The 144,179-nt window shown below is 45.8% G+C and overlaps 2 protein-coding genes across 4 annotated transcripts in view; both read right to left on the bottom strand.

The window, feature by feature from the left end:
- Positions 1-63,245: 63,245 nt before the first annotated feature.
- On the bottom strand, positions 63,246-110,729 carry LOC140199718 (lipase member H-like). Of its 3 annotated transcripts, XM_072262195.1 has the most exons (10): positions 110,572-110,729; positions 94,319-94,683; positions 92,604-92,712; positions 80,412-80,513; positions 75,342-75,431; positions 73,192-73,347; positions 70,642-70,734; positions 68,303-68,414; positions 67,140-67,313; positions 63,246-63,641 (listed from the first exon to the last, which is right to left on the bottom strand). In XM_072262195.1, the coding sequence occupies exons 1-10, from the start codon at positions 110,618-110,620 to the stop codon at positions 63,554-63,556; spliced, it is 1,338 nt and encodes a 445-aa protein (XP_072118296.1). In that variant the 5' UTR covers positions 110,621-110,729; the 3' UTR covers positions 63,246-63,553. The 3 variants fall into 3 exon arrangements, with proteins under 3 accessions (XP_072118296.1, XP_072118297.1, XP_072118298.1); XM_072262196.1 differs by lacking the exon at positions 73,192-73,347; XM_072262197.1 differs by lacking the exons at positions 75,342-75,431; positions 80,412-80,513.
- Positions 110,730-131,416: 20,687 nt separating this feature from the next.
- The window catches only part of LOC140199717 (stomatin-like), a 54,582-nt gene continuing 41,819 nt past the window's right edge, over positions 131,417-144,179 (bottom strand). The window contains exons 6-7 of the mRNA XM_072262194.1: positions 139,673-139,807; positions 131,417-132,065 (exon numbers count right to left, since the gene is read on the bottom strand). Of these exons, the coding sequence (XP_072118295.1) occupies positions 131,877-132,065; positions 139,673-139,807 (324 nt within the window). The 3' untranslated portion in view covers positions 131,417-131,876. The remainder of the gene's footprint in view (positions 132,066-139,672; positions 139,808-144,179) is intronic.

Here is a 144,179-nt window from a genome sequence, read left to right as displayed (position 1 = left end):
ACTGATTCTCCTTTGTCTATCCTGCTTGTAATTTCTTCAAACAATTCTTACAGATCTGCCAGGCAAGACTTTCCCTTGAGGAAACTCTGTTGACTACGGCTTATTTAAGGGGTCCTTATTGATGTTCTTCCAAGTATTCTGAAACCACATCTGAATAAAACATCCTCGTATTCCAGATTCTGAACCAGAATTGGCATTTTTATCACTGACATACAGTCAGTGTACATTTATTAGGTACGGAAATTGGAGCTGATGTGTTCTTCTGATGTTGTAGCCCATCCTATTCAAGGTCCAGCAATGCTCTTCTGCACACCACTGTTGTAACATGTCAGCTTGAACCAACCTGGCCATTCTTTTCTGACCTCAAAGCATTTTCGCCCACAGAACTGTCACTCACTAGATGTTTTTTGTTTTTTACACCATTCTCTGTAAACTCTAGAGACTGTTGTGCGTGGAAGTCCCAGGAAATCAGTAGTTTCTGAGATACTCAAACCACCCCATCTGGCACCAACAATCATTCCACGGTCAAAGTCACTTAGATCACATTTCCTCCCCATTATGATGTCTGTTCTGAACAACAACTGAACCTCTTGACCATATCATCGAGTTGCTGCCACATGATTGGCTGATAAGATATTTGCATTAACGAGCAGGTGTACAGGTGTACCTAACAAAGTGGCCACTGAGTGTTGCTATGTGGCAGCAGTACAATGCAATACATTTTAACAAATTACTACAAATTAAATAAAAACTAAATAAATAGTGCAAAAAGAAAGCAAAATTCTGAGGTTAGTGTTCATGGGTCCATCGTCTGTTCAAAAATCAGATGGTTGCTCCTGCAACTCCTTCTTGATGGTAGTAATGAGAAGAGGGCTTGTCATGGATGGTTGGGGCCCGTAACGATGGATGCCACTATCGTGAGGCATCGCCTTTTGAAGATGTCCTTGATAGTGCGGGGCGTTGTGCTCCTGATGGAGCTGGTTAAGCCCATGACCTCCTGCAGCTTTTTCCAATCCTGTGCATTGACACCTCCATATCAGACAGTGATGCAAGTAATTCGAATGCTCTCCACGGTACATCTGTATAACTTTGCTAAGTTCTTTGGTGACAAACTAAGTCTCCTGAAACTCCTGATGAAATATAGCCACCATCGTCCCTTCTTTGTAATTGCATCAAATTGTTTGGCCCAGGATAGATCTTCAAAGATGCTGAGATCCATGAACTTGAAACTGCTCACTGCTGACCCCTTGATGAGGTCTGAGGTATGCTCCCTCAACTTCTCCTTCCTAGTCCTCAATCAATTCCTTGGTCTTACTGGTGTTGAGAGCAAGGTTGTTCTTGTGACATCATTCAACTAGCTAGTCTACCTCGCTCCTGTACACCTTGTCATCACCAACTGAAATTCTGCCAACAATACTTATGTTGTCAGTGAATTAATAGGTGGTGTTTGTGCTGTGCCTAAACACGCAGTCGTGGGTGTAGAGAGGGTAGAGCAGTAAGACCTTAAGACATTAGCGCAGAATTAGGCCACTGGCCCATCGAGTCTGCTCCCTGTAACTCTTGGCTGATTTATTATCCCTCTCAACCCCAATCTCCTGTCTGCTCCCTGTAACCTTTGACGCCCTAACTAATCAAGAATCTGTCAAACCTCTGCTTTAAAAAGGCCTTGATAGGTGGATAGAGAGCATGTTTCCTGTGATGGGGAAGTCCAAGACCAGAGGACAAAGCCTCAGAATAGTGTGACATCCTTTAAGAGGGAGATGAGGAGGAATATTTTTTAGCCAGAGAGTGGCGAATCTGTGGAATTCATTGCCACAAGCAGCTGTGGAGGCCAAGTCTTTATGTATATTTAAGGCAGAGATTGATAGATTCTTGATTGTTCAGGGCATGAAGGAACACAGGGAGAAGGCAGGAGATTGGGGCTGAGTGGGAAAAGGGATCAACCATGATGAAATGGCGGAGTGGACTCAATAGGCCAAATAGTATAATTCTGCTCCTGTGTCTTATGGTGTTAAATGTACCCAATGACTTGGTTTCCAATGAATTTCACAGTTTTTCCACCCTCTGGTTAAAGAAGTTGCTTGTCAACTCTGTTCTAAAGGGACGTCCTTCTATTTTGAAGCAGTGCCCTCACCCACCAGAGGGAACCTGCTCTCCACATTCACTCCGTCAAGGCCTTTCAATATTTAAGCTTCAATGGGATTGCCCCTCATTCTTCAAAGAAGGCATCCTTGAGGTACATCACTGCTGACTGTCAGTGAGGAAGAGATGTTACTTCCAATCTGGGTCCACTTTGGTCCTTGCCACTTTTGTCCCAGGCAACGATTATTAAACTTCCCAATATTCTGATCCGTATTCCCACAAATCCAGTCAGTGCATCACACCCAGGGATCAATTCATCAGCTGTTTCCTTTGAAGATAGCAACGATTTCTGGTGCCACTGCCCCTTCCACACTTTTACTCAGAACTCCTTATTGAGAATTTAACAAATTAAACTCACAAAGAGCCCAGCAGTGAAAGAATCCTTGACCTTGGAATTAAAGCTACTTTTAAGATTGTGCAATTTTTCAAATGAGAAGCCCTGTCCTGACTAGACCATTACTCAAGGTACAGTCATTCAATAAGCTGAGAGGTACTTAAAATTCAGAACAGCTCTAGTCGCTGAATTTAAAATTCCTGTTCATCTTAAGTGCACAAACTGCTGAAATAATTTCTTCAATTTTACAGGGAAGCACAGATGAAGAAGGCAGCTTAACGGAAGAGGGAGCAAGGCTGGTCAGGAGACTGAACTGCTCTTAAAAGGTGTGTTGATTGGTGGCACAGTAGTGCAGCGGTCAGTGGATCGCGGTTCAATCCTACCATTGTTTGTAAATTCTCCCTGTTTCCGAACGGGTTTCCTCCCACATTCCAAAGATGTAAGCGTGCTAGTGAGTGGAGAGTTAAGGGGCAAAAGTTTAGGGGGATCTTCTTTACTCAGAGAGTGGTAGCTGTGTGGAACGAGCTTCCAGTAGAAGTGGTTGAGGCAGGTTCAATGTTGTCATTTAAAGTTAAATTGGATAGGTATATGGACAGGAAAGGAATGGAGGGTTATGGGCTGAGTGCAGGTAGATGGGACTAGGTGAGAGTAAGTGTTCAGCATAGACCAGAAGGGCCCAGATGGTGTGTTTCTGTGCTGTAATTGTTATATGGTTATAGTTTGGTGCTGGAAGCGTGCCCACACTTGTGGCCCCGGCACAATCCTCACTGATATGATCTGCATTTCACTGTATGTTCTGATGTGACACACACTCCGAGGCCACTTTATTAGTTACACCTACTCGTTAACGCAAATATCTAATCAGCCAATCATGTGACATGGTCAAGAGATTCAGCTGGTGTTCTGACCAAACACCAGAATGGGGTAAAAATGTGATCTAAATGACTTTCACCATGGAATGATTGTTGGTGCCAGACAGGGTGGTTTGAGTATCTCAGAAATTGTTGATCTCTTGGGATTTTCGCACATAGCAGTCTCTAGAGCAGGGGTTCCCAACCAGGGTCCACAAACCCCTTGGTCCATGGCATAAAATAGGCTGGGAACCCCTGCTCTAGGGTTTAGAGAAAGGTGCAAAAAACAAAAAATAAATAAATACAGTGAGCAGCAGTTCTGTGAGTGAAAAAGCCTTGTTAATGAGAGAAGTCAGAGGAGAATGGCCAGACTGGTTCAAGTTGTCAGGAAGTCGAAAATAACTCATTGACCACGTGTTACAATAATGGTGTGCAGAAGAGCATCTCTGAACCTCGAAGTGGATGGGTTACAACACAGACAACAGCAGGGCCACTTTATCAAGTGCAGGAGGTTCCCAATAAAATGGCCACTGAGTGTGTGTCAGTGATAATAAACGTGTTTCTGATTCTGGTAAAAGTGAACCCTTGACTTCAATCAACCTCTTGATGACCTCTGCCCATTATTGTTACCTGTGGCATGTTGCTCTGAGCAGCCATCTTTTTCTGCTCTTTAAACCTGTTTCGTTTGGCATGCTGCCCACTCTGAAATAAGATTCAGAGCCAGGACAGAGCAAACCGTACACTCCTCCACTCAGCTGATATAACTTAGCTGAGCCGATGATTTAACCCCTTGAGTTCATGACCTTTTCCATTGAGCTCCTATTCATTTTCATTTATTTACCATATCTACATTGAAACATGCAGTGAAATGTGTCATTCGTGTTAACAACCAACACAATCTAACAATGCTCTGGGGGCAGCCCGCAAGTATTGCCATGCATTCTGGTACCAACATGGCATGCCCAGAATCCTTGGCAAAACGACAGAACACAACACAATAAAACAAGCCACGTTCCTCCCTCACACCCACCCACCCATGCACCTGTACATCATGCTCTAACCCCAGGACAGGATGCCTCCAACCTCCAGCGGACTCACGTGTTCACAAACTTTAAGTTTCGACTGCCTCAGTAAATTTGCAGAGACTCAAAGACCCAGGCTTCTGCAGACTCCTCATCAACCTTCGGGCTCCAATTTTCAATATCAACCCCAAGACTCCTTGATGACAAACTACAGCCTGCATGAGCCGAAATACAACCACCACCAAGTTCTTCCAGTCCACGTTCGGACATCCCCCAATTTCCGATTCAACCACATCAGCAGTTCCCTGGGGGAATCTAGCCCAGTAATTAATCAAGGTCACTGTTTATCCTCATGTTCTCAAAATGTTTACAAGATCCACTGGTCGAGCAGTTAATGAGCTAACCACAATGGGAACTTCTCCAAACCTTCACACCACAAGATCCAGAAACATACAAACTGCAAACCAACAGTAATGAAGGGTTTGACAAAGGGCCAGTCCATAATGCTCTCCATGGATCTGACTTACCCTGGCTTCATCCCGGGACAAGAGCCCACAGTGGATGCCGGCAACAAGAAGACTTGTTGCTTTCACCCAGACTAAGTGTAGACTTATAACCTGTTTCCAAGCACGCGGTGTAGGGCATAGAACTGAACAGCATAGTACAGGATATTCGGCCCACAATGTCATACTAACCACTTAACCGACTCCAGAATCAATCTAACACTTTCTTCCCACATAGCTCCTCAGTTTTCTATCATCACACCCTCGGAATAGTAAACACTTTGACCCTGGGAAAAATTCATAAGACCATTACATGTAGGAGCAGAATTAGGCCATTTGGCCCATCAAGTCTGTCCACCATTTCATCATGGCTGATTCGCCATTTCATCACGGTTAACCTAATTTTCCTCTCAGCCCCAATCTCCTACCTCCTCCCCCATATCCATTCATGCTCTGATCAACCAAGAATCTATCAACACCTGCCTTAAATATATATAAAGACTTGGCCTCCACAACTGCCTGGAGCAAAGAATTTCACAGGTTCACGCTGAAGAATTCCTTTCCATCTCCGTTCTAAAAGGACTCCCCTCCACACTGAGGCTATGGCCTGTGGTCTTAGACTCTCTCACCATAGGAAATATCCTCTCCACATCCACTAGATCAAGGCCTTTCAGCATTGGATCGGTTCCAATGAGGTCACCTCCATTCTTCTGAATTCTCGTGAGCACAGGTCCAGAGACATCAAATGCGCTTCATATGCCAAGCCTTTCAATCCTGGAATTATTTTTGTGAATCTCCTTTGAACCCTCTCCAGTTTCAGCACATTCTTTCAAAGATAAGGGGCCCAAACCTGTTCACAGTACTCCAAGTGAGGCTTTACCAGTACTTTATAAAGTCTCAACATTACATCCTTGCTTTTATATTCTAGTCGTCTTGAAATGAATGTTAACATTGAATCTTTCTTCCTCAACACAGACTCAACCTGCAAATTAACTTTTAGAGAATCCTGCACAAGGACTCCCGAGTCCCTATGTATTTCAGTTTTTTGTATCTTTTCTCCATTTAGGAAATAGTCAACCTTTTTATTTCTTCCACCAAAGTGCATAACCACACACTTTCCAACACTGTTTTCCATCTGCCATTTCTTTGCCCATTCTCCTAATCCACCTAAGTCCTTCTATAACCTCTCAACTTTCTCAAAACTACCTGCCCCCCCCCCACTTATCTTTGTATTGTCTGCAAACTTTGCAACAAAGCCATTAATTCCATCATCCAAATCATTATCATGTTATGTAAAAAGAAGCGGTCCCAACACAGACCCTGTGGAACACCACTAGTCACCAGCAGCCAGCCAGGAAGGGCTCCTTTCCTTCCCACTCTTTGCCATCTACCAATCTGCCCCTGCTTTATGCATGCTAGAATCCTTGCTGTAATACCATGGACTCATAGCTTGTTATGCAGCCTCATGTGTGGCACCTTGTCAAAAGCCTTCTGAAAATCAAGTACACACCATTGACCGATTCTCCGTTGCCTATCCTGCTTGTTATTTTTTCAAAGAATTCCAACAAATTTGTCAGGAAGACAACTCCCATCAGGGCCTTTTTACTTTTGCAGTTCCTTAGCTCTATCCACAATGATGCTACACCTTCTAACCCTATGTCACCTCTTTCTAAAGATCTGATTTCATTTTTTACCAACATAGCTACACCACCCCCTCTGCCTTCCTGCCTGTCTTTTCAATACAATGTGTATCCTTGGACATTCAGGTCCCAGCTGTAATCTTCTTTCAGCCATGATTCAGTGATGCCTGCAACATCATACATGCAAATCTAACTCTGTTGTAAGTTCATCTACCTTATTCTGTATACTGTGTTCATTCAAATATAACACCTTCGGTGCTGTATTCACCATTTTCAGTTTTGTTCGCCTTTTATCTTACAACTCATCCTGTTGACTGTAATTTTGCCCTATCAACAACCTCTCCTCACTACACAATGCCTCTGTTTGTAAACCAACTACTTCATCTTCAGCAGTATCATCTGCCTTTCCTATGATACTTCTTGCATTGAAATATACACAGCTTAGGACACTGGTCGTACCATGCTCAACCTTTTGATTCCTAACTTTGTCTGAGGTCTAACCAATACCTACCTCCATAACCTTTCCATTAATTGTTCTGGCACTCCAGTTCCCACCTCCCTGGAACTCCAGTTTAACTCTGCCCCCCCGTGCAGAATTAACAAACCTTCTCGCTAGGATATTAGTCCACCTCCAGTTCAGGTGCAAACCGTCCCTTCTGTAAAGGCCTTACATTCCCTGGAAGAGAGCCCAATGTTCTAAAAGTCTCTCTCCTACACCAACTCCTTAGCTTCATATTAAACTGCATAGTCTTTCTAGTTCTGACCTCACTAGCACATGGCACTGGTAGCAATCCCGACCCTGCGGTCCTTAGCACCTAACTCTCTGACCTCCCTATCCAGAACCTTGTCACTTGTCCTATCCAGGTCTTTGGTACCAACATGGACCACGACCTCTGTCTGTTTACTCTCCCACTTCAGAATGCCGAGGGCTCGCTCTGAGATATCCGGATCCTGGCACACAGGAGGCCACATACCATCCGGGAATCTTGTTCTCGCCCACAGAACCTTCTGGCTATCGCACTTGCCCCTGTCTTCCTTTAATTTGCTCATACTAATCAATCCCAAATGCCGATTGATTGCAGGACAAAGCTCTTTCTCACTGTAGTGTCCTGCTGCTGCCCTCATCCTCAGGCAGTGGGCCTGATTGAAATCCTTCCTCTCAAAACTTCTGATGTCCAGCTTGGACACTAGTCAAAGCTCTTTTTTTATGCTGTATTGAATCTGGAGTATCAATTTTTTTTTTCACTGGCTATCTATGCCTACTATCATCTTATATACCTCCATTCAGTCACCTCTCATCCTCCTTCACTCCAAAGAGAAAATCCCCAGGATGATAGAAAAATGGAGGGTTATGTAGGAGGGAAAAGTTAGATTGATTTTGGAGTCATTAAAAGGTCGGCACAACATCGTGGGCTGAAGGGCCTATACTATCCATGTGTTCTATATTCTATGCTCTAATACGTGGGCCCTGCTTCCAAATTATTCTCAGATCCTCAAGTTCTGAATGAAACCAGAAACCAGCAGTTTCTGAGGTGGCTGAAGAGAGCTGCACTATGTAGACCTCTACACACGTCACTCTACAAGTGCACAGTAGAGAGCACCCTAACAAACTGCATCACTGCTGGGTACGGAAAGTGCACTGTAACAGACAGAACGGCTCAACAACAGGGAGTCAAAACTGCCCAAAGCATCACCAACACCAGCCCATCCCCATCAAGGACATAGACACAGAAAAGTGCCGGAAAAGGCCAGTAACATCATGAAGGATCCCATCCACCCTGCTCATGGACTGTCTGTCCCACTCCCATCAGGGAGGAGGCTACATAGCGCCCTCACCAGGACCACCAGACTCAAAAACAGTGACTTTCCACAAGCAGTAAGGCTGATCAACACTCCACCCACTAATCCACCCCTCCACACCCCCAACCACCACTACTTTATCATTTCCTGTCAGTCACCTTATGCACAGACGCTCCTGTGCCTAACATCACTTTATGGACATACAATTAAGCTGGATATTTAAGCTATCTATTGTATTTATATTTATTGTGTTTTTTATGATTCTTGTGTTCTTTATCTTGTGTGTTTTTCTGCTGCATTGGATCAAGAGTAACAATTATTTTTTCTGCTTTACACCTGTGAACCTCCAAGAGGACCACAACCCTGTTGTGGGTGTGGGGGTTTGCGTGCCTCAATGACCCAGAGAGCTTTGTTGGCTGAAGTTAGCACTTTAAGCTCTGGCTCTTTGTAAAGTCACCCATGACAAACAGGTCAAAGAGTAGAGACCAGACAAAGAGTGGTCCACTGGTCCTCCAGGTTTGGGGGTTCAGCTCAGGGCTAACAACCCCGATTGGTCAAAAAAGTTTGTTACAGAAACAGCAATGAAGAATCCTTCTACAACTGAGTGAACATGGAACATAGAATAGTACAGCACATTACAGGCCCTTCGGCCCACAATGTTGTGCTGACCCTCAAACCCTACCTCCCATATAACCCCCTCCACCTTAAATTCCTCCATATACCTGTCTAGTAGTCTCTTAAACTTCACTAGTGTATCTGCCTCCACCACTGACTCAGGCAGTGTATTCCACGCACCATCCACTCTCTGAGTAAAAAACCTTCCTCTAATATCCCCCTTGAACTTCCCATCCCTTACATTAAAACCATGTCCTCTTGTATTGAGCAGTGGCGCCCTGGGGAAGAGGCGCTGGCTATCCACTCTATATATTCCTCTTATTATCTTGTACCCCTCTATCATGTCTCCTCTCATCCTCCTTCTCTCCAAAGAGTAAAGCCCTACTCCCTTAATAGAAACCATAGAAACTACAGCACAGATACAGGCCTTTTGGCCCTTCTTGGCTGTGCCGAACCATTTTCTGCCTAGTCCCACTGACCTGCACATGGACCATATCCCTCCATACATCTGTCCAATTTATTCTTAAATGTTAAAAAAGAACCCGCATTTACCACCTCGTCTGGCAGCTCATTCCATACTCCCACCACCCTCTGTGTGAAGAAGCCCCCCCTAATGTTCCCTTTAAACTTTTCCCCCTCACCCTTAACCCATGTCCTCTGGTTTTTTTCTCCCCTTGCCTCAGTGGAAAAAGCCTGCTTGCATTCACTCTATCTATACCCATCATAATATACCTCTATCAAATCTCCCCTCATTCTTCTACGCTCCAGGGAATAAAGTCCTAATCTCTGATCGTAATGCATACTCTCTAAACCAGGCAGCATCCTGGTAAATCTCCTCTGTACCCCTTCCAATGCTTCCACATCCTTCCTATAGTGAGGTGACCAGAACTGGACAGAGTACTCCAAGTGGGCCTAACCAGAGGTTTATAGAGCTGCATCATTACATCGCGACTCTTAAACTCTACCCCTCGACTTATGAAAGCTAACACCCCATAAGCTTTCTTAACTACCCTATCCACCTGTGAGGCAACTTTCAGGCGTCTGTGGACATGTACCTCCAGACCCCTCTGCTCCTCCACACGACCAAGTATCCTGCCATTTACTTTGTACTCTGCCTTGGAGTTTGTCCACCCAAAGTGTACCACCTCACACTTCTCCGGGTTGAACTCCATCTGCCACTTCTCAGCCCACTTCTGCATCCTATCAATGTCTCTCTGCAACCTTTGACAATCCTCTACATTACCCGCAACACCACCAACCTTTGTGTTGTCTACAAACTTGCCAACCCACCCTTCTGCCCCCACATCCAGGTCGTTAATAACAGTGCAACAGTATTCCTGAGTCTCCACCCAGGATTTGCGTGGCTGACAGTAGTGAAAACTGAGAGGAAGCTACTGACACGATGAAGGAAACCGTGAACACCACCAGAGATGGAGGACCTTCACTGTTGCCCTGAACGCCAGCAGTTTAACAGGTAGTAAGTAAGTAAGTTTTACGCTTGTTTATGCAAATGATATGAAACCTTGAACCTTGAATTCATGCTGGCTGACTGCACCATCCTCCTCATCGTGTGCTGGGCTCCCTCCCACAGCCATCCATTCAAATAGCTGATGCTCGCAGTTCCAATCCTCCTCCCACGACTGTGCGCCGACCACCTCTGGTTCCCAATGTTACCTTCCTCCTCTGCTGGCAATCACTGTCCACTCCATCTCCAGGCCTGGAAAGCCCAGCCCTCACCGGCCTGTCCCGCTCCACAATCCTCCTCCCAGTCCTCAGACACAGTGAACCCCTCTGTTGAATATTGGAGTATCAGGGAGAAAGGCTTCCTTGCACTGTAGCTGAACTAGTTCTACCCCTCCAGGTGGCCCTGCTCTCTCCCCACTGAGAAGATGAGGAATAGTACTGTGCTCACCATGTACCGCTCAAACACGTATCATCTAGTGAACAGGTCAGAGTTTCAGACCACACTATCTTCATTAGGAGTTTGAGGAGATTTGGTATTTCACCAAAGGCTCCAGTAAATCTCAACTGCTGTACAGTGGAGAGCATTCTAATTGGTTGCATCACAGCCTGGTATGGAGAAATCATTTACAATTTATTTACTAGTTCCAGTTTCAGTCCTGTCTCTGCCCTAAGGTCTCAGAGCTGAAATAACACAGATCTACAAAGAAGTTTCAGTCCTGTCTCTATCCCAAGACCTCAGAGCTGAAACAGCACAGGGCTACAACAGGAGATAATTTAATCCAACCCCATGCACTAACATGATTTCAATTATTCATTTCGACATGTCTTCCTCACTGCTTTCTGAGACACACAATTAAAAAGAAACCCAAAAGAATTAAAATTCTATTTCACAGCCTCTGAGTACATTACGGGTAGAAGCTATAAATGGCAACAAGACAGACTCTCATTGAAGAGAAAACAAATACAAGCACAAGGAAAAATTTCACACACAAAATTCCCCCAAGAGGCGTTAGAGGAAGGAGAACTCCAACACAATTCCCAAAGGCACTGAACAATGGGACAGTGAAGACTTTAATGGCTATAAATTGTTCTGGAAATGATACAGAACTTCAAGCCAACAAAAGGGTGGGACCACAACTAATTGAAGCATTAAAAGGGTGTTTAACCAACTCAAGTGTTTAGAGGGTCTTAGAAGGACACTAGGCCGAGCCATGTAGAGGCCCCAGTTTGATTCTGAGGGTGGTGGTTTTATTGTAGGAGGAGAAGTTAAGCAGACTGGGCCTGCAGAACCTTTGAAGAATGAAAGGTAAATGAACAACATTCCTACTTGGCTCCCGGGGTAGAGAGGGAGTTGATGTTCCTCTTGACTGGGGTTTCTGGAACAAAGTTATAAAATAAGGGGCCATCCATTCAGGATAGAGAAGGAAGTTCTTCACCAAAGGGGTGGTAGAACATTGGAATCCTCTACCCGAGAGGCTCATGGAGGCTCAGTTACTTGAGAAATGAGTTGAATTTTAGCTGTTATGGATTCAAGGCAAAAGGGGTCAGTGTAGGAGAGTGGTGCTGAGATAAAAGGCCAGGATTGTCCACATTGAATTGCAGAGCAGGCACGGGAGGGAAGGGGTATCAAATGACCTGCTCCTTTTGGGGTGTCTTATCTGCTACTGAGACAGCCAAAAGGCTGGAGACAGACCACGGTTGCATACAGAAAGAAAGTCAAGCGCTACGTCAGGCAAGGAATCAATAACTTTCCCCTAAATTGAGCAAGAGGGAGAGTGCAAGTGCATGGGGAGAGCTATAGCAATGGAACAAGGCAAACACGGTTTGTCCATAAATGTGTACACTCCCAGATCTCATCATAGTGTACTATAAGCATCCAAGTCTGTGGACATCATAAATCACAACTAATTCACAAGTATCCATTGCACCATGTAGAAAACCCCCAAATCTCTCCATCAGATTCCAGCCTCGAACTTACTACCAATCTTTCACTTTCATCCAGTTCTCCCGAGTTCTCAAATATCTCTCACATTTAAAACAGTTCCTCTGCCGGCCTTACAAAATAATGATTATTTGTGCCCCTTAAATCCAGCAGGTGGCTTGGTGAAGAGCTGAACAACAAAATTTCTGAGAGATTCCAGCAAGTAAGATCCCAATATGGGATTTGATGTTTGATGTAGGCAAAATTTCCACAGTTGTTTGACAGGAATTCCACAAGGCAGGAACAATTGCAATCACATTTCTTTGCCTCCCAGCAGAAACAGGGGTAGCCATTTTATTTTGCACCATGATGGAGGCTTAACTGCTGTAAGCCACGGCCAGTGGTCTCTCAAACAATCCAGCAACCAGCACATTGACAGCACAAACCACTTCCCAGTCCACACCAAATGGAACCAGCAGGGGCAGCCAACACATCAACCATCAGCAACAAATGGACACTGCAGAGAACAAGGCCAAGCCTCTTCCTTACCTTGTCCCTGTCCTGTGGCCGGTTGCCACCAAATGAGCAGCAGGCCACTCAGCAATCTGAGGGCCAGTCCCTGTAGCCGGCTCCAGTGCATCATGTCCCGAGACACTGCAGGGGTAAACAGAGAAAATGTTTAGGGAGAGAGAAAATAAGATACATATATTTCCCCACCCGTTATGAGTGATGTCCATTTCAGAATCGGATGTTGGGTGGGAAGAAGCTGTTCCTGAATCGCTGAGTGTGTGCCTTCAGGCTCCTGTACCTCCTACCTGATGGTAACAGTGAGAAAAGGGCATGCCCTGGGTGCTGGAGGATGTTAATAATGGACGCTGCCTTTCTGAGACACCGCTCCCTGAAGATGCCCTGGGTACTTTGTAGGCAGGTACCCAAGATGGAGCTGACTAAATTTACAACCCTCTGCAGCTTCTTTCGGTCCTGTGCAGTAGCCCCTCCCTCCATACCAGACACTGATACAGCCTGTCAGAATGCTCTCCATGGTACAACTACAGAAGTTTTTGAGTGTATTTTTTGACATGTCAAATCTCTTCAAACTCCTAATGAAATATAGCTGCTGTCTTGCCTTCTTTATAACTACATCGATATTATTGGGACCAGGTTAGATTCTCAGAGATCTTGACACCCAGGAACTAGAAACTGCTCACTCTGATCCCTCTATGAGGATTGATATGTGCTCCTTTGTCTTACCCTTCCTGAAGTCCACAATCAGCTCTTTCATCTTACTGACGTTGAGTGCCAGGTTGTTGCTGCGACACCACTCCACTAGTTGGCATATCTCACTCCTGTACACCCTCTCGTCACCATCTGAGATTCTACCAACAATAGTTGTATCGTCAGCAAATTTATAGATGGTATTAGAGCTATGCCTAGCCACACAGTCATGTGTATACAGAGAGTAGAGCAGTGGGCTAAGCACACACCCCTGAGGTGCGCCAGTGTTGATCGTCAGTGAGGAGGAGATGTTATCACCAATCCACACAGACTGTGGTCTTCCGGTTAGGAAGTCAAGGATCCAATTGCAGAGGGAGGTACAGAGGCCTAGGTTCTGTAACTTCTCAATCAGGATTGTGGGAATGATGGTACTAAATGCTAAGCTATAATCGACGAACATCTTGACATAGGTGTTTGTGTTGTCCAGGTGGTCTAGAGCTGTGTGAAGAGCCATTGAGATTGCGTCTGCCGTTGACCTATTGTGGCACTAGGCAAATTGCAATGGGTCCAGGTCCTTGCTGAGGCAGGAGCTCAGACTAGTCATGACCAACCTCCAAAGCATTTCATCACTGTAGATGTGAGTGCTACTGGACGGTAGTCATTAAGGCAGCCCACATTATTCTTCTTAGGCACTGGTATAATTGTTGCCTTTTTGAAGCAAGTGGGAACTTCCGCCCATAGCAGTGAGAGGTTGAAAATGTCCTTGAGTACTCCCAATAGTTGGTTGGCACAGGTTTACAGAGCTCTACCAGGTACTCCATCGAGACCTTCCACCTTGCGGGGGTTCGCTCTCTTTAAAGACAGCCTAACATTGGCCTCTGAGACAGAGATCACAGGGTCATCAGGTGCAGCAGGGATCTTCACAGCTGTAGTTGTGTTCTCCCTGTCAAAGCGGGCATGGAAGGCATAGAGTTCATCTGATAGTGAAGCATCGCTGCCATTCATGCTGTTGGGTTTCATTTTGTAGGAAGTAATGTCTTGCAAACCCAGCCAGAGTTGTCATACATCCGATGTTACTTCCAACCTCATTCAAAATTGTCTCTTCGCCCTTGAAGTAGCCCTCCGCAAATCATACCTGGTTTTCTGGTACAGACTTGGGTCACCAGGCTTGAATGCCACAGATCTAGTTCATCCTGGTTCATCCACAGCTTTTGGTTTGGGAATGTACAGTACGTCTTTGTGGGCACACACTCATCCGCACAGGTTTTAATGAAGTCGGTAACAACTGCAGCATACTCATCCAGGTTTGAAGATGAATCCCTGAATACAGTCCAGTCTACCGATTCAATGCAGTCCTGTGCTTCCCTTGTCCAAACCTTCTTGGTCCTCACTACTGGTGGTGCAATCATCAGTCCCTGCCTATACTCAGGGAGTAGAAGTGCAGCCAGGTGATCAGACTTCCCAAAGTGAGGGCGTGGAATAGCACAGTAGGCATTCTTGATGGTGGTGTAACAATGGTCCAGTGTGTTGTTTCCTCTGATACTGCAAGTGATCTGTTGATGGTAATTGCTCAGCGATTTTTTTCAGACTGGCCTGGTTAAAATCCCCCCAAAACGACGGTGAAGGCATTAGGATGCGCTGTTTCGTGCATGTTGATCCCATTGCTCAGATCATTTAAAGCCTGATTGGCATTGGCCTGGTGGAACGTATACTGCTGCAAGATGTTCCCGGAAATCACTCGACTCCTTCAGTCTTGATAAGTTTGTGTCTTTTCACTACCATCTGGCTGTACTTCTGGAGTCCAAATGAGATACTGATGTCTCTCCTGTACACTCTTGTCAGGTGGATTATTGAGTCAATATCTCTTTCATTTCTGGCATACAGCTTGTTGTCATCCATGTACAGGAGGTGGCTGATGGTCAGTCCACATTTGAACCTGTACCCATATCCACTCTTTGAGATGATCTGGCTGAGGGGTTTCAAGCCTATGCAGAGCAGCAGTGGGATAGTACATCACCCTGGTGTATTCCATCATTGGGTATCCAGTTGTTTTTCCATGAATGTGGACGACGGTCTTTGTTGTTGCCAGATGCACTTGCTGTACCCCCTTTCACGCGGGTTGCTGTTGAAGTAGCATTCCATTAATTCCACGTTGTCCAGTTTGTTCTCACCAGGTGGTCCTGGTTCCCCAACTATTGGCGAGGACCTTGTTAATCCGGGTGATGTCCGAGCTGGTGTGACCCTTCTTTTTCTTGTCATTCTCATCAGAGGTTTTGAGGGCAGATGTAAAATATATATATATATAATAACGTTTGTTTATTAATTGAGAGTGAGTGAGAGAGAAAGAGATAAAAGATAAAGGAAAGGATAAAGATGAAGATTAGCTTTATTTGTCACATGTACATCAAAACATACAGTGAAACGCATCGTTTGTGTCAAATCGAATCAGCAAGGATTGTGCTGGGCAAAGGTGTGATCATGCTACTGTCATCAGCATAGCACAGCAACAAATCAATAACTCCAAACCGTAGATGGACAAAGAGGACATGATGGGCCTAAGGGCCTGTTTGGAGCCTTACTAATCTATGACTTCAATAATTTTGTCAAACATTCATGAAGGGCAAGATTTTACACAGCCTGGGGTGGTGGAAGAGGCAGAAATATTAGAGACTTTTAAGAGACGTTTAGATAGGCACATGGATGTGAGGAAAATGGAAGGATATGGACATTGTGTAGGCAGAAGGGATCAGTTTGGTTGGGCTCTTAATTGCTAATTTAATTGGTTCAGCACAACACTGTGGGCTGAAGGGCCCTTTCCTGTATTCTATATTCAAAGATTTTGAGAAGATTTGGTACATCAGCAAAGACTCTTGTAAATTTCTACAGATGTACGGTGGAAAGCATTTGGTCTGGTTGTATCTCCGTCTGGTGTGGAGGCTCCAATTGCACAGGATCACAAGAGGGCATAGACTAGGCCAGCTCAGCCCTCCCCACCACTGAGAACATCTCCAATAGGTGCCATCCATCACTGAGGACCCTCGCCATGCAGGACATGCCCTCTTCTCATTCCTACCATCAGGGAGCGGGTACATGAACCTGAAGACACACCCTCAATGATTCAGGAGCAGCCTCTTCCCCTTCACCATTGGCGTTCCGTAAACTCCACCTCGTTATTCCTTTGTATTGCACTATTTAACAATTTTGTCTTTTACAGTCATTTTATGTCTTTATGCTGCATTGCTGGCACAAAACAATAAATTTCACATGACGTAAGTCAGGGATAATGAATTCGATTCTCACTCGGAGACATTATTTTCCTTTCAAGGAAGCCACATTGATTCCGTGGGGTTTGTGTAATGGTTTTCCAAAGAACTTCCTTTATAATGGGTCGATTGTGCTAGCTTTTTCTTAAAGTGCTTAACCCTCACATTCAGATGATCTAAGTCCAACATTTTATCAAAATTAGATTACAACAGCTTTCATTTTGTTTAATGTATTTGTTCATGAGATGTCGATGTCACTGGTATAGCAGAACATCTCTGTTCCATTTACCTCTGGATTGAGGAGACCTTTCAAAGTCAGATACTATGGCTTCAGTTCTTTAATTGTAACATCAGAAAACCATAAGATATAGGAACAGAATTAGGCCATTTGGCCCATCGAGTCTGATCCATCATTTCATCATGGCTGATTTATTATCCTTCTCAATATTAATTTCCTGTAAGACTATAAGATATAGGAGCAGAATCTGGGTCATTTGGCCCATCGAGTCTGTTCCACCATTGCATTGTGGTTGACCCATTTCCCTCTCAGCCCCAATCTTTGTCATAGAGGCATACAGGACAGAAACAGGTCCTTCAGCCCATCACTGATCATCAGATTAAGATTAGATTAGCTTGATTTCGTAGACAGACATCAAAACACTGAGTGAAGCGCATCATTTGTGTCAAATCAAACCAGTGAGGATTGTGTTGGGGCAGCCCGCAAGTGTGGTCATGCTTCTGGTGCCAACATACCATGCCCACAACTCACTAACCCTAACTGTACATCTCTGGGAATGTGGGAGGAAACCAGAGCACCTGGAGGAAACCCATGCGATCACGGGTAGAACGTACAAACACCTTACAGGCAGCGAGGGGAAATCAAAATCCGATCTTACAGCTGGCAGTGTAAAGCGGCTGCACCATCTGGTACACCTCTGTGCCGACCCATGTAGACAGAGACCATGAGTAAAACCATTCATCCCCTCTAACCTGCTCTGCTGTTCAACAAGCCTCCAAAGATTCACTGACCCTTCCTTGTTACAGTTGTGAATGACTTGCTCTTTATTTAGATTCTGTGTCCTTAGTTCTAAACTTCGCAATCCTTACAGAGAATGGTGGGTGGAACACCCCAGCCCTACAGCTGGTATTGTAGTATTGCACTAACCGCGATGCTACAGCACCGTCCCATCCGTCACTCCTTCTGGCCCTTTGAGCCACGCTACCCGGCAACCCACTTATTTAATTCTAGCCCAATCACAGGGCAATTTACAATGACCAAGCAACCTACCAACCGGTACGTCTTTGGACAGTGGGAGGAAACTGGAGCACCCGAAGGAAGCACACACGGTCATGGGGAGAACGTACGAACTCCTTACAGGTACTGGCAGGAATTGAACACTGGTACCGTAAAGTGTTGTGCTAACCACCACATTACCACGCTGCCTATGAGGTGTGGCTGTGACGCCACTACAGGTAAGTGTTTCATTGCACCCGTGCACACATGGGCTTGTGCATTTGGCAATAAACTCCAATTAGATTCTATAATCAAATTTTATTCTCCCCACACTCCAATCATTCTACCCCCCCACACACAATAAGCAGCCCATTAATCTACCAACATTCACAGCTTTGAAACGTGGGAGAAAGCCAGAACATCTGAGGGAAACTCATGCAGCCACAGGGAGAATGTACGGACTCCTTACAGATGGCACCTGAGCTCAAAACATTGACCTCATAAATTTCTACAAAAGTACCATTCTAACTAGTTGCATCACTGCCTGGCATGGAGGGGCCACTGCACAGGATCGGATAAAGCTGCAGGAAGTCGTAACTCAGCCAGCTCCATCATGAGCTCTTGCTTTCCTAGCATCCAGGACACCGTCAAAGGGTGATGTCTCAAAAAAGCAGTATCCATTAATAAGGACCCCTGTCACCCAGGACATGCCCTCTTCTCATTACCTCCATCAAGAAGGAGGTATAGGAGCCTGAAGACACAGACTCAACAATTCAGGATCAGCTTCTTCCTCTCCACAATCAGCTTTCTGAATGGGCAATGAACACTACTTCAATATTTTTTTGTTCTCATTTTGCATGACTTACTTAATTTAATGCATTTCTTCCTGTAAATTATAGTTTTTTTTCAATTGTGCATTGCAATGCAGTGTTGCTGCAAAATAACACATTTCACAGCAAAAGCCAGTGACATTAAACCTGACCCTGATTCTGAACCTCAATCTCTGGCACTGCGTGACAGCGGAGTTACCAGCTCTCCAGTGATATTAAACCTGACTCTGATTCGGAACCTCGATCACTGGCACTGCGTGACAGTGGAGTTACAAGCTCTCCAGTGATATGAAACTTGACCCTGATTCTGAACCTCGATCACTGGCACTGCGTGACAGTGGAGTTACCAGCTCTCCAGTGATATGAAACCTGACCCTGATTCTGAACCTTGATCACTGGCACTGCGTGACAGTGGAGTCACCAGCTCTCCAGTGTGTTACCTACCCCAGAGCTTCACAGTTGCATTATCAGACAAACAATCATGCTGAGGTATTGAGGGAGACACTAAAGCCTGGGTGGGGAGCTCTAGACTTTCAACACACTACCGCGATGATGGAAAGTTTGAGATGGTCCATGCTGGGGCAGTAAATTTACCATGGACAGTCCCAGGCCTGGCTGTGAAAGCAGGAAGATTGGGCGTGGGGCTAGAAACTCCATTCGGTGAAAAAAGCGGCACCTCAGGAGCTCCAAAGAGTTCACCCTGGGGAAAGGAAGAATCTTGGAAGATGGGCTACACCTGGGGCAACTAGAGAGACCACCCAGGGTAGAGGTCTCTGGCTAGCTGCTATTGGCAGCCTGTGACTCAGTAGAGGTGATGGACCTAACATGTTAGGGGACCGCAGATGGATCAGGAAAAGAGCCACTTGAACACCAGGAAGAGATTCAATTGTTTGTCAGTCTTTGTCTATCTATAGCTGGAGCAAAGTTGAAGCGAGGTCGAGGCATGTTTGATTTGGAGTTGGGTGGTGTGAGTGGAGGAGTTTCAGAATCCATCCACCTAAACCAAGAGCAAGGTCTACGTGCCGGGTCACTTTGGAAAGGTCTGCTGCAAGCCGAGACGTGGCAGCAGAGTCCAGGCCCAGAATGAATCGATACGACCGGGCCCAGGTCTTTGAGCTAGCTACGACATGATGTATGTCTGGACAATTTAAACACCGGGCTGATGGACTGAAAGGGCAGGGTGTCTGGACCAGAGGCAAGGGCCGGGCCAGTTCCGCTCACAACTCCACGACATTTACTCTGCTCTTCGCTGCACTAAGACTGAGACCATGAGACAACGCTGGCTGCTCCGAGCCTCAGGTTGGCAAGCTCTGCAACGTTTTGCTCGGCTGTGTGATTAACTGAGGCTGAGGCTGTGGCCTGCTCCAACTGCTCCGGGCTTCATGTCTGTGGACTCACTTTCGTTCTGAATGCTGTTGCTTACTTTTATTGTTCAAACAATCTGTTTTTTTTTGCTTTTTTGTTTGGTTTTCTTTTTAAAATGTGTTCTTCTGGGTTTCGTGTTTTGTGGCTGCCAGTAAAGAGACAAATCTCAAGGTTGTATAATGTATACATACTTCGACAATACTTTGAACTTTGAACATAGTTCTCTAAAAGATTACTTATCTCTTTATTTTGAGATACAGCACAGTAACAGACTCTTCCGGCCCAACAAGCCCACACTACCCGGTTATACTCTTGTGATCAATTAACCTACTAATGCATCCATCTTTGGACTGTGGGAGGAAACCGGAGCACCCGGAGGAAACCCACACAGTCACGTGGAGAATGTACAACTTCCTTTTAGACAGTGGCAGGAATTGAACCCGGGTCACTGGCATTATGATAACATTATTCTAAGCACTATGCTGGGGTGCATGAAGAGTCCAGGGAGGGATAGCACCTCTGGTGAAGGGGCTTGTCTGGGACAGCTCTCTCGCCTTTGGTCCGCACCGGACACACAGCTCTCACCTGTGGCTCCGAGTAGCTGTTTGCATGTGACAGCAGCCACACCCCGCTACTCTGCTTCGACAGGCGGGCTAAACCTAGTGAGGGGAGTTGACAGCCTCACACCCAGGTGAGATAGGGTCATGCCTCTCCTAGCATGTGGAGTGAGCTCTGGCGGACAGGGTGGATGAGATCTACAGTGATATTTAATGGCCAGGAATGCGGTTCTGCAGCACCTCATGAAGGGCAGGACGAGGCACAGAAGACAACCTTGCTCATCCACTGCAACCCAGGAAGACTGTTCGTACCTCTGGATTTGTACTTCTGCGGTCGAGACAGTGGGACTGTCCCAGTGCAATAGCTTTTCCACTTTAAAACCTCTCCCACACCAGTTTCCAGTCCCATCTCACCCATCACACGACCGGGTGGCCCCAGAAATTCTACTGTATTTCCTCATTTTCCTGTAAATACCTCCAAGAAAATGAATCTCAAGGTGGTATTTGGTAACATAAACATATGCCATAGTCATAGTCATACTTTATTGATCCCGGGGGAAATTGGTTTCCATTACAGTTGCACCATAAATAATAAATAGTAATAGAACCATAAATAGTTAAATAGTAATAAGTAAATTATGCCAGTAAATTATGAAATAAGTCCAGGACCAGCCTATTGGCTCAGGGTGTCTGACCCTCCAAGGGAGGAGTTGTAAAGTTTGATGGCCACAGGCAGGAATGACTTCCTATGACGCTCTGTGCTGCATCTCGGTGGAATGAGTCCCTGGCTGAATGTACTCCTGTGCCCAACCAGTACATTATGTAGTGGATGGGAGACATTGTCCAAGACGGCATGCAACTTAGACAGCATCCTCTTTTCAGACACCGCCGTCAGAGAGTCCAGTTCCATCCCCACAACATCACTGGCCTTACGAATGAGTTTGTTGATTCTGTTGGTGTCTGCTACCCTCAGCCTGCTGCCCCAGCGCACAACAGCAAACATGATCGCATGGCCACCATAGACTCGTAGAACATCCTCAGCATCATCCGGCAGATGTTAAAGAACCTCTGTCTCCTCAGGAAATAGAGACAGTTCTGGCCCTTCTTGTAGACAGCCTCAGTGTTCTTTGATCAGTCCAGTTTATTGTCATTTTGTATCCCCAGGTATTTCACTTTGAACTTTGAGAAATTAAAATTGCTTAATGAACTTAGAAGCAATATCATCTCTGTATAACATCCCACAGCGCTACACACAGCAGAGTGCCTGAGACATAAAGGACTTGTGTTACTGACTCAGCAATAACTGCAGCAGCATCTCGGCTCTTTTACTTGGGGAGTAAATGATCGCTGCTGGAGATCCTGAGTTCAGTAAGTGCTATTGCTCAGAAACTCAGACCATTAGTGATGGTAAATGAGTAAGTGGACTCACACACAGAGGAGAAAGAGAGAGAACCATACCAACAAAATCAATTCCAGTGACTCAACCAATTAGCTGTTCATCTGTCAGAATCCAAGCAAACAAGGTTACCCTGAAAGGTGATACATTATAATGGGCATCAGAGACAAATACTTACCCATCCAGCCCTCTGCCCTGCAGACATGGATTACTCAGGCCTAATAAATAATATACAAGACACTCAAAACTTAAATGGCCCTTTCATTTACCTCCATTTTCTAATCCTGGCCTCCTGAAGATGCAGGCTGACTTTGAGCAGAGAAACTGCAGTTCATTGTATACGGAATTACTGAGGCCCTTCCGTTGGTCGAGCTTGACCGTGGATGCTGCGTCCTATCTGTCTACGTGATATGCAAGCCTGGGCTGTACGTTATGGAGAGCAAGCCGTTGCCCGTGCAGCAGGTTTCCCCTCTTCACTCAGATGATGAATCCAAAGGACCGGCAGAGACCGATGTAGTTTGGCATCCGTGGTGTCGCAGGAGACGCCGGTCAGCATCGAACACAACGTAGGACTGCCTCTGAATTTGTCCTCGGGGTTCACTCCCGAAGGCTTCCCCATGAGAGGGTATGGCTGCAAGGCAGCAGAGGCTTGAGTCCAGAGTTTTCTTTCTCCTAGATGAGCTGTCACCGCGGCTGACGAGCTCCACCTCTGCAAAGCGACTGGTCTTAGAGCAGCAGTAACCCACCTTTGCCCCTTCTCCTGTCAGTAGAGACAGTTTCACTGTACTTAGTAGCAAAGCCACACGTGAAGGCCAGCTGGACTTAGTTGTCAGAGGCCAGTTGAGACACACACCACTGGGAGCATTTAATAGTAGTGGGAAATTACCCATCAACGACTGCCTTGAGAACCTATATAAAAATAGAGGTACACAAAACTATGAGGGTCACGGATAGGGTAAGTCTAAACAGGCTTTTTCCACTGAGGCTGGGTGAGACTACACCAGAGAAGGAGACAGAGAGGGTGAGGGAGAAAAATATTTCAAAGTATGCTGGAAATCTAAAACAGAACCAGGTGAAGCAGTATCTGCAGAGACGGAGAAACGGAGTTACCACTTCAGGTTGAGGACTTTTCCTTAGAATTGAGGGGGAGAGAGGCAGCGAGAGAGCGAGATTGAGGTAGAGAGCGAAACAGAGATAAGGGGAGAGGTAGAGAGAGAAGCACAGAGGGAAAGAGGCAGAGTGATGCAGATAGGGATAGAGAGAGGCGGACAGAGAGAAGGTAGACAGAGAGAAAGTGAAAGAGGTAGAGAAGAGAAGAAACAGAAAGGGAGGCAAAGAGAGATGGAGACAGAGAGAGGGAGGAAGACAGAGACAGACAGAGAGAGGAAGAGAGACAGAGGAAGAGAGGCAAAGAGAGAGATAGAGGCATAGAGAGACAGAGGGAGATGCAGAGAGACAGACCACACCCCACTAAGAACCAGCTCCAATATCATCACAAACCCAACGACAAGGATGTTGCTATTGTGGTCTGGCAAACTGACCTCCACCTCACAGAGGCTGGATGTCAAACATCTCTTCAGACCTCTCTTCGACCCTGCCCTCTTCCCCTCTCCACTCCTTTCAGTATTTTGCAGGTACCATTCCCTTGTGACCCTTCTATTCCCACAAGCGCCTACGGCACTTTTCCATGTGACCTCAGGAGTTGCAACCCCTTCAGCCTCCCCTTCCCACCGTCCGGGAAACCCAAACAGTCTTTCCACGTGAAGCAGTGTTTCACCTGCACTCCTCCTGGTCATCGAGTCAGAGAGCACTACAGCACAGCAACAGACCCTTCAGCCCATCTAGCCCATGCTGAACTACTATTCTGCCAAGTCCCATCAACCTGCACCGGGACCATAGCCCTCCATACCCCCACCCTAGTGCAATCGAACCCTCATACACCACTTCCTCTGGCAGCTCATTCCACACTCTCACCACACTCTGAGAGAAGATTTTCCACCTCAGGTTCCCCTTAAATATTTCACTTTATGCAGGAGTTGGGATGTTATGTTAAAATTGTGTAAGACATCGGTGAAGCCCAATCTGGAGTACTGTGTGTGCTTCTGGTCACCTACCTACAGGAAAGATATCACCAAGATTGAAAGAGTGCAGAGAAAATCTATGAGGATGTTGCTGCGACTTGAGGACTGGACAGGGAAAGATTAAATGTGTTATGAGGGATATAGATAGGGTAAATGCAAGCAAACTTTTCCCACTGGAGACTGGGTGAGATGACAGCTGGAGGTCATGGGCTAAGGGTGAAAGGTGAATGTTTAGGGGGAACCTGAGGGAGAGCTTCTTCACTCAGAGGGTGGTGAGAGTGCGGATCAAGCTGCCAGCGGAAGTGGTGAATGCAGGTTTGATTTCAATATTTAAGAGAAATTTGGATAAGTACATGGGTGGGAAGGGTCTGGGTGCAGGTTGAAGGGACTAGATGGGCCAGTGTGGCATGGACTGGATGGATCAAAGGGTCTGTTTCTATGCTGTTGTGTTCTGTGATCAATTTTATATGCTATCTACATTCGTTAGTATTGTCACATGTACAGTCAAAATGTGTTTAATACTGAGAACATAGAGTACAGCACTGTACAAGTCCATCAGCTCTAGTGTCACTGTAATATCACACAATGTTGTGTGACATTATAACCCACTCTGAGATCAATCTAACCTTTCCCCCTCACATAGTCCTCCATTTTTCTATCATCCATGTGCCTTTCTAAGAGTCTCTTAGATGTCTGTAACGTAACTGCCTCAACAACCACCTCGGCAACACTTTTCACACACTCACCACTGTGTAAAAGTTTGACCTCAGACAATCACCTTAAAATGACGGCCCCTCTTGTTAGTCATTTCTACCCAGGGAAAGTCTCTGGCTGTCCACTCGATCAATGCCTCTTTCCATCTCATACACCTCTATCAAATCAGCTCTCACCTCTGTTTTGCTTGCCATCCATCCCGATCGTTCAATCACACCAGTGCATCAAGGTAGCACAAGGTAAAGCAATAACAGAACGCAGAATAGAGTGTCACATTTACTGAGAAAGCGCAGTGCAGGCAGACGGTAAGGCGCCAAGTCATATTGAGGTGGATTGTGAGGTCAAGGGTCCGTCTTACTGCACGAGGGGGTTGTTCAATAGTCTGACGACAGTGGGGTAGGAGCTGTCCTTGAGCTTGGTGGTTCGTGCTTTCAGGTGTTTGCATCCTGGGTCCGGTGGGATAGGTGAGAAGAGAGAATGTCTGGAGTAGGTTGGGTCTTTGATTATTCTGGCTGCCTTGCTGAGGCAAATCGAAGCATAGACAGAGTCCGTAGTGGGGAGGCTGGTTTCCCTGATGCGTTGAGTTCTATTCACAACTCTCTGCAGTGTCTGGCGACACCTCTTCCTGATTTGAACCTACCATTCTGATTCTCTATGCTTCCACTTCAGTGGCTCGTCGTTGTTCCTGGGGAAAGTCGGTGGATGGAACGGCACACAGTGACATTTAACCAGAGTTTTGTAAGTTATAGCAGAACCTTCACACATTCCCATCTCCAACTCACACAAGGTAAAGGCCAGCTCGCCACCTGACAGTTAAATTATTCTCTGCTTTTGTCAAAGAAACTCGTCCACCGAGATATGCTTCCCATAAGACCATAAGGCATAGGAGAAGAATTAGGCCATTCAGCCCATCAAGTCTGCTCCATCATGCTGATTTATTTCCCTCTCAACCCCACTCTGCCTTCTCTCCATAACCGTTGACACCCTGACTAATCAAGAACCTATCAACCTGTGCTTTAAATGTACCTGATGATTTGGCCTTCACAACCATCTGTGGCAAGAAATTCTACAAATTCACCCCCCTCTGGCTAAAGAAATTATTCTTCATCTCTGTGCTAAAAGGACATCCTTCAATTCTAAGGCTGTACCTTCAGGTCCTAAACATCCTCACTATAGGAAACATCCTTTCCATGGCCAACCTATCTAGGCCTTTCAATATTCAATAGGTTTCAATAACATTCCGTCTCATTCTTCTGAACTCCAAAGAGTACAGGCCCCGATCCATCAAAAGCTCCTCAGACATTAACCCTTTCATTCTTGGAGTCATTCTCTTAAACGTCCTCTGGACCCTTTCCATCTCTCCATCAACACACCTTTTCTTAGATAAGGGGTCCAAAATTTCTCACAATACTCCGTGCAGTCTGACCAATGCCTTATAAAGTCTCAGCATTACATCCTAGCTTTTATATTCTAGTGCTTTCAAAATGAATGCTAACATTGCATTTGCCTTCCTCACCACTGACTCAGTCTGCAAGTTAACCTTAAGGGAATCCTACACAGGGACTCCAAAGGCCCTTTGCGCCTCTGGCTTTCAGTAATGGGGCAACCGGCTAATGTTCATAAATCCCAGAATCTTGTCAGAACTCACCTTCCCCAAGCCGGGACCGACCTCACTCAAACAGTGCACGGTCATTACAGGTTGCTCAGAGGCAGGATGGGCTCCTTGTTCACGTAATCAGAGACTTCCCGAAAGCATTGCTCTCTGCCTGAATAGCCTGCAGTGGTGTACAATGCGAGGGAGTGTGGGAAGTCTGTTGAGTGCGAACTGGATCAGATGCTCTGCAAAGCTGTTCAGTTTTAAATGCCACGATTGCAATTCTGATTCACACAGGGCTTCGATGCATTTGTCTCATTAACCCTTTGCGTGCCCACTGCAACCGTGCTGCGTGAAGGAGCCGGTTCATCCTCTACGCCGCGGTGCTGACCGCTCCACGGTCATCGTCTGCGACGGTCAGCTGGGAGCACCTCCCACTTTGTCCCAGCCATTTTCTGGCACACACAGCGATGGGAAGTCCCCCATCGGCCATCTGTGGCGGGGACTTCACATCACACTCCTGTCCTCTGAAATTCACTTGCATCGGCTTCAGGAGGACAAGCGTAGGATGCAGTATGTGACATACATTCTCCGCAGAGACGAGAGGAAATTTGCACGCCTGAGAGAGGCTGGAAGCATGAACTCTGGCCCCCTCTTGGCCCCAGACCTACAGGTAAAACTGATCATACCAACCGTCTGATCACCAAAGGTCCAGACCAGTAACAGGCCCTGCCAGATCTCAGAGTCCAAAAGACTTACGAGCAAAATTAGGTCATTCAGCACATCGACTGTGCTCCACCATTCCATCATGGCTGATTTATTATCCCTCTCAATGCCATTCTCCTGCCTACTCTCCATAACCTTTGATGCCCTGACTAATCAAAAACCTATTAACCTCTGCTTTAAGTATACCCAAGGACAACCTCCACAGCCATCCATGGCAATGAATTCCACAGATTCATCACCCTCTGGTTAAATTCATTCCTCCTAATCTCTGTTCTAAATCGACATCCCTCCATTCTGAGGCTGTGCCCTCTGGTCCTAGACTCCCCCACCATAGGAAACAACCTCTCCACGTCCACACAATTTTGGCTTTTCAATATTCAATAGGTTTTAATTAGATCCTCCCTCATTCTTCTAAACTCTAGAGAGTACAGAAGAAGCCATCAACCACTCCTCAAACATTAATCCTTTCATTCCTGGAATCATTCTTGCGAGCCTCCGCTGGACCCTCTCCAATGTCAGCACTTCTTAGATACGGAGCCCAAAGCTGCTCACAATACTCCAGGTGCAGTCTGACCAATGCCTTACAAAGCCTCAGCATTACATCCTGGGAATCTGGGAGGTGGGGGCAGTTAAAAACCAGGAGAAGCACAGCCATGCTGAACCACTGGAGAGGAGACTTCCACACTAAGTGCTGGAGGAACTCAGCAGGTCAGGCAGCATCTATGGAGAGGAATAGATAGTCGACGTTTTGGGCTGAGGGCCTTGATCAGGGCTGAAGTGAGGATTGTGCAGGGCAACATAATGTCCCCATAACTCACTAGGTCTTTGGAGCGTGGGGGGGAAACCAGAGACATGGGGAGAATGGTCAAAGCCCTTACAGACAGTGGCAGGGATCGATTGGTGGTTGATGGCACCGTAAAGCGAAGCGCTAACTGCTGCGTTACCGTGAACAAGTGTAACAGCGACAGAGAAAGGGCAGGGCAGTAAACAGTGAGGTGCAAGATCGTTACGAGATAGACTGTGAGGTAAAGAGTTCAATTTATCACTTCAGGGAATTTTTAATCGTCTTTTAACAGCAATTACACAGTCATGCAGTCATCCAAAGTCATTTTTGGTATTTATGAATCTCAACATGGGAGCCCCCTAGGGCTGCGTACTGAACACTCCAGGGCTGCATACTGAGCTCCCCAGAGCTGCGTGCTGAGCCCCCCCCCCAGGGCTGCGTACTGAGCCCCCCGGAACTGTGTACTGATCACCCCAGGGCTGTGTGCTGATCCCCCCAGGGCTGTGTACTGAACCCCCCAGGGCTGCGTACTGAGTCCCCCCCCAGGACTGTGTGCTGATCCCCCCAGAACTGTGTATTGAGCCCCCCCAGGGCTGCATACTGAGCCCCTCCCCCCAGGGCTGCATACTGATCACCACAGGGCTGCGTACTGAGCCTCCCCACCCCAGGGCTGTGTACTGAGCCCCCCAGGGCTGTGTACTGATCCCCCCAGGGCTGTGTACTGAGCCCCCCATAACTGCGTGCTGAGCCCCCCAGGGCTGTGTACTGAGCCCCCCAGGCTGCGTACTGATCTCCCCAGAACTGTGTACTGAACCCCCCCAGGGCTGTGTACTGAGCCCTCTGCTGTACACTCTGCTTACCCATGACTACACAGCTAAGCGTCCGCGTAATCACGTTGTCAAACGCGCCGATGACACGACAGTGATGGGACTCATCACCAACAGTGACAAGACGGCCTGCAGACAGGAGACGGAACAGCCACCTACTACCTTACGTACAAACACTCCTGTGCCCAGTGTCACTTTATAGACAGACAATCAATCTATGTGAATACACCTTTCTTATTTATTTATAATTATTGCGCTTATTTTTGTGCTGCATCAGATCCGGAGTAACAATTATTTTGTTCTCCTTGTGTACTGGACATGACATTGAACGATGTTGAATTCTGGCCCTCTGTTGCTCAGCCGCCCAACAAGAATTAGTTCTGCTTTCAATCCCAGTAGTAAGGATTAACACTGAGGAACATAATGACCAGCGCTGAACGAAGGGCCAAGTGACCTATTGCTGGGCTATACTCTGCAACAGGGGTTCCCAACCTTTCTTATGCCATGAACTCCTACTGTTAACCGAGGGGTTTGCGGTCCCCAGGGTGGGAACCCCTGTTCCATACTAACCACAATTTAACTTCACCTCTGGTCCTCTCTCCACAGCTGCTGTCTGGCCTGACAGGTGTCTCCTATGGTTCTTGTTTTTATTTTAGATTTCCGGCATCCGCAGTTTTTACATTTGCTTTCTAATTTAATAAACTCTACCCTTCCAGAAATCAAATCCAAACAACAATATCACCAACCACCTCGACATTTAAATTCATGCTGCATACAGAATGCAATTCACTGTATGTTTATTATAGATGGCATATTACTGCTGGTAATGCTCTAACTTACCTTCCACTTGCTTGTCACAGACGCTGCCTTATGCTGTAGATGATTTTGAATGGAGAGGAGGGAAAGGGAGGGCTATCAGAGATCATTGACGGCAGGAGTGGCCTCTCCCCCCTGCCCCTGCCTCGCTCCTACTTCACCCCAACTGCCCTCAGGACTACAGGCCCCCTAGAGAAGTTCAATGTCCTGTCACTCAGGCTAGGAGATAGAGAGAGCAATGGAGAGAGAGAAAGAGAGAGCAAGAATGTGTGATGGAGAGACAGTGTGTGTGTGTGTTTGTGATGGAGAGAGAGTGAGAGTGTGTTTGAAATGGAAAGAGACAGAGAGAAATAGACTAAAGCTCATGAGGACTGCCCACAGGTCCTGCACGCCTCGTAATCAATGCATAGAATAAGACTTGCCTTCAGACACTCTTCAGAATAAAAGCCTTCCCCCAGGAACACCGGCAGTGCAGGTGGTCATTGGTAAACCTCGCTGAAGTCCAGGCTCATTCTGATCACTGCTTCAGCCTTGCTGTGCACCAGTCTCTCTGAGAGAACGGCAAACTCTGCCTCCTGCAAGGCGCGAGCACAGACGACACCATCAGATTCACTTTTAAGGCACACATTATTTCATATTAAAAGTCTGAGCTCCCCAGTGAAAAATGATGTGCCACTGAACTAAGGAAATTAAATCCAATCTGTCTTGATTTAAAAGTGATACAGTGAACGTACATTACAGGAGATTCGGATGAGTGTGCACTTTTCCCCAGATGCTAAATAATACTTTGTCTCCTTTTTAAAATGACAGATCCCGAATGACAATAACGTTTGTGTTTATAGAATATCGTTATTGTGGCAAGATTTCCCATAGGGTTTCTCAGGAGGGTTTCCAACCCAGCGCCGATGCCAGGCCACAGACAGAGGTTACAGTGATGGGGGATGCTCATCACAGAGGCGTGTAAGGATCATCGTAAAGGAGGAGGGGGAGGAATTTCTAGGGCTCAGGCAGACGACAGCAGGACTACCAGAGGACATCTTCAAGAGGCAGTAACACTCACAACACGCTGGAGGAAATCAGCAGGTCGGGCAGCATCCTTGGAAAAGATCGGTCAACGTTTCGGGCCGGAACCCTTCGTCAGGAGCCTGAAGACACACACTCTCATTCCTCCTGTGCTCCTGGGAATAAAGACCTAACCTATTCAGCCCAAATCCTCAAGTCATGGCAACATCCTTGTAAATTTCCTCCGTACTCATTCAAACTTATTGAGACCTTTCCTGTCGGTAAGTGACCACATCCCAATGACATGAAGGTTGCTGACTAACCCAACCAATTCTTTGTCATTCAAATTTCATAAGTTCAAAGTAAATTTATTATCAAAGTACATATATGTCTCTATATGTCAGTGAAGGTATTAATGTGTAAAAGATTAAAGATTAGTTTTATTTGTCACATGTACGTGGAAACCCACACAGTCACAGGGGGAACGTTCAACAGGTGCCAGTCAGTAACACTCTCAGCCTGAGCCACAATAATGACAATCTATAGCCTGTGGTACTGACACAGGCAGCGAGGTAGCGCCAGCAGTCACCAGTCCAGACCTGATTCAGAAGGACAAAATCATAGAGTCATAGAACACCACAGCACAGGAACAGACCCTTCAGCCCATCTAGTCTGTGCCAAACTATTAAACTGCCTAGTCCCGTCGACCTGCATTTGGACCATAGCCTCCGTACCCTTCCCATCCTTGTAGCTATCCAAATTTCTCTTCACTGTTGAAATCAAATTGCATCCATCGCTTCCACAGGCAGCTCGTTCCACACTCTCACCCCTCTGAGTGAAGAAGTTCCCCCTCAGCTTCCCCTGCTGAGATACTTCGCAGGTCATAAACACAGGAGGTTCTGCAGCCGCTGGAAATCCAGAGCCCCACACACAAAATGCTGCGGGAGCTCAGCAGGTGATTCTCGATGGGTTCAAACCAGGAGGCCTGAAAGCCATGAGGAACAAGATGACAGAGAGCCAATTTCCCAGAAAGGACACATGGCTGTGGTAGTGAGTCTAGGTGAGCGCATAGTCGAGTGTCGGAGGGCAGCAGAGATCACAGAGGGGGAGCAGTGAGAGAGGGCTTTAATTTAAACTTCTTCAGTGCAGGCATACCTCAATGAGACTTTGTCTGACCTGCTGAGTTCCTCCAGCATTTGTGTGAGTTCCTTCAGCAAGTTGTTTGTTGCCAAGAATGTCATGCTTCAATGAAGCTCCTTACATTCCTCTAAGTTCAAGTGAACACAGACCCTATCTACTCAATTCTACAGCAAGCCCGGCATCACTAGAACAAACCATCCCATACCGGGATGCCACCTCAATTGGAGAACATGTCGTATGAGGAAAGGTTGAATGTGCTAGGGCTTTTCTCTTTGGAGAGAAAGAGGATAAGAGATGGCCAGATAGAGGAGTACAAGATGATAAGAGGCACAGACAGAGTGGGCAGCCAGAGATTCTTTCCCAGGATGGAAGACCATAAGACTACAAGACATAGGAGCAGAATTAGAAATGACTAAAATGGGTGGGTATAATTTTAAAGTGATTGGAGAACAATTTAGGAGTGATGTCAGAGGTAGGTTTTTTTTACAGAGAGTGGTGGCATGTGCGTGGAACATGCTACCAGAGGTAGAGGTAGAGGTAAGTTCATTTAATTGTCATTCCACCTTACATATGTAAAATACAGCATACTCTGGGGCCAAGGGGTAAAACACAACACATACAGTCACACATAGAGTTACGATAGCACATACGGTCACAAAAAATAATAACATTTGCCCAAGTCCTTGAGTGACATGGTTGAAGATTGATGGTGCGTGGAGTTTGTCCAGGAGCCACGTTCCTGAAGGAACAAGTACATGAGGGACATTTAACAGACGCTGAAATAGGCACATACATGTTAGAAAAATGGAGGGTAATGTGGGAAGAAAGTGTTAGATTGATCTTGGAGGTCAAAAGGTCAGAACAACACTGTGGGAAGAAAGACCTGTATTTTGTTATTCTGTCTATGTTCATTCTGGTGAATTTCTGCAACACCTCCTGTGTTGAGCTCATCCTTGTTTGGATAAGGAGACCAAAATTGAATGCAATACATACCAACTCTCTCTACAATTGCAGTAAGGCACCTTTACTCTGGGACTCAAAACCTCTGAAGCTGTTCTGAAGAACTTTTAATGGGTAAGAAAGAACTTCACATTCCTCAGACCGACATCATGTTGGTCACTGGATCTTCAGGTCGTTAAGTAGAACACAGGAAGTTGGCTACACAGTGCCACCAGATGTCTTCTGTGAAGTACTACAACTACCAGACAGGTGCAATACACACCACATCAAAGTCAGAGTCCAAGTAAATTAACTATCAAAGTACATATACAACCCTGAGATTCATTTTCCTGTGGACATACTCAATAAATCTACAGAATAATAGCCACAATAGAATCAATGAAATACCACACCTACTCGGGCATCCAACCAGTGCGCAAAAGACAACAAAAATGTGAAAATACAAAAACAAAGAAATAATAATAATAAATAAATAAGCAATAAATATTGAGAACATGAGATGAAAAGTCCTTGAAAGTGGGTCCATAGTTTCTAGGAACATTTCAATGACGAGGCAAGAGAAGTTGAGTGAAGTTAGCCCCTCTGATCAAGAGCCTGGTGGTTGAGGGGTAATAACTGTTCATGAACCTGGTGGTGTGAGTCCTGAAGTTCCTGTACCTTCTTCCTGATGGCAGCAGTGAGAAGAGAGCGTAGCCTGGGTGACTGGGGGTGGGGGTGGGGGGTCCCTGATGATGGATGCTGATTTCCAGTGACAAAGTTTCATTAGATGTGCTCAAACTATGATGGAATGGGCTGTATCCGCTACTTTTTGTAGGAATTTCCGTTGAAGGGCATTGTTGTTTCCATACCGGACTGTGATGCAACCAGTCAATATACTCTCTATTGCACTTCTATAGAAGATGTTCTAAGTTTTAGATGTCATGCTGAATCTTTGCAAACTCCTAAGAAAGTAGAAGTGCTGCCATGTTTTCTTCACAATTGCACTTAACCAGGACAGGTCCTCCAAAATAATACCACCAAGGAATTTAAAGTCGCTGACCCTCTCCACCTCTGATCCCCTGATGAAGACTAGCTCAAGACCTCTGGTTTCCTTCTCCTGAAGTCAATAATCAGCTCCTTTGTCTTGCTGACATTGAATGAGAAATTGTTCCACTCAGGCTCCACTCGGTCAGATTTCAATCTCCCTCGTATGTGCTGATTCATCACCACCTTTGATTCAGCCTACTACAGTAATGTCAACAGCAAACTTAGAACATAGAACATAGAATAGTACAGCACATTACAGGCCCTTCGGACCACAATGTTGTGCTGACCCTCAAACCCTGCCTCCCATATAAGCCCCAAACGTAAATTCCTCCATATACCTGTCTAGTAGTCTCTTAAACTTCACTAGTGTATCTGCCTCTACCACTGACTCAGGCAGTGCATTCCACGCACCAACCACTCTCTGAGTAAAAAACCTTCCTCTAATATCCCCCTTGAACTTCTCACCCCTTACCTTAAAGCCATGTCCTCTTGTATTGAGCAGTGGTGCCCTGGGGAAGAGGTGCTGGCTATCCACTCTATCTATTCCTCTTATTATCTTGTACACCTCTATCATGTCTCCTCTCATCCTCCTTCTCTCCAAACAGTCAAGTCCTAGCTCCCTTAATCTCTGATCATAATGCATACTTTCTAAACCAGGCAGCATCCTGGTAAATCTCCTCTGTACCCTTTCCAATGCTTCCACATCTTTCCCATAGTGAGGCGACCAGAACTGGACACAGTACTCCAAGTGTGGCTTAACCAGAGTTTTATAGAGCTGCATCATTACATCGCGACTCTTAAACTCTATCCCTCGACTTATGAAAGCTAACACCCCATAAGCTTTCATAACTATCCTATCCACCTGTGAGGCAACTTTCAGGGATCTGTGGACATGTACCCCCAGATCCCTCTGCTCCTCCACACTACCAAGTATCCTGCCATTTACTTTGTACTCTGCCTTGGAGTTTGTCCTTCCAAAGTGTACCACCTCACACTTCTCCGGGTTGAACTCCACCTGCCACTTCTCAGCCCACTCCTGCATCCTATCAATGTCTCACTGCAATCTTTGACAATCCTCTACACTATCTACAACACCACCAACCTTTGTGTCGTCTGCAAACTTGCCAACCCACCCTTCTACCCCTACATCCAGAGTCATTAATAAAAATCACGAAAAGTAGAGGTCCCAGAACAGATCCTTGTGGGACACCACTAGTCACAATCCTCCAATCTGAATGTACTCCCTCCACCACCACCCTCTGCCTTCTGCAGGCAAGCCAATTCTGAATCCACCTGGCCAAACTTCCCTGGATCCCATGCCTTCTAACTTTCTGAATAAGCCTACTGTGTGGAACCTTGTCAAATACCTTACTAAAATCCATATAGATCACATCCACTGCACTACCCTCATCTACATGCCTGGTCACCTCCTCAAAGAACTCTATCAGGCTTGTTAGACACGATCTGCTCTTCACAAAGCCATGCTGACTGTCCCTGATCAGACCATGATTCTCTAAATGCCTATAGATCCTATCTCTAAGAATCTTTTCCAACAGCTTTCCCACCACAGACATAAGGCTTACTGGTCTATAATTACCCGGACTATCCCTACTACCTTTTTTGAACAAGGGGACAACATTCGCCTCCCTCCAATCCTCTGGTACCATTCCTGTGGACAACGAGGACATAAAGATCCTAGCCAGAGGCTCAGCAATCTTTTCTCTCGCCTCGTGGAGCAGCCTGGGGAATATTCTGTCAGGCCCCGGGGACTTATCCGTCCTAATGTATTTTAACAACTCCAACACCTCCTCTCCCTTAATATCAACATGCTCCAGAACATCAACCTCACTCATATTGTCCTCACCATCATCAAGTTCCCTCTCATTGGTGAATACCGAAGAGAAGTATTCATTGAGGACCTGGCTCACTTCCACAGCCTCCAGGCACATCTTCCCACCTTTATCTCTAATCGGTCCTACCTTTCCTGTCATCCTTTTTTTCTTCACATAATTGAAGAATGCCTTGGGGTTTTCCTTTACCCCATTCGCCAAGGCCTTCTCATACCCCCTTCTTGCTCTTCTCTACCCCTTCTTAAGCTCCTTTCTTGCTTCCCTATATTCCTCAATAGATCCATCTGATCCTTGCTTCCTAAACCTCATGTATGCTGCCTTCTTCCACCTGACTAGATTTTCCACCTCACTTGTCACCCATGGTTCCTTCACCCTACCATTCTTTATCTTCCTCACCAGGACAAATTTATCCCTTACATCCTGCAAGAGATCTCTAAACATCGACCACATGTCCATTGTACATTTCCCTGCAAAAACATCATCCCAATTCACCCCGCAAGTTCTAGCCTTATAGCCTCATAATTTGCCTTTCCCCAATTAAAAATTTTCCTGTCCTCTCTGATTCTATCCTTTTCCATGATAATGCCAAGGGCCAGGGAGCGGTGGTCACTGTTCCCCAGATGCTCACCCACTGAGATCTGTGACCTGACCCGGTTCATTACCTAGTACTAGATATAGTATGGCATTCCCCCTGGTCGGCCTGTCCACATACTGTGACAGGAATCCGTCCTGGACACACTCTGCCCCATCTAAACCCTTGGAACTAATCAGGTGCCAATCAATCTTAGGGAAGTTAAAGTCACCCATGATAACAACCCTGTTATTTTTGCACCTTTCCAAAATCTTACTCCCAATCTGCTCCTCTGTATCTCTGCTGCTACCAGGGGGCCTATAGAATACCCCCAATAGAGTAACTGCTCCCTTCCTGTTCCTGACTTCCACCCACATTGACTCAAAAGAGGATCCTGCTACATTACCCACCCTTTCTGTAGCTGTAATAGTATTCTTGACCGGTAATGCCACCCCTCCTCCCCTTTTTCCACCCTCTCTATCCCTTTTAAAGCACTGAAATCCAGGAATATTGAGAATCCATTCCTGCCCTGGTGCCAACCAAGTCTCTTTAATGGCCACTACATCATAATTCCATGTATGTATCCAAGCTCTCAGTTCATCACCTTTGTTCCTGATGCTTCTTGCATTGAGGTACACACATTTCAGCCCTTCTAGCTTACTGTCTTTACACCGTTTATTCTGCTTCTCTTTCCTCAAAGCCTCTCTGTAGGTTAGATCTGGCTTTACTCCATGCACTTCTTTCATTGCTCTATCGCTCTGGGTCCCAAACCCCTCGCAAATTAGTTTAAACCCTCCCGAACCATGCTAGCAAACCTACCTGCAAGGATATTGCTCCCCCTCGAGTTCAGGTGCAACCCATCCAATCTGTACAGGTCCCACCTTCCCCAGAAGAGATCCCAATGATCTAAAAATCTAAAACCCTGCTCCCTGCACCAACTCCTCAGCCACGCACTCAACTGCCATCTCCTCTAATTCTTACCATCACTGTCACGTAGCACTGGCAGCAATCCTGAGAACGTCACCCTTGAGGTCCTGTTCCTCACCCTTCTGCCTAATTCCCGAAACTCACACTTCAGGACCTCATCCCTCTTCCTGCCTACGTCATTAATGCCAACGTGTATCACGACTTCTGGTTGCTTTCCCTCTCGTACCAGGATGTCATGCACCCAGTCAGAAACATCCCGGACCCTGGCACCCGGGAGGCAACAAACCATGCGGGTGTCCTTCTCACATCCACAAAATCTCCTGTCTGCTCCCCTGACTATAGAGTCTCCAATGACGACAGCTCTCCTCTTCTCCATCCCACCCTTCTGCACCACCGGGTCAGACTCAGTGCCAGAGGCCCTGCCACTGTGGTTCACACCTGGTCAGTCATCCCCACCAACAGTATCCAGGACGGTAAACTTATTATTCAAGGGAATGGCTACAGGGGTGCTCTGCACTACCTGTCTGCTCACCGTCACGCTCCCCCCTCTGACTGTCACCCAACGACCCGCTTCCGACAGCCTAGGTGTGACTACCTCCCTGTAGCTCTCATCTATGACTGCCTCATTCTCCCTTACGAGTCAAAGGTCATCCAGCTGCTGCTCCAGATTCCTTACATGGTCTTCCAGCTCGCCCAGCCGTATGCACTTCTGGCAGATGTGACTCTGCGGGAGAGGGGAGTTCCCCCAAGACTGCCACATCTCACATGAGAGGCACATCACTGTCTCAGGAGGCATTGTAAAGACTAACTGCGAGCTAGCTTGTCCTCTGCCTCTTCTCGTCGAAGCCTCTCGAGTCAAGCCTCAAAGCTCCAGTCCTTCACTGGCCCACTCACTCACTAGCTGCTTTCCACTTGAAAATGGCTTTGGAGCTGTGCTTAACCACACAGTCATACTTGTAAAGTGACTAGAGCAGGGGGCTAAGCACAAGGTAGAAGAATCAAGTTCCACAAAAATCGAGTTATTTTTGTTGGAATTGTAACAAACTTTCTGATAGTCTGAAGTTTAAAAGATTAGGTTAAGCAATAGAGAAGGTGAAAAACAACCAACACAAAAGAAAAATATTGCAGATAAGGGTCTCGACCTAACACTGACGGTAAAATGTCAGATGGTGATGAGACATACAGGAGTGAGGTAGATTGAGTGGTATTGCAACAACAGCCTTGCCTTCAACATCAGCAAAAACCAAATGGTTGAAGGGAAGTAGATGTCCTTGAACCCAGTGACCTGGTGGTGTGGGACGTCAGGCTTCTGTACCTCCTACCCGATGGCAAATGCAAGAAGATGACATGGTGTAGATGGTGGAGATCTTTGATTGTAGATGCTGCTTTCTTGAGGAATGCCTCCTGTAGATATTACAAATGGCGGGTTGGGATGTGCCTATGATGTACCTTAGGCTCTGTCTACTAACCTCTTGGGTTCCTGTGGTTTGGAACTGCCATACCAGACACAACTAGTCAGAATACTTTCAACAGTACATCTGTAGAATTTGTTGACATACCAAATCTCCTTAATTTTGTCCGAGCACAGAGTGTAGAGTCTTCTTTGTGGAAGGTAGCTGAAAAGTGTAATCTGTCTGTGTTCTCCCCACGACGACACGGGTTTCCTCTGGCTCCTCTGGTTCCCTCCCACATTCCAGATACGTGTCGACTAGGGTTAGAAGGTCTGGACATGCTAAGTTGATGGCGGAAGCATGGTGACGTTTGCGGGCTGTTCCCAGAAATTCCTCAGACGGTGTTGGTCATTGACGCAAACGAGGTATTTCACTGTGTGTTCCAATGTACTTGCAATAATAATCTCGTCTTAATAAAATGAGCATCAGGAGAGAAAGGGGAAGGAAGTTGGAGAGTAGGTAGGGATAAGAGGAGCCCTATCCCTGGTAGGGTGGAGGGAGGATGGGGTAAGAGCAGATATGCATGAAATGGAAGAGATGCGGTTGAGGGCAGCGCTGATGGTGGAGGAAGGGAGGCCCCTTTCTTTGAAAAAGGAGGACATCTCCTTCATTCTAGAATGAAAGGCCTCAACCTGAGAACAAATGTGGCTGAGATGGAGGAATTGACAGAAGGGGATGGCATTTTTACAAGTAACAGGGTGGGATAAGGTATAATCCAGGTAGCTGTGAGAGTCCAGTAGATAAGCTATCTCTGGTTATAGAGACAGCGAGATCGAGAAAGCGGAGGGAGGTGTCGGAAATGGACCAGGTAAATTTGACAGCAGGGTGGAAGCTGGAGGCAAAGTAAATGAATTTGATGAGTTCCGCATAGGTGCAGGAAGCAGCACCAGTGCAGTCGATGATGTAGCGTAGGAAAAGTGCAGGACGGTCACCAGTGTAGGCATGGAACATTGATTGCTCCACGTAGCCAACAAACAAGCAGGTATAGCTGGGACCCATGCAAGTGCCCGTGGCTACCCCTTTTGTTTGGAGGAAGTGGGAGGAGCCAAAGGAGAAATTATTAAGAGTGAAAACAAGTTCCACTCCTCAGAGGAGAGTGGTGGTAGAGGGGAACTGCTTGGTGTCCAGAAAAGAATGGAGAGCTTTGAAGCCTTCCTGCTGGGAGATGGTGGTGTAGAGAGACTGCACATCCAAGTAAAAATAAGATGATGAGTGGCCTTTATTAGGTACCTCCTGAACCTAATAAAGTGGCCTCTGAGTGTATGTTTGTGGTCTTCTGCTGCTGTAGCCCATCCACTCTGAGGTTTGATGTGTTGTGCATTCACAGATGCTCTTCTGCACACCACTGTTGTAACACATGGTCATTTGAGTTACCGTTGCCTTCTTATCTGCTTGAACCAGTCTGGCCACTCTCCTATGACCTCTCTCATTAACAAGATAATTTTGCCCAAGAACTGCTACCCACTGGATGTTTTTTTGATTTTTGCACCATTCTCATGTTGTGCATGAAAATCTCAGCAGATCAGTAGTTTCTGAGATACTCATTTCTTCCCCATTCTGATGTTCAGTCTGAACAATCACTGAACCTCTTGACCATGTCTTCATGTTTTTATCCATCGAGTGGCTGCCACATGATTGGCTGATTTACATTAACGAGAAGGTGTACAGGTTTACCTAATAAATCGGTCACTATGTAACCTTCTGCACAACCTGAGCATCCTTTGCACAATGTTTTTCCACTCAGTTTAGTGGCATTGGTCGAGTGGAAGAATCCATAAGGTAGGTATGAGATAACTAGAAGGTAGACTGTTTTGTGTTAGATGGTTACTGAAGTCGCAGGCAAGTGTCAAATATTCCATTGCACTGCTGATTTGAGCTTTGCAGTCAGTAGAGAATTAGGATGTCAGCGGGTCTCCATGAAACACCAAATTTAACCCTGTTCATATTCTATACCTTCACAGTATGGTCCGGGTCAATTTTGACCTGGCCCAAAAATCCCCTCATAACAAGTGTCTATACCAAATATTGAACCACAGATCTATTTAGAATGTACAAGTAGCCTGTCTGACATTAATAAATGGGTGATTAATCCTTAATTAATGTTTCAGAGATCTAAAATCCATTTCAAAAGATACAGGTCAAATTTGACCCAGAACAGCCTCAATGTACAAAAATTTGTAGCACCTGTACTACAAAATAAAATTTTTAAATATTTTCATTTTTGTGCATTTTGGGTCACTTTAGGAAAAGTCATTAAATTTTGGCTAAAAAAATGGCATTTAGGGTGTTTTTACTGCTGTCAAATGTCAAAACGGGTCAAATTTGACCCGAACAGTATGTAAGAGTTAAGCAAGAGGGAACCTGAATGCAATCAGACACAGATTGAGAAAGGCAAGTGTGAGAATTTAGAGAATGGAGATTTAGGGGCAAGGATCAGATCGGGGTATCAGGAGCTTCATGGGGAGTTTGAGGAGATCCTGAAAGTCACCAAAGATTCTTATAGATTTCTACAGATGCACCATTCTGATTGGTTGCATCACAGCCTGGTGTGGAGGCGTCAGTGCACAGGATCACAAGAAGCCTCGAAATGTTCCAGGTAAGTCAGATTCATTGCAGGCACAACCCTCCCCACCATCGAGGAGATCTTCAAGGGGCTGTGCTTCAGGAAGGAGACAATCAACATTAAGGACACCCACCACCCAGGAAATGCCCTCCTCTCATTACTACCATTAGGAGCCTAAAGACATAAACTCAACATTTTAGGAACAGCTTCTTCCCCTCCACCATCAGATTTTTAAATGGTTCATGAATCCATGAACAATACTTCTCTTTTTAATGCACTATTTACATACTTATTTCATAATTTATAGTTATTTTCATGTTGTTGCACTGTACTGCTGCCGCAAATTTACTGGAGCAGATTTACCAGAGCCGTTGTTTTAAATTAATATGGCAGGGGGGATGGCAACCAGGATGATAGAGCTGAGGACGAGCCAGCAGGTTTCCATTAGATGATGAGTGTAATATGAATGTAAGGAAGGACAAGCCAATGATCAGGTACAAATCCAGACAGAGCAAAGAGTTAAATTGTACCATCGAGGCAACATTCAAGAGGGAGAAGATTGCGGGACTGAAGGTGCTGTATTTAAATGTGCGTAGCATTCGGAATAAGGTGGAACTCGTACTGCAATTAGAGATTGGTCAGTATGACGTTGTGGGTATCACCAAGTCATGGCTGAAAGGACACAGTTGGGAACTTAACATCAAAGGATATACCTTGTATCGAAAGGACAGGCAGGAAGACATAGGCAGTGGTGTGGCTCTGTTGGTAAGAGATGGAATTACATATTTAGAAAGAGGTGACATGGGGTCAGAGAATGTTGAATCTTTGTTGGTGGAGTTAAAAAATTGCAAGCGTGAGAAAACCATTATGGGAATCATATATAGGCCTCCAAATAATAGCCAAGATGTGGGGTTGGGATTGCAAAGGGAGCTGGAAAAGGCATGTAATAAGTGCAATAACACAATTGTAATGGGGGACCTCAATATGCAAGTGGATTGGGACAATCAGGTTGGTGTCAGATCGCAAGAGAGGGAATTTGTTGAATGTTTACAAGGTGTGTTTTTAGAGCAGCTTGTGCTTGAGCCTACTAGGAGAAAGGCTATCTTAGATTGGGTGTTGTGTAATAATCCAGACCTTATTAGGGAGCTTAATGTAAAGGAACCCTTAGGAGACAGTGATCATAATATGATTGAATTCATACTACAATTTGAGAGGGAGAAGCATAACTCACATGTTTCATTATTGCAATGGAATAAAGGGAATTACAGAGGCATGAGAGAGGAGTTTGCCCACGTGGATTGGAGTAAGACACTGGTGGGGATGAAGGCAGAGCAGAGATGGCTGAAGTTTCTGGGAATAGTTCACCAGGCGTAGGATAGATACGTACCACAAAAGAAGAAGTTCTCAGATGGCAGCGGTAGGCAACTGTGGCTGACAATGGAAGTTAAGGACTGCATAAAAGCCAAGGAAAGGGCATATAAGGTAGCAAAAGTGAGTGGAAAGTTGGATGATTGGGAAGCTTTTAAAATCCAACAAAAGGCAATTAAAAAGTTATAAGAAGGGAAGAGATGAAATATGAGGGCAAACTAGCTAATAATATAAAGCAGGATACCAAAAGTTTTTTCAGTGATATAAAAAATATATAAAAAAAGGTGAGAGTTGATATTGGATATTGGACTTCTGGACCTGCTGGTGAGGCAGCAAAGGGGGAAAAAGAATTGGCAGATGAACTTAATGGGTACTTTGTATCTGTCTTCACTGTGCCAGAGATCCATGAGTGTCAGGAAGCAGGAGTGAGCACCATTGCTATTACAAAGGAAAAAGGGCTAGGCAAACTGAAAGCTCTTAAGGTCAATAAGTCACCTGGCCCAGATGGACTACATCCTAGAGTCCTGAGAGAGGTTGCTGAAGCAATAACAGATGCATTGGTCATGATCTTCCAAGAATCACTTCATTCTGGCATGATCCAAGAGGACTGGAAGATTGCAAATGTCACTCCAGTCTTTAAGAAGGGAGAAAGGCAAAAGAAAGGAAACTGTAGACCTGTTAGCCTAACCTCAGTGGTTGGGAAAGTGTTGGAGTCCATTATTAAGGATGAGGTTTCAAGGTACTTGGAGATGAATGATAAAATAAGTCAAAATCGGCATGGTTTCTGTCAAGGGAAATCGAACCTGACAAATCTGTTAGAGTTCTTCGAGGAAGTGACAAGCAGGATGGACAGAGGAGAGGAGAGATGTCATTTAATTGGATTTTCAGAAGGCATTTGATAAGGTACCACACATGAGGCTGCTTAACAAGATAAAATCCTATAGCATCACAGAAAAGATACTGGCATGGATAGAGAAATGGCTGACATGCAGGAGGCAGTGGGAATAAAGGGGGCCTTTTCTGGTTGGCTGCCAGTGACTAGTGGTGTTCCTCAGGGGTCAGTATTAGGACCGCTACTTTTCACATTGGTTGTCAATTGAAATGATGGCTTTATGGCAAAGTCTGCAGATGAAACAAAGATAGGTGGAGGGGTAGGTAGTGGTGAGGAAACAATGCAATTGCAGCAGGACTTAGACAATTTGGAAGAATGGGCAGAAAAGTGGCAGATAGAATTCAGTGTTGGAAATGTATGATAATACATTTTGGTAAAAGGAAAAATAGTGTTGACTATTATCTAAATGGGGAGAAGGTTCAAACACCATTGAATTGAATTGACTTTAATTCTTACATCCTTCACATACATGAGGAGTAAAACTCTTTACGTTATGTCGCCATCTAAATGTGGATGAGAAATATGGAGAGAGGTGCAGAGATTTAGGAGTCCTCATGCAAGACTCCAAGAAGGTTAATTTACAGGATGAGTCTGTGATAATGAAGGCAAATGCAATGTTGGCGTTTTTTTCCAAGGGGAATAGAATATAAAAGCAAGGAGGTAATGCTGAGCCTTCATAAGACACTAGCCAGGTGTACTTGGAGTATTGTCAACAGTTTTGGGCCCATATTTCGGAAAAGATGTGTTATCACTGGAAAGGGTCCAGAGGAGGCTTATGAGGATGATTCTGAGAATGAAGGAGTTAACATATGTAAACACGAGGAATTCTGCTGATGCTGGAAATTCAAGCAACACATATCAAAGTTGCTGGTGAATGCAGCAGACCAGGCAGCATCTCTGGGAAGAGGTACAGTCGACGTCCTGACAAGGGGTCTCGGCCCGAAACATCGACTGTACCTCTTCCTAGTGATGCTGCCTGGCCTGCTGAGTTAACATATGAAGAGTATTTGGCAGCTTTGGGCCTGTACTCACTGGAATTTAGAAGAATGTGGGGGGATCTCACTGTAATCTACCAAATGTTGAAAGGACTAGATAGGGTGGATGTGGAGAGGATGTTTCCGATGGTAGGGTATCCAGAACTAGAGGGCACAGCCTCAAAATTGAGGGGCGACCTTTTAGAACAGAGGTGAGGAGGAATTTTTTTAGCCAGAGAGTACTGAATCTGTGGAATGCTCTGCCACAGATTATGGTGAAGGCCAAGTCCATGGGTATATTTAAGGTGGAAGTTAATCATTTCCTGATTGGTCAAAGCATCAAAGGATGTGGTGAGAAGACAGGTGTATGGGGTTGAGTGGGATCCAGGATCAGCCATGATGGAATAGCGGAGCCTAATTCTGCTCCTATGTCTTATGGTGTGATGGTCTTAAAACAACAATACAAGTCACTGATAATAAACCAGATAACAGTTCTGATTCACGCCTGAGCTTCTTTGTGGTTAAAGGTGGATTAATGAGGCGATGCCAAATCTGAACCCCTGCTCTCAAGTAACATTTAAGATGTGACAGGGTTCCAGAGGAAAGTAAAGCGTCCTGATAAAGGACCTCGGCCCAAAATGTCAGCTCTTTATTCTTTTCCATAGGTGCTGCCTAACCTGCTGAGTTCCACCAGCATTTGTGTGTTCCAAAGTTTTAATCCAAGGTTCTTTCAGAAGTCGGGAAAGAGGCTCAACATTTGTTGCTTCATGATCATTTTATTAAGTATTGATAAAACAAAGAAAAATTAAAACAGACAGTGACAGGGATCTACTAAACAAAGAGAGACAAAAAGAACTAAGATGACATCCAGCATGGGGTAACTACTCTTATACTCATAGGTCAGGAAAATTCCATTCAAATTTGTCGATACAGTGCCTATAAAATGTATTCCCCTCCCTTGGAAGTTTTCATGTGTTATTGTTTTACAGCGTTGAATCACAGTGGATTTAATTTGGCTTTTTTGACACTGATCAATAGGAAAAGACTTGTGTCAAAGTGAAAACAGATCTCTAGAAAGTGATGTAAATTAATTACAAATATAAAACACAAAATAATTGATAACATAAGTATTCACCCTTTCAAGTCAGTATTTAGTAGATGCACCTTTGGCAGCAATTACAGCCTTGAGTCAGTGAGGATAGGTCTCTATCAGCTTTGCACATCTGGACACTGCAAAATTTCCCTATTCTTCTTTACAAAACTACTCAAGCTCTGTCAGATTACATGGGGATCATGAGTGAACAACCCTTTTCAAGTCCAGTCATAAAGTTGCAACTGGTGAAGCACCCAGGCAACAGTTGTTGTATCCGCTGTCTCAGCCACAGAAGCTTGTAGAGACTTGATCACATTGTAAAGATCTGTTTTCGCGTTGTAGAGATGTTTTCGCTTTGACACAAAAGAGTCTTTCTCTGTTGATTAGTGTCAAAAAAGCCAAATTAAATCCACAGTGATTCAATGTTGTAAAACAATAAAACATGAAAACTTCAAAGGGAGTGAATCCATTTTATAGACACTGTAATAATTAACCAATGAGAAAGCATTATTAAAATACTACAGTACCAAAAGAAGGTTCCAGAATTTTACCAATATAGCCACTAGAGGCATATTAAACTCTTATGTGCATATACGTAAGAACCACTTAAAATACAAGCACATAATTAATTGTTAAACTGCAAAGAAAATAATTAAATAGTCTAATCTAGGAATTAAACAGTCAGATCTGACAGAAGGTTGGAGAATAAATCTTTGAGAATGTTTATTCACTGTTGATTTTTTGGACACAAAAACTTTCTTTCTGTCGCTGGACATTAACTTGTACTTGCAGGTTCAGACCACAGACTGAGCTTTGTGGTCTCTGCCAGTCCTATGAATTGAGAAGGTGCAGTTAGTGAGATCATTGTCTTTGAACAGATATATAGAGAGTTATGGATGCTGTGGTCCTGAGTAATACCCTGTAATTCTATTAGGGATTGCCTGGGTGACATCACAGACCACAGGAGCTGAACTGGAATGGTTTATGGATGTGATCCAAACCTTATCATTAAATTACAACCTCTTACACTCACTCAAACATCTCTATTTTTCCTCTAAGATGTACTAAGCTCTCAATAAAATGAAAACAATGTTAATAGCAGTTAAAAGCCAACTCAGAATAGAACTGAATGAAAAATAAACCTGTCACATTCACCAAAGTGAAATCAACTATTCCCACTACCTGGTAGAGCTGCCCTGTCCTGTACCTTGTCCATGTTTAACAGAGAACATTACCGCATGGTATAGACTCTTCAGCCCTTAATGTCTTACCGACATTTTTACCTACTCTAAGATTCACCGAACCCTTCCATCCGATATATTCCTCCATTTTCCTGTCATCCATATGCCTATTTCAGAGTACGTTGGGCGGTGGGGAGGAGATACGTCTCTACCAAAGGAGATGTATGGCTCTCCTTCCCTCTGATAGTCTGCAGTTCACCCTTGGGCAAGGTGTAGCACCTGCTAAGCCCCCCGATCAGGGTCACGTAAGCCAGGGGAGCAGGTGATGGATGGATGGATGGAGGCGGGAGGAGAAGGTGGTGGCGCGCCTGCGCTTGCACAGCCCTCTGGTGAAAAATGATATCGTATCTGTTAAATAGGGGCCATGAACAATTCTGATTTGATGGAGAATGGATGTGAAATCACAGAGGAACATCTAGAGACATTTCTGAAACGCTCGTTTGCTGCTGTCGTTACTGCGTGGTCGGGAATCTTTCGGAGGATAGGCCGAGGTCGAGGTCGAATCGTTCGGACAGAGATGGCGCTCAGTACTCGGTGTCAGAGAACTGATCACAGCTCGAAGTTTTCGGATGACTCGGAGTTGGATTGTGGTCGGCATGGCAGAGAGAGCTTTTCTTCCTTCTCCCGTCGTGTGAGATGTGGGACATTTGAGAAACTTTGAACTTTACAGTGCTCATGAACTTCTTCATCAGGTTATGGTATTGTTGCACTGTTGTAACTATATGTTATAATTATGTGGTTTTGTCAGTTTTTTCAGTCTTGGTCTGTCCTGTGTTTTGTGATATCACACCGGAGGAAATACTGTATCATTTTTTAATGCATGCATTACTAAATGACAATAAAAGGGGACTACGTGTCCTCATAGTCTAATCTAATCTAATATGAGCAGCTGGTGCATATCATGTCCTGGTTATGTGACTACTGATGCCAGGCAGACAATCTTTGAAGAGAATAATAATGGCTGAGGTTACCCGTCGTGTAAAGACACTGCCCAGAAGAAGTCAATGGCAAACCACTTCTGTAGAAGCATTCGCCAAGAACACTCAAGGTCATGGAAAGACCATAATCGCCCAAGTTATGTGACACAGCACATAATGAACGAATGAATATACTGTATTTGCCTCTATCACTATCCCTGGCAGGACATTTCACATACCCACTACTTTCTGTGTAAAAAACTTTCCTCTGATACATCCCCTATAGTTTCCTCCAATGACCTTCAAATTATGCCACCATTTCTGCCCTGGCTGACCACTCGACCGGGCACAGATAGAGTAAGCAGTGAGAATCTCTTCCCAAGAGGAGAAATGTCAGACCCTAATGGGCATGCATTGAAGGTAAGAGGGAGAACATTTAAAGGAGATGTGTGGAGCAGGTTTTTAACACAGGGAGCGATGGGCGCCTGGAACAGGCTGCCACGGGTAGTGGTAGAGCAGATACAACAGAGGTTACAAGACTATTAGGAATATGAATGTTCAGGGAATGGAGGCAGAAGAGACTTAATATGATTCAGCATCATGTTCAGTACAGAGCATGGGCCGAAGGGCCTGTACTGTCGTACTGTTCTATATATTAATGACATAAACATAGAAGCTTAATGTGTTGCTGACTACCTCTAATAACCCATCTGCTCTCCCCCTATTGAAGATACTCTTTGTTCTACACATCCCTCCCCACCTTCTCTGTTTTCTCCCTTTCCCTGTTCTGACAGAGAAGGCAGCCGCTCCGTGTTACCACATGGATGAAACTACAAATATAACCTTCATTCAGATACCATCATTTCTTTGAACACAGAGTCAGAGAGGCTGACAGCACAAAAACTGGCCCTTCAGCCAAATTAGGTGATGCCAAACTATCAACCCACACCACACCACACCACACCCCTCCCTCCCCTGTACTTATCCAAACTTCTCTTAAACGTTGCAATTGAACTCACATCCACCACTTGTGCTGGCAGCTCATTCCTCTCTCACACCACTCTGAGTGAAGCAATTCCCTCACATGTTCCCCTTAAATATTTCACCTCTCACCCTCAATCCATGACCTCTAGTACTAGTCCCACTAACTTCAGTGGAAAAACCCTGCTTTCATTTACCCTATCTATACCCCTCATAATTCTGCATACCTCTATCAAATCTCCCTGGCTACCTGTGTGTGTCTGTGGGTGTGGCTGGGGGGGTGGGGGAGAGGTTGGTGGTGGGAAGAAAGGGTCGAGTTCTGCTATTGTTGCTTGTGTTGTTCTGTTGAACACTGTGGGCATACTATGCTGGCACCAGAATGTGTGGTGACACTTGCTAAGTTCAAAGTTCAAAACTTCAAAGTAAATTTAGACAGCCCTGAGATTCGCTTTCTTGTGGGCATTCAGTCAGTACAAAGAAAACCTATAGAATCAGTGAAAAACCATACCCAATAGGACAGATAAACAACCAATGAGCAAAAGACAACAACCTGTAAAAATAACAAAAGGAAATAATAATAATAATAATAGTAATAAATAAACAATAATTATCAAGAACATGAATGAAGAGACATTGAAAGTGAGTCCATAGTTTGCGGAATCAGTTCAGTGTTGGAGTGAGTGAAGTTATTCCCTCTGGTTCAAGAGCATGAGGTCTGAGGTGTAATAAACATTCCTGAACCTGGTAGTGTGAGTCCTGAGGCTCCTGTACCTTCCCCCTGATGGCAGCAGTGAGAAGAGAGCATGGCCTGGATTAGTTCTGCTCAGCATGATGGGCAGGCAATGTTTACACTGGAAAGCGTAACAACACTTACGCCCTCAAGGTCGGACCTAGGCAAGGTAGGTTACTTTTTTTTACCCCTCTAACAAGAATAGTGGGTATGACTGTAAGGCCAGTTTTCTGTTCTGAGTGTCAGATGTGGGATGTCTGGGAGACTTCCAGCCTTCCCGATGGCCACATCTGCACTAGGTACATCGAACTGTATCTCCTTAGAGACTGAGTTAGGGAACTGGAGATGCAGCTCGATGACCTTCATCTGGTCAGGGAGAGTGAGGAGGTGATAGACAGGAGCTACAGGTAGGTCGTCACCCCGGGGCCACAGGAGACAGATAAGATGGTGACCATCAGGAGAGGGAAGGGAGGGTGTCAGGTAGTGGAGAGCACCCCAGTGACTGTCCCCCTTAACAATAAGTACTCCATTTTGAGTGCTGTTGGGGGGGACAGCCTACCTGGGGAAGCGACAGTGGCCATGCCTCTGGCACTGAGTCTGGCCCTGTGGCTCTGAAGGGTAGGGAACAGAAGAGGAGGGCAGTAGTGATAGGGGACTCCATAATTAGGGGGTCAGTCAGGCGATTCTGTGGGCATGAAAAAGAAACACAGATGGTAGTTTCCCTCCCAGGTGCCAGGGTCCAGGATGTTTCTGATCACGTCCACGATATCCTGAAGTGGGAGGGAGAACAGCCAGAGGTCGTGGTACATATTGGTAGCAACGACAAAGGTAGAAAAAGGGAGGAGATCTTGAAAGCAGAATACAGAGAATTAAGAAGGAAGCTGAGAAGGTAGTAATCTGGGGATTGCTGCCTGTGCCACCTGACATTGAGTATAGGAATAGAGTGAGGTGGAGGATAAATGTGTGGCTGAGGGATTGGAGCGGGGGCAGGGATTCGGATTTCTGGATCATTGGAATCTCTTCTGGGGCAGGTGTGACCTGTACAAAAAGGACGGGTTAAACTTGAATCTGAAGGGGACCAATATCTTGGTGGGGAGGTTTGCTAATGCTGTTGGGGAGGGTTTAAACTAGATTTGCAGGGGAGTGGGAACCGAAGTGAAGAGGCAGAGGATGGGGAGGTTGGTGCACAAGTAGAGACAGCTTGTAGGGAGTTTGTGAGGAAGGATAGGCAGATGTTAGAGCAAAGATACACTCAGCCTGATGGTTTGAGATGTGCCTATTTTAATGCAAGGAGTATCATAAACAAGGTGGATGAACTTAGAGAGTGGATCAATACGTGAAACTATGTCATTGTGGCCATTACAGAGATTTGGAAGACTCAGGAGCAGGAATGGCTGCTGAGAGTGCCAGGCTTTAGATGCTTCAAAAAGAACAGAGATGGAGGCAAAAGAGGTGGGGTGTGGCATTGCTAATTAAGGATAGTGTCACGGCTGCAGAAAGGGAGGAAGTCATGGAGGGATGGTTTACTGAGTCAGTGTGGGTGGAAGTCAGAAACAGGAAAGGGGAAATAACTCTACTGGGTGTTTTTTATAGACACCCCCTCCCCCCAATAGTAACAGGGATATCGAGGAGCAGATAGGGAGGCAGGTTCTGGAATGGTGCAATAATAATAGGGTTGTTGTGACAGGAGATTTTAATTTTCCTAATATTGATTGGCATCTCCTTAGCACAAGGGATTTAGATGGGGTGGAGTTTGTTAGGGGTGTTTAGGAAGATTTCCTGACGCAATATGTAAATAAGCCAACTCGAGGAGAGGCTGTACTTGAACTGGTATTGGAAAATGAACCTCATCAGGTGTCAGAACTCTCAGTGGGAGAGTATTTTGGAGGTAGTGACCACTACTCTATCTCCTTCACCATAGTGCTGGAGAGGAATAGGAGCAGACAATTTGGGAAAACATTTAATTGGGGTAGGGGGAAATATGATGCTATTAGGCAGGAACTTAGGAGCACAAATTGGGAGAAGATGTTCTCAGGGAAATGCATGGCAGAAATGTGGCAAATATTCAGGGAACATTTACATGGAGCTCTGCATAGGTACCTTCCATTGAGGCAGGGAAAGGATGGTAGGGTAAAAGAACCATGGTGTTCAAAGGATGTAGAAAATCTAGTTAAGAAGAAAAGAAAAGTTTATGAAAGCTTCAAGAAAATAGGTACTGTTAGAGCTCTAGAAAATTACAAAGTTGCTAGGAAAGAGCTTAAGAATGGAAATTGGAGAGCCAGAAGGGGCCATGAGAAGGCTTTGGTGAGCAGAATTAAGGAAAACCCCAAGGCATTCTGCAAGTATGTGAAGAGCAAGACGAAGAGCGGAATGAGAATAGGACCAACCAGGTGCAAGAGTGGAAACGTTTGCATGGAGTTGGAGGAGGTAGCAGAGGTACTTAATGAATACTTTGCTCAGTATTCACCAGGGGAAAAGACCTTGGCAATTGTGGGCATGACTTACAGTGGACAGAAACGCTTGAGCATATAGACATTAAGGAAGAGGATGTACTGGAGCTTTTGAAAAGCATTAAGTTAGATTAGTCACCAGGATCGGATGAGATAGACTATGGGAAGCGAGGGAGGAGATTGCTGAGCCTCTTGTGATAATCTTTGCATCATCAATAGGGACGGGAGAAGTACCGGAGGATTGGAGGTTGCAAATGTTGTTCCCTTGTTCTAGAAAGGGAGTAGAGATAACCCAGGAAATTATAGTCCAGTGAGTCTGACTTCAATGGTGGACAAGTTGTTGGAGAAGATCCTGAGAGGCAGGATTTATGAGCATTTGTAGAGACATAATCCGATTAAGGATAGTCATCATGGCGTTGTCGAGGGCAGGTCGTGCCTTATGAACCTGACTGAATTCTTTGAGGAAGTAACAAAACACATTGATGAAGGTAGAGCAGTGGATGTAGTATATATGGATTTCAGTAGGGCATTTGATAAGGTTCCCCAAGCAAGGGTCCTTCAGAAAGTAAGGAGGCATGGGATCCAAGGGGACATTGCTTTGTGGATCCAGAATTGGCTTTCCTACAGAAGGCAAAGGGTGGTTGTAGATGGGTCATATTCTGCATGGAGGTCAGTGACCAGTTGTGTTCCACAAGGATCTGTCCTGGGACCCCTCCTCTTTGTGATTTTTATAAATGACCTGGATGAGGAAGTAGAAGGGTGGGTTAGTAAATTTGCTGATGACACAAAGGTTGGAGGTGTTGTGGATTATCTGGAGGGTTGTCAGTGGTAACAGCAGGACATCGATAGGATGCAGAACTGGGCTGAGAAGTGGCAGATGGAGTTCAACCCAGATAAGTGTGAAGTCGTTCATTTTAGTAGGTCAAAATTAAAGACAGAATATAATATTAATGGTAAGACTCTTGGCAGTATGGAGGATCAGCGAGATCCTGGGGTCCGTGTCCGTAGGACACTCAAAGCTGCTGCACAGGTTGACAGTGCTGTTAAGAAGGCGTATGGTGTGTTGGCCTTCATCAACCGTGGGATTGAGTTCAAGAGCCGTGAGGTAATGTTACAGCTCTACAAGACCTTAGTTAGACCCCACTTGGAGAACTGTGTTCAGTTCTGGTCACCTCACTACAGGAAAGATGTGGATACTATAGAGAGAGTGCAGAGGAGATTTACAAGGATGTTGCCTGGATTGGAGGGCGTAACTTATGAGAATAGGTTAAGTGAACTTGGCCTTTTCTCCTTGGAGCAACAGGGGATGAGAGGTGACCTTATAGAGGTGTATAAGAGGATAGAAACATAGAAAACCTACAGAACAATACAGGCCCTTCGGCCCACAAAGTTGAGCTGAACATGTCCTTACCTTAGAAATGACTAGACTTCCCCATAGCCCTCCATTTTTCTAAGCTCCATGTACCTATCTAAAAGTCTCTTCAAAGACCTTATCGTATCCGCCTCCACCAGCGTTGCCGGCAGCCCATTCCATGCATTCACCACTCTCTGAGTAAAAAACTTACCCCTGACATCTCCTCTGTACCTACTCCCCAGTACCTTAAACCTGTGTCCTCTTGTGGCAACCATTTCAGCCCTGGGAAAAAGCCTCTGACGATCCACACACATCAAGGAGGAGAGGCATTGATCATGTGGATAGCCAAAGGCTTTTTCCCAGGGCTGAAATGGCTAACATGAGGGGTCATAGTATTAAGCAGCTTGGAAGGGGATGTCAGGGGTAAGTGTTTCACACGGAGATTAGTGAGTGCATGGCAGTTGCTAGAGTAGGTTGCATGGTTGGCAAAACATTGTGGGCCAAAGGGCCTGAAATAGGCTGTAATTTTTCTATGTTCTATGTTCCTTGTTAACAATTGCGGGTTGCACCCAGCACATCTTCAGGTGTACTTGTTGTGAATACAAATGACGCATTTCACTGTATGTTTTGATGTACATGTAAGAAATAAACTTAAATCTTGAATCATTAGTGACTGCCTAAATGCTTTTTAAACATGATAATTCTATCTAATTCCACTACCATCTCTGGCAGCAAATTGCAGATACCAGCCAGCCCCTGTGTGAATTAAAAATGACTCACTTCATTACCATACCCCCTTCTGTTACACATCCCAACCGATTCAGGTCATTATAACCTGCTGACTCAGGCAATGTACGGGGGGCCACCAACTCTCTCAGGGCACATTTCTGGAGGTTTCATCACATGACCATTTGTCCCACCTCCACAGATTCACCATTGGCTGTCTTGCATATCTACTCTCACTTTTCCCGGTTCCACACCAATCAGAAAGCACATCAACTTTCCATTCCCCAATTGGATGCTTCTTCACACACTTCCCATGTTCACTGGGCAATTAGTACATGAATAGCAAATTACAAAAACATTCTTTCAAAACCATTGTTTAATGCTCTGAAAGTTTTCCTCTTATGCTGAGGAGGTTAGTAGGCAAATTGTATGTAATCGGGTGGCACGAGTTTATTGGGCAATATGGGCCTGTGGCCGTGCTGCATCGCTGAACAGATAGATCGATAGACCGATTGGTGTCACAGTAGGGTAACGGTTAGTGTGATGTAGATAGATTGATTGGTGTCACATTAGTGTAATGGTTAGCGCGAGGCAGTTATAGATCGGGACATTGGAGTTCTGTGTCTCTTCCCGTGGAATGCATGAGTTTTCTCCAGGTACTTTACATTCCTCCCACAGTCCAAAACCATACCACGTAAGTTAATAGGTCATTGTAAATTGTCCCACAACTTGGTGAGGTTTAAATTGGGGTTGTCAGGGCTTGTTGAGACGGTATAGCTCAAAGGGCTGGAAGGATCTACTCTGCACTGTATGGCTACGTCAAATAGATAGATAGATTGATTGATGATAGATAAATAAACGAGTGAGTGGATGGATGGATGGATGGATGAACAGGTAGATGAATAAATCATCAAACAAACATGTCCCAATGCCTGATCATGCTGAGGGACGTCCTGAGAATGGGAAAACACTTTAAAAAGGAGAAACACTGCTCTTTCATTTCCACTGGAGATATTAACTGCAGCAGTCCTAATGAAGCATCTTGGCTCAAACTGTTGACTGTTCATTCATTTCCAGCATTCCTCCAGCATTTTGTGAGTGTGTGGTTTAACCTGGTAACCACTGTGCACAGACACTGCCCTCCAGTGGCAACATCTCTCACAGCAACCTGATGGCATGAACATCGACTTCTCTAACTTCCGCTAAGGCCCCACCTCCCCCTCGTACCCCATCTGTTACTCATTTTTATGCACACATTCTTTCTCTCACTCTCCTTTTTCTCCCTCTGTCCCTCTGAATATACCCCTTGCCCATCCTCTGGGTTCCCTCCACCCCTTGTCTTTCTTCCCGGACCTCCTATCCCATGATCTTCTCATATCCCCTTTGCCAATCACCTGTCCAGCTCTTGGCTCCATCCCTCCCCTTCCCGTCTTCTCCTATCATTTTGGATCTCTCCCTCCCCCTCCCACTTTCAAATCCCTTACTCACTCTTCCTTCAGTTAGTCCTGACGAAGGGTCTCGGCCTGAAACGTCGACTGTACCTCTTCCTAGAGATGCTGCCTGGCCTGCTGCGTTCACCAGCAACTTTGATGTGTGTTGCTTGAATTTCCAGCATCTGCAGAATTCCTGTTGTTTATCTTTCACAGCAGAAGCTTTCTCTTCTCCGCAACTGGTCGTGTCTAAAGGCCAATTTGTACTTCTGCATCAAATCTACGCCGTAGGTACGGTGTAGCCGTGTACCCTACGCCGTAGCCTGACTAGCACCTCCCCAAAAATGTAACTATGCATTGCGGCAACGCAAACTGCAACAACTGTGATTGGTCCGTTCGGTAGCATCGCGTTTCCTCCGACGCTGCAATAGCTTCCCATTGGGCGACTGAAGGGCAGGGAAGGAACTCTGGCTGCAATGCTTTCCATAAAGATTTACAGACCTCTGAAATTCTGGAGGACCCTGTGCTTGATGCCAGTTTGTAGCTGCTACAGCCTGTTGACTTCCACCTGAAGCTAAAACTCGAATGGTGATTGCCAGTCTCCGAGTATACTGTGCGTACACTGATGCGAAATAAATGGTTGGAGACGATGAACCAAATCGTCAAATCTACCTGCCGACATCCGAAAATATTTGAAATGCATTTCCTCGTCCATGTCTCTCAGCGGCCGGACAAGCACAGAAAATTCACCCTCATTCAGTTTCAGTCGCCATTGTTCGAAGTTTGAGTTTCTTCGTGTTGAGTTTCAACATGAAGAAACTCAACACAGTGGCATAGAAACCCCACCACCAGCTAGCATTTTGGTGGTGAATTGCGGAGCGACACAGACACACCAACGCACAAGTACAAATGTTCACAACGGCGTAGGCCACTTGCGTAGGCTACAGCATAGGCTATTACGCAGAAGTATAAATCAGTCTTAAGCTGGAGAGGGGTGGGGAAGATTCACAGGGATGTTACCGGGATTGGAGCACATTTATAAGAAACGACTGGATAGGCTGGGGTCATTTTCCCTGGAGGAAAGGAGTTTATAAATCTCTGACAGTCAGAGGTAAGGTGAGTGGTCAGTCTTTTTTCCAGGGTAGAGCAGACTAAACTAGAGGCTGTAGATTTAAGGCGAGAGAGGGAAGATTTAAAGGGGCCTAAGGGAAAAGATTTTTACTCAGTCCTAAAGATTTCAAGATTAGCTTTATTTGTCACATGTACATTGAAACATATAGTTGTTTGTGTCATTTGTATCAACGACAAAAACAATCCAAGGATGTGCTGGGGGCAGCCGACAAGTGTCGCCACACTTCCAGTGTCAACATCGCATGACCTCACTAACTCTAACCCATATATCTTTGGGATGTGGGACACAACACTTTCATAGGGTGTGGTAAACCATGTATATATGTTGTAACTCGGTTACCTGTCTGGACACACCCCTCTGCTGACTGCCCCTGTGGCTCCTCCCACAGAGTCCTGTATAAAGGTGTTCGCCTTGCCCCTCCCCCTCAGTCCGGGGGCAGACACTCACCGTGGAGGTTGTATTGTGCAGCGAATAAAAGCCTTTCAGTATTTTACCAAACCTCAGTCTTTTGGAGTAATTGAAGGTGCTTCAATTTTATTCGCTGTATGTTTTAAAACATGGAACAGTCCCTGAGACCAGAAAAATTAGACCTCGCTCCGCAAATGCCTGACGCTGGAAACGCTTTCGAACTCTGGCTGGCCTGCTTCGAAGCATATCTAGAGGAGATTAAAGCGACCGACCCCGTAGCGAAACGCAGAGTTCTACTCTCCAGGGTCAGTCCACGGGTTTATTCGCTGATCAGAGACCAACCAAACTACGACGGCGCGATGAACGCACTCAAAAGACAATACCTGCAGCCGATAAACAGCGTCAATGCTCGGCATCGCTTAGCGACACGGCAACAACGGTCCGGGGAATCGAGTGCTGAGTTTGTCCGGGCCCTACAGACACTCGTGCGGGCCTGCAATTGCCAGGAGCTGACGGCGGTGCAGCATGCAGAACTCCTAGTGAGAGACGCCTTCGTCACGGGGACCAGGTCAGTGTACGTGCGCCAGCGGCTGCTGGAAAAAGACGATCTTACCCTAAGTTCGGCGATCGAGCTGGCTGATACGTTGGAGGCCGCTCTGCATAACTCCGAGGCTCTCCAGGTGCCCGATCCCCCGATGGCCTCGTGGGCGCCGCAAACCCCGCAACCCGCCGGCGAATCGACCTCGGCTGCAGCCAGTCGTGAGTCCGTGAAGTGCTACTTCTGCGGACTGGAGAAGCACCCCCGGAAACGCTGCGCAGCCCGACAAGCTACCTGTTCCAGCTGTGGAAAGAAGGGCCACTTCGCCAAGGTCTGTAAGTCAAAACCACGAGCGGGATCGAGCAGCGCCGCATGCGAGATGTGGGGGTTGCCATCTTCCCTGCACGCCGCCACCACGTGCGAGACATGGGGGCCGCCATCTTCCCTGCACACTGCCACCACGTGCGAGACATGGGGGCGGCCATCTTGGTCGGCGCCACCTCCCACCGCTTACGACCAACGGGTGCTCACGGGGCACCCCACCACGCCGGGCCAAGACAGCGACCCCACCCTGGCTTCCGTGACCCTCGACCAAAGCGCTCCCCACCAGCTCGCAAGGTCAATGGTGGACATCCTGGTGGAGGGGCACAGGACAAGCTGCCTGTTTGACACAGGCAGCACGGAGAGTTTTATCCACCCAGCCACGGTGCAGCATTGTGGACACATGATACGGCCGGTAAGTCAGAGGGTCACCATGGCCTCCAGGTCGCATACAACAGACATCCGGGGGGGTTGTGTAGCGACGCTAGTGGTGCAGGGCACAGAATATCGGGACTTTACGTTACTGGTCTTGCCTCAACTGTGTGCCCCTGTGCTGTTGGGTTTGGACTTCCAGAGCCACCTGAAAAGCGTGACAATGAAGTATGATGGACCCCTCCCGCCAATTACTGTCATAAATCCCCTGTTTTGTAGAGATATGTCACGTACCCCGCTACTGACCACACACACACACCGACCCTCGCATCCCACCCAACACCATGCCAACTGCCACACTACCGACACCACTTGCGGCCTCTCCACCCTCAGGATCCCTCCCCCACCGCTGTTCACCAACCTGACCCCCGACTGTAAACCCGTGGCAACTAAAAGCAGGAGGTACAGCGCGGGGGACAGAGCCTTCATTAAGTCGGAGGTGCAGCGGCTGCTCAGGGAGGGGGTCATTGAGGCAAGCACAAGTCCTTGGAGGGCACAGGTGGTCGTTGTTCGGAACAGGGAGAAGAATAGGATGGTCGTGGACTATAGCCAGACCCTCAATAGGTTCACGCAGCTCGACGCGTACCCTCTACCCCGCATCGCGGATATGGTCAATCAGATAGCACAGTACAAGGTGTACTCGACCATAGACCTAAAATCCGCTTACCATCAGCTCCCCATCGCCGGGAGGACCGCCCTTACACTGCCTTCGAGCTGGACGGCAGGCTTTATCAATTCCTGCGCGTCCCCTTTGGTGTCACGAATGGTGTATCTGTCTTCCAGAGGGCAACGGACCGGATGGTGGACCAGTGCCAACTGAAAGCCACGTTCCCATATCTGGATAACATCACCATCTGCGGTCACGACCAGCAGGATCACGACAACAACCTCCAAAAATTTCTCCAAGCGGCCAAATCTTTCAACCTCACCTATAACAAGGACAAGTGTGTATTTGGGACCACCCGACTTGTTATCCTTGGGTGTGTCGTGGAGAATGGAGTCATTGGCCCTGACCCCGACCGTATGCGCCCCTTGTTGGAACTCCCCCTTCCCAATACCCTCAAAGCCCTCAAAAGGTGCCTGGGCTTCTTTTCATATTATGCCCAATGGGTCTCTAACTATGCAGACAAGGCCCGCCCCCTGGTCAAGTCCACCACATTTCCCCTCTCTGCCGAGGCCCACGCGGCCTTCAACCGCATAAAAGGGGACATTGCCAAAGCAGCAATGCATGCGGTGGATGAGGCCATTCCCTTCCAAGTAGAGAGTGACGCCTCCGACTTCGCACTGGCTGCTACCCTCAACCAGGCGGGAAGACCAGTGGTGTTCTTCTCCCGTACCCTTCAAGGCCCTGAAATTCGGCACTCTGCGGTAGAGGAAGAGGCCCAGGCCATAGTGGAAGCTATAAGGCACTGGAGGCACTATCTTGCCGGCAAAAGGTCCACCCTGCTAACTGACCAGCGCTCAGTCGCATTCATGTTTAATAATCAGCAGCGGAGCAAAATCAAAAATGATGAAATTCTGAGGTGGAGAATCGAACTCTCCACCTACAACTATGACATCATGTACAGGCCTGGGAAGCTCAACGAGCCCTCCGATGCTCTATCCCGGGGAACATGCGCCAGCGCGCAGATCGACCGGCTATACGCCCTACATGTAGACCTTTGCCACCCAGGAGTCACCCGGCTTTTCCACTTCGTGAAAGCCCGGAACCTGCCTTACTCCCTTGAGGAGATCAGGATGATGACCAGGGACTGCCAAGTCTGCGCAGAGTGCAAACCGCACTTCTACCGACACGAAAAGGCACCACTCATCAAGGCCACCCGCCCCTTTGAGCGACTGAGTGTTGACTTTAAGGGCCCCCTTTCCTCCACCGACCGCAATGTGTACTTTCTTAACGTAATTGACGAGTACTCGTGGTTCCCCTTCGCCATCCCCTGCCCTGACACCACTACCACGTCAGTTATAAAAGCCCTGCGCAAGCTCTTCACTCTGTTCGGATACCCATGCTACATCCACAGTGACAGAGGGTCCTCGTTTATGAGTGACGAGCTGCACCAATACCTGCTGGCTAGGGGAATTGCAACCAGTAGGACCACGAGCTATAATCCCCGGGGCAATGGACAGGTAGAGAAGGAGAATGGCACAGTGTGGAAAGCCACACTCTTAGCCCTCAGGTCAAAGGGATTGCTGGTCTCCCGCTGGCAGGAGGTCCTTCCCGAGGTACTCCACTCCATCCGCTCCCTGTTATGCACGGCCACCAATGCCACCCCTCATGAGCGGCTCTTTTCTTTTCCCAGAAAATCAACCACTGGAACCACCCTACCAACTTGGCTGACGTCCCCGGGGCCAGTGCTGCTCCGGAAACATGCGAGGAGCAATAAATACTCCCCAATAGTCGAGAGGGTTCACTTACTTCATGCGAACCCCCAGTATGCCTACGTGGTTTTACCTGATGGGCGGAAGGACACGGTCTCCATCCGTGACCTGGCGCCCGCAGGAGCTCCGGGCCCCTACCCTGAACACTCCGTGGTGACTATTGACCCCATACCCAACAATGTATGTACCTACGAGACACCGTGCACCCCAAACCCTATACAGACACCACACGACACTCCCATACCGGGTGCGACGCACACGCACGAGGGATTACCGACGCTTAACGTGCTGGCACCTGAAGTCAGGCCGGAGCCAGCACAACCACCATCGCCGGTGCTACGTAGATCACAGCGATGGACTCGACCGCCTGATAGACTTAACCTGTAAATATACTTCTTGTAAATATTGTCAGTCACTTCACCCCGCGGGACTCTTTTTAAAAAAAGAAGGGGTGAATGTGGTAAACCATGTATATATGTTGTAACTCGGTTACCTGTCTGGACACACCCATCTGCTGACTGCCCCTGTGGCTCCTCCCACAGGGTCCTGTATAAAGGTGTTCACCTTGCCCCTCCTCCTCAGTCCGGGGCAGACACTCACTGTGGAGGTCGTATTGTACAGCGAATAAAAGCCTTTCAGTATTTTACCAAACATCAGTCTTTTGGAGTAATTGAAGGTGCTTCATAGGGAGGAAGGACAAACTTCTTTCAGACAGTAGCCAGAATTGAACCCCGAGTGATCAGAGGAGGTGGGAAGATTTGGAAGGCCCAAAATGAAGCAGGAGTTGGGAATCTGAGAACAGTGCTCCCTCTCTATATTCCGGAAGATCTGGTCATCAGCTGTAAGGTGCTCTTGGCGTGACCAATGTGGTCCTCACCTCAGCCAATTTCTGCTTCACCCTGCATTCCATAACAGGTCTAGCTTTATTTGTCACACGCACATCGGAACATCCAAAAAATAGTGAAATGCATCGTTTGCCACATCGACCAACGCAGTGCGAGAATGCGCTGAGGGCAACCAGCAAACGTTGCCACACTTACAGTTCCAACAAAGTGTACCTACAGCTCACAAATCCCAATCCATACATCTTTGGAATGGGGAAGGAAACCAGATCACCCAGAGGAAAGCCACACGTTCACAAGGAGAACATATAAACTGCTGACAGAGAATGATAGAAATTCAACCCTGATCGCCGATCACTGTTAGGAAACATAGACAAGACTTAACCCAAATTCAAAGAAGCTGAGACGATTTAGCAGTGAACAATAACTTTAATACCAGACCACAAAATAACAAGATGCGAGGGGTAACAAAAAAAAGACAGAAGAGAAACTAAACACAACAGACAACAAGAGAAACTTTAGCCAGGGAGAGTGAAAGCAAGGAGCAACTTTTTGTAGCTGGCTGTGGCTGAGAACTGGGTTTCAATAGGCTGCAGGGGATGAGTCTGGAATGAGCAGCAGGTGAATTCTATCAGCTGGGTGGAGACTGGGAGGTGCGTGCATGTGCAGGCTGGGAGGAGAAACAGGAGGGAGGAGGACGAGGCAACAAGAGGAGGAGGTTGGGAGGAGGAGGAGGCAGCAGGCTGGGAGGAGGCTTAACGTACTGGTGCTGTATGGTGTTACTCTAAGCACTACATTACTGTGCAGCACCCTTCAACACATGACGTACATGTCCAGGGAAATGAAGGGGGGGGGGGGAGTGTACCCAGTGTAGCCCTCATGATGATCACTGTGTGTGGCTGTGTGCAGAACCTTGTATACAATCAGGTAGTACTAAGGCTTGAGCCGTCCCCAGCTTTGTGAAGAGTGAACCCAGCCTTGCTGCCCTGCAATGTTCCTTCGTAAACAAGTTTGACCAGGAGTCCATCAGGATGTAGTTTGGGATGTCCTGCATCACTGTGACAGAAGGTCATCGTCCATCGTGTTGAATAGTTTGCATTGCTGATTTGTCAAAAACATTTGGTAAAATAGAACATCTCATCACCAGAACTCTCAAACACAGGGAAAGTGGCCTGATCGGGAATCGAACTCAGCTCGCTGGGTCACTCAAGGACTGTGAGTGAACCCAAATGCAGAAACCATGATGCTGACAGGAGTTAATGTGCAGATTCAAAAGCAAATTTGACTTTTTTGGCCAAGATGGGCAAAAAACAGGCAACCAGTCCAACTCAAAAATGCAGTAATCCAAAGGCAAATTTAGTAATCCAAGAACAAATAAGATCCAGAAACGGCAGGCAAGAAGCAGAGATTTAAACAAAAACCACACAGACTAGAAAAACACAGTGGCTCCTACCACTTACAAGCTCCCACTTCAATACTGAGCAAAGTAAGGTACATTAAGCAGGCTCTAAATACGCAGAAGTTAATTGGGAACATGTGCAGTCAGTGATCTATAACAAAAGAGTCCAATCAGACTGAAAAAGCCCTTAGGGAACCATGTCTGTCCTTGCTGGCCAACCACAGAATATAACAGAGTTCTAACATGTACCGAGACCTCAGTCGGTTGGAGGTGAGACCTTCCCATTAGACCCTTCCAGTACAGCCTCAGTCTCAATCCCAGAGATCCTGCAGATATTGAAAATCTTGAACAAAGCACACAAGATGCTGGAGGAAACATGCTGTAATGTTCTGTGTTCTGTGTTCTACGCACTACATACAACGAATGAAGACAGTGCAGCTGAATTTTGTAAAATTGCAAGTTTTATGTGTCAGATACATTCTCGGCACAACTCTCGCCAAGCATGGTCCAAGCTTGGCTACAAAAGCAGGAGAGTTGGGCATGGGGCAACCCCATCCCATAAAAAATCACAGCTACCAAAATGGCAACAGAAGCTCCAAAGATCTCATCCCTGGGAGAGGAAGAATACACCAAGACGATGGGCAACATCTGGGGAGACTGGCCCAGACAGCGGATTCCCGCAGCCTATGCTCCAGTAGGGATGATGGGCTTAAGAAGAGGAAGAAGACATTCTGAGCACACGGGTGGTGGAAAAGGAGTTTCTCCCTACATCTCCTGCACCCTGCATTCGAAAGGCTGGACCTTCACTTCCTCGTCCCGCTGAAGAGCAACATCATACCTGCACAAGGGAGGCCTGCAAATAAGAGAGATCAAGACAGCAAACCCTTTATTTGGATATTTTTGATCCTTGTTTTAATTTCTCCAACATGGAAATAGGCCCTTTGGCCCAGCTCATCCATGCTGACCAAGATGTCTCTGAGCTCGTCCCACCTGCCTGCGTTTGACTGTCTTCCCTCTGAACCTTTCCAATCCATGTATCTGTCCTAATGTCTTTTAAATGGTATTGTACCCGACTCTACTACTTCTCTGGCAGTTCCTTCCACATACCCACCTCCCCCTGTGTGAAAAACTTGTCCCCTCGGCCCCTTTTAAAGTTTTCCCTTCTCAACTTAAACCTATGCTTTCTAATCTTAGACTCACTAGCCTGGGATAACTCCATCATGGACAGTCCCAAGCCCGGTTGCAAGAGGAGGAGGATTGGGCATGGGGTTAGCAACACTTTCCCATAAAAACTCAGAGCTACGTAAACACCAGCAGGAGCTCTGAAGATCTCATTCCTGGGATAGAAAGAATGCACCAGAAGATGGGCGACACCTGGGGACAACTTGAAAGACTGAACCAGGACAGAGAACTCTGGTGAGCAGCTGCCAGCAGCCTATGCCCCAGTGAGGGGTGATAAGCTTAAGTAGGTACCCTGGGATAAGGAATATAGAATGTACACACAGGAACAAGCCCTTTGGCCCACAATATTTTGCCAATCCAATTAAATTAGTAATCAAATGGCCAACTAAACGAATCCCTTCTGCCTACACAAAATGTCCATATCCTTCTATTTTCCTCACATTCATGTGCCTTTCTGAATATCTCTTTAAAGTCTCTAATGTATCTGCCTCCACCACCACCCCAGGCACCCACCACTCTGTGTAAAATAAAACTGGGCCTTCACACCTCCTTTAAAATTACCCCCTCTCACCTCTAATACCCCCTCTGCTATCAGACTTTTCAACCCTGGGGAAAAGACACTGTCTGTCTAGTCTATCTATGCCTCTCATAATCTTATAAAACTCTATCAGATCTCCCCTCAGCCACCATCACTCCTGGGAAAACAGTCTCAACTATCCGGTCTCTTCTCATTACTGAAACTCTCTATCCCAGGAACAGCCTCATAAATCTTTTCTGCACCTTATCCAGTTTAAAGACTTCTCTCATCTGGTATCAAGACTAAAACTTAGTTTGGGTCCAAAATTTGTCTCTCTTGGACTGTCTTCAGTTCCAATGAAGAGGATGTTGAAGTCAGCTCCCCCTGTTTTAAAAACTACAGTTCAGCCCACAATGTGCTGGAGAGAGACATATAACATTTTTAAAAGGATGGATTATCAGAACCTTTTCCCGAGGGTAGAGGGTATCAAAAATCAAGAGGGTGTGGGTTTATAGTGAGAGGGAAGTAATTTAAAGGAGATCTGAAGGGATTTTATTTTCACACAGAGATAAGGTGGTATTTGAACTTGCTGCCCAGGAGGCAGTGGAATCAGATAGAGTCACTACATTTACGAGACATTTAGACAATCATATCTGAACATAGAAGGATGCAGTCCTAGATTGGGGAATGGGTCTAGTGTCCAGTACTGTGCAAAGGCCTTAGGCACATATATATAGATCAGGGGTCTAAGACTTTTGCACAGTGCTGTATTTGTCAATGTGGAGTGGGGAGCAGTTTGTAAATCTGGGGGAGCAAAGGATATTGGGATTGGCGAGGGTGGTAAGTGTGGGAGGGGTGTGGGACAGATGGCAGAGAAGGAATGCCAGGGTCAGGGGGATGGAGTGGGTGCAGACACACCCAGCCCCAAGACACCAGGCAAGGCCATTTAATTCCAAACAATTGGTTTATTGATCATTACAGAATGTCTCTCTGGTGCTTCCAGCTCCCTCCCCTCTCCCTTCCCCTTTTCCCAACCATGATCCCCCTCTCCCTGTCCCCTTCCCACTCTCAGTCCACAATAGAGACCCAGATCAGAATCAGGTTTGTCATCACTTACATACGTTGTGAAATTTGCTTTTTGTTTTGCGGCAGCAGTACAATACAACACATAAAATTAATACAGTACTGTGGAAAACCCTTAGGCAACCTAGCGCTATATATATGGGTGAAAAGGTTGGCAGGGATGAGATGGGTCAAAGGGCCTGTTTCTGTGATGTGCCTCTACGATTCCATCACAATTCAATATGTTAAACCCCTCGATACAAAATGCTGTGATACCAATAAAATGGCATCAAGATGCTAGATCAGTTGAACTAATAATTAAACACCTAACCAGATCAGTCCTTTCAACCCGCACAATGTCCATATCCCTCTGTTATCTGCATGGTCATGTGCTTATCCAAACCCCTCTCACATAGCTGCCGTCCCCACCACCCCTGGCACGTTCCAGGCACGGACCGCTCTGTGTAAAAATACTTGCCCTTCACACCTCCTTTGAAATTACCCCCTTCACCATAAATGCACACCCTCTAATACTAGATATTAGACTTGGGGTAAAAGATACTGTCTGTCTGCTCTATCTTTGCCTTTCATAATCCTGTAAACTTCTATCGGATCTCCCCTTAGTTTCTGCCACTCCAGAGAAAACAACCCGGTTATCCAACCTCTTCTTAAAGAACATGCCCTCTAACTCAGGCAGTATCCTGTTAAAGATAAAGATAATCTTTAAAAAAACTGCATGCTATCCAAAGCCTCCATATTCTTCCTACAACTGGGCAACCAGAACTAGGTGCAATACTCTGGATGTGGCCTAACCAGTTTTATAAAGCTGCAACATAACTTTGCCAACTCTTGAGCTCAATGACTTTTCTAAGAAAGGCAAGCATGCCATAAACCTTCTTCACCACCTCTTACCAAGCATGCAGCCACTTTCAAGGAGCAGTGGACTTGGACCAGAAGATCCCCCTGTACATGAAGGGTCCTGTCATTAACTGTGCACTGCGCCTTTACGTTTCATTTCTCAAAGTGCAACACCTCACAACTGGCCCACCGTATCCCTTGGCAATCTGCTACACTGTCCACAACTCCGACAGTCTTTGTTGATTAAGTTACCCCTCAGATCCCCTTTAAATTTTCCCCTCTCAACTTGAACTTGTGCCTTCTGGATTTTGGTTCATTTTCCCTGGATAAAAGACCACATACATTCACCGTATTGGTGCCCCTCACCTACCATAGAATCATGGAGAACTACAGCACAGAAACAGTTCCTTCTGCCCATCTAGTCCCTGCCATACAATTATTCTGCCTGGTTCCAATGACCTACACCTGGACCATAGCCTTCCATTCCCCTCCCATCCATGTACCTATCCTAATTTCTCTTCAATGTTGTAATCGAGCTCTTTCCCCTTTCTCATTGACCCTCTTTCCCTCTCTTCTCTCGCTCTCTGTTCCCCCGTTCGCTCTCCATCCTCCTCTGCTCTCTCCCTCTCCCTCCTTCTTGTTCTCTGGCCCCTTCTACCAGATCCTACCTGCTGCCCCAGTTCCAAGCCCCCGTTCCACCCCGAGTTGAGGAGGACCCTCGAAATGCCTGACCTGTCAGGATAACTCAGCGACCTCAGCTTGAAGCGCAGGATTCCCAGTGTCAGCTTGTGCTCCACCACGCGGGCTGAGCTGTATTTGAGTGAGATTCCAGTGATATTCTTCAGGTCTCGGTCCACACTCACAAGGAGAGTAACTTCCCTGAACTGTTCAAAGGTTTTCGCAGAGCTGCAGAAACAAAGCAGGAATCAGAAGGATTCAAGCACCATTGTTCCATCTGTGACAGGGAGGAGATCCCGTAGTCAACGATTTTAGAACATCAAAGATAGAACAGTTCAGCACAGGACATTTGGCCCGCCTTGTTGGACAAGCTAGAAGCCAGGTGGATGGGGGAGGGGAATGAAGTAAGAAGATGGGAGGTGATAGGTGAAGCCAAGTGGGTGGAGAAGGGGGATGCAGTCAGAAGCTGCGAGGTGATAGGTGGAGAAGATAAAGGGCTGGAGAGGACTTTGATTGGATAGCTGAGTGGTCCATGGGAGAAAGGGAAGGAGAAGGGGCACCAGGGGTAGGTGATAGGTAGGTGGAGCGAAGAGGTAAGAGACCAGAGTAGGGAATTGAAGAAGAGGGAAGGCAGAAGGGAAAATTACCGAAAGTTGGAGAAATTGATACTCGTGCCATCTGGTTGCAGGCTACCCAGATGAAATATGGGGTGTTGCTCCTCCAACCTGAGAGGGGCCTCATCATGGCAGAAGAGGAGACCATGGACCAACATCAGAATGGGAATGGGGTTAGGAATTGAAATGGTTGGCCACCAGGAGCTCCTACTTTTAGTGGATGGAATGAAGGTGCTCGACAAAATAAAGATGTAAATTGAGACGTCCACTGTGCTTCTTCCTATGGATGCTGCCTGGCCTGCTGCGTTCCACCAGCATTTTGTGTGTGTTGTGAATTAAAGTGTACAGTTACAGAGAAGGTACAGGCGGACAATAAGATGGAAAGCTGTGCCGAGGTCAAAAGTCCATCTTATCGTACCAGGGTCCCATCCAATAGTCTTATAACAGTGGGATAGAAGCTGTTCTTGAGCCTGGTTAATACATGAGTAAAGTAGAAAACAAAACCGGGAAGAATTGAAGCGTAGACCCTGGATGGAGTGATCAGCCAGAGATTTCTGTGGGAAACGGCTGGCTCATTTGGAAGAAGAAATGTTGCATACTCACTGATTGTCTTTGGACTTGACCTTGAGTCCATTTCCATCTTCTAGCTCAATCGTGATGTAGCCTTTTCGAGCATTTTTGTTCCAAGGGATGATGTCCAAGAGGTAATAATACACTAGGTAACACAAATATGGGGATATGGTTAAAAATGAGTCCAGTCTCCTCATTAGATTCCAATTCAGAATCAGAATCAGAATCCTTTATTATCGCCAAGTATGTGGACACATACAGGGAATTTGATGCCGGCTTCCCTGAGCTCTCACTGTACAGAATCAGAAAGCAGACAAAACAATAGTGCAAATAATTGTGAACTATATACAATGAGGTATACCTGTGTATGTACAGGTGGACTTGGTTTATAATAGACTAAAATTCAACTGTTCATAAGACTGATGGCATACGGAAAGAAACTGTTCTTGTACCTATTTGCCCTGGCATACAGTGATCTGAAGCGCCTACCAGAAGGAAGGAGTTGGAACAGGTGATGTCCAGGGTGGGATGGGTCTACAATGATGCTGCTTTCTCGCTTCCTGACTCTAGATGCATATAAGTCCTGGATCGAGGGCAGCTTCACACCAATAATCCTTTCTGCAGCCCTGACGGTCCTTTGGAGTCTATTCTTGTCTTGTTTGGTAGCTGATCCAAACCAGACAGTGATGAACAAACAGAGAACAGACTGGATCATTGCTGAATAGAATTGAATCAGCAGCTTCTGAGGCAGGTTGTACTTCCTGAGTTGACATAGGAAATACAACCTCTGCTGAGCCTTTTTGATAAGAGTGTCCGCGTTGGGTGTCCACTTCAGGTCCTGGGAGATTGTGACACCCAGAAACCTGAAGGTCTCCACAGCAGACACAATACTGTTGAGTATAGTGAGTGGGGGAAGTATTGGGGGGCTCCTCCTGAAGTCCACTGTCATCTCCACAGTCTTGAGCGTAATTAGCTCCAGATTGTTCTGACCACACCAGAGGGCCAGCCATTCCACCACAGACCCATCACCGTCTTGGATAAGGCCAATGACAGTTGAGTCGTCTGCAAACTTCAGGAGTTTAACAGATGGATCCTGTGAGGTGCAGTCATTAGTGTAAAGGGCGAAGAGCACACATCCCTGGGGGGCTCCGGTACTGATTCATACATTTGTCACATATACATCGAAACACATGGTGAAATGTGTCAATTGCATTAACAACCAACTCGACCAAGGGTGTGCTGGGGGCAGTCCTCAAGTGTCGCCACACTTTCCAGCATCGACATAGCGTGCCCACGATGCCCAGCACAGAACACAGGAGCAACTAAACAACAACAGCCAAACATTGACCCTGGATCAACCCCATGACTCGCCAATGACAACGAGTCAGGATGCCAGATGAGGACCTGAAGTCCAGGCCTCAAACCCTCAACTTGCCAATGACAGGACTGGGAACACTGGGCTGGTTTTGTGATTCGTGTACCCAGGGAGGTATGTCGCTGAGGGTGAGGGATGAGAAGCTAACGTTTCTTGTGCTGAGGCTTTTAGGCAGGAGGTAGTTTTAGGGCTGACTTTTTGGTCAAGAGGAGGTTGAGGTGAGTGAGTCTCCTCCCCCTCACCGCCACCCCATTCTAACCAATTTTTACAGGACCACCATCAATAGTGTCCTGTCCAGATGGAATGGGGATTGTAAGGCAAATGACTGCAAGTCCCTACAAAGGATTGCTGAGAGGATCATCGCGGCCTCTCTTCCACCCATCAGAGATATTCATCAGGAACACTGTGAACACATGATCAAGGATCCTTCCCATCATCCACAATCCTTCTGACCCCCTACCATTAGGTAGGAGGTACCATAGCATTAGTACAAGAACTGTTAGGATGGGAAACAACTTCTTCCCCCAGGCTATAAAGCTACTGAACTCCCTGCCACGACCCAGGTCTCATGATGTATGAAGCACAAATATCGTTATACTGTTTACTTTTTAAACCTGTGTTGCAAATACACTTTATTTATAAACTCTTCTTGGACTTCTCAGGTATCAATTTTAACCAACATTTCAATGACAAACTCTGCCATCTTCATTGATGTACCCGGCTGGAAGCCCGAGAAAAATTTATATGTCATATACACCAGAAGAGCACTAGATCCTTTCTCACCTTATTACTTGTGAATTGGCTAGTGGTAATGCAACTTTATGAGTTATATGTAGTGTGTTGTACAACCTGTCCGGAGGAATGTTATTTCATTTGGCAGTATCCGTGTGTACGGTTGAATGACATTAAACTTAAAGTGGTGTGGATGGTGAGACAGAGCAGGGGACAAAGTCCTGGGGTGGGTGGGCAGTGGTAGTTGCAGCAGATAATTACTTACTACAGTATGGTTCTTCAGAGGAAGTTTGAAAGAAAACTTTATTTGGAAACCTCATGACACTGCTGTGGTTCGTCCACTTGTCGAGATGGTAGCCTGCAGTCCAAAGCAGACAAGTTAACAGTGAGGATTAGTGAACAACAGGGCTATGATGCTACAGTCAGCAGAAAGCACAATGCAGGGCAGAGGCCCCAAACAGCCATGTGAGTAACCACTCCTGGCCAATGTAAAGAGTTTCACTGTACCAGTCTGTCCTTGACCTCAGGACATAGAGTCATAGAACACTACAGCACAGAAACAGGCCCTTCAGCCCATCTAGTCTGTGCCAACCATTAATCTTCCTAGACCCGTCAACATGCACCTGGACCACACCCCTCCCATCCATGTACCTATCCAAAATTCTCTCAAATGTTGAAATCGAACCTGCATTCACCACTTACACAGGCAGCTCAGTTCAGCTTCTCACTACACTGAGTGAAGAAATTCCCCCTCATGTTCCCCATAAACATTTCACCTTTCACCCTTAACCCATGACCTCTAGTTGTAGTCTCACCCAACCTCAATAGAAAAAGTTTGCTTGCATTTACCCTATCTATACTCCCCATAATTTTGTGTATCTCTATTGAATCTGCCCTCTATCTTCTACGTTCTAGCGAATAAAGTCCTCACCATCTCAAACTAGTGAATACTGAAGGAAGGTGCAGGGAGGGAGGGAGAAACAAGGAAAAACAATGGCAACTGTACCAGTGACACCAGCCACCTCCTTCCCTGACACTCTAAACAATTCTTCTGCACCACAACACCAGCCAGGAACATTACTGCCCCGGCCAGGTAAGCAGCCACTGTCTATAACAGCAGCAGATGTGAGAAAGTCTCTACAGAATCAACTCCTGTCAGGTGGCTGGGCTAGGCCGAGTCCTCAGGGAGTGTGCCCACAAGCTGGTTGATATCATGAACATCTTCAACACTTCGCTCGCCCAGACTGCGGTCCACATATGCTTCAAATCAGCCAACATCGTCCCTGTACCAACAAACTCTACACCTTCAGAACTAAATGGCTATCGCCCGGTGGCACCGATGCTAATCATCATGAAGTGCTTTGGTAATAACACAAGTCAGAAACGCCATTCCTAACACACTGGACACTCACCATAATTCTTACTGATAGCACCACTCTACCACTGAAGCCATAGCATCTATCATGCACCTGGACCAGACACACTGAGAAAGCAAGGACACTTATGTCGGTAAACACGAGGGATTCTGCAGATGCTGGAAATTCAAGCAACACACATCAAATTTGCTGGTGAACGCAGCAGGCCAGGCAGCATCTCTAGGAAGAGGTATAGTTGATGTTTCAGGCCGAGACACATGGTCTCGGCCTGAAACATCGACTGTACCTCTTCCTAGAGATGCTGCCTGGCCTGCTGCGTTCATCAGCAACTTTGATGTGTGTTGCTACACTTATGTCAAAATGCTCTTTCTGGATTTCAATTTGGTATTCAACACTATTGGTGAACAAACTCCTTTTCCCTGCTCTAAACACACCTCTGTGAATCAGGATGTTGGACTTCCTAACAAACAGACCTCAGATAGAGAGCACAACCACTCCTGCTCACCCCCACACCCGTCATCCTCTGCACGGGTATACTGAGCCCCCTGCTGTAGACTCTGCTCACACACAACCCCATGGCCAAACACCCAAATTATCACATTGTCCAGTTTTCCGATGACACGACAGTGGCAGCATTCATCACCAACAACGATTAGGCAGCCTACAGAGACGAGGTCGAGGCAGCTGAGGCCAAGTGCCAGGCATTTTATCTCTTCCTTCATGCCAACAAGTCAGAGGAGATGGTTATCGACTTCAGGAGAACTCACATCGCTCACACGCCTGTTTACATCTGTGGCACAGCGGCGGAAATGCAACAGTTTCAAAGTGCTAGGGGTGCACCTACGCAGTCAAGAAAGCTCACCAGTGTATCTACAACACGTAGGAGAGGGGAGGACAGGGGAAGGGAGATGAGGGGGGAGGGGAGAGGGGAGAGGGGAGGGGGGAGAGGGGAGAGGGGAGAGGGGAGAGGGGAGGGGAGGGGAGGGGAGGGGAGGGGAGAGAGGGGAGGGGAGAGGGGAGGGGAGAGGGGAGGGGAGAGGGGAGGGGGAGAGGAGGGGGAGAGGAGGGGGAGGGGGAGGGGAGAGGGGAGGGGAGAGGGGAGGGGAGAGGGGAGGGGAGAGGGGAGGGGAGAGGGGAGGGGAGAGGGGAGGGGAAGGGAGAGGAGAGGGAAAGGGAGGGAGAGGAGAGGGAAAGGGAGGGAGAGGAGAGGGAAAGGGAGAAAGAGGAGAGGAGGGAGAGGAGGAGAGGAGAGTGGAGGGGAGAGAGGGAGAGTAGAGAATAGAGGGAGGAGATATGGTGGTCAGAGAAGGGAAAAAAGAGGGAATGAGGGGGAGATGGCTAGCTTATTGGCACAGCGAATACATCCCTCAACAGGCATCTGTGTCATCAGATGTGGTGAAGTGTCTACTGACGAGAAGCCCTGGAAAGACGTTCCTTACCGAATATTGGATAGGTGCTGTCACGTTGTGTGCAACGAGCATCCAGGAATTCTGCGTACGATGCACAGGGATAGTTGATGATGTTGCACGATGAGTTCATGGAGTTTATGTATAGATAGACCGACCTCTGATGGTCACACACCATATACTTCTTTCCTGACACAGCCAAAGGATGCACAGTTAGTCCAAACCTGACTCGTGAGGCCTGTGACTCGTGGGGTGCCCCAAGGGTCAGTGTAGGAACTTCTGATATTCATTCTTTATCTGACTGTATGTGGTCAAATTAGCGAGCTTGCTGATGATAATAAATTAGCCTGTCTTGTTGATGGTGAAACAGTTTACAATGAAGAACAAAGAATCTTAATCAGATGGGCTATTTGGAGAAAGTGGGAAGTGGGTCCTTCTGGCCTTCCAAGCTACACCTCCCAACAACCCCTGACAACCCCGATTTAACCCTAACCTAATCACGGGACAATTTACAACGAGCAATTAACCTACTGTCCGGTACATCTTTGGTCTGTGGAAGGAAACCGGGGGACCCGAGACCGAGAGAAAACCCTAGCACTCCACAGGGAGGGCGTATTTTCTGACACCGTATCGTGAATGGCCGGGCACTGAGGAGTGTTGTGGAACAGAGGGACCTGGAAGTACAAGTGCAGTTCACTGAAATGGCCATGCAGGTAGGCAGGGTGGGGAAGAAGCTGTCTTCATCAGTCAGACCATGGGGTTTAGAGTAGGGGCATTATGTTGACATTATGTTGCTCGTAAGGCCTCACTTGAAATAGTGCATATGGTTCTGGTCACCCTCTAATAGAAGAGGCATTGTCAAGCAATAGACAATAGACAATAGGTGCAGGAGTAGGCCATTAGGCCCTTCAAACCAGCACCGCCATTCACTGTGATCATGGCTGATCATCCACAATCAGTACCTCATTCCTGCCTTCCTCCCCATATCCCTTGACTCCATTATCTTTAAGAGCTCTATCTAACTCTTTCTTGAAAGCATCCAGAGAATTAGCCTCCACTACCTTCTGAAGCAGAGCATTCCACAGAACCACAACCCTCTGTGTGAAAAAGTTTTTCCTCAACTCCATTCTAAATGGCCTACCCCTTATTCTTAAACTATGGCCTCTGGTTCTGGACTCACCCATCAGCGGGAACATGTTTCCTGCCTCCAGCGTGTCCAACCCCTTAATAATCTTATATGTTTCAATAAGATCCCCTCTCAGCCTTCTAAATTCCAGTGTATACAAGTCCAGTTGCTCTAATCTTTCAACATATGACGGTCCCGCCATCCCGGGAATTAACCTTGTGAACCTACGCTGCACTCCCTCAATAGCAAGAATGTCCTTCCTCAAATTTGGAGACCAAAACTGCACACAGTACTCCAGGTGTGGTCTCACCAGGGCCCTCAACAACTGCAGAAGGACCTCTTTGCTCCTAAACCCAACTCCCCTTGTTATGAAGGCCAACATGCCATTAGCTTTCTTCACTGCCTGCTGTACCTGCATGCTTACTTTCAGTGACTGATGAACAAGGACACCTAGATCTCGTTGTGCTTCCCCTTTTCCTAACTTGACACCATTCAGATAGTAATCAGCCTTCCTGTTCAATCCCCTCTCCTCTCTCCCCCATCCCCTCCTCTCTCCCCCATCCCCTCCCCTCCTCTTCCCTACCCTCCCCTCTCCGCCCCTTCCTCTCCTCTCTTCTCCTCCCCTCTGTGCTGTAGATGTACTGGTGAGGGTGCAGAAGAGATTACCAGGGATGCTGCCTGCTCTGCGATTTTAATACAGGCATACAGCGCGCTAACTGGCCTATTACACCATGTGACCAATTAACCTCTAACCTGTACATCCTTGGGATGCCGGAGGAAACCAGAGCACCCAGAGGAAACCCACGAGGTCTCGGGGAGAACAAACAGATTGGGACGGGACTTGAACCCAGGTCATTGATGCTGTAATACGCGACCATAACATCCCACTAGGACCCGAGTTCCAGGGGAAGATGGGGCCTGCTAGATCTTTGACCCCTGGACCGCAGGAGAATGAGGGGTGATGTCACAGAAATCCTACGAGGAGCGACGAGTTATCGACAAGGTTGGAATAAATACAGTAGACGGTAATAAGGATGAAGCTGAAGCCAATACGAACCGCTCAGGATGGTCGCAGGACAGCCTGGCTGGTCAGTCCCTCCATTAGCATAGTAATCTATGTGCCCCAAATAACCTCGGTAGCCAAGAGCTGCAGGCAGAAATATGTCTTAAAAGTCATTTTATAATCAATTTGCTATCAACATGGTAACGAGACAATCTTCAAATATGGAATGGAGGGACGGGGGATATACCTTCACCCACGAACCCACCCCTCCACACCCCCAACCACCTCGATTTAATAACTTCCTGTCACAGTCACCTTATGTACAGGCACTCCTGTGCCCAGCGTCACTTTTAGACAGGTACGGTACAGACTATAAATGTCACAGAACCATAGCAAAGAACAGATTGAAACAGACCCTTTGGCCCATCTAGTCTGTGCCGAACCATTTAAATTACCTCTACCCAATGACCTTCAGCCACACCATACCTCGACCATCCATTACCTATGCAATCTTCCCCTAAGCAGTGAAATCGAACATGCATGCACCACCTGGGCTGGCAGCTCAATCCCCATTCTCACCGTCTTCTGATGTATTTAGCTATCTTATGTTCATCGTGTTTTTTATTATTGTGTTCTTTATTTGATTGTTTTTTTTTACCAGCAACAGATCCGGAAGAACAATTATTTTGTTCTCCTTTACACTTGTGTACTGGAAATGACATGAAACAATCTTTGATCTTGAATCTTAATATAACATCCAGGGTCCCACAACTTTTCATAACGGACCGAAATAATTGTCAGAATGCACTCCCCACACCCATCCCCTCCCACACATCTTCTGTATGTCCATCTGTACTGGGTGAAGTCAGCAGGACTATTCCCCACCCCATCTTTATATAACCCCCAGTGTGTCCATGTGTAAATGGTGAAATCAATGGGACTATTCCCATGCCCCATCTTTATAGGATCCCCTGTGTGTCCACTTGTAAAGGGTGAAGTCAACAAGAGTAATCCCCACCCCATCTTTATATAAACTCCTGTGTGTACAGGGTGAAGTTGTCTGGAGTACCATCACTGTCTGTGTGTACAGGGTGAAGTTGTCTGGAGTACCGTCAGTGTCTGTGTGTACAGGGTGAAGTTGTCCGGAGTACCGTCAGTGTCTGTGTGTACAGGGTGAAGTTGTCTGGAGTACCGTCAGTGTCTGTGTGTACAGGGTGAAGTGTCTGGAGTACCGTCAGTGTCTGTGTGTAAACGGTGAAGTTGTCCGGAGTACCGTCAGTGTCTGTGTGTACAGGGTGAAGTTGTCTGGAGTACCGTGTACAGGGTAAAGTTGTCTGGAGTACCATCTGTGTCTCTGTGTACAGGGTGAAGTTGTCTGGAGTACCGTCAGTGTCTGTGTGTACAGGGTGAAGTTGTCTGGAGTACCGTCTGTGTCTCTGTGTACAGGGTGAAGTTGTCTGGAGTACCGTCAGTGTCTGTGTGTACAGGGTGAAGTTGTCTGGAGTACCGTCAGTGTCTGTGTGTACAGGGTGAAGTTGTCTGGAGTACCGTCAGTGTCTGTGTGTAGAGGGTGAAGTTGTCTGGAGTACCGTCAGTGTCTGTGTGTACAGGGTGAAGTTGTCTGGAGTACCGTCAGTGTCTGTGTGTACAGGGTGAAGTTGTCTGGAGCACCACAGAAACATAGAAAATAGGTGCAGGAGTAGGCCATTCGGCTCTTCGAGCCTGCACCGCCATTTATTATGATCATGGCTGATCATCCAACTCAGAACCCTGCATCAGCCTTCCCTCCATACCCTCTGATCCCCGTAGCCACAAGGGCCTTATCTAACTCCCTCTTAAATATAGCCAATGAACTGGCCTCAACTGTTTCCTGTGGCAGAGAATTCCACAGATTCACCACTCTCTGTGTGAAGAAGTTTTTCCTCATCTCGGTCCTAAAAGGCTTCCCCTTTATCCTCAAACTGTGACCCCTCGTTCTGGACTTCCCTAACATCGGGAACAATCTTTCCGCATCTAGCCTGTCCAATCCCTTTAGGATTTTATACGTTTCAATCAGATCCCCCTCAATCTTCTAAATTCCAATGAGTACAAGCCCAGTTCATTCAGTCTTTCTTCATATGAAAGTCCTGCCATCCCAGGAATCAATCTGGTGAACCTTCTTTGTACTCCCTCTATGGCAAGGATGTCTTTCCTCGGATTAGGGGACCAAAACTGCACACAATACTCCAGGTGTGGTCTCACCAAGGCCTTGTACAACTGCAGTAGCACCTCCCTGCTCCTGTACTCGAATCCTCTCGCTATAAATGCCAGCATACCATTCACCTTTTTCTCCGCCTGCTGTACCTGCATGCCCACTTTCAATGACTGGTGTATAATGACACCCAGGTCTCGTTGCACCTCCCCTTTTCCTAATCGGCCACCATTCAGATAATAATCTGTTTTCCTATTTTAGCCACCAAAGTGGATAACTTCACATTTATCCACATTAAATTGCATCTGCCATGAATTTGCCCACTCACCCAACCTATCCAAGTCACTCTGCATCCTCTTAGCATCCTCCTCACAGCTAACACTGCCACCCAGCTTCGTGTCATCGGCAAACTTGGAGATGCTGCATTTAATTCCCTCATCCAAGTCATTAATATATATTGTAAACAACTGTGGTCCCAGCACTGAGCCTTGCGGTACCCCACTAGTCACTGTCTGCCATTCTGAAAAGGTCCTGTTTATTCCCACTCTTTGCTTCCTGTCTGCTAACCAATTCTCTATCCACATCAATACCTTACCCCCAATACTGTGTGCTTTAAGTTTGCACACTAATCTCCTGTGTGGGACCTTGTCAAAAGCCTTTTGAAAATCCAAATATACCACATCCACTGGTTCTCCCCTATCCACTCTACTAGTTACATCCTCAAAAAATTCTATGAGATTCATCAGACATGATTTTCCTTTCACAAATCCGTGCTGACTTTGTCCGATGATTTCACCGCTTTCCAAATGTGCTGTTATCACATCTTTGATAACTGACTCCAGCAGTTTCCCTGCCACCGACGTTAGGCTAACTGGTCTATAATTCCCCGGTTTCCCTCTCCCTCCTTTTTTAAAAAGTGGAGTTACATTAGCCACCCTCCAATCCTCAGGATCTAATGAGCTTTGAAAAATTATCACTAATGCATCCACTATTTCTTGGGCTACTTCCTTAAGCACTTTGGGATGCAGACCATCTGGCCCTGGGGATTTATCTGCATTTAATGCCTTCAATTTACCCAACACCACTTCCCTACTAACATGTATTTCGCTCAGTTCCTCCATCTCACTGGACCCTTTGTCCCCTACTATTTCGGGAAGATTATTTATGTCCTCCTTAGTGAAGACAGAACCAAAGTAATTATTCAATTGGTCTGCCATGTCCTTGCTCCCCATAATCAATTCACCTGTTTCTGTCTGTAGGGGGCCTACATTTGTCTTTACCAGTCTTTTCCTTTTTACATACCTATAAGAGCTTTTACAGTCAGTTTTTATGTTCCCTGCCAGTTTTCTCTCATAATCTTTTTTCCCCTTCCTAATTAAGCCCTTTGCCCTCCTCTGCTGAACTCTGAATTTCTCCCAGTCCTCAGGTAAGCCACTTTTTCTGGCTAATTTGTATGCTTCTTCTTTGGAATTGATACTATCCCTAATTTCTCTTGTCAGCCACGGGTGCACTACCTTCCTTGATTTATTCTTTTGCCAAACTGGGATGAACAATTGTTGCAGTTCATCCATGCAATCTTTAAATGCTTGCCATTGCATATCCACTGTCAATCCTTTAAGTGTCATTTGCCAGTCTATCTTAGCTAATTCATGTCTCATACCTTCAAAGTTACCCCTCTTTAAATTCAGAACCTTTGTTTCTGAATTAACTATGTCACTCTCCATCTTAATGAAGAATTCCACCATATTATGGTCACTCTTACCCAAGGGGCCTCTCACGACAAGATTGCTAATTAACCCTTCCTCATTGCTCAATACCCAGTCCAGAGTAGCCTGCTCTCTAGACGGTTCCTCGACATGTTGGTTCAAAAAACCATCCCGCATACATTCCAAGAAATCCTCTTCCTCAGCACCTTTACCAATTTGGTTCACCTAGTCTACACGTAGATTGAAGTCACCCATTATAACTGCTGTTCCTTTATTGCACACATTTCTAATTTCCTGTTTAATACCATCTCCGACCTCACTACTACTGTTAGGTGGCCTGTACACAACTCCCACCAGTATTTTCTGCCCCTTAGTGTTACGCAGCTCTACCCATATCGATTCCACATCTTCCCGGCTTATGTCGTTCCTTTCTATTGCGTTAATCTCATCTTTAACCAGCAACGCCACCCCACCTCCTTTTCTTTCATGTCTATCCCTCCTGAATATTGAATATCCCTGAACGTTGAGCTCCCATCCTTGGTCACCCTGGAGCCATGTCTCTGTGATCCCAACTATATCATAATCATTAATAACAATCTGCACTTTCAATTCATCCACCTCGTTACAAATGCTCCTTGCATTGACACACAAAGCCTTCAGGCGCTCTTTTACAACTCTCTTAGCCCTTATACAATTACCGTCAGTGTCTGTGTGTACAGGGTGAAGTTGTCCGGAGTACCGTCAGTGTCTGTGTGCACAGGGTGAAGTTGTCCGGAGTACCGTCAGTGTCTGTGTGCACAGGGTGAAGTTGTCCGGAGTACCGTCAGTGTCTGTGTGCACAGGGTGAAGTTGTCCGGAGTACCGTCAGTGTCTGTGTGCACAGGGTGAAGTTGTCCGGAGTACCGTCAGTGTCTGTGTGCACAGGGTGAAGTTGTCCGGAGTACCGTCAGTGTCTGTGTGCACAGGGTGAAGTTGTCCGGAGTACCGTCAGTGTCTGTGTGCACAGGGTGAAGTTGTCCGGAGTACCGTCAGTGTCTGTGTGCACAGGGTGAAGTTGTCCGGAGTACCGTCAGTGTCTGTGTGTACAGGGTGAAGTTGTCTGGAGTACCGTCAGTGTCTGTGTACAGGGTGAAGTTGTCTGGAGTACCGTCAGTGTCTGTGTGTAGAGGGTGAAGTTGTCTGGAGTACCGTCAGTGTCTGTGTACAGGGTGAAGTTGTCTGGAGTACCGTCAATATCTGTGTGTAGGACTTCGACCAACAGAGCATCCTTTGGATCCAGCCTGTCATCCTCTTTCTGCGCTCTGAACAGAGGCCCAGCTGGGTCAAGACCTGTCAACAAAAACAGGAAGCTGGCAAACAAATTCCACAACATGTTAATGTCAAATAATTATGAATGTATGCATATGCCAAATAGACTCAGTCTATGCCTCAAATAATATTATTATTTCTAACAAATCTCCCTTCAGCCTCCACTGCTCTGGAGAAAGCAGTGTCCAGCCTCTTCTCATAACACATGGGAGCAGAATTAGGCCATTCAGCCCATTGAATTTGCACCACCAATCCATCATGGCTGATCCCAGATCCCACTCAACCCCATACATCTCCCTTCTCGCTATATCCTCTGGTGCTCTGACTAATCAGGAAGCTGTCTACCTCTGCCTTAAATACACCCACGGACTTGGCCTCCACCACAGTCTGTGGCAGAGCATTCCACTGATTCACTACTTCAGGCTAATAATATCCCTCCTAACCTCTGTTCTAGAAGGTCGCACCTCAATTTTGAGGCTGTGCACCCTAATTCTGGCTGCCCCCACCAGAGGAAACATCCTCTCCACAATCACCTTGTCTGGTGCTTTCAACATTCGGTAGACTCCTTTGAGATCCCCCTGCGTTCTTCTAGGTTCCAGTGAGTACAGGCCCAAAGCTGCCAAACGTTCTTCGTATATTAACCCCTTCATTCCCAGAATCGTATTTATGAACCTCCTCTGGACGCTCTCCATTGACAACACATCTTTTCTGAGATATGGGGCCAGCGTTGCATTTGCCTTCCTTACCGCAAACTCGACCTGTAAATTAATTTTCTGGGAGCCTTGCATGAGGACTCCCAAGTTCCTCTGCACTCTTGATGTTTGAACCTTCTCCCCATTCAGATAATAGTCTCTGCTATTGTTCCTTTTACCAAAATGCATTATCGTACATTTCCCAACACTGAATTCCATCTGCCACTTTTTTGTCCATTCTTCCAATTTGTTCAAGTTCTGCAGCAATCGCATTGCTTCCTCAGCACTACCTACCCCTCCATCTATCATTGTATCATCCACAAACTTTGCCACAAGGCCATCAATTCCATTATCTAAATTGTTGACAAACAATGTGAAAAGCAGCGGTCCCAATACTGACCCCTGAGGAACACCACTAGTCACTGGCAGCAAGCTAGAATAGGCCCCCTTTATTCTCACTCGCTGCCTCCTGCCTGTCAGCCATTCCTCTATCCATGCCAGTATCTTTCCTGTAACGCCATAGGATTTTATCTTGTTAAGCAGCCTCATGTGTGGTCTTTCAGTCCTCTGGGACCATGCCAGGATCAAGCGATTCTTGAAAGATCATGACTAATTCATCCGTTATCTCTTCAGCAACCTCTCTCGGGACTCTGGGATGTAGTCCATCTGGTCTAGTCATAGTCATACTTTATTGATCCCGGGAGAAATTGGTTTTCGTTACAGTTCCTCCATAAATAATAAATAGTAATAGAACCATAAATAGTTAAATAGTAATATGTAAATTATGCCAGTAAATTATGAAATAAGTCCAGGACCAGCCTATTTGCTCAGGATGTCTGACCTTCCAAGGGAGGAGTTGTAAAGTTTGATGACCACAGGCAGGAATGACTTCCTATGACGCTCTGTGCTGCATCTCGGTGGAATGAGTCTCTGGCTGAATGTACTCCTGTGCCCAACCAGTACATTATGTGGTGGATGGGAGACATTGACCAAGATGGCATGCAACTTGGACAGCATCCTCTTTTCAAACACCACCGTCAGAGAGTCCAGTTCCATCCCCACAACATCACTGGCCTCACGAATGAGTTTGTTGATTCTGTTGGTGTCTGCCACCCTCAGCCTGCTGCCCCAGCGCACAACAGCAAACATGATCGCACTGGCCACCACAGACTCGTAGAACATCCTCAGCATCGTCCGGCAGATGTTAAAGGACCTCAGTCTCCTCAGGAAATAGAGACGGCTCTGGCCCGTCTTGTAGACAGCCTCAGTGTTCTTTGACCAGTCCAGTTTATTGTCAATTCGTATCCCCAGGTATTTGTAAATTATGGTCATGACTTATTCACCTTCAGACCTTTGAGTTTGACTCGCACTTATTCCTTCGTAATAGCAATGGCACTTACTCCTGCTCTGTGACATTCACAGACCTCTGGCACACTATTAGTGTCTTCTATAATGAAGACAGATGCAAAGTACCTGTTAAGTTTATTCACCATTTCTATGTCCCCCATTACTACCTCATCAGCATCAATATCAACCCTCACCTCCCTTCTACTGCTTTTTAACTGAAAAACTTTTAGTATCCTGCTTTATACTATTGGCTAGTTTGCCCTCATATTTTATCTTTTCCCTTCTCATAAGAAGTTGCCTTTTGTTGGATTTCAAAAGCTTCTCATCATCCAACTTCCCACTCACTTTTGCTATTTTTATGCCCTTATAGCATACCTTGCAGTAAGATGGCGGTGTGCCTGGCTGCAGCGGTTTCTACGGGGCCAACCAAAGGTGTTACTGTCCTTTACAAACATATTTTATGATCACAAGACCCTGGTGGACATTAAGAACTTAATGTACTGCCTGTTGCTCATTGGTGGAGAAACTGAGAGAGCTGGACGGTGCAAACCGTGCTGCTGCCTGCGTCAGGGGGGATCCGGAGGAGTCGGTCGCAGAGGACATGTGCAGTCCAACAGCGAGTGATGGTCCTTGTCGCTCTTCTTGTGATCGCAAGACCCTGTTAGACATTGTTAGTGTGGAATACGATTCAGTGAGTTATTAGCGGACAACAGGGGTGGCCTCGGTCGTAATGAGAACTAGGCCTCAAGCCATGCTGTCACCTGGTTACAGCCCAGGAGAGAGTCAGTGTGCTACGGTATCCACACTGCAGTCAGTGTCACCTCCTCTGATCACTTGGCAGAAGACAAGTCATATCGTGTGACTGCAGACTGCAGCAACGTTCACAGGCTCAGGGACCTGGACAATATTTATTTTGTGGAAATGTATTTTACTGATATATTATACGTGCTTGGTATTTTGTATGTACCGTATCTGCTTTGTGCTTTGTGCGACTGCTGGTACTGTGTTTTGCACGTTGGCCCTGTCTGGCTGTATTCATAGGTATTCATATGTAGAAACACAGAAAACCTCATGTTAACCATTTCAGCCCTGGGGAAAAGCCTCTGACTATCCACATGATCAATGCCTCTCATCTTCTACACCTCTATCAGGTCACCTCTCATCCTCTGTCGCTCTAAGGAGAAAAGACCAAGTTCACTCAACCTATTCTCATAAGGCATGCTTCCCACTCCAGGCAACATCCTTGTAAACCTCCTCTGCACCCTTTCTATGGTTTCCACATCCTTCCTGTAGTGAGGCAACAGGAACTGAGCACAGTACTCCAAGTGGGGTCTGACCAGGGTCCTATATAGCTGTAACATTACCTCCCATCTCCTAAATTCAATTCCACAATCGATGAAGGCCAATACACCATATGCCTTCTTAACCACAGAGTCAACCTGCGCAGCTGCTTTGAGTGTCCTATGGACTCAGACCCCAAGATCCCTCTGATCCTCCACACTGCCAGGAGTCTTACCATTAATACTATATTCTGCCATCATTGACTTAAACTTCCGCTAATGCCCCACCTCCCCCTCATACCCCATCCATTATTTATTTATATACACATTCTTTTTCTCTCTCTCCTTTTTCTCCCTCTGACTATACCCCTTGGCCATCCTCTGGGGTTTTCCCCCCTCCCCCTTCTCTTTCTCCCTGGGCCTCCTGTCCCATGATCCTCTCATATCCCCTTTGCCAATCACCTGTCCAGCTCTTGGCTCCATCCCTCCCCCTCCTGTCTTCTCCTATCATTTTGGATCTCACCCCACCCCCACTTTCAAATCTCTTACTAGCTCTTCTTTCAATTAGTCCTGACAAAGGGTCTCAGCCTGAAACGTCAACTGTACCTCTTCCTAGAGATGCTGCCTGTCCTGCTGTGTTCACCAGCAACTTTGATGTGTGTTGCTTGAAATTCCAGCATCTGCAGATTTCCTCATGTTCTACCATCATATTTGACCTACCAAATTGAACCACTTCACACTTACCTGAGTTGAACTCCATCTGCCACTTCAGCCCAGTTTTACATCCTATCAATGTCCCGCTGTAACCTCTGACAGCCCTCCACACTATCCACAACACCCCCAAACTTTGTGTCATCAGCAAACTTACTAACCCATCCCTCCACATCCTCATCCAAGTAATTTATAAAAATCACGAAGAGTAAGGGTTCCAGAACAGATCCCTGAGGTACTCCACTGGTGACCAGCCTCCATGCAGAATATGACCTGTCTACAACCACTCCTTGCCTTCTGTGGGCAAGCCAATTCTGGATCACAAAGCAATGTCCCCTTGGATCCCATGCCTCCTCACTTTCTCAATAAGCCTTGCATGGGGTACCTTATCAAATGCCTTGCTGAAATCCATATACACTACATCTACTGCTCTTCCTTCATCAATGTGTTTAGTCACATCCTCAAAAAATTCAATTAGGCTCGTAAGGCACGACTTGCCCTTGACAAAGCTATGCTGACTATTCCTAATCATATTATACCTCTCCAAATATTCATAAATCTTGCCTGTCAGGATCTTCTCCATCAACTTACCAACCACTGAAGTAAGACTCACTGGTCTATAATTTCCTGGGCTATCTCTACTCCCTTCTTGAATAAAGGAACAACATCCGCAACCCTCCAATCCTCCAGAACCTCTCCCATCCCGATTGATGATGCAAAGATCATCACCAGAGTCTCAGCGATCTCCTCCCTTGCCTCCCACAGTAGCCTGGGGTACATCTCATCCGGTCCCAACAACTTATCCAACTTGGTGCTTTCCAAAAGCTCCAGCACATCCTCTTTCTTAATATCTACATGTCAAAGCTCTTCAGTCCACTGCAAGTCATCACTACAATCACCAAGATCCTTTTCCATAGTGAATACTGAAGTATTCATTAAGTACCTCTGCTATTTCCTTTGGTTCCATACACACTTTCTCAGTGTCACACTTGATAGGTCCTATTCTTTCACGTCTTATCCTCTTGCTCTTCACATACTTGCAGAATGCCTTGGGATTTTTCTTAATTCTGCCCACGAAGGCCTTCTCATGGCCCCTTCTGGCTCTCCTAATTTCCTTCTTAAGCTCCTTCCTATTAGCCTTATAATGTTCTAGATCTAACATTACCTAGCTCTGAACCTTTTGTAAGCTTTTCTTCTTGACTAGATTCATTACAGCCTTTGTACACCACGGTTCCTGTGCCCTACCATAACTTCCCTGTGTTATTGGAATGTACCTGTGCAGAACTCCACACAAATATCCCTGAACATTTGTCACATTTCTTCTGTATTTTTCCCTGACAACATCTGTTTCTAGTTTAGGCTTCCACTTTCCTGCCTGATAGCCTCATAAATCCTCTTACTCCAATTAAACACTTTTTTTAAACTTGTCTGTTCCTATCTCTCACCAATGCTGTTGTAAAGGAGATAGTGATCATAATTCTATCTCCAAAATACTCTCCCACTGAGAGATCTGACACCTGACCAGGTTCATTTCCCAATACCAAATCAAGTGCAGTCTCTCCTCTTGTAGGTTTATCTACATATTGTGTCAAGAAACCTTCCTGAACACACCAAACAAATTCCACCCTATCTAAACCCCTTGTTCTAGGAAGATGCCAATCGATTTGATTAGATTTGATTCAACTTTATTGTCATTGTGCAGAGTACAGATACAAAGCCAATGAAATGCATTTAGCATCTGACCAGAAATGCAAAGAATAGTGTTACTTACAAAACAACTGAATAAAAAAGTGCTACAGCACACAAATATAAAAGTACTGAGACAGTACAATATAGATGCAATACTGCTTAGTGCTGTGATGTCAGGTTCAGCAGGGTCACAGCCTCAGGGAAGAAGCTCTTCCTGTGCCTGCTGGTGCGGGAGCGGAGGCTCCTGTAGCGCCTCCGGATGGGAGGAGAGTAAAAAGTCCATGGTCAGGGTGAGATGCATCCCTGGTGATGCTTTTCACCCTGCCCAGGCAGCATTTATGGTAGATGTTCTCAATGGTGGGCAATCGGGTGCCGATAATCCACTGGGCAGTTTTCACCACACGCTGGAGTGCTTTGCAGTCCGATATGGGACAATTGCCATACCACACTGAGATGCAGTTGGTGAGTATGCTCTCAATGGTACAGCGGTAAAAGTCCGTCAGTATCCTGGGACAGAGGTGAGCTTTCTTCACGCTCCACAGGAAGTAAAGGCGCTGTTGCACCTTTTTGATCAGGATGGAAGAGTTCGGGGACCAGGTGAGATCCTCAGAAATGTGGACACCAAGGAACTTGAAGCTTGATACACGTTCCACTACAGCTCCATTGATGTAGATGGGGACGTGAGTGTGACTCCTGGCATGCCTGAAGTCCACAATGATCTCCTTGGTCTTCTGGGTGTTAAGGGCCAGATTGTTGTCGGCACACCATGCAGCCAGGTGCTGGACCTCGTCCCTGTAAGCCATCTCGTCATCCCCTCTGATCAGGCCAACCACTGTGGTGTCATCTGCAAACTTGATTATGGAGTTAGAACTATGTACAGGAATGCAGTCATAGGTGAAAAGGGTGTACAGAAGAGGGCTCAGCACACAGCCTTGAGGCACGCCAGTGTTCAGGGTGAGAGTGGAGGAGAGGTTGTCTAACTTAACTGATTGGACTTTCTGCCAAACAGACCCCAAGGTCCAATTGCAGAGGGGTACACTGATACCAAGCTGAAGTTTGGTGATCAGCTTGGAGGGGATCACAGTATTGAATGCCGAACTAAAGTCAATGAACAGCATTCTGACGTAAGAGTTGGGGCTGTCCAGGTGGGTCAGGGCAGAGTGAAATGCCGTGGAGATGGCGTCCTCTGTTGACCTGTTGGTGTGATAGGCAAATTGATGGGGGTCCAGGGTAGTGGGCAGACAGGATTTCAGATGTGATAGAACCAGGCTCTCAAAGCACTTTGCAATGATGGGGGTGAGTGCAACTGGGCAGAAGTCATTTAGGCCCGTGGCAGTGGAATGCTTCGGCACTGACACGATGGTGGTGATCTTGAAGCTTGTGGGGACAACTGCCTGGGTCAGGGACAGATTAAAAATGTCTGTGAAGACCCCAGCCAACTGCCCTGCAGAGACTCTGAGCACATGGCCATGTATTCCATCCGGATCAGCTGCCTTCCGTACATTCACCCTGCTCAGGGTGGCACAAACATCGGAGAATGTGAGAAAGGCAGTTCACCAGGTGGGAGATCCGCTTTGAGGGTGACCTCCTTGTTCTCTCGGTCAAAGCGAGCGTAGAAGTAATTGAGCTCATCAGGGAGGGAAGCAGAGCTGGAAGGGGGCACAGTACTAGGTGGTCTGAAGTCTGTAATGACCTGTATGCCATGCCACATGAGCCGGGGGTCCGAGGAGTTGAAATGCTCCTCGATTCTCTGTTTGTATGTGTGTTTAGCCTGAGAGATTCCCCTCCTCAGGTTGGCCCTGGCTGAGCTTGTAAGCCTCCCGGTCTCCAGACCTGAAGGCTGAATCTCTGGCTTTTAACAGGAGGCGAACTTCTCTGTTCATCCATGGTTTCTGATTGGGGAAAACTTTTATTTGGGAATTTTTATTTTCCTTAAATCGATATTTGGGTAATTGAAATCTCCCATCACAACAACTCTGTTATTATTACACCTCTCCAGGATCTGTTTCCCTATCTGCTCCTCGATATCCCTTTTACTATTGGGCGGCCTATAAAAAACACCTAGTAGTGTTATTGACCCCATCCTGTTCCTAACCTCCACCCACAGAGACTCCGTAGACAATCCCTCCATGACGTCCACCTTTTCTGCAGCTGTGACACTATCTCTGATCAACAGTGCCACACCCCCATCTCTTGCTTCCCTCCCTGTCTTTTCTGAAACATCTAAAACCCAGCACTTGAAGTAACCATTCCTGTCCCTGAGCCATCCGAGTCTCTGTAATGGCCACAACATCATAGCTCCAAGTACTGATCCACGCTCTAAGCTTATCTGCTTTGTTCACAACACTCCTTGCCTTAAAATAGACATCTCAAGTCTTTGGTCTGAGTGTGTCTCTTCTCTATCATCTGCCTATCCTCCCTCACACACTGTCTATAAGCTTTCTCTATTTGTGAGCCAACCTCCTCTTCCCCAGTCTCTTCAGTTCCGTTCCCACCTCCCAACAATTCTAGTTTAAACTCTCCCCAATAGCCTTAGCAAATCTCCCCGCCAGGATATTGGTCCCCTGGGATTCAAGTGCAACCTGTCCTTTTTGTACAGGTCACACCTGCTCCAAAAGAGGTCCCAATAATCCAGAAATCTGAATCCCTGCCCCCTGCTCCAATCCCTCAGCCAAGCATTTATCTTCCACCTCATTCTATTCCTATACTCACTGTCAAGTGGCACAGGCAGTAATCCCGAGATTACTACCTTTGCAGTCCTGTTTCTCAACTTCCTTCCTAGCTCCCTGTAGTCTGTTTTCAGGACCTCTTCCCTTTTCCTACCTATGTCATTGGTACCAATATGTACCACAACCTCTGGCTGTTCTCCCTCCCACTGCAGGATATCGTGGATGCGATCTGAAACATCCCAGACTCTGGCACCTGGGAGGCAAACTACCATCCGAGTTTCTTTCCTGCGTCCACAGAATCACCTGTCTGACCCCCTAACTATAGAGTCTCCTATCACTGCTGCCATCCTCTTCCATTCCCTACCCTTCCAAGCCACAGGGCCGGACTCTGTGCCGGAGGCACAACCACTGTCGCTTCCCCCAGGTAGTCTGTGCCCCCCAACAGTACTCAAACAGGAGTACTGATTGTCAAAGGGTACAGCCACAGGGTACTCTCTAGTACCTGACTCTTCCCCTTCCCCCTCCTGACTGTGATCCACTTGTCTGTTTCCCATGGCCCTGGTGTGACCACCTGCTTATAACTCCTTTCTATCAACTCCTCACTCTCCCCAACCAGGCGAAGGTCATCGAGCTGCATCTCCAGTTCCCAAACCCAGTCCCTTAGGAGCTGCAGCTCAACACACCTGGTGCAGATGTGGCTGTCCGGGAGGCTGGGAGACTCCAGGACCTCCCACATCTGACACCGAGCACAGAAAACTGGCCTCACACACATACTTACTCCTTTCTGCAAATAACACAGTTAAACCTGCCTCGCCTTGTCCCGTTACCAACTAAGCCTGTTGAGTCAAAGCCCTATCACTCTGCTGCCCACTGATATGGGGATCTTTTTAAACCTTTCGCATTCTACTGGCTGACATCACGCGCCTTCAGTCTTGCCTCTCTTTTACCCTGAGTAGTAAAATCTGCCTTCACTCCGGGAATCAGCTGTTCACTCACAGCCTTCTTGCTCCAAATCAAAAACCGTTGAAGATTCCTTTCGTTTTTAAACCTTATGGTCATTTAACAATTGAACGAACTTGAAAGAGAACATTCCACTTCTAACGCAAACACGAGGAATTCTGCAGATGCTGGAAATTCAAGCAACACACATCAAAGTTGCTGGTGAACGCAGCAGGCCAGGAAGCATCTCTAGGAAGAGGTACAGTCAACGTTTCAGGCCGAGACCCTTCGTCAGGACTAACCCCTTCTCAACCTCCTCCGCACCCTCTCCAAAGCCACTACATCCTTGCTATATTGAACCAACCAAAATTGAACAAATTACTTTAAATGTTCAAAGCTGAAAGTTCAAATAAATTATTGTCAAAATATGAATATGTCACCATATGCTACTCTGAGATTCATTTTCTTGCAGGCATTCACAGCTAAACAAATAAATACAATCGAATCAATCAAAACTACACACATACCAACTGAAGAATCAACATTCAGTAGGGAGATTGAAAATCTGGCTGAGTAGTGCCACAACGACCTCTCACTCAATGTCAGCAACACCAAAGAGCTGATTATTGACTTCAGGAAGAGGACATCAAAGGTCCATTTGCAAGTCCTCATCAGAAAATCAGAGGTGGAAAGAGTTAACAACTTTAAATTCCTCGGTGTTATTATTTCAGAGGATCTGCACATGATAGTACCATAAGATATAGGAGCGGAATTAGGACTTTCAGCCCATCGAGTCTGCTCCGCCATTTCATCATCCCTCTCAACCCCATTCTCCTGCCTGCTCCCTGTAACTTTTGATGCCCTGACTAATCAAAAACTATGAATGTCCACCTTAAGTATATTCAATGTCTTGGCCTCCACAGCCGTCTGTGTCAATGAATTCCGCAGATTCACCATCATCTGGCTGAAGAGATTCCTCATCTGTTCTAAATGGACGTCCCTCAATTCTGAGGCTGTGTCCTCTGGTCCTAGACTCCCCCACTATAGGAAACATCCTCTCCATATCCAATATGTTTAGGCTTTTCAACAGTCAATAGGTTTCAAAGAGATGGCCTGTCAGAGGTGAGAGTGGATATTGGACTGCTGGAAAACAATGTGGGAGTGGTAGTAATGAGGGACAACAAAATGGTAGACAAACTGAATCAGTCTTGACTGTGGAAGACACTTGCAGTATGGTGGAAGTCCTGCTGTCGGGGTGATGAAGTGTGTGAAGTTACCATTACTAAGGAGAGTGTTTCCTTGGAATTTACTCAAGTGATTGAGGACAGGGCAGTCGGGGTGGAAGTGAGCAGAGAACTAAAGTGACGAGGCTCCTACATAAAGATTAATGATTAAAGATTAACTTTAATTTTCATATGTACATCAAAACATGCAGTGAAATGAGTCATTGTGTCAGCAATCAACATAGTCCACGGATTGATTGTGTCACCATGCTCGCAGTATCAACATAGTGTAGGAAAATAATACTTTAACAAACTCATGTAGGAAAGCAACTAAATTAGCACATTTCTCATGCAATAGAATTGTTTTAATTATGTAGCCTATTAACAAGTTTAACTCTGCCTAAGGAATTTTCTGTATCTTATCTATAGATTTTTCAGAAGTGCCATCCTTCGTCTTAAACCCCTCAGCATTAATTCCCTTCTTAGCATCATTCCTCAGCTCTTTATTTAGTTTGCTTGGTATTTGTATGTTTGTTTGCTCTCTAAAATAAACTGAAATCTTGCAATTAAGACTGTTTTTTTTTTTTAATTCCCAGAAGAAACCCAAGGATCAGAAAATACACAGAGATCCGACAATAGCAACTTACTAACCCTAACCCATACATCTCTGGACTGTGGGGGGAAACCGGAGAGCCCAGAGGAAACCCACAGGGTCATGGGGAGAACAGACAAACACCTTACAGACAGCAGTGAGCATTGAACTCTGATCTGATCACTGATGCTGTAAAGCATATGCTAACTGCTACACTACCTTGCTGTCTTGCAGGCTGCAAAACAGCGACAGAATCCACATTTAGTCTCCATGATGAAAAAGTTGGCCGCACGGTAGCGTAGCAGTTCGCGCAACTGTGCCAGCTGTTGTGCATTTAATATTTCAGTCATATTTCAGTACTCCTGTGCTTATCAAGCATTCCTATTCATTTAAGTAACTAATTACGGGTTATATGTAAAACTGCTTTCATTGCATACGCCATTCCCTATCGCGTGATACGTGTGCACCTTGCTTAAAGTAAAGACAAAGTTACACCTGCATTCCTCAGACTCATGAATTTGTTTAATGTTTTGAAGTTACAAAATCTAACACTGGTCACCCAGGTTCAATTCTGTCACTGTCTGTAAGTAGTTTCTACTTCTCCCTGTGACTGTATTTGCTCCGGGTGCTCCCATATTCCGAAGGCATATGGTGAATGGGTTAATTAGTCACTTGGAGTAACTGGCTGGTGTGGGCTTGTTTGGCCAGAAGGGCCTGTTACCACACTGTATCTCTAATTAATAATGAAAACAAAATACAAAAAACTAATTTGTCACTGGAATGGAAAAGGAGGAGGTGTTTGTTAAAAACCTGTTCGATCTCAATGTTCTCCTACTTCAGATGAAATGTCACTTTTCCGATTCTCTCTGGCCTATCCTGCGGAGTGTTTGAGTGTTTCTAGTGATTGTCTTTACGTTGTATAACTCAGGGCTCAGTATTTTCACAAAGAATGGTGTTACTATTCCTCACCAGTAATCCGACCAATCTTTCCGCCGAACATGCTTCCGACGAAGCCCGATATGTGAGCGCCCAGACTCACACCAATCATATGAATCAAATCGAGGGAGCCGCCATTACCCTAGAAAAATAAAACCGCAAACGAACAATGAACCAACATCGTAAACCAGAGATAAAGAAAAAATTGTGTTGTGTTTGAGACCTTGAAAGTGTTTTGCATCTAATGACAGTCCAGGTAACATCTATGGAGAGGAATAACCAGAAAACATTTTGGACAGAGACCACCACCTTCACTCTGTCTGCAACAAATAATGGGATTTCCCAGTGGCCACCATTTCAATTCAATGTCCTGTTCCCATCCGACATGTCAGTCCATGGTCTCCCCTACTGCCACATTGAGGCCTCCCTCAGGTTGGAGAAGCAACACTTCATATTCCATTCCAACCTGATGGCATGAACATTAACTTCTCAAACCTGGTAATTTCTCCCACCTCCCCTTTCTTTCTTTGTCCAATCTCCAATATGGTTACTCTCTCACCCTTTCTCATCTCCTCACCTGCCCATCAGTTCCCTTTGGTTCCCCTCTTTTTTCCCTTCCTCCCATGGTCCACTCTCCCACCCAATCAGATTCCTTATTTTTCAGCTCTTTGCCTTTCCCACCAATCACCTCCCAGCTTCTTATTTCATCCCCACCCCCCCTCCCTGACCCACCCACCTGCCCCCTTACCTGGTCCCACCTTTCACCTGCCAGTTTGTACACCTTCCCCTCCCTCACCTTCTTATTCTGGTTTCTGCCTCCCTCTTTTCCAGTCCTTATGAAGGGTCTTGGCCCAAAGCATTGACTAATTGCCCTCTATAGATGCTGCCTGACCTGCTGAGTTCCTCCAGCATTTTGTGTGTGACACAGGACAAGGGAACAGCAAAACAAACTCCTTTCCCAACCTCCCACTAACCCACCTCCTCTCTCCTACACAAACATGTAAAAAATTGTTGTGTGAATGATATTTTTCTTTCTTTAAAGTTGGTTTAAAGGTAACATTTTAATTGGAATATTATTGCTGTAGAATTACAGTGTAAATTGTGTCCAAGACTAACATCCATCACCAATCAAGTATGGTTCCCACAAGGCATTAGTCAGACCACACTTGGAGCATTGCGAGCAATTTTGGACCTCTTATCTAAGAAAAGATATGCTGGCACTGAAGAGGTCTAAACAAGGTTCATGAGAATGATCCCAGGAACGAAAGGGTTAATGTATGAGGAACATTTGGTGTCTCAGGGCCCGTATTCATTGGAGATTAGAAGACTGAGGGGGCTCATTGAAACCTATCAAATGCTGAAAGGCTGAGGTAGAGTGGATGTGGTGATGATATTTCCACAGCCACAGAATAGAGGTGTCCTTGTAGAACGGAGATGAGGAGGAATTTCTTTCTCCAGAGAGTAGTAAATCTGTGGAATTCATTACCATAGGTGGCTGTGGAGCACAAGTCATTGGGTATACTTAAAGTGGAGGTTGATAGGGTGTCAAAGGTTAAGGGAGAAGGCAGGAGAAATGGGATTGAGAGGGATAATAAATCAGCCATGGATGGAATGATGGAACAGACTCAAAGGGCCAAATGGCCTGATTCTGCTCCTACGGTCACACAAACATCAGCTTAATGAGAACACAGATGACACCTCTGTACAAAGGGAAAAGAATAGAAAGGAAATAATAAAGGAATCCTTACTAGTATGCTGTCAATCACTGGTTTCAAAATTTCAGCAACCTTCTTGGTATTGGTGACTGCAGTTGAGTAATTGATAGTTGTTGCTCCTCTGTTCCAGTCAACGATGATGAGGTTGATGTCATCCACATTCAGCAGTGTCTTTATCAATTTGTTCAACCAGTTTGGGGGTGATCCAAATGGCCGGTAGCCATGGATTAAAAAGATTGTCTTCTTCTTGACATCCAGTGGGCTGATATGTGTGGCATTAATCAGGCTGGCACATTCTGAATTCTTGTTCATATACAGGAGTAGCTTCACCTCCACATTGGTTCCAATTAAGGTGTCAGTAATTGGAAGTTTAGTGAAATAGTGGCATTCCGGGGCCCCTAAGTGGAAAAGCAGGAGAATGTGAGAAGGTAAAGAGAGCTCTCGTAGTGGGGAAAAATATCATTCCCCCCCAGCTGACACCTTCCATAATCCATTCCTGTAACCCTACTGATTGGACATGGAAATCACCTCATCACACTTTACAAAGCATGACAATCTCCCTTCTGACCTCCATCTCTGTACAAGTGACTAGTGAGGAAGTGGAGGAGTGGGCTAGTAAGTCTGAAGATGACATGAATGTTGGTGACCTTGTGGATAGAGTTGGAAGGTTGTTGTAGGTTATAATGGGACATTGACAAGATACAGAGCCGGGCTGAGAAGTGGCAGATGGAGTTCAACCCCGAAAGTGTGAAGTGGTTCACTTTTGAAGGTCAAATTTGAAAACAGAATACAAGGTTAATGGCAGGATCCTTGGCAGTGTGGAAGAACAGAGGAATCCTGGAGCCCACATGCAAACATCTCTCAAAGTTACAGTGAAAGTGGATAGGGTGACTAAGAAGGTATACATTGGCCTTCATTAGTTGGGAGATTGAGTTCAAGAGCTGCAAGTTAACTCACACTCCTCTTTACATCAGCAGCACAGCAGTGGAATCTGCAAGCAGTTTCAAATTTCTGGGAGTGCACATCACACACAACCTCTCATGGTCCCAGAACACATCCTACCCAATCAGGAAAGCTTACCAGTGCTTTTACTTTTTGAGGAGCCTGAAGAGAGCTGGACTTTGTGCATCTATACTCACATCATTCTGCAGATGTCCTAACAAGCTGTATCACTGCATGGTACTGCATGGTGTAGAAAGTGCACTGCGTCAGACAGAATGGCTTTAGAATGGGTCAAAACTACTCAACACATCACCGGCACCAGCCTATCCCATCAAGGACATATGCAGTACTGTGTAAAAGCCTTGTTTGAAATGAAGTATTTGAGTATAAGAGTACAGCTGCTCTTGTTCCAGTTACTTACAGCCCTGGTGAGAGTGAATCTTGAAGCACTGGCCACTGCACAGGATCAAAATAAGCTGCAGAGTTGTAAACTCAGTCAACTCCATTATGGGCACTCACTACCTCAGCATCCAAGGAGCGATGCCTCAAAGAGCCAGTATCCATCACCAAGCACCCTGGCACCCAGGATATGCCCTCTCCTCATTGCTACCAACTAGGAGGTACAGAAGCCTGAAGGCACACACAGAGTGATTCAGGAACAGCTTCTTCCCCTCTGCCATCTGATTTCTGAACTGATATTGAACACATGCTTTTTGTTTCTCTTTTTGCACCTCTTGTAATTTAATTTTATATAAAAAACAAAAAATTTCACCACATAAGCCAATGATATTAAACCTGATTCCGAGTCTGGTATACTTACCCAAGGATATACTTGCTAATAGAGGAGATGCAGAGGAAACTTAGCATAGTGATTCATTTCTCAAGTGTAGAAGACTGAGAACTAATCTCACCAAAATGTGAGTTATTAATCAGGGCAGACATGAAATCATTTATTCATTAAGGGTCTCTGTGTCAAAGGGGTTGCCCACCAAGACATGAAGAAATCCATCCTCATCCTATGCTGGATCTTTGAATTCTCCACCCAGGAGGGCAATGGAAAATCCATTGCCCGGGTTGTTCAAGACAGACAGCCAAGTCCAGAGGAGATCCATGAAGATGATGCCAGCATTGGGAGTTTGGAACAATGAGGGGGGAATCCCATTGTCAGGTTTCAGTGGGACTCAAGTACAGACCAATGAATACTTTTTCACCAGGATTTATTAGAGAGCACAAAGGCAACAGTCTTTCAAAAACAGGAGGCTGGCACAAATCCAAAATAGCAGGCAGAGGTCTTACCAGGAAAGGCAGTCAGGCAAAGGCAGGCAATCCCAAGCACACAGGCAAAAATCAGGTCCAAGAGCAGGCAAAGTCCAAAATACAGTCAGGCAAAATCAGTTGGTAGAAGTCACAATGACAGGCTAGGACAACACAGGTCAGAACTGGGACAAACTAGCAGAGAATGCTAGTCAAGGCATGGTTTAAATGGACAGGGTAATGAGTGAAAATTAAAAACAGGTGGGTGCAAATGAGGAGACAAGCAGGTAATTGGAGGAAGTCCAAAAAGGAAAGGGGCTGGGCCAGAACCCACATGGCCAGGTGAAAGAAAACAGAAATTCAAGACTGTTGTGGTCTAGAGCTACCAGCAGAGGCCCTTCGACCCAGTGTTCAGGCCAGATCCTTAACACCCATTGAAACCTATCAAATATTGAAAGACCAAGATAGAGTAGATGTGGAGATGATGCTTCCTATATCGAGAGAGTCTAGGACCAAAGAGCACAGCCTCAGAATAGAGGGGTGTCTGTTTAGGACAGAAATGAGGAGGAATTTTGTTAGCCAGGAGATGGTGAATCTGTGGAGTTCATTGCCACAGATGGCTGTGGAGGCCAAGATATTGGGTATATTTAAATTGGAGGTTGATAGGTTCTTGATTTGTCAAGATGCCAAAGGTTACGGGGAGAAGATGGGAGAATGGGGTTGAGAGGGGTAATAAATCGGCCATGATGGAATAACAGAGCAGACTCAATGGGCTGAATGGCCTAATTCTAATCCTATGTCTTATGGTTTTATGGTAATAGAAAATGCAGGAATGTGACTCGCAAGATGAAAGATCAGCTATGACCTTATAAAACAACAGTGTGGGCACGAGGAACCAAATTACCTTCTCCTGACCCTATTTTTGTGCTTATGCAAGTAAAATCAAAGTCAAAGTGAAATTTATTATCAAAGTACATGTATGTCACTGTATACTAACTTGACATTCACTTTCTTGCTGGTATTTACAGGAAAATAAACATTATAATAGAATTTACTGACAACTGTACATAAACAAACTGACTAATAACCATGTGCAAAAGAAGACAAACTCTGAAAAGGAAAAAAATAATAACACTGCAGGCATGAGTTGTGCAGGGTCCTTAAAAGTGAGTCCGTAGGTTGTGGAATCAGTTCAGTGTTGAGGTGAGTGAAGTTATCCACGCCTGATAGTTGAGGGGTAATAACCGTTCCTGAACCTGGTGGTGTGGGACATAAGGCTCCTATGCCTCCTTCCCAGTGGTAGCAGTGAGAAGAGAGCATGGCCTGGATGGCAGGGTTCTTTCATGATGGATGCTGCTTTCCCGTGGCAGCGTGCCACGTGAATGTGCTCCGTGGTGGGGAAGACTTTGCATGTGATGGACTGAGCCGTATCTACCGCTTTCTGTAGGTTTCAATCTCTGGGCATTGGTGTTTCTATCTGTCAACACAGGAAGATCAAACTCTTACAGCAGAATCCTGAAGGCCCTTCCCTTGCACTCTGCCATGTTGTGGGGCTTACGGAGGAAGAAATGAGGTCCAGGGTTCGGTCTGGGTACTGCTCTGTCCTAGTGGGTTAAGGTTAGTGATGTTGACTACTATCAACTGATTTAGGTCAGGCAATTCACTGTACACTCTAAATTAATCATAAATATTAATATTTATTTGTCTCTGCATAAATATTAATAAGACCATAAGACCATAAGGTATAGGAGCAGAATTAGACCGTTCTGGTTCTTCGAGTCAGCTCCTCCGTTTTCGCTCTCAGCCCCAATCTCCTGCTTCACACCCCCTCCCACCACCCCATATCCCTTCATGCCTTGACCAATCCAGAACCTGTCAACCTCTGCATTAAACATTCATAAAGACTTGAATCATTGATGCGTGTCTGTCGGATCACAGTGCTGTTATGTTTGATGCTTTCTGCCTTTTTTCCCTACTAAATTTCATCTTCCTGTACGTTGCTCTCGTTACATTAACTCTTCGACTGCCAGTAAGTTCTCTGAGGCTCTCAGATCTTCTCCTAATACCTGCACTATTGAGGCTTCACCTCACCATCTCAGCACTGAGGAACTTACTTCCTTACTTAATACCACCTGCTCTTCTATTCTGAATACCGCTGCTCCCCTTAGATTCAAAAAGCCTAAGCCTAAAGGTCTGCCTTGGCTCAGTGACACCACCAGAGCCCTGAGGAGGAAGTGCAGAATATCCGAACGAAAGTGGAAGCATGATAAGCTTCAAATTCCTTTGAAATTTTGAGATACAATCTTCACAAATATCAGGATGCAGTTAAGGCTGTGAGAGCAAAATACTTTTCTGACCTAATTTCTAACAACTCTCATAATCCCAAGGTCTCATTCGGTACCATAAATTCTGTCATTTGTCCCGCCCGCAGTATTAGTTTAGATGTGTCCCCTGCTAAGTGCGAAGAATTTTTAAGTTCTTCATTAGCAAAGTTGAAGACATTAGAATGAACATTTCCCCCCCTGCCCGTGACCTAACTGTCTCACTGGTCCGTTCATCTAAACTGGACTGTTTCCAACCCATCATGCTACCCTCCCTTACAAACATTGTTTCCACCATGAAACCTGCAACCTGTCCCCTTGACATTGTCCCCACTGCCCTCCTGAAGGATGTCTTTAACATAGCCGGTCCCAGCACCCTCTCTATTATTAACAGCTCCCTGGTCACCGGTACCGTTCCGACCTGCTTCAAGCGCCCCGTGGTCCAGCCCTTCCTGAAAAAACCCAACTTAGACCCTACCTTACCAGGTAACTACAGACCTATTTCTAAACTTGCATTCCTGTCAAAGGTTATTCTTAGTCAATTGCTGTCCCCCCCAACACCAAAACAACATCTTGGAAAGATTTCAGTCAGATTTTAAGGCTTATCATAGCACAGAGTCTGCCCTGCTGAGTGTGTACAATCATCTCCTCCTCTCTGACGACTCAGGTGACTCTGCCATCCTAGTCCTTCTTGACCTCAGCGCAGCATTCGATACTGTGGATCACGCCATTTTAGTAGACCTTCTCCGGTACAGGGTTAGTGTTGATGGCACTGCCTTGAACTGGTTCACATCCTACATCAAAAATAGAAGCTTCTCCATCAACATAGGCAAATTTTCCTCTTCTCCAGCTAGTTTCTCCTGCGGGGTCCCACAAGGTTCCATCCTAGGTCCCACTCTTTTCTCTACATATATGCTTCCCCTCAGCCAAATCATTCAAAAACACAACATTTCCTTCCACTGTTATGCTGACAACACACAGCTTTATCTCCCCTTGAAACCAAATGACCAGTCAAATCTAGTCAGCCTCATGAACTGCCTTATAGACAATGGACAATAGACAATAGGTGCAGGAGTAGGCCATCTGGCCCTTCGAGCCAGCACCGCTATTCACTGTGATCATGGCTGATCAACCACAATCAGTATCCAGTTCCTGCCTTTTTCCCCATCACCTTTGATTCCGCTATCTTTAAGAGCTCTATCCATCTCTTTCTTGAAGGCATCCAGAGACTTGTCCTCCACAGCCTTCTGGGGCAGAGCATTCCACATATCCACCACTCTCTGGGTGAAAAAGTTTTTCCTTAACTCTGTTCTAAATGGCCTACCCCTTATTCTTAAACTGTGGCCTCTGGTTCTGGACTCACCCATCAGCGGGAACATGCTTCCTGCCTCCAGTGTGTCCAATCCCTTAATAATCTTATATGTTTCAATAAGATCCCCTCTCAGCCTTCTAAATTCCAGAGTATACAAGCCCAGTCATTCCAATCTTTCGACATATGACAGTCCCGCCATCCCGGGAATTAACCTTGTGAACCTACGCTGCACTCCCTCAATAGCCTTGAGGACATGAAGTGTTGGATGGCACAAAACGTCCTACAGCTGAATGAAGGCAAGTCTGAAGTTGTCCTATTTGGCCCCCCTGACTCCATCAAAGTGATTACCAACAGTCTTGGTAACCTGTCCACCCTTGTCAAACCCCATGTCAAAAACCTTGGTGTGATATTTCAGCTGCCTTTAAGTTTGACAAGCAAGTTAATGCAGTAGTAAAAGCCAGTTTTTTCCAGCTTTGTACTATTGCCAAAATCAAGTTGTTTCTCTCTTTCGAAGATCTCGAGAAAGTCATCCCCGCCCTTATATCCTCCCGCTTGGATTACTCCAACGCCCTGTATACTGGAATTAGTCAGTCGTCCCTGTCCCATCTGCAACTGGTCCAGAACGCCGCAGCCAGGCTGCTGACAGGTGCCCAGAAGAGGGACCATATTACTTCTATCCTGGCCTCCCTCCACTGGCTACCAGTACGGTTTAGAATTGATTTTACTGTTCTCCTGTTTGTTTATAAAGCCCTAAATGGGCTGGCCCCCTCCTATATCGCAGACCTTCTAACCCCTTATTCTACTTCCAGGTCCCTCAGGTCGGCTGACTTGGGGCTCCTGGCTGTCCCGCGATCTAAATTTAAGTTCAGGGGTGACCGTGCCTTTGCTGTTGTAGCCCCTAGACTGTGGAACAGCATTCCCCTTCTTATCAGATCCGCATCCCCCCTCGACTCTTTTAAGTCCAGGCTCAAAACTTACTTTCATTCACTAGCATTTGAATCTTCCTGATGTAGCTGATTTTTGGCTTGTGCCTAGGCTCATGTGTCGTATTTGTGATTTTAGCTACCTGTTATGGTTTGTACAGCACTTTGGTCAACATGAGTTGTTTTTAAATGTGCTTTATAAATAAATTTGACTTGACTTAACTTGATTTGGCCTCCACGGCTGCCTATGGCAAAGAATTCTACAGATTCACCACTCTCTGGCTAAAGAACTAACTCCTCATCTCCATTCTAAAAGGGCGCCCCTCTATTTTGAGGCCATGCCATCGTGTATGAGACACTTCCATGATAGGAAATGTCCTGTCCACATCCATTCTATGAAGACCTTTCACTGTTCAATAGGTTTGAATGAGGTCACCCCTCATTCTTCTAAATTCCAGAGAACACAGGCCCAGAGCCATCAAACGCTCTTCATATGACAAGCCATTCAATCCTGGAATCATTTTTGTGAATCTCCTCTGAATCCTCCCCAGTTTCAGCACATCCTTTCTAAAATAAGGGGTCCAAAACTGCTCACAGTACTCCAAGTGAGGCCTCACCTCTGCTTTATAAAGTCTCACCATTACATCCTTGCTTTTATATTCTAGTTGTCTTGAAATGAATGCTAACATTGCATTTGCCTTCCTCACCACAGACTCAACATGTAAATTAACCTTTAGGGAATCCTGCACAAGGACTCCCAAATCCCTTTGCTCCTCAGTTTTTTGTATTTTCTCTCCATTTAGAAAATAGACAATCGTTTCATTTCTTATACAGTACCGAAGTGCATGACCATACACTTCTCGACATTGTATTCCACCTGCAAGCTCTTTGCCCATTCTCCTAATCTGTCCAAGTCCTTCTGTAGCCTCTCTACTACCTCAAAACTGCCTACTCATCCACATAGCTTCATATCATCTGCAAACTTTGCAACAAAGCCATCAATTCCATCATCCAAATCATTGCCATAGAACATAAAAAGAATTGGTCCCAACACAGACCCCTGTGGAACACCACTAGTCACCAGTAGCCAACCCGAAAAGGTTCCCTTTATTCCCACTCTTTGCCTCCTGCCAATCAGCCACTGCTTTATCCATGCTAGAATCTTTCCTGTCATACCGTGGGCTCGTAGCTTGTTAGGCAGCCTCATGTGTGGCAACTTATCAAAGGTCCTCTGAAAATCCAAGTACACAACATCAACCAATTCTCTTTTGTCTATCCTGCTTGTTATTTCTTCAAAGAATTCCAAAAGATTTGTCAGGCAAGGTTTTCCCCTGAGGAAATCATGTTGACTATGGCCTATTTTATCATGTGCCTCCAAGTACCCTGAGACCTCCTCCTTCGTAACCGACTCCTATATCTGCCCTGCCACTTTCCTTTCTTCTGCCTCTCTCTTTTCTTGACAAGTGGAGTGACATTTGCAATTTTTCCAACCTCTCAGAACCATCCAGAAACTATTAATCCTTGAAAGATCATTATTAATACCTCCCTGATCTCTTCAGCCACCTCTTTCAGAACTCTGGGATGTACACCATCTGGTCCAGGTGACTTATCTCACTTCAGACCTTTCAGTTTCCCAAGAACTTTCTCCCTAGTAATGGTACGATTGACTGATGTAAAATACTTAATCAGTTTGTCTGCCATTTCGTTATCCCCCCAGTGTTTATCTCTCCAGCATCATTTTCCAGCGGTCCAATATCCACTGTCACCTCTCATTTACACTTTATGTATCTGAAGAAACCTTTTGTATCTTCTTTAATATTATTGGCTAGCTTACTGTCATTTTCCATCTTTATTTTCTTTATGACTTTTTTAGTTGCTTTCTGTTGGTTTTTAAAAGCTTCCCAGTCCTCTAACTTCCCATTAATTCTTGTTCTATTACATAACCTCTCTTTGGCACTTATGTTGGCTTTGACTTCTCTTGTTAGGCATGGTCATCTTTCCTTTAGAATACTTCTTCCACTTTGGGATGTATATATCCTGTGCTTTCCAAATTGTTGCCAGAAATTCCAGCCGTTTCTTCTTGGCTGACATTCCTGACAGTGTTCCTTTCCAATCAATTCTGGCCAACTCCTCTCTTGTGCCTCTGTAATTCCCTTCACTCCAACGTAATACTGATATGCTTGACTTTAGCTTCTCCTTCTCAAACGTCATGTGAATTTGATCATATTATGATCACTTGCCCCTAAGCATTCTTTGACCTTAAGCTCTCTAATCAATTCTGGTTCATTGCACAACACCCAATCCAGAATAGCTGATCCCCTAATGGGCTCAACCACAAGCTGCTCTAAAAAGCTATCTTGTAGGCATTCTTGAGATAGCCCCTCTTGGAATCACACACCAACCTGATTTTCCCAATCTACCTGCATATTGAAATCCCCCATAACTACTGTAACATTGTCCTTATGGCATGCATTTTCTATCTCCCATTGTAACTTGTAGACCACATCCTTACTACTGTTTGGGAGTCTGTACACAACTCCCATCATGGTTTTTCTTATCCTTGCAATTCCTTAGTTCTATCCATAATGATTTGACACCTTCCAATCCTATGTCACCTCTTTCGAATGATTTCATTTCAATTTTTACCTATGGTGCCAAGTCACCCTCTCTGCCTTCCTGTTAATCCTTTCAATACAATGTGTATCCTTGGATACTAAGCTCCCAGATAATCTTTCGGCCATGACTCAGTGATGCCTGCAACATTGTACATGCCAACCTGTCACTGTGCTACAAGTTCATCAACCTTATTCCATATAGTGCATGCATTCAAATATAACACCTTTAGTCCTCTATTCACCCTTTTTGACTTTGTCCACCTTTTATGTTATAACTCATCCTGTTGACAGCAATTTTGCCCTATCATCAGACTCTCCTTGCTTGGCGTCTCACTACACATTGCCTCTGTTTGTAAACCAACTACCTCATCTTCAGCAATATTACTCCATTTCCCATCTCCCTGCCAAATTAGTTTAAATCCACCTGATCTAGCAAACCTGACCGTAAGGATATTGGACCCCCTCGGGTTCAGGTGTAACCTGTTCCTTTTGTACGGGTCATACCTTCCACAGGTGAGAGCCCAATGATTCATAAATCTGAACCCCTGTCCCGTGCACCAGCTCCTCAGCTACACATTCACCTGCCAAATCATCCTCTTCTTACCCTCACTGGCATGTGGCACAGGCAGCAATCCAGAGATTACTACCCTAGAAGTCCTGTTTCTCAGCTTTCCGCCCAGCTCTCTTAAATTTCTGTTCAGGACCTCCTCACCTTGTCTACATATGTCTTTGGTGCCAAAATGCACCTAGACTTCTGCCTGCTCACTTTTGCTCTTGAGAATGCTATGGATATGATCCAAGATGTTCCAGGAGACAACATACGATTCAGGTGTCTCTCTCGCACCCACAGAATCTCATCCCTTTTCCTCTGGCTAAGGAATCTCCTATCAACACTGCAGTCCTCCTCATCTCTCTGCTCTCCTGAGCCACAGCACCAGGCTCAGTGCCAGAAACCCGGTCATAGTGGTTCCCTCTGTTAGGTTGTCCCACTCAATAGTAACAGAAAGGAAATTACAGACCACTTAGCCAGACTTCAGTGGTTAGGAAGATGCTGGAGTCAGTTGTTAAGGATGAGGCTGGGGAGTTCTTGGTGACACAAGACAAGGTAGGACAAAGTCAGCATGGTTTCCTCAAGTGAAAATCTTGCCTGATGAATCTGTTGGAACTCTTTGAGTAGATTATATGTAGGAGAGATAAAGGGGATGCAGTGGATGTTGTATATTTAGACTTTCAGAAGGCCTTTGACAAGATGCCACACATGAGGCTGCTTACCAAGTTAAGAGCCCATGGTATTACAAGAAAGTTACTACATAGTTGGTGCATGATTTGACTGGTAGGAGGCATCCAGTGGAAATAAAAGGATCCTTTTCTGGTTGGCTGCCAGTGGCTAGTGGTGTTCCACAGGGGTCGGTGTTGGGACCACTTCTTTTATGCTGTATATCAATGATTTAGATGATGGAATAGATGGCTTTGTTGCCAGTTTGGGTGTGATATGAAAATTGACGGAGGTGCAGGTAGTGTTGAGGAAACAGAAAGGCTGCAGAAGGACTTAGACAGATTAGGAGATTGGGTAAGAAAGTGGCAAATGAAAATTGTTGGAAAATGTATGGTCATGTACTTTGGTAGAAGAAATAAATGTGCAGACTATTTTCTAAATAGGGAGAAAATCCAAAAATCTGAGATGCAAAGGGACTTGGGAGTCCTTGTACAGAACACTCTAAAGGTTAACTTGAAGGTTGAGTCGGTGGTGAGGAAGGCAAATGCAATGTTAGCATTCATTTCAAGAGGTCTAGAATACAAGAGCAGGGATGTGATGCTGAGGCTTTATAAGGCACTGGTGAGGCCTCACCGTGAGTATTGTGAACAGTTTTGGGCTCCTCATCTCAGAAAAGATGTGCTGGCATTGGAGAGGGTCCAGAGGAGGTTCACAAGGATGATTCCAGGAATGAAACGGTTATCATACAAGGAACATTTGATGGCTCTGGGACTGTACTCACTGGAACTCAGAAGGACAATAGACAATAGGTGCAGGAGTAGACCATTCGGCCCTTCGAGCCTGCACCACCATTCTGAGATCATGGCTGATCATCTACTATCAATACCCGGTTCCTGCCTTGTCCCCATAACCCTTGATTCCCCTATCCATAAGATACCTATCTAGCTCCTTCTTGAAAGCATCCAGAGAATTGGCCTCCACTGCCTTCTGAGGCAGTGCGTTCCACACCTCCACAACTCTCTGGGAGAAGAAGTTCCTCCTCAACTCTGTCCTAAATAACCTACCCCTTATTCTTAAACCATGCCCTCTGGATCTCATTGAAACCTTTTGAATGTTGAAAGGCCTAGACAGAGTAGATGTGGAAACAATGTTTCCCATGGTGGGGGAATCTAGGACAAGAGGCATGGCTTCAGGATAGTGGGGCGTCCATTTAAAGCAGAGATGTGAATAAGTTTCTCCGGAGTGGTAAATTTGTGGAAGTTATTACCACAAGCAGCTGTGGAGGCCAGGTCGGTGGGTGTATTTAAGGCAGAACTTGATAAGTTTTTGATTGGACATGACATCAAAAGTTAAGGGGAGTGGGGCTGAGGTGGGGAGAGAAGGATCAGCCATGATGGAATGGTAGAGCAGACTCAATGGGCCTAATTCTGCTCCTATCTCTTAGGATCTTATGGTCTAAGGTTATACGGTATACTTATTATTGAGGGGAACAACCACAGGTGTACTCTGCACAGGCAGTGCATGCCCCTTCCTTCTCCTAACAGTCACCCAGTTACCTGTCTCCTGCAATCTAGGGGTGACTAACCCCCTGTAGGTTTTGTCTGTCACCTCCTCTTGCCAATTAATGCTACTACGTTGACCCTAAGCCAACAATTTAAAGCATAAATTCTATTTTTCCCTCTGTGCCGATACTCACTCAGACCACTTTTGCAGTTCATAACACTGAAATAGAAAGTCTCCTGTTGGCCGGACAATTGTTCCTTCTTCTCCCAGCCTCGGGGGTACAGGGGTCATCCTAGCAATAGTTAGTCACCAGATTTCTCGCTGCTTTGCATTCAAAGTCATTCAGTTTATACTCTGCTTATCAGTTCAAATATTGTCTTTCAACGTTATTGGCTCTGGTCTTATCTGGCTAACATAGGTCAGCTTGCCAATGGCTCTGGTCCAAGCCAGCAACTTGTAACTAATGTCCCTTCAACATAAGAAATAGGAGCAGGAGTCGGCCATCTGGCCCGTCAAGCCTGCTCTGCCATTCAATAAGATCATGGCTGATCTGACCATGGACTCATCTCCACCTACCTGCCTTTTCCCCATAACCCTTCATTCCCCTACTATGCAAAAATCTTTGTTCTGAATCAAAGCAGACCAGCCATTTACCAGGTTCAGGTTATGCAGGTCAGATACAGACCCCCCCATCAGATCAGATACAGACCCCCCCATCAGATCAGATACAGACCCCCCCATCGGGTCAGATACAGACCCCCCCATCAGATCAGATATAAACTCCCCATCAGATCAGATATAAACTCCTCATCGGGTCAGATACAGACCCCCCATCGGATCAGATACAGACCCCCTCCCCCATCAGATCAGATATAGACTCCCCATCGGGTCAGATACAGACCCCCCCATCAGATCAGATATAAACTCCCCATCAGATCAGATATAAATTCCCCATCAGATCAGATATAGACTCCCCATCGGGTCAGATACAGACTCCCCATCGGGTCAGATACAGACTCCCCATTGGGTCAGATACAGACTCCCCATCGGGTCAGATACAGACCCCCCCATCAGATCAGATATAGACTCCCCATCGGGTCAGATACAGACTCCCCATCGGGTCAGATATAAACTCCCCATCGGGTCAGATACAGACTCCCCATCGGGTCAGATACAGACTCCCCATCGGGTCAGATACAGACTCCCCATCGGGTCAAATATAGACTCCCCATCGGGTCAGATACAGACTCCCCATCGGGTCAGATACAGACTCCCCATCGGGTCAGATACAGACTCCCCATCGGGTCAGATACAGACTCCCCATCGGGTCAGATACAGACTCCCCATCGGGTCAGATACAGACTCTCCTTGTCAGGAGTCCTGTGGGCCTCCGCGGTGAGTTGTAGAGCATTCGACCTCCAGGTTTCTGGAGCATCTGTATTTACTAATCCTGAAGAAGGGTCTTGGCCTAAATGTTGACCATTGACTCTTTTCCATAGACGTTGCCAGCTCTTTGTGTCTGTGGCTTTGTATTTATGAATTTTTGTCGTAATTAGAGTCATTAAGCCATTGCGCTTTCAAGTTAATTGTGACTGGCACAGGTTTTGCGCAATCTGTGATTATTTAAAGCAGACTCCTGATTAACGCTCATCGTGGGGTCCTTTGTGTTGAGAATGATTTGCCTCGCGGTGAGCTCGGTTGTGCCACCGATGTTCTGTTAGAATTCCGACATATAACCTCTTGTTTCTGTCTCTACATGAGAGGCTGCCATTCCTCCATACCTGAGTTTAGTCATTGCCAGCACTCACCATGACACTTCGTAAACATGCATGTTCAAACATACCGAAGAACCCCTCATGAATAACCTTACTTAGAACTGATCTCTAGTTTAGCCGATTATCTGGAGCATCATCGTGTCCACTTTAAAGCACATTAATAGGGCTATTCCTGTGCAAAACCAGTTCACAGAACAGCTCACAAAATGGCAGTCTCCATTCCTTCATGGCAAGAACAAAGACAGCTGGTTTGCCTAGTTCCACTGTCCTTGACTCATTCGAGCTCACTGATTTGTAGATTGTAGAGTGGACGTGGAGAGGAGTGGGGGAGTCTAGGACCAGAAGGCACAGCCTCAGAATAGACGGACGTCCTTAAGAACAGCGTTGAGGAGGAATTTCTTTAGCCAGATGGCGATGAATCTGTGAGTTCATTGCCGCAGACGGCTGTGGAGGCCAAGTCATTGGGTATATTTCAAACAGAGGTTGATAGGTTCTTTATTCATCAGGAAGTCAAATGTTACGGGGAGATGGCAGGAGAATTGGGTCGAGAGGGATAATAAATCAGTCATGATGGAATGGCGAAGCAGACTCGATGGGCCGAATGACATGATTCTTTGCCTATATTTTATGCTGCCATAGTCTCTCACTCCCTCACACACACCATACACACTCATTCTCCCTCACACACACCATACACACTCACTCTCTCTCACACACACACACACCGTACACACTCATTCTCCTTCACACACACCATACACACTCATTCTCCTTCACACACACCATACACACTCATTCTCTCTCACACACACACACACCATACACACTCATTCTCCTTCACACACACCATACACACTCATTCTCCCTCACACACACCATACACACTCATTCTCCCTCACACACACCATACACACTCACTCTCTCTCACACACACACACACCGTACACACTCATTCTCCTTCACACACACCATACACACTCACTCTCTCTCACACACACACACACCATACACACTCATTCTCCTTCACACACACACCGTACACACTCATTCTCCTTCACACACACCATACACACTCATTCTCTCTCACACACACACACACACCGTACACACTCATTCTCCCTCACACACACACCATACACACTCATTCTCTCTCACACACACACACCATACACACTCATTCTCTCTCTCACACACACACACCATACATACTCATTCTCCCTCACACACACCATACGCACTCATTCTCCCTCACACACACACTATACACACTCATTCTCACTCACACACACCATACACACTCATTCTCTCCCTCACACACACACACCATACACACTCATTCTCCCTCACACACACCATACACACTCATTCTCTTTCACACACACCATACACACTCATTCTCTCTCACACACACCATACACTCTCATTCTCTCCCTCACACACACCATACACACTCATTCTCCCTCACACACACACCATACACACTCATTCTTTCTCACACACACACCATACACACTCATTCTCCCTCACACACACCATACACACTCATTCTCCCTCACACACACCATACACACTCATTCTCCCTCACACACACCATACACACTCATTCTCCCTCACACACACATCATACACTCTCATTCTCCCTCACACACACCATACACACTCATTCTCCCTCACACACACATACTATACACACTCATTCTTCCTCACACACACACCATACACACTCACTCTCCCTCACACACACCATACACACTCATTCTCTCTCACACACACACACCATACACACGCATTCTCCCTCACACACACACCATACACACTCATTCTCTCTCACACACACCATACACACTCATTCTCCCTCACACACACACCATACACACTCATTCTCTCTCACACACACCATACACACTCATTCTCCCTCACACACACACCATACACTCTCATTCTCCCTCACACACACCATACACACTCATTCTCTCTCACACACACCATACACACTCACTTACACACGCACACCATACACACTCATTTACACACACCATACACGCTCAATTCTTCAGTTCTCCATTGAAATCTGATGAAGACGTCCACTCCTTTAATGTTGAGATCTTTGATGACTATACAGTCCTTTCACACGCACAGACACACACACACACACACCATACATACTCACTTACACACAGACACACAGACACACACACACACACACACACACACACACACACACAGTACATACTCACTTACACACAGAGACAGACAGACAGACAGACACACACACACACACACACACACACACACACACACTTGTGTGGAACAACACCAGGAATTTTCCTGCCTGCATTCCATCACCTACACAACAACTTTAGTTTCATTCAAATCCCCAAACCCATGAAACAAACCGCAATCAGTCATCTGTAGAAATAATTACCTGATACGATAACGATGGCGCACAAGAACAGAGTTAACCATTGAAGCATAGCCCTTGGATCATCAAGAAGTTAAACAGCAAGTCAGTCAGGCTTGGGGAGGAAACATTCAGCCGTGTGTTCAGGGCAATGTCCCCTTGCTGACAAACTTCAAACAGGATCAATAGGCAGTCAAATATCAACTAGGGTTACCATAGGGACAGGACTGAGAAAAGACAGGGCATTCAGCTCACTGACAAATATATTGCTGGCCAGTCACACTTTTTTCCAGGGTGGAAATGGCTAAAACCAGGGGCCATAATTTAAAGGTGATTGGAGGAAAGTATAGAAGAGGATGTCAGGGGTAGGTTTTTTACTCAGAGGGACGCCCTGCCAGGAGTGGTGGTAGAGTCAGGTCCATGACGGCCATTTAAGAAACATGGATGATAGAAAATTAGAGGGTTATGTTCTATGTTCCCTCTAAGCTGTGCATGTTAGTCGGTTTTCCAAATACCACAATGCACGTCACTAATTTACGTCACCTCACCTTTCCTGTTCCGGTTTGTACAGCTGCATCACGGCGGCAGACATCATTGGCGGACAGTGTTCATATCATAAAGTTTACAAAGATCTGTTTCAAATTCTGTAGATAGCTTACTAAGTTTTTATTGAAGAAGATCAGTCGAATGACCCTGTGGCTAAATACTGTCACAAGAAATTGATAAACATCACATACAAAGTAGCTTTACAGGTTTTAAGTGATGCCTTTGATGGACTGTCTGCACTGTCCAAGATTCTGCAAAAGAGTGGCCTGACACCGATTGATTCACTTCATTTTGCCCGAGGCAAAATTGACTAGATAAGAAAGCGGTATCTATAGAACACAGAACATAGAATAGTACAGCACAGTACAGGCCCTTCGGCCCACAATGTTGTGCCGACCCTCAAACCCTGCCTCCCATATCTGGGAGACAATGTTTCGTGGAGTGACAAAGTTAAAGTTTTACTAAGCCAACAATGTGAAGAAAATGTCACAGTAGATACAAGTTTGCTGTTGACTTTTATAAATAGTCTTTGTGTTCATTTAAAAGAAAGGTTTCCTGAAGATGAGGTACAAGAATGGTCAGCTTTCGATGTCTCCGCAATTGCAGATTGTGACTTCACATTTGGCAATGAACAAGTTAATGCCTTATGTCTAAAATATCATGATTTTCTAGCTGAAAATACTGTAATAGTTAGACAGTTTAATGATTTCAAATTTTCCATGCAGGAAAAAATTAAATCCAAACTGATTTCAAACTTTGCTCAAATGGTGCCATTTGTACTTCAAAATGAACAGTTTGCGACCTTGCACAGTTGATGGACATTGGGGAAACCTTTCTTGCGCCTAGTGCGGACTGTGAGCGAGGCTTTGGCCTAATGAATCAACTCAAAAGCAAGCTGAGAAACCGTTTAAGTAAATGTCATTTGGATATGTTAATGAGAATCAAAAGCTATCAATTCGATGGAAGTTCTATTAGTCTAGATAGAGTTTACAAAGAATGGGTAAATGCCAAAGACAGGAGAGAGAAAAAATAACTGAGTGACTTAAGTATGTATGTTATTTTGTTGTTATTCTGTGCAGTTTTATGTCAAATATTTTGTAAACCTACATAAACTGTGCCATGTGTGCATTCAGTGCGCACATACTTTTGTCACAGGAAAAAGATTTGCACAATATTAAATTTTTGCGCACACTGACTACTAAAATTTAGAGGGAACATTGGTTATGTTTTCTTACTGTTTTTTTTATCTTCAAGATGCAACACGGCTACAGGCTTATCCTGCCTAGTGAGCCTGCGCCACCCTATTGCACCTCTGTGACCAATTAAGCTACTAACCCGTACGCCTTTGGACTGTGGGAGGAAACCGGAGCACCAGGAGGAAACCCCCGCAGTCACGGAGAAAATGTACAATCCCCTTACAAACAGCAGTGCTCACTGGTGCTGTAATAATGTTACGCTGACCACTGTGTTACCCTGCGGCCCCATGAAGGAGGGAAAGGTTAGACTGATCTTAGAGTGGATTGAAGGGTCAGCACACCATCACGGGCTGAAAGGTCTGTAATGTGCTGTACTGTTTTATGTTCTATGTTCACACAAAACACTAATAATCACATTTACTGCACTCAAAAAATTCCACACCGCTGCCTGCCGTGACTCTGATTTCAGACGCAGTGTGCAACTTGCTCGTATGATAGTACTATCGATCATCCACATCGGGGTCTCTCTTCCACCCATCGGAGATATTTACAGGACTGTTGTGTACGCAGGGCCGTCAGCATTGTCAATGATCCCTCCCATCCATCCAGCAGTCTCTTTGACCCCCTATCATCCAGCAGTAGGTACCATAGCATTAGGACAAGGACTGTTAGGGTGAGAAACAGCATCTTCCCCCAGGCTATGAGATGACTGAACTGCCTGCCATTACCCAGGTTTTATTACATATGAAGCACCAGTAGTGTTATACTCTTTACTTTTTAACTTGTAGTGTAAATGCACCTGATTATTTGTTCATTTATTTATAGTAATATTACCTTATGTGTTGTGGGTATGGGTTATCTGCACTGTGCAACACACACAAAATGATGGAGGAACTCAGCAGGTCAGTGAGAAAAGCCCATTCAACGTTTCAGAAGGGTTTTGGCTGAAAACATCGACTGTACGTTTTTCCATAGATGCTGCCTGGCCTGCTGAGTTCCCCCAGCATTCTGTGTGTGCTGCTTGGATCTCCAGCATCTGCAGATTTTCTCTTGTTTGTTATATATAATGTGCTGTGTACTTTGGTCCAGAGGAACGTTATTTCATTCAGTGGTATACATGTGTCCAGTTGAATGACAATAAACTGAACTTAAACTTGAAAATATTTGGTGCTATAAAGTGGTGACGTACCTTCACACCTACAAAGCTATCAGATCACTAGAACTGGTGCAACAGTTCTTGTCATCTTCAGGAGTTTTCGGATGACTCAGCCATAGTTGGATGCATCAGCAAGGTCTGAGTACAGGGCTACGGTAGGAAACTTTGTCACATGGTGTGAGCAGAATTATCTGCAGCTTAATGTGAAAAAGACTAAGGAGCTGGTGGTGGACCTGAGGAGAGCTAAGGTACCGGTGACCCCTGTTTCCATCCAGGGGGTCAGTGTGGACATGGTGGAGGATTACAAATACCTGGGGATATGAATTGACAATAAACTGGACTGGTCAAAGAACACTAAGGCTGTCTACAAGAAGGGACAGAGCCATCTCTATTTCCTGAGGAGACTGAGGTCCTTTAACATCTGTCGGACGATGCTGAGGATGTTCTACGAGTCTGTGGTGGCCAGTGCGATCATGTTTGCTGTTGTGTGCTGGGGCAGCAGGCTGAGGGTAGCAGACACCAACAGAATCAGCAAACTCATTCGTAAGGCCAGTGATGTTGTGGGGATGGAACTGGACTCTCTGACGGTGGTGTCTGAAAAGGGGATGCTGTTCAAGTTGCATGCCATCTTGGTCAATGTCTCCCATCCACTACATAATGTACTGGGTGGGCACAGGAGTACATTCAGCCGATACTCATTCCACCGAGATGCAACACAGAGCGTCATAGGAAGTCATTCCTGCCTGTGGCCATCAAACTTTACAACTCCTCCCTTGGAGGGTCAGACACCCTGAGCCAATAGGCTGGTCCTGGACTTATTTCCTGGCATAATTTACATATCACTATTTAATTATTTATGGTTTTATTACTATTTAATTGTTTATGGTGCAACTTAACGAAAACCAGTTTCCCCCGGGATCAATAAAGTATGACTATGACTATGACTATGACAGGAAGGCAGCATCTGAAACGTGCCCTCTTCTCATTGCTACCATCAGGGTGGAGGCACAGGAGCCTGAGGACACAGACTCAGTGATTCAGGAACAACTTAAACCCTAAGCCATTCTGACCAGTCCATGAACTCACAGTATTTTTTTGTAATAGAGGATACAGATACGAAAGGGGAGATATTTCAAAGGGGCAGTGAATATATGGAATGATCTGCCAGAGAAACATTTAAAAGGCATTTGTAGATAGGGTACATTGAAGGCAAGGGTTTGGAGGGTTATGGTCTGATTGTAGGCATCTGGGACTAGCAAAGAGGATGCTGTGGTCAGCATGGACAAGTTGGGCTGAAGGGCTTGTTTCTGTGTTGTATTACTCTAGGAATCTCTGACTTTGTTTAATTCTGTAATTCTATTTATTCTACTTTTTAACTATGTTTGATTTTCTTGGTAACATAGAACATAGAACATAGAATAGTACAGCACAGTACAGGCCCTTCGGCCCACAATGTTGTGCTAACCCTCAAACCCTGCCTCCCATATAAGCCCCCACCCTAGATTCCTCCATATACCTGTCTAGTAGTCTCTTAAACTTCACTAGTGTATCTGCCTCCACCACTGACTCTGGCAGTGCATTCCACACGCCAACCACTCTCTGAGTAAAAAACCTTCCTCTAATATCCCCCTTGAACTTCCCACCCCTTACTTTAAAGCCATGTCCTCTTGTATTGAGCAGTGGTGCCCTGGGGAAGAGGCACTGGCTATCCACTCTAGCTATTCCTCTTATTATCTTGTACACCTCTATCATGTCTCCTTTCATCCTCCTTCTCTCCAAAGAGTAAAGCCCTAGCTCCCTTAATCTCTGATCATAATGCATACTTTCTAAACCAGGCAGCATCCTGGTAAATCTCCTCTGTACCCTTTCCAATGCTTCCACATCCTTCCTATAGTGAGGTGACCAGAACTGGACACAGTACTTCAAGTGTGGCCTAACCAGAGTCATTACATCACGACTCTTAAACTCTATCCCTCGACTTATGAAAGCTAATACCTCATAAGCTTTCTTAACTACCCTATCCACCTGTGAGGCAACTTTCAGGGATCTTTGGACATGTACCCCGAGATCCCTCTGCTCCTCCACACTACCAAGTATCCTGCCATTTACTTTGTACTCTGCCTTGGAGTTTGTCCTTCCAAAGTGTACCACCTCACACTTCTCCGGGTTGAACTCCACCTGCCACTTCTCAGCCCACTTCTGCATCCTATCAATGTCTCTCTGCAAACTTTGACAATCCTCTACACTATCTACAACACCACCAACCTTTGTGTTGTCTGCAAACTTGCCAACCCACCCTTCTACCCCCACATCCAGGTCGTTAATAAAAATCATGAAAAGTAGAGGTCCCAGAACAGATCCTTGTGGGACACCACTAGTCACAATCCTCCAATCTGAATGTACTCCCTCCACCATCACCCTCTGCCTTCTGCAGGCAAGCCAATTCTGAATCCACCTGGCCAAGCTTCCCTGGATCCCATGCCTTCTAACTTTCTGAATAAGCCTACTATGTGGATCCTTGTCAAATGCCTTACTAAAATCCATATAGATCACATCCACTGCACTACCCTCATCTATATGCCTGGTCACCTCCTCAAAGAACTCTATCAGGCTTGTTAGACACGATCTGCCCTTCACAAAGCCATGCTGACTGTCCCTGATCAGACCATGATTCTCTAAATGCCCATAGATCCTATCTCTAAGAATCTTTTCCAACAGCTTTCCCACCACAGACGTAAGGCTCACTGGTCTATAATTACCCGGACTATCCCTACTACCTTTTTTGAACAAGCGAACAACATTCGCCTCCCTCCAATCCTCCGGTACCATTCCCGTGGACAACGAGGACATAAAGATCCTAGCCAGAGGCTCAGCAATCTCGTCTCTCGCCTCATGGAGCAGCCTGGGGAATATTCCATCAGGCCCCGGGGACTTATCTGTCCTAATGTATTTTAACAACTCCAACACGTCCTCTCCCTTAATATCAACATGCTCCAGAACATCAACCTCATTCATATTGTCCTCACCATCATCAAGTTCCCTCTCCTTTGTGAATACCGAAGAGAAGTATTCATTGAGGACCTCGCTCACTTCCACAGCCTCCAGGCACATCTTCCCACCTTTATCTCTAATCGGTCCTACCTTCACTCCTGTCATCCTTTTTTCCTTCACATAATTGAAGAATGCCTTGGGGTTTTCCTTTACCCTACTTGCCAAGGCCTTCTCATGCCCCCTTCTTGCTCTTCTCAGCCTCTTCTTAAGCTCCTTTCTTGCTTCCCTATATTCCTCAATAGACCCATCTGATCCTTGCTTCCTAAACCTCATGTATGCTGCCTTCTTCCACCTGACTAGATTTTCCACCTCACTTGTCCCCCATGGTTCCTTCACCCTACCATTCTTTATCTTCCTCACCGGGACAAATTTATCCCTACATCCCGCAAGAGATCTCTAAACATCGACCACATGTCCATAGTACATTTCCGTGCAAAAACATCATCCCAATTCACACCTGCAAGTTCTAGCCTTATAGCCTCATAATTTGCCTTTCCTCAATTAAAAATTTTCCTGTCCTCTTTGATTCTATCCTTTTCCATGATAATTATAAAGGCCAGGGAGCGGTGGTCACTGTCCCCCAGATGTTCACCCACTGAGAGATCTGTGACCTGACCCGGTTCATTACCTAGTACTAGATCTAGTATGGCATTTCCCCTGGTCGGCCTCTACCAGGGGGCCTATAGAATACCCCCAATAGAGTAACTGCTCCCTTCCTGTTCCTGACTTCCACCCATATTGACTCAAAAGAGGATCCTGCTGCATTACCCACCCTTTCTGTAGCTGTAATAGTATCCCTGACCAGTAATGCCACTCCTCCTCCCCGAAAAAGTCAGAAACAGAAAGGGAGCAATCACTCTATTAGGAGTATTCTATAGACACCCTGCCCCCCAACCCCCAAGTAGCAACAGAGACACTGAGGAACAGATTCAGAGGCAGATTTTGGAAAGGTGCAAAAATAACTGGGTTACTTTCCTAACATTGATTGGCACCTCTTTAGTGTAAAGGGTTTAGATGGGGCACTTTGTTCGGTGTCTTCAGGAAGGATTCTTGATACAATCTTTAGAGAGGCAATTAGATGAGAGGCCAGATTGGATCTGGTGCTGAGCAATAAACGTGGTTAGGTGTCAGATCTCTCAGTGGGTAAGCATTTTGGAGACAGTGACCATAACTCACTATTCTTTACCATAGCCTTGGAAAGAGATAGGAGTAGATGATATGGAGTCATAGGGAAGTACAGCACAGAAGCAGACCCTTTGGCCCATCCAGTTCATGCCAAAACCATTTAAACTGCCTACTCCCAAAGACCTGCACCAGGACCATAGCCTTCCATACCTCTACCATCCATGTACCGATCCAATCTTCTCTTAAATGTTAAAATAGAGCTTGCATGCACCATTTGTGCTGGCAGCTCATTCTACACTCTCATGACCCTCTGAGTGAAGAAGTTTCCCCACATGTTCCCTTTAAACTTTTCGCCTTTCGCACTGAACCCATGACCTCTAGTTGTAGTCTCACCCAACCTCGGTGGAAAAAGCCTGCTTGCATTTACTCTATCTATCCCCCTCATAATTTTGTTTCCCTCCATCAAATCTCTTGTCAGTCTTCTACGTTCCAAAGAATATAGTCCTAACTTATTCAATCTTCCCTTATGAAATCCCCCTGGTTAAGAATTTTTATTGCTATGCTGTGCTTATTTCATTTTAGCAGTTCTGTAAAAGCAGTGAGCTCTGCTTTTAGAATGTTTGGTTTTGTTTAAAAAGTAAGGAGCTATGATGTTCAACTTGGGAATGGTGTATCAGCCAATCAGAATGGCGGAATTGAGAGTAAGCTTGAGACAGTGGGTGGGGAGAGATTTGTGACGGATATTGTGGTTTGCAGGGTTTTTTTTGGGCGGGAGCTGCAGAGAGGACAGGGTGCTAGATGGCTGAGGGTACTGTGGGAAGGAACGTCCTTGTTGCACAAAGTGCATTGTGCAGACGTAACCAGGTGACTGTTGGATATAATTGTTTGTTGTTAAGAGTGCACTTCTGCGTTTACCCTGGCAATGCTAAAATTGCTGCTTGTGCCTTTAAGAGAAAATGGTGATGTCATTACACGCATGTGGAGTAGAAAGAAGAGTTGCAAGGTTCTAGAAAGGATATCAAATGCTAGTTTTATGGTGAGGAAAGAAATTAAGCATATAAGAAATAGGAGCAGGAGTTGGCCATCTGGCCCGTCGAGCCTGCTCCGCCATTCAATAAGATCATGGCTGATCTGTCCATGGACTCATCTCCACCTGTCTGCCTTTTCCCCATAACCCTTAATTCCCCTACTATACAAAAATCTATCCAAACTTGTCTTCAATATATTTACTGAGGTAGCCTCCACTTCTTCATTGGGCAGAGAATTTCACAGATTCACCACTCTCCGGGAAAAGCAGTTCCTCCTCATCTCCGTCCTAAATCTACTCCCCCAAATTTTGAGGCTATGTCCTGGTCTCACCTACCAGTGCAAACAACTTTCCTGTCTCGATCTTATCTATCCCTTTCATAATTGTATATGTTTTTTAAGACCTTTTTATAATAAGATCACCTTATTATAAAGTGAATAATATTTGATAATATCCATGTAAATTTGTTTATACTTAGAAACATAGAAAACCTTCAGCACAATACAGGCCCTTTGGCCCACCATGTTGTGCCGAACATGTACTTTAGAAATTACCTAGGGTTACCCATAGCCCTCTATTTTTCTAAGCTCCATGTACCTGTCCAGGAGTCTCTTAAAAGATCCTATTATATCCGCCTCCACCACCGTCACCAGCAGCCCATTCCACAGACTCACCACTCTCTGTGTAAAAAACTTACCCCTGACATCTCCTCTGTACCTACTTCCAAGCACCTTAAAACTGTGCCCTCTCATGCTAGCCATTTTAGCCCTGGGAAAAAGCCTCTGACTATCCACACGATCAATGCCTCTCATCATCTTATACACCTCTGTCAGGTCACCTCTCATCCTCTGTCACTCCAAGGAGAAAAGGCCGAGTTCACTTAACCTATTCTCAAAGGGCATGCTCCCCGATACAAGCAACATCCTTGTACACCTCACCTGCACCCTTTCTACAGTTTACTTGTTTGTAAATCTAGAATATCGGTAATTTGACATGTTTTACATATGGATGCTTTAGATTTTCGCGATTAATGTTATCAGCACTGGATAGTGCGGATGTGCAAAGTTCCTTATCGGCCTAGTAGGTTAGTCTTTTGTAATTTAAACTCCAAAGCAATATATTGTAAAAGTTTATTTGTCTTGCTTTATTGTTTCATGACTGTTTCTTTATTGTTTCATGACTGAAAGTGAATATAACAGAGTAATGCGAATGTGTTCATCTCTGTTCGCGCAGCATGAGTGAGGAGAATTTGTTTCAGGGCCTAGCCTGTATGTGTTTGGGAGTTCAGCATGTGTGTGTCAAAGTGAGTATATCCCTTAGTTAATATGAGATGTATTTATTCATATTTTTGATGTTGTGTATAAAGTATAGGGTTGGTGGGATTCTAATGCTTGTTATTTTTTTTAGAATTGCCACTATCATATTGTATATTGGTTTTTGTATATTTTGATTTATTTATTTTCATACTGCATATGTAACAAGGGTGGGAACTGTTTTTTTAATTATTTTGTCATTTTTATTTCAATACTTTCTTTCTGCTGTTATGTACCCCGTAACTGGGTTGCCAAACCAGCAGAAATGGATCACTCAGTTGGAGTCTGGATTACTGGAACTAAGAAAGTTTTATTAAAGAAATAAGCAACACAGTACTCTAATCAAAAGGATAATAAATGCAACAGTTCAGCAATGATAAACACACATGTACACAGAATTAGGATAACAGGATCAATCAAGCTCTATCGTCGTCTAGGGGTAAATGACCAGTTTCAAAGTGACGCAAAGTTCAGTTCAATTGAGTTCAGTTCAGTTCACAGTAATCACTGCCGTGGGAGATGGACAGTGGGCGGAAGGAGAGAGAGAGCAAAAACAAATGAATATTCAAACGGCTTCCACACAGATCTTCGATATTCTTCGCAGTCAGCTTTTGGGCGAGCCCTTTGTAATGTCTTCTGAGGTCACCGACCGTGACCCCTCCGTTTCAGATATGATCGTTCCTCTGCAGTGAACCTGGCACCCAGGCAAGGGTGGACACACACCAGGTTCCCGCCGATCGTACCTTTCCACCCTGTGCGTCTATGGCTTGGTCCCGCGACCAGCCCTTCCAAAACTTCCACGGACTTGTGGGAGACGCACCGCTTCCAGGGTCTCGTTACCTCGTGGTGTCGTGTGTGTCTTGCCTTAGTGAACCTGTCCCTTTTTATCCCCCTGCTGGGGTATCGCCTGTCCATCACTTCAAACAGTTCAGGGTTCAAAGAGGAGCCGATCTTGACAGCTCTCAGACTGTGTCTCCTTCCGTTAAACTCTCCCATCCCTTCATTAACATCTCCAAATGCTGCTCCATTGTTTTTCCTTATCTCTCTCTCTCCTGAAGACAGGTGGCAGACCGACTGCTGATCCCACTGGTGCCAGCCCAGGCCAGCTAACATCTTAATTTATGTGTATTCTCGTCACACTTCCCACCTTTAAGGATTTTTACCGGGGTAAAAATTACAAACATGAATACATTATTTGATACACACAAATATACATCTTCATCAGCTATTTGGCTAATACAACGAATTTTAAGTTGTCAACACCTGACAGTCAGCAATCACATTTTCTGTTCCTTTTATATGTGTTATTAATAATCCCTTAAACCAGGCTCCAATTTAGCAAACTTCATAGTGGCCAAAAACACTGACGAATTGCGATCAATGTAACCTCTCATTGGGTTTCGTCCCGGACCACAATAACAAGGGTCGTCCAATCCCGACTTAGTTTTCTCTCGCAAGGGCTTAGTAGGAGGGGGAGGGGTAGTAACCGCAGAGTTATTGCAAAACTCCCTACAATACCCCACCATCTCCAAGAGCCTTTTGAGGGCCCTCTTGTCTGTCGGGGTTGGGATGTCAGAGATAGCCCGCACTTTAGCTTGCATCGCTGCCAGCTGCTCCTGTGTTACCACAATTCCCAGATAAGTGACCCTCGTGTGGCCGAACTCATTTTTTTCAAGGTTCACTATCAAGCTGGCTTCAGACAGCCGTATTACATCGCCAATATACACCTCTGTGTTCGTCAGCCCTTTCGTCACTGAATTACTCATTCTATAGGGCTGTTGCTCACTAGGCTAACCTAGCGTGACAAACACCACCCAGCGTCCCAGTTCTTTGCATCGCCTCGGGACAATCAAACACAAGTGTGCGAGGCGGTTAATTACTTCTCCTAAAGAGTCGCTTTGTTCGGGGATTAAGGAAGAGACCTTATCAGCAGAGCTGGCCAAAACAATAGCCTTCTCCCATCTGGTCGATACCATACTCATCTTTTCAAAATGGTTTTCTTCTCTTATCAGGGGGACCCTAGCTTCATTGATTTCCGCGCTAACACCGACTAGGTTTGTTAGCATGTCAAAAGCCTGTGACCGTCTCAGTTCGCGTCTGCCATAATCAATAACATCCTTCCTCCTGTGCAGCTGGTAAACCTCTTTCATGATTCCACCAACTGTTTCCTCCAGCACCTCAAAATGTCCACCGAGGGGTACCTTGTGGACCAGGTTAAAAATCTCATCCCCATAACTCTTTTGCACCACCCCCCATTCCTCATCTGCGGGTACGGTACTTGGTCTCCCTTTCTTCCTTAGCACTTCCTCCTCCACACAATAGCCTACTGGCTCCCTTCTTAATTCTGCGTCAGAGAGAGCTGTCTCTGCCAAAACCACCAGCCCCTCGTCTCACTCCTGCGCCTGCACAAATTCTTTCCTGGCTAATGCTAATTCTGTCTCAGCTCCCTCACTACCTCTTGTTTCACTACACTCCTTCTTTTCACTTTCTACCTCCTCCTGGTACGTCTCAGCTAAATTTACTTCAGCAGTCCCGTGATGAACCTGTGAGTCCATGGGCGGGGCCTCAATGCTGGCAGGCTGACCTGTCAATCTCACGGCTGGGAACACGATTCCCCCGGCGAGGTCATTACAGAGCAAGACTTCCACGCCTTTCATCGGTAATTTGGGCCTCACCCCGATCATGACTAGTCCAGAGACCAGGTTGCTTTGTAAGTGTATCTGGTGCAAAGGGACTGCTTCTGTCCCTTCCCCAATACCTTTGACCTTGACCTCCCCAGTCTGGGTCTCTGAACTAAACTCTAATACACTCTTCAATATCAATGACTGACACTCTCCCGTGTCTCTCCAGATCCGCACTGGAACTGGGTTTAATCCCTCCTTCACTGACACCAATCCGGCCGAGATAAACCTCTCGCGCCCTTCCTGAACTTTGGCAGACCTGTCCTCTCCTAGCGGTTCGTTTACCAGCTCGATACAGCCAGTCAAACTCGCCGTTTTTCCTTTTCCCATCTCCTTCTTTGGGGCAAAGCACCTGGACGCAAAGTGTCCGACTTTCCCACAATTATAACAGACGACCCCAGGAGACTTCCTACCAGACTACTCCCGGTCTACCTTATCCTTCTCAGGCTTACTTTCTGACTTTTCTGGCGGACACTCCCCACCGTCCTGACTGCCCTTCTGGTAGCCTTTACTCGGGGCAAACTTCATTTTATGCGTCAACGCGTACTCATCCGCTAACTTAGCAGTTGCGGCTAACGTGGCTGCCTCTTTCTCATCTAGGTAGGGTCTCATACCCTCAGGGACACAACCTTTAAACTGCTCAATCAGGGTCAGCTGTAGCAGTCTGTCATAATCCCCATCTACCCCCTTCGAGGCGCACCAACGCTCACAATATGTCTGCATCTCACGGGCAAACTCTAAATATGTGCGGTCCCACTGCTTCCTCGCATTCCGGAACCTCTGCCGGTATGCCTCCGGGACCAACTCATAAATCCTGAGGATGGCCTCTTTCACCACCTCATACCTCTGGGCATCTTCCGCGGACAAAGCTGAGTAAGCTTGTTGGGCTTTCCCTTTCAGTACACTCTGAAGCAAAACAGCCCACTTATCCCTCGGCCAGTCCTGACTTGTAGCAACTTTTTCGAAATGGAGAAAGTACCGATCCACATCGGTATCGTCAAATGGGGGAACCAGCCTAACCTCCTGGGTCGCTCTGAACCCTCCACCTTGGTTCGGCATGGGCCCCTGCTCTGCCCTTATCTTTAACTTCTCCAGCTCAAATTCCCTTTCCCTCTGCCTCTCTTCTCGCTCCAACTGCCTCTCTCTCTCTTGCCTTTGTCGTTCTAACTGTTTCTCTTTCTCCTGTCTTTCTAACTGCTTCTCTTCTCGCTCCAACTGCCTCCCTCTCTCTTGCCGTTGTCATTCTAACTGTTTCTGTTCATGTACTAGCTGCCGTACCCGGAACTCGTGCTCGAGTCTCAGTTTTTCAAGCTGCACCTGTACCGCGTCTCCAGCAGGTTTTTCAATAGACACCACCTCCAGCTCCCCTTGGGGAAACACACCTTTAGATACATAGTGCTCTACGATAGCTCTGTGTATCTCCTCTCTCCTCATTGTCGACTTCCCCTTAACAAGATTCAACCGTTTGGCCACAGCTGCCAATTCCGCTTTCCTGGCATCCTCTAATGCCTCCAAGGTCGGCGCCTTTAGAAATTCCTCAGCCTCCATTTCTGCTGTTTGCCTTTTCTTTCTTTCGGGAATTTTAACCCAATCAATTTACCCCGTCCCAAATTTAGCGTTCAAAATCGCGGACGAGAACCCCACTTATGTTACGTACCCCGTAACTGGGTTGCCAAACCAGCAGAAATGGATCACTCAGTTGGAGTCTGGATTACTGGAACTAAGAAAGACTTATTAAAGAAATAAGCAACATAGTACTCTAATCAAAAGGATAATAAAAGCAACAGTTCAGCAATGATAAACACACGTACACAGCATTAGGATAACAGGATCAATCAAGCTCTATCGTCGTCTAGGGATAAGTGACTAGTTTCAAAGTGACGCAAAGTTCAGTTCAATTGAGTTCAGCTCAGTTCACAGTAATCACTGCCGTGGCGATGGACAGGCGGGGGGGGGGGGGTGGGGAAGGAGAGAGAGAGCAAAAGCGAATGAACATTCAAACGGCTTCCACACAGACCTTCGATATTCTTCGCAGTCAGCTTTCGGGCGAGCCCTTTGTAATGTCTTCTGAGGTCACCGACTCTGACCCTTCCGTTTCAGATACGATCGTTCTTCTGCATTGAACCCAGCACCCAGGCAAGGGCGGACACACACCAGGTTCCCGCCGATCGTACCTTTCCACCCTGTGCGTCTATGGCTTGGTCCCGCGACCAGCCCTTCCAAAACTTCCACGGACTTGTGGGAGACGCACCGCTTCCAGGGTCTCATTACCTCGTGGTGTCGTGTGTGTCTTGCCTTAGCGAACCTGTCCCTTTTTATCCCCCTGCTGAGGTATCGCCTGTCCATCACTTCAAACAGTTCAGGGTTCAAAGAGGAGCCGATCTTGACAGCTCTCAGACTGTGTCTCCTTCCGTTAAACTCTCCCGTCCCTTCATTAACATCTCCAAATGCTGCTCCATTGTTTTTCCTTATCTCTCTCTCCTGAAGACAGGTGGCAGACCGACTGCTGATCCCACTGGTGCCAGCACAGGACAGTTAACATCTTAGTCTATGTGTATTCTCGTCACACTGCATTAAAACATCTAAAGCAGGTAAAGGAATTAAAGCCCTGTTGTCCTGTGTGTGTAATTTTCCCCAGGCTACAAAACAGATGAATGGCACGAAGGAAGAAAGGCCAATACTCCTGCAGAATGCCTGTTTGTTCAGAATGGATTTCGAGCGACGTTTGAAATATGGTGTGTGTTTTCATGCAGACTGTGGGTCCAGCGCATGAGGAAAAAGACAAATTCATGATGAGCTCCAACTTCATCTGCACATTTGGACTGTGTTAACTGTAATGGGCCCTTTTTTTTTACTTTTCTTTTCCTACAAACTGTTCTATAAAGCTGAAATTAGTAAATTTACTTTCTTTATAATTTAATGCAATCTGTTATTTCTTGCCAACTGACATATGTGTCTGGGCAGTAATAACGCAGCATTCGCTCAAATCGAGGTTTCTTTAATCAGAACATCACGGCGTTCCTGTGTGGTTCGACCCCAAGTCACACCAGCCCTAGATGTATATTGTTTATGAAAGGAGGCATTCTCACCGCTGAGTCCCGTGGCTGTTAGCAGGGCCAGCAATGAGCCGAGTTTCCTTCTGAGCCCACTGAGGGGTGGGCAAGAGTCCTGGCAATTTCTGCCCTTGACTCCCAAGGGAACACCTTGTCAAGCCATGGAGATTTGTCCACCCTGATTTGCATCAGTGCAGCAAACACCTCTCCTGTAATCTGTACAGGGTTCATGAAGTTGATGCACCCTTGCCTCACTTCTATAGATTCTGTGTCCATCTCCTCAGTAAATACAGATAGAGAACTCAGATCCTCCAGACCCAGCATTATCTTTGTTAATTTGCTCTGCACTCTTTCAACCTTGTTTATATCTTTCCTGCAGGTAGATGACCAAAACTGTGCACAATATCCAAATTAGGCCTCACAAGCATCTTAAACAACTTTAACACCTCACACTTGTCTACATTAAATTCCATCTGCCATTTTTCAGCCCATTTTTTCAGCTGGTTCATTTCCCTCTGCAAACTATGATAGCCTTTCTCACTGTCCACTATACCCCCAATCTTGGTGTCATCTGCAAATCCGCTGATCCAGTTAACCACATTATCATCCTGATCATTGATACAGATGAGAAACAACAAAGGACCCAGCACCGATCCCTGTGGCACACCACGAGTCACAGGCCTCCAGTCTGAGACGTAACCCTCTACTACCACTCTCTGGCTTCTCCCACGAAGCCACTGCTTAATCTCATTTACTACCTCATCCTGAATGCCACACTGAACCTCCATGACCAGATTCCCATGCAGGACCTTGTCAACTGCCTTACTAAACTCCACCTAGACAACATCTACTGCCTTACCTTCATCCACTTTCCTTATAACTTCCTCAAAAAAAACTCTGTAAGATTGATTAGACATGATCTACCATGCACGAAGCCATGCTGACTATCCTTAATGTCTATGTCTATCCAAATATTTAAATAACCGGTCCCTTAGAATACTTTCCAATAACTTTCAATAACTGATGTCATACTCACTGGCTGAGAATTTCCTAGTTTAAAATGAGAGCCTTTTTTTAAACAGCAGAACAATATTGGCTATCCTCCAATCCTCTGGTGCCTCCCCATCACTAAGGATGATTTAAATATCTCTGCTAGGGCCCTGGCACTTGCCTCCCACAGGGTCCAAGGAAACACCTTGTCAGGCCCTGAAGATTTATCCACCCTGATCTGCTTATGGAGCTCCAGTTTCCTCCTCCAGTTGTCAATAATCCATGACCTTGGCGTTGCCAGCAAATGGTCATAGTCATACTTTATTGATCCCGGGGGAAATTGGTTTTCATTACAGTTGCACCATAAATAATAAGTAGTAATAAAACCATAAATAATTAACTAGTAATATGTAAATTATGCCAGGAAATAAGTCCAGGACCAGCCTATTGGCTCAGGGTGTCTGACCCTCCAAGGGAAGAGTTGTAAAGTTTGATGGCCACAGGCAGGAATGACTTTCTATGACGCTCTGTGCTGCATCTCGGTGGAATGAGTCTCTGGCTGAATGTACTCCTGTGCCCAACCAGTACATTATGTAGTGGATGGGAGACATTGACCAAGATGGCATGCAACTTGGACAGCATCCTCTTTTCAGACACCACCGTCAGAGAGTCCAGTTCCATCCCCACAACATCACTAGCCTTACGAATGAGTTTGTTGATTCTGTTGGTGTCTGCTACCCTCAGCCTGCTGCCCCAGCACACAACAGCAAACATGATCGCACTGGCCACCACAGACTCGTAGAACATCCTCAGCATCGTCCGACAGATGTTAAAGGACCTCAGTCTCCTCAGGAAATAGAGACAGTTCTGACCCTTCTTGTAGACAGCCTCAGTGTTCTTTGACCAGTCCAGTTTATTGTCAATTCGTATCCCCAGGTATTTGTAATCCTCCACCATGAACACACTGATCCCCTGGATGGAAACAGGGGTCACCGGTACCTTAGCTCTCCTCAGGTCTACCACCAGCTCCTTAGTCTTTTTCACATTAAGCTGCAGATAATTCTGCTCACACCAAGTGACAAAGTTTCCTACCGTAGCCCTGTACTCAGCCTCATCTTCCTTGCTGATGCATCCAACTATGGCAGAGTCATCAGAAAACTTCTGAAGATGACAGGACTCTGTGCAGTAGTTGAAGTCCGAGGTGTAAATGGTGAAGAGAAGGGGAGACAAGACAAATGGAGCCCTGCTTAGCCTCACAGTTGTAGGTATAAAGTGAGTAGCCAATCCGAACTGACTAGAGTCTACAAGTGAGGAAACCGAGGATCTAATTGCACAAGGAAACTTTGAGGCCAGGAAGTCGAGGCATTGCTGTGCTTTCTTTGTAATTGAACTTAGTTGCTGAAGCCAGGACAGGAGCTCTGAAATGATGACACTCCCTTTCTCTCTAACCCTCTTTTCCCCTTCTGTTCTCTTCTTCCTTCCTCGTTCTCCCCCTTGCTGTTGTTCAGATGATCCACTGGAACTCTTAACTCCGGCTTTTGGGCTAGGTTCCCAGTGATGAGAGACCAAGGACTTGTTGTAGTCCATTGAAATAAAAACCTCACACACAGCAACATTCAACTGATGGCAAAGACAAATGCAGGTGTGTGGTCATACACTTTGGTAGAAGGAATAAATGCTTGGAGTATTTTCTAAATGGGGAGAAAATTTAAAAATCAGAGGTGCAAGGGGGACTTGTGAGTCCTCATGCAGGATTCCCTGAAGGTTAACCTGTAGGTTGAGTTGGACCCGTGGCCAAGTGGTTAAGGCGTCAGTCTAGTGATCTGAAGGTCGCTAGTTCGAGCCTCAGCTGTGGCAGCGTGTTTGTGTCCTTGAGCAAGGCACTTAACCACATATTGCTCTAGTGTCTCTGCGAGGAGTGGAGCCCCACACAGACTTCCAATCTGTGCCTTGTAAGGCATGAAAATGCCCAACGCAGGCCTCTCAAGGTCTGAGTCGACGTTCCCTCCCTCCTGAGTTGGAGGTAAGGACACCAAATGCAATGTTAGCATTTATATCGAGAGGACTGGAATATAAAAGCAAGTATGTAATGTTGTGGCCATATTTGTCATTGATCGGACCACATTTTGAATATCGTGAGCAATTTTGGGCCCTGTACGTAAGGAAGGATGTGCTGAGATTGGAGAGGGTCCAGAGGAGATACACAAGGTACCAGGACGAGGAGCATTTGATGTCTTTGGCCCTGTATTCACTGGAGTTTAGAAGGATGAAGGGAAAAGCTCATTGAAACCAACTGAAGTCTTCAACTTCTGGCTACTAAGAATGAGCAACAATTTACTGGCAATTTCAAAGGATCAGCACAAACAATGAAGGGACGAGCAAGGGTGAATCTGGGTTGAGTGTTGAAGCATGAGGGTGTGAGCAATATCGAGGTATGTTTGAGGAGAAGTGGTCAGAGCGAGATCAAGGCATGCTTGAGATGGAATCAGGGCGTGTGAAGTGGAGAAATGTTTCGGAGCCCATCCATCTAAACCGAGAGCAAGGTTTGATTGATCTAAGCGCCAAGCCGATTTGGAAAGTTTAGGTATGGGCCGAAACCATATATCCATATAACAATTACAGCACGGAAACAGGCCATCTCAGCTCTCCTAGTCCGTGCCGAGCTCTTACTCTCACCTAGCCCCACCGACCTGCACTCAGCCCATAACCCTCCATTCCTTTCCTGTCATATACCTATCCAATTTAACATGCAGCAGGTTCCAGGCCCAGAGCATATCGATGCGATTGGGCCTGGGTCATTGAGTGAGGAACAACCCAATGTTTGGATGATTTAAATGTCAGGCTGGACTGAGGCTGAGTCTATGAGCCTGCAATATGTATCCGTGGGCTCCACAACATTTTGCTCAGCTGTGTGATGAACTGAGGCCGAGGCTGTCGGCCTCCTCCAGCTGCTCAGGGCCGAGGCTGTCGGCCTCCTCCAGCTGCTCAGGGCTTCATGTCTATGGACTTGCTTCTGTTCCGAATGCTGCTGCTTGCTTTTACTTTCTTGCAGGATTTGTGATTGCTCTCTGCACATTGGGTGTTTGTTGTTCTTTTTATAGGTTGTTTTGGGTTTCTTGTTTTGTGACTGCCTGTAAGGAGATGAATCTCAAAGTTGTATACGTACTTAGATAATAAATGTACCTGGAACTTTGACCTTAGAAACTGGAAGGCCTTGATAGAGTGGAGAGACGTTTCAATTAGCTGGGGAGTCTAGGACCAGCAGACATAGCCTCGGTATAAAGTACATCCCTTTAGAACAGAGATGAGGGAGGTAGGTCAGCCAGAAGGTGGTAAATCTGTGGGATTCGTTACCACGGACGGCTGTGCCGGCCAAGTTGTTGGGTATATTTAAAGCAGAGGTTGATTGGTAAGGAGGTTGAGGTTTATGATCAGAAGTGGGAGAACAGGGTTGAAAAAGAATCAGGCTTGATGGAATGGCAGAGTAGGCTGGATGGGCTGAGTGGACCAATTCTACTTGTGTGTCTTCCAGACTTTTGGAAAGGGGAATGAAACACTGATGGAGCTGCATGTGGAAGAATAAAGAGCTTTTCAAAAAAACGTTTGGAACTTTTTAATTATCATTTTTTAAAAAACATTGTATTAAGCAACCTTTAAAGAAGGCAGAAAATTTAACGTATAAGAACGCAACACAAGACACATGTCGGAACAGTAAATTCCACAAATCAGATTGTCAGGGCTCAAACAGAGGCTGTGGTGATTACAGAGACGTGGCAAAAACTGAGAACGGTTTTACAAGCCACTTGTGTTCTTCCTCCTTAACAATTGTTATAGTAACTCATTTCTCCACAGACAACCAACAATTTCACCACTCAGCTCTAGGTAGCTGCCTGGGTTCGAGATATATAAACTGTGCTGGTGTGGGAGAGGCTGGGATATTCGGTTGCTCTCTTCACACACCCAATTCTGTTTGTTGAGAGTCCTAATGGCTGAATCAGTGCACAACGCTGGGGAAGCTTGGACACACCGCTGCAGGCCCGGTGAAGAGAGGAGTCAGCCTCCAGGACACTGGAACCTCACTCAGTACACACCCCTCATTAACGGCAGGGTAAAGTGAGCATCCTGGGAAAAATTCAAGCAGTGAGAACCAGAGATTCTGCAGATTCTAGATTCTAGCAACACACAAAATGTTGGAGCAACTCAGCAGGTCAGGCAGCATTTATGGAGGGGAATAAACAGCCGATGGTTCAGGCTGAGAGCCTGAGGACTGTGTATTCATTTCCATAGATGCTGACTTGCTGGGTTCCTCCAGCATTTTGTGTGTGTTGCTGAAGCAGAGAGAATCAGTAAGATTCCCAGATGAATAAACATTCAAGGCCCAAGGTGACTGGAGACCTGTGGGTGGAGCCATGGTATGATGGCCGGCAGGAGGGAGGTGGGGAGGGAGGAGAGGGAGGGGGGAGAGAGAGAGTGGGGGAGGGAGAGAGAGGGGGGGGAGAGAGGGGGGGCAAGGGAGAGGGGAGAGGGAGGGGGAGGGAGAGGGGGAGAGGGGGAGAGAGGGGGAGAGAGAGGGGGAGAGAGAGGGGGAGGGAGAAGGGGAGAGAGAGGGGGAGAGAGAGGGGGAGAGAGAAGGGGGAGAGAGAGGGGGAGAAAGAAGGGGGAGAGAGAAGGGGAGAGAGAAAAGGGGAGAGAGAGAAGGGGGAGAGAGAAGGGGGAGAGAGAAGGGGGAGAGAGAAGGGGGAGAGAGAAGGGGGAGAGAGAAGGGGGGAGAGAGAAGGGGGGAGAGAGAGAGAAGAGGAAGATAGAGAGATCTCCCTTTCTCTCTCTCTCACTTACTAACCAGTGCTGTGTTACCAGGTTTCCCTGACTTTCTTCCTTGTATAGGCTGAAAGACTGTGATCCAGGATTGGGAGACTGAACTGAAAGGTTTGAAAACACCAATGTGTACAGAGTGGGCACAGAGAACACGACCATTTTCAAAAGCGGGGGTGCCGAGGATGTGCAACAGAAGTCAACTAATAAACGGCAAACTGTCTGGGACAATTGACGGATGCAATTTGGCAGAAATCCACATCCAGCTTTTGCTGAGGGTGGTTAAACTCTTCAAACCAAATGGCTCATGCCTTCCCAAAGCAACGTACACAAACACCACATTCAACACTCCTGAAAAATCTGCACGGCTTTCCCCCACTCATTTCTTCAGCAAGCCAGCCATGAGGTCGATGGGCACCGGGAAGAAGATGGTGGAGTTGTTTTCCGATGCCACCTCAGCCAGGGTATGGAAGTAGCGGAGCTGCAAGGCTACAGGGTTCCTTGACATGACGGTGGCAGCATCCTTGAGGGAGTGGGAGGCCCTCACCTCGCCCTCCGCTGCAATTACCTGAGGGAATACATGGAGACATTAACAACAAGACACTCCGTCATGGCTGGTCCTACGCCCGGCTGTGAAAGGAGGAGGGCTGGACATGGGACTAGCAACCCCATCCCGTAAAAACCCAGAGATAGAGAAATGCCAACAGAAGCTTCAAACACCTCATCCCTGGGAGAGAAAGGATCTTTGCCTAGAAGACAAATGAATTTGTATGGGGAAAGTGAAAGCCACAGAGCCGATCGACCTTTCATTGGCCCGGGACAGCAGATGACAGTGGTGTATGCCCAGTAGGGGCGATGGGCTTAACAGACCATAAGACAAGGAGCAGAATTAGACCATTTGGCCCATTGAGTCTACTCCGCCATTCAATCATGGCTGATCCTTTGTTCCCCTCCTCAGCCCCACTCCCCAGCCTTCTCCCCGTAACCTTTGATGCCATGTCCAATCAAGAACCTATCAAGCTTTTCCTTAAATACACCCAACGACCTGGACTCCACAGTTGCCTGTGGTAATAAATTTCTCAAATTCACCCCCCTTGCTAAAGAAGTTTCTCTGCATCTCTGTTTCAAATGGACACCCCTTTATCCTGAGGCTGTGCCCTCTTGTCCTGGGCCCCCAGCATGGGAAACATCCTTTCCACAACTACTCTGGCTAGGCTTTTCAACATTCAAAAGGTTTCAATGAGATCCCCCCTCATCCTTCTAAATTCCAGCGAGTACAGTCCCAGAGCCATTCCTTGTACAATAACCCTCTCATTCCTGGAATCGTCCTTATGAACTTCCTCTGGACCCTCTCCAATGCCAGCACATCTTTTCTAAGATGAGGAGCTCAAACTCAAGGTGAGGCCTCACTAGTGCCTTATAAAGCATCAGCATTACATCCCTGCTCTTGTATTCTAGACCTCTTGAAATAAAAGCTAACATTGCATTTGCCTTCCTCGCCACCAACTCAAACTGCAGGTTAACCTTTGGGGTGCTCTGCATAAGGACTCCCAAGTCCCTTTGCAGCTCAGATTTTTGGATTTTCTCCCCACTTAGAAAATAGTCTGCACATTTATTTCTTCTACCAAGGTGCATGACCATGCATTTTCCAACATTATATTTCATTTGCCACTTTCTTGCCCATTCTCCTAATCTGTCTAAGTCCTTCTGCATCCTACCTGTTTCCTCAACAGTACCTGCCCCTCCACCAATCTTTGTATCATCTGCAAACTTGGCAACAAAGCCATCATCCCTTTGCCATCATCCAAAGCCATCATTCCATCATCTAAATCATTGACATACAGCATAAAAGAAGCAGTCCCAACAGTGACCCCTGTGGAACACCACTAGTCACTGGCAGCCAACCAGAAAAGGATCCTTTTATTCCCACTCGCTGCCTCCTACCAGTCAAATAATGCACCAATCATGCTAGTAACTTTCCTGTAATACCATGAGCTCTTAACATGGTAAGCAGCCTCATGTGTGGCACCTTGTCAAAGCCTTTCTGAAAATCTAAATATACAACATCCACTACAAATTCTTATTTGTAATCGCCTCAAAGAATTCCAATAGGTTTTTCAGGCAGGGTTTTCTCTAAAGGAAACCATGCTGACTTTGTCCTGTTTTGTCCTGTGTCACCAAGTACTCCATAACATCATCCTTAGCAATCAACTCCAACATCTTCCCGACCACTGAGATCAGGCTAACAGGTCTATAATTACCTTTCTGCTACCTCTGTCCTTTCTTAAAGAATGGGGTGATATTTGCAGTTTTCCAGACCCCTCGAACCATGCCAGAATCCAATGATTTTTGAAAGATCATTACTAATGCCTCCACAATCTCTACTACTACCTCTTTCAGAACCCTAGGGTGCTATTCATCTGGTCCAGGTGACTTATGTACCTTTAGGTCTTTCAGCTTTTTGAGCATCTTCTCCTTTGTAATAGTGACTGCACTCACTTCTCTTCCCTCACACCCTTCAATATCCGACACAACACTAGTGTCTTCCACACTGAAGATTGATGCAAAATATTAATTTAGCTCATCCGCTATCTCCTTGTCCCCATTATTATTTCTCCTGCCTCATTTTCTTGTGGTCCTATATCCACTCTCATTGCTCTTTTATTTTTTTTGTATATGTAACCAGGTGACCGCCATTGAATATCATTTTTTGTTGTTAAAGTGCACTTTTATATTCATCCTGGTAATACTAAAATACTGCCTATGTCTTTAAGAGAAAAAGGTGATGTCATTTTGCACGAGTGGAGTACAAAGAAGAGTTACTATGTTCTAAAGAGAATGACGTTAGAGTACTTTTCCCAGGTTTGGTGAGGAAAGATTTTTGCGAGAAGGTATCGGGGCTTGGGATAGTGTGGTTGTGCAAAGTTCCTTATCAACCTAGTAGCATAAGTGAGGAGAACTCATTTCAGGATCTAACCTACATGGTAAGCAGGTACCGTTGAAGAAACAGGTAGGTTGCAAAAGGACTTAGACAGATTAGGAAAATGGGCAAGAAAGTGGCAAGTGAAGTATAATGTTGGAAAATGTATGGTCATGCACCTTGGTAGAAGAAATAAATGTGCAGGTCGAGTCAGTGGTGAGGAAGGCAAATGCCATGTCAGCATTCGTTTCAAGATGTCTAGAATACAAGAGCAAGGATGTGATGCTGAGGCTTTATAAGGCACTGGTGAGGCCTCACCTTGAGTATTGTGGGCCTCTCATCTCAGAAAAGATGTTGTGCATTGGGGAGGGTCCAGAGGAGGTTCACAAGGATGATTCCAGGAATGAAAGGGTTATCATACAAGGAACGTCTTTAATAGCTCTGGGTCTCTATTCGCTGGAATTCAGAAGGATGAAGGGGGATCTCATTGAAACCTTTCGAATGTTGAAAGGCCTAAACAGAGTAGATATGGAAAGGATGTTTCCCATAGTGGGAGAGTGTAGGACAAGAGGGCACAACCTCAGGATAGAGGGGCACCCTTTCAAAACAGAGATGCAGGGAAATTTCCTTAGCCAAAGGGTGGTGAATTTGTGGAATTTCTTGCCACATACAAATGTGGAGGCCAGGTCATTGGGTGTATTTAAGGCAGAGATTGATAGGCTCTTGACTGGACATGGTATGAAAGGTTATGGGGAGGCGGCCAGGAATTGGGTTTGAGGAGGGGGAAAAAAAGGATCAGCCATGATTGAATGGCGGAGCAGACTCATGTGGCCAGATGGCCTAATTCTGCTCCTTGTCTTATGGTCTTAAAAAGAAGAAGAATTAACAGCAAGAGCGGGTTATGTAATCCCACAGGCCAGATCTCACTTCCATTCCCTTCAACCCCCTGCCTCTGGGTTGCAACCTTGCAACCCAGACTAGACACCAGTATCCACAGCCAGATGGAAGGAAGGGCATTCCACATTGCTCCCATCCTTTGCTTGAAGTTTTGCTACTCTATTGCTTTCTGAAATTAATCTGATCTAACCTGTAGGTTTAAGACGAGAAGGAATAGAATTAACAGGAAGGTGTGTTAGCATTGGAGAGGGTCCAGAGGAGGTTCAGGAGAATGATTCCAGCAATGTTAATGTATGAAGAGTGTTTGGTGGCTCTTGGCCTGAGTACAGTGGAGTTTAGAAAAATGAAGGGGGACCTTATTGAAACCTATTGAATATAGAAAGGCCTAGGTAGAGTGGATGTGGAGAGGATATTTCCTGTAGTGGAGGGAAGACACAGCCTCAGAATATAGGGACTTCAATTTAGAAGAATGTAATCAGCCAGAGGGTTGGTGAATCTGTGGAATTCATTACCACAGACGTCTGTGGAGGCCAAGTCATTTTGTATAATTAAATCGGAGTTTGATAGATTATTAATTAATAAGGTTGTCAAAGATTACAGGGAAAAGATAGGAAAATGGATTGAGAGGGATAATAAATCAGCTTTTACCATAGAACCATAGAACATTACAGCACAGAATCAGGCCTTTTGGCCCTTCTTGGCTGTGCTGAACCATTTTTCTGCCTAGTCCCACCGACCTGCACCTGGACCATATCCCTCCATACACCTCCCATCCATGTACCTGTCCAAGTTTTTCTTAAATGTTAAAAGTGAGCCCGCATTTACCACTTCATTTGGCAGCTCATTCCATACTCCCACCACTCTCTGTGTGAAGAAGCCCTCCCCAATGTTCCCTTTAAACTTTTCCCCCCTCACCCTTAACCCACATCCTCTGGTTTTTTTTCCTTCCCTAGCCTCAATGGAAAACGCCTGCTTGCATTCACTCTATCTATGCCCATCATAATTTTATATACCTCTATCAAATCTCCCCTCATTCTTCTGCGCTCCAGGGAACAAAGTCCTAACCTATTCAATCTTTCTCTGTAACTCAGTTTCTCAAGTTCCGGCAACATCCTTGTAAACCTTCTCTGCACTCTTTTAACCTTATCCTTCCTGTAATTTGGTGACCAAAACTGTACACAATACTCCAGATTCGGCCTCACCGATGCTTTATACAACCTCACCATAACATTCCAACTCTTTTATGGAATGATGGAGCAGTCTTGATGGGCCAAATGGCCTAATTCTGAAAACAACGTGTTCTGTAAACTGTTAACTCCACCATGGATGGTCCCATGCCTAGCTGAGAAAGAAGGAGTGTTGGCTAGCAATCCCATTCCATGGCTGCAGAAATGCCAGCAGAATCTGCAAAGACCTCATCCCTGGAGAGAAAGGATCTTCGCCTGGAAGATTTATGAAGTTGAGTGGTGAAAACTGCAAATCCATGGAAGCTATAAAGCTGATCATCCTTCTAAGAGAGACCGGCCAAAGAGCACCTGGCGATGTTACCTTGAAGCTGACACCAAGAAAATGAGCTACACCTAGGGTCAACATGAAGACCAGGTAAGGCAGCAGGAGATCACATAGAACATAGAACATCACAGCACACTTCAGGCCCTTCAATCCATAATATTGTACCAACCTTTTAACCTACCCAAGATCAATGTAAACTTACCCTCCCACACAGCTTATAAAGAGCTACGGAGCTGTACAGCAGAGCAACAGGCCCTTCTGTCCATCACATCTATGTCAACCTTTTTGCTCAGATATGCTAATTCTACTTGACCACTTTAGGACCATATCCGTAACTTGATAGAGTGGTTAAGAAGGCGTGTGGTGTGTTGACCTTCATTAGTCAGGGGATTGAGTTCAAGAGCGGTAAGGTAATGTTGCAACTGTATAACATTGAAATATTGTGTTCAGTTCTGGTCATCTCATTACAGGAATAATGTGGAAGCTTTAGAGAGGGTGAGAGGAGATTTACCAGGATGCTGCCTGGATTAGAGAGCATGTCTCAGGAGGACATGTTGAGTGAGCTGAGGCTTTTCTCTTCTGAGCAAAGGAAGATGAGCGGCAACTTGGTAGAGATGTACAAGATGATAAAAGGCAAAGATAGAGTGGACAGCCAGAGACTTTTTCCCAGGGGTGGTAATGGCTAATATCAGGGGCATAATTTTAAGGCGATTGGAGATAAGCATACAGGGGGATGTGAGAGGTAAGTGCTTTATACAGGGAGTGGTGAGTGTGTGGAATGTACTGCCAGGCATGGTGGTAGAGGTAGATACATAAGAGAGATTTAAGAAACTCTTAGATAGGCACACGGATGATAGAAAAATGGAGGCATGAAGGATATATTATAAGGCTGGTACAAATTGGTGAGCCAAAGGGCCTGTATTGTGCTGTAATGTTCTATGTTCGATGCCCTGCCCACATAAATGACTAGATGCTTCTTCTACATGATAACTTTATGATGCCACCACCTCATTTGGCATCACATTCCAGATATCACCCAGTGTCGGTGTAAAACACTTACACCTCCGATCCCCTTTAAACTTCCTTCCTCTCACTTTGAAATTCTGCTCTCTTGTTTTGATAGCCCTGCCATGGGAAAAAGTTTTCTGGCATTAAGAACCCATTTTTACACTAATCCTTTCATGGTGGGGAAGTTTGCCTGGGTCTGCAGTGCAGTGGGCAACGTTCCATGAACCACGGTGTACTGGAGACCTTGTAAATACACTGGGGAAGCTCCTTCAAAGCTACAGTTGTCTTTTTTTATCTTCTGCCTTCACCACCATGGACACAAAGGCCATTGATCTTTAATTAATTAATTTATTTAGTGATACTGCATGGAACAGGCCCTTCTGGCCAATGAGACACACTGCCCAGCATCCCACCGATTTAACCCTAGCCTAATCACAGGACAATTTTCAGTGACCAATTAACCTCCTAACCTGCACGTCTCTGGACCGTGGGTGGAAAGCAGAGCTCCCGGAGGAAACCCATGCAGTCACGGGGAGAATGTGCAAACTCCTTACAGGACAGCGGTGGGAATTGAACCGAGGTTGTTGGTGCTGCAATACTGTTATGCTAACTACTATACTACCGTGCAGTGATGAAACATTTATTTATCAGAAGCAGATAAAGAAACAGAACCAGGAGCAACAGTAAATTGCATTTCATCAAGATCTTGTGCAACCATCTCCACACATCTGCATAGGCCTCATTGTTTCACAATGTAAGAGGCAATTCGGCCCACTGAGTAAATGCTGGTTCTCGGGGAGTTCCCGGTAGTCTCATTTGCCTGACTAATCTCCCTGTGACTCACTCTCCTTCATGGACTCAACAATCCAGCCATCCACACACATAACAGTTATTAGACAATCTATCAACTCATATTTAGGACAGGGAGGAAACAGGAGCAGCCGGGGGAAACACGTGTGAGAGGGCAGGGTTGGATTATTCTATGAGTAGGCTAAAGGGTCAGCATAACATTGTGGGCTGAAAGGCCTGTACTGCGCTGTAATGTTCTATGTTCTATGCTCTGTGTTATGAGTTCTAGTCTCACTTACTAGTGCAAACAACTTTCCTTCCTCTTTCTTATCTAACCCTTTCAATTGAGCCAGCATGGTGTCTAGTGATGAGACCCCAGGCAGACATGGCCAGTGAGGGGTTTGGATAATGTGCCCAGGATTAACATATGAGAAGCATTTGATGGCTCTGGGCTGTCCTCACTGGAGTTTAGAAGAATGAAGGAGGATCTCATTGAAACCTATTGAACATTGGAAGGCCTACATAGAGTGTACATGGAGATAATGTTTCCTACCGGTGGGGGAGTCTAGGACCAGAAAGCACAGCTCAGAGACGAAGGACATCCCTTTAGAACAGAGGTGAGGAAGAATTTCTTTAGCCAGAGGATAGTGAATCTGTGGAATTTGTTGCCACAGACGGCTATGGAGTCTGAGTCATTGGGTAGGTTTAATATGGAGGTTGATAGGTTCTTGATTAGTAAGGACATCAGGGGCCATGGGGAGAAGGCAGGAGAATGGGAATGGGAGGGATAGTAATTCAGCCATGATGGAATGGTGCAGCAGACTCATTGGGCTGAATAGCCTAATTATATTCCTGCGTCTTATGACCTTATGATCTTTATAACACTCATGACTTCTGGCTGACTTATGGTTCAAAGGCCTTGGGATTTCAGGAGGAGAGTCACTCACTCCAACACAAACAGTCTCCCATTGGAGACCAATCATCCTGTTGCCAGTACACTTGCAATAATTCTGCTATAGTCTTATGGTCTAATGCCTGAGCACACTCACCTTTGCCCTGGCATCCCTCACAGCTTCAGCCTCTGCAGCCATCATTCTCTGCAGTCCCACTGGCAGCCTCACATTCTTGAATTCCACACGCTCCACCTTGATGCCCCACTCCTTCGATGCTTCGAACAGGAGGTCCTGAGGTAAGGTCAAGGCATTCAGATCGGGGAGGGGGGAGCCATGTGCTCTCCCCAGTCATTGGCCCAAGAGACAACAGCAACGGTGAGATGTTACACTGAGAACTACACTCAATGGCCACTTTATTAGGCACACCTGTACACCCCCTCATTAATGCAAATATCTAATCAGCCAATCACATGGCAGAAACTCAATGGACAAAAGCATACAGAGCTGGTCAAAAGGTTCAGTTATTGTTCTGACAAAACATCAGAATGCAGAAGAAATGTGATCTAAGTGACTTTGACCATGGAATTATTGTTGGTGCCAGACTGGGTAGTTTGAGTATCTCAGAAACTGCTAATCTCCCGGGGTTTTCATGCACAACGGTCTCTAGAGTTTACAGAGAATGGTATGAAAAATAAATTTTAAAAATCCATTGAGTGGCAGCTCTGTAGGCAAAAATGCATCGTTAATGGGAGAGGTCAGAGGTGGATGGCCAGGTTGCTTCAGGTAAGTAACAGCAACTCAAATAAACATGCATTACAACTCAGCTAACCAGGCATTACAACAGTGGTGTGTAGAAGAGCATGTTGAACCGTGAAGTGGATGAGCTGCAGCATCAGAAGACCATGAACACACACTCAGTGGCCAGTTAATGAGGTAGAGGATATACCTAATAAGGTGAAGCAACACACACGAAATGCTGGAGTAATTCAGACAGCAGTTATGGAAATGATTAAATAGTCGACATTCTGGCCAAGACCCTTCATCAGAACTGGAAAGGAAAGGGGAAGATGCCAGAATAAAAAGGTGGGGAAAGGGGAAGAAGGACAAGCTAGAAGGTGACAGGTGAAGCCAGGAGAGTGGGAGAGGGGGATTAGAAGATGGGAGGGGATAGGTGGGAAAGGTAAAGGGCTGGAGAAGAAGGAACCTGATAGGAGAGGAGAGTTGGCTGTAGGAGAAAGGGAAGGAGGAGAGGTACCATGGGAAGGTGATAGGCAGGTGAGGAGAAGAGGTAAGAGGCCAGAGTGGGGAATTGAAGAAGGAAGAAGGAAGGGGAAAAAATAACCAGAAGTTGTAGAAATCGATGTTCATGTCATCAGGTTGGAAGTTACCAAGACGGATTATAAGGTGTTGCTCCTCCTACCTGAGAGTGAACTCATCATGGCAGAAGAGGAGGCCAAGGATGGACATATGCAACAGAAAGGGGGACAGGAATTAAAATAGTTGGCCACCGGGAAATTAATTTTAATTCAGTGATATAGCACAGCATCAGGTCCTTCTTGCCAACAAGCTGGTCCCACCCATGTGACCAATTTACCTACCAACCCATCTGTCTTTGGACTGTGGGAGGAAACTGGAGTACCTGGATCAATAAACCAGTTCCTCAGTTTGGGTCGGGCCTCACCACTGTAAAGGAGGCCACATTGGGAGCAGTAGATACAGTAGACAACCCCAACAGATTTACAGGTGAAGTGTTGCCTCACCTGGAAGGACTGTTTGGAGCCCTGAATGAGAGTAAGGGTGGAGCACTTCTGTCATCTGCAGGGATAAGACCCAGGAAGGAGGTTAGTGGGGAAGGATGAATGGACAAGAGAATGAGAGACGAAGCGATCCCTACGGAAAGCAGAGAGTGGGGTGGGATAAAGATGTCTTTACATAGTTACAGAAAATATTGCATAGAAACATCCAGTGAATGACAGTTCTGTGAGGGGGGGGAAAGCCTAGTTAATGAGAGATCAGTCCAGCTGAAGGATTTTGGCCCAAAACATCACCTGTACTTTTTTCCATAGATGCTGCCTGGCCTGCTGAGTTCCTTCAGCATTTTGTGTGTGTTGCTCAGATTTCCAGCATCTGCAGATTTTCTCTTGTTTGTTAATGAGAGAGGTCAGAAGAGAACAGCCAGATTGGTTCAAGCAGACAGGAAGGTAACAGTAACTCAAATAACCACACGTTACAACAGTGGTGTTCATAAGAGCATCGCTGAATACGCATCTCAAATCCTGAAGTGGATGAGCTGCAGCAGCAGAAGACCATGAACATATACTCAGTGGCCACTTTATAAGTTACAGGAGGTATCTAATAAAATGGCCACTGACAGCATAACAGAGGGTAAAGCATGAAACGCATGCACGTGCTTTACAGCAGAGATAATGACAGGAGCTTTATACTTTGTTTAAAAGGAGCAAGAGCTAAAATTGTACACATGATATAGGTAGGTTCAATAAAAAGAAATGTAAGAAATATTCTCATATGATGTAACAAAGCGAGAACTGTAATTAAAAATCTTACACTGATGGTGTGCATAAGAAAGTCAGAACTGGTGTTAAAAACAGAAGGTGCTATATCTTACTGATATCTTTATGTGCTTGCTATCTTGTATGTACTGTTGAGCTGTGTGACTGCTGGTAAGTGTTTTGCACCTTTGTCCCAGATTAATGCTGTCTTGTTTGGCTGTATTCATGGGTATTCATGTATGGTTGAATGACAATTGAACTTTGTATTTATTTATTGAGATACATCACGGAATAAACCCTTCCAGTTCTTCGAACCATGCCACCCAGCAATCCCCCAATTTAATCCTAGTCACAGGACAATTTACAATAACCAATTAACCTGCCAACTGGTATGTCTTCAGACTGTGGGAGGAAACCGGAGCACCCAGAGGAAACCCACACGGTCACGGGGAGAACATATAAACTCCTTACAGTCAGTGCGGGATTTGAACTGAATTGAACAACTCAGCAGATCAGGCAGTATCTGTGGAAGAAGAAACAATTAACATTTCAGGTTAAAGACCTTCCACTGGAACTGGGAAAGAGAGAAAAACAAGAATTTCAAATCATCTATGGAGGAAAGTTCAACAATGAAAGTAAATTTGTTATCAATATATGTGTAACTCACCAATACTACCCTGCAGACACTCAGAATAGAACAAAACATTACAATAGAATCAACGAAAAACTACGCACAAAGACTGACAAACAAGCAATGTGACAGGTCAAGCATTATCTGTGGGAGGAAAGAAACTTCCAACAGTTTTTTTGCTTATTTATTTATTATTACATTTTTTCTTATATTTGCACAGCACGTCTTCTTTTGCACATTGGTTGTCAGTCTTTGTGTGTCATCTTTCATTGATTATATTGTTTCTTTGTACTTACTGTGAATGCCTGCAAAAGATAATTTCTAAGTTGTATATGGTGACATAAATGTACCTTGATAATAAATTTACTTTGAACCTTGAACATTCAACTTTGTGCCCTACTATAGGGTTTCAATCTGAAACATCAGCAGTTTCTTTCTCCTCTCAGCTGCTCGATCTGCTGATTTCCTCCAGCAGGTTGCTTCTTGCTCTTTGGGTGGCTGGATGAAGGATGGGGCCAAGGTTGCCCAGTCTGCGGAGATGTCTAGATTATAGGTCAATGAGGATGCTTAAAGACGGAGGAATCAAATGACGGGATGTGCGTGGTAGCATTTGTAGGGTGCCATGGTAGCGTTGTGGGACAATGCAGAAGCACAGCAGTAAGTGCGTTGCTTTATAGTGGCAGCAAATGGGGATCAATTCCTTCCACAGTCTGTAAAGAGTTAGTACATTGTCCCTGTAGCCGTGTAGATTTCCACTGGTACTCCAGTTTCCTCCCACAGCCCAGAGACTGATGGGTTAATAGGTAAATTGGTCACGTGGGTGGTACAGCCTTGTTGGCAAGAAGGACCTGATACTGTGCTATATCTGTAAACTAAAATTAAATTGAATTAAAACCATAAATCACAGCTCAGAACTATTGCTATGAATGTCCGTGGGGAGAGAAACAAACTAAAGTGTTGCAGGAACTCAGCAGGTCAGGAACTCACCAGTTGTGATGAAGGGCCTTGTCCTGAAATGTTGACCATTTTTCCCTCTCCACAGATACTGCCTGACCTGCTGAGTTCCTCCAGCATTTTGTGTGTGTTGCTTTGGATTTCCAGCGTCTGCAGAATCTCTTGTGTCGTGGGAAGAGAAAACCTGAGAATAACTTTACTACAGCACCAGTTGATTCTAATACAAACAGGAAAAGCAAGGGATCTGGAATTATGAAATTCACTGTAGAGTCCCAAAAAAGTACCAAGAAAATTTAGAAGGATGTTATCAGGACTTGAGGACCTGAGTTATTGGGAAAGATTGAATAGATTAGGACTTCATTCCCTGAATCATAGGAGATTGGGGGGAGATTTGATAGAGGTACTGTTGCAAGAAGAATTTTGTGAACGCTTTGCAATGACCTGATTATCTGCATTAATTACTCATAAAATGTGATCTGATCTTCATTGCAAGACGATCCGGGTATTCCCTAACCAGAAACCTTGGATGAATTATGAGGTCAAGTCCCTTTTAAAGGCTAGAGCTGCG

The sequence above is a fragment of the Mobula birostris genome, chromosome 6 (genome assembly GCF_030028105.1).
Source record: "Mobula birostris isolate sMobBir1 chromosome 6, sMobBir1.hap1, whole genome shotgun sequence".
NCBI lineage: Eukaryota > Metazoa > Chordata > Chondrichthyes > Myliobatiformes > Myliobatidae > Mobula > Mobula birostris.
This window is presented reverse-complemented; position numbering and strand designations above follow the sequence as displayed.

Coding starts and splice junctions, on each gene's coding strand:
- LOC140199718 (XM_072262195.1), bottom strand. CDS start 110,620: ATGCTTCAATGGTTAACTCTGTTCTTGTGCGCCATCGTTATCGTATCA. Junction 94,684..110,571: donor CGCCATCGTTATCGTATCAG/GTAATTATTTCT, acceptor TTTTCCACTTAG/GGGCCCCGGAATGCCACTAT. Junction 73,348..75,341: donor TCCTGCGACCATCCTGAGCG/GTTCGTATTGGC, acceptor TGGCTGTGTCAG/GAAAGAAGTATATGGTGTGT.